We start from the raw sequence: 144,179 nt of genomic DNA on the forward strand, positions 1-144,179 counted from the left end.
TTAGGATAGCTAGGCTAAATTATGCAATTATAGAATAATAAAAGCCATGTAGCAAGACTGAAAAATCTCATTTAATACTCTTTTAAACTGTATTTCTCTGTGCTAGAGAAAAACAAGTTTACTTATTTATCTTACAAAAGAGCACATCTTAGGAATAAATCTTTCTTAATCTAAACATCTTGGTTTTATACTACCTGGCTTGACAATGCATCATTTTAGATAGAATGGGGCTTGTGAGATGGGAGGTAGGATAAGACTTTTCCCAGAGATGATGGTATGTTTCCTTTGCTGGCACCAAGGTTCTTAAAGGCATAATTATTTTCTTTACTGAATGGAGCACAAGCAGGAACTCATATGAAATATTTCCATCTTGCGCAGTTTCAAGGCCATGGCCGATCCTGGGAACAGAGGAGGGATCTACCGCCCCTTGAGTCTCACCTGCTCCCTGCTCATTGTGGGAATGTGCTGTGTGTCTCCTTTCTTCTGTCACAGCCAGACAGATCTGCTGGCTCTTAACCAAGCTGATCCTCAGTGCTGGGAATCTTCTTCAGTACTCCTCCTAGGAATGCGGAAGCCTCGAATTTCCAACACAGTTTCAGGTTTCTGGGATTTTATGATCTACCTGAAGTCATCTGAGAGCTTGCAGCATGGGGCATTGTTTTGGGATCTGGCCCAACTCTTCTGGGACATCTATGTGGACTGTGTCCTCTCCAGAAACCATGGCTTAGGAAGGAGGCAATTGGCTGGAGAGGAAGAGAAGATCTCCCCAGTGCATCCACAGCACACAGGGAGAAAAAAAGGTGGTCAACCCCGGGTCCCATGTCTTTTGAAAGGATCAATCAAGTATGAATGTGCTGAATTGTGAGGAAGAGGGAAATGGCTTTAGGGGAATCCATTGCCACACATAGCCTCCTCAGGGGTGAGCCCAAAGAGCGCGCAAGTGATAGGAAGATAGATAGCACTTCCTTTTGTAATTTGCAGTAGCTGTTTTTATCAACATATTGTCCTCATCTTCATACTTCAACAGCAGCAAAGAAGAATCAGAAAGACAAGTAGGAAAAGAGAGGATCCCTAAAATACAATATCAAGGTATAAAGGGATGCCCCCAAATTAACATTATTTTTTTCAGTTAGGCTGAACGTTGGTAGTCATAACCTGTGTTCACTTGCTATGGAATTGGGAAGATTTGAATATAAGCCTGGGGAAGGCTCACAGCACACAAGCTCTTGCCCCTTTTAAATAGAAAAACAAAACCAGAAACAAAAACTAATTGCTTTCATGTAAATGAGAAGGACTCCTTGAGATGTACTTACTTAGTTGATGGATAAATGGTAGAAAAATCAGCTGGCTTGCAAATTCACTCTTCCTTGTTTTTTTGAACAAATTGCAAATAAGTAATTAACTTCCAGCAAGCTGAGTGATTAATTTTTAGAAATCTGGAACTTCCTACAAATTTAGAGATTTTTCACTGAAGTAAATATGGTATTCAAATGCAGTCTTCTCCAGGGGCACTAGAAAAAATATCCTTTATAGAATTAGAAGGAGGGTGAATAAATCACTGTAAGCTGAGAATAACAGCCTTATTCATACTGTTTTTGTTCCTTTTTTGGTGTTGTTTCAACCAATGAGCTTCTAAAGCTTGCAGCAAGGGGTGTTTGGGTGGTAGTAACTATTTATGCACTAGTGGAAAACTGAAGCATAAATAATTTTTGCAGTTGTACATTTGATTGTGAGAACTGTTATATGTTCCTGTAAAAAATCTATTAAAATAGCAATTAACAGTAATAGTTACAGATCAATCTTTTCCCAAGATATTGTAGAACCTTTAAATATCTAGTTTGTTTTACAGTAACAAAAAATATGATTAGCTGATCCATAAAGCCAGATAATCAGTAACAAAAAATATGATTAGCTGATCCATAAAGCCAGATAATCCACCACAATTATTTATAGATAAATTTATTATTTTGGCAAGGGTTATTGTCACTTAAACCAATTTCCTTTTTTAGAGGAAATATTCTTTTAGCAGCTTAGCTACTAAAGCAGAAATACAAAATGACTATTTTTAAATGTTGGTTACCAATATCTTAAAAATATTTTGAACAGAGGCTTCCCAGGCATCAGCATCAGTAAGGACTGTATATTTTCTTCATCTGTACTGTAGGCTCTTTTTTCCATTCTTACTCTACTTAACAGTGGTACTCAAATTACTGCCACTATTTCTTGTTTTTGTATTTTGCACTCACTTTGAATTACTTTAAGTATCTATAGACTAAATGAAAATAATATTTGTTTTCAACTTAACAGGAAAATAATTATCTATAATTATATATTATAATTAATTAAATTAATTATATTATATAATTTAATTGTATATTAAAATTACATATATATATAATCTCAAAAACAGCTTTCAGTTTGCTTGCTTGCAACAGGCTACTATAATAGTCTGAGACTACGTGTAATTTTCTGAGCATACTTCAACATGGCATTTCTATCTTCTTTTTTAAAATAAAAAAGTAGATTTGTCTTCAGCTTTGGAAGTCACTTCCTTCATCTTGCTACAGAGTTGCTATTGACCCAGCTGGTCTGCAAACTTTACTAGGAGTTGCTTTGCAAATATTAGGGGCAAACATTTCACTTTATTGAAGTTATTTTAAGGTTTGACATAAACAATTGTTGCAGACCAGGAAATAAGACTTTCCATTTGTATTGTATAATCAGTCAAAGAGGGTCTTGGGTCAAGAAGACACCCTGTCTGAAAGTTAGTTTCAGGAACATTGAGATTTCATCTCAAGAGGCTTGATTAAATCTCTAGTGGCTCAACTGGGCTCTGGATGTACCTGCACAGATTCTTCACTAATTTTTTCTTTTGTTCCTGGGGAATTAATATTCTACTAGGTTGGGATGGGGGTGAGGGTGAAGAGGTGTTTGTCTCCATAGTTCTCAGGGAAATCACATCATCAGAGCAGAAGGGAAAAACTAAAATAAGTGTCTACATAATACCCGGAAAGGTTCTTGCTATTTTGATGTCTTCAAGTTAAATAGTTTAAATTCACTTGAGAAATGTTGCAATGAATCATGCCTTATTAAAAACACAAAACTCCTATATAACTTTGTATGTTAATATATTTGTTAATATTGAGTCAGCAAATATGAACACAAGAGATATCAAATAGCTACGTAACCTTGGGCAAGTTAATTGACTTATTTAGCTCTGTTTCTTCATCTGAAAATGAGGGATATGGGAAGAATTAGAAGACCCTTAAAGTCTCTTCACATTCTGTGTTCTGAAGTTCTGTGATTCTATAAACAATAAATGTATGAAAAGTGTGGATTTAACTATAGAAAGAATCTGGAAGAGCTTTACTCCAAGGACAGCTTACCGAGCTGAGTGATGACCTAGACATTGTGGTGGGTTATAACTTTAATAAGCAGAAACAGAGGCGATCCAGAAATGAGAATTCCAAAAATTCTGAGGGCCAAAGATATCATCGTTTGAGAAGACTCAAAAGAACATTGTTATTTTGTCTAGAAAGATACAAGCTAACAGCTGAATGCCGAAATAGTCAGAAGGCTGAAGAGGCTATACCCAGGCTTCACTACTAAATTATGATGGATTCTGTGAAGGCACAGAGAGAGAGAGAAATTGATTTAGGAAAAGAGTAGGCTGATAATATCTCCCAAATAGAAAATAACAGAGTTGAGGTTAACACAAGGGTTAGTAAACGCTTCAATACAAATGAAAGGATTTTGAAGTATATCCTTGTTTGTGTCAAAAATGATGATCTCTTCCCTCAACAAATCTTGCTGTGCCCCTGAGAGGAACAGAAAAACTTGCCTGCCTGAGCCTGGCAGTTTGGATGTTCTAGAAAAATTGTGAGTCTTTGCTTTCCTCCGTGACGTGAAAGTTAATATTTAGATTTATAATTTGATGATGTTTGCAGGCAGTGTCTAACTAGCTGGCAAATGTTCATAATGCTTATTTTTTAAACATTAAGCAGAAGAGAAAACAATGCTTCAGAAATATAAGTCAGATTCACAAATGCTTGATTTTCTACTTTACTCACTCCGAGAAATTTTGTAAGCAACACATTAAGAAATTACCAATCTAGAAATCTATTCTAAAGAATCATTCAGAGCTGTAGCCAATTTTGCAGTATAAGGTTCTTCACTGCAATATTATTTATAGCAACAGAAAATTGGAAATAATCTAAATGTCCCATAATAGGGTAATGGTAAACTAAATTATGGTATAAAGTATGTATGTGTAAAACTATGGTTCTCTCTGCAAGATTATATTATGGGTGGTTTAAACATTTTTCTTTATATTTTTATATTAAAATTATATGATGACAATTTTTTACTTTTTTAGTCAGAAAAATATATTTTAATACATATTAATCAAATAGGAAATGTATTTATTATAATCTACTTAATTCATATTATATAATTAAACTTCATAGGGCACAAAGTTTTGCATAAATAAAAATTTCAAATACACCTCTGCAATAAATTTATACAGAATATTAATAGCCGAGTGGCAGAAACAGCAAACATTCTTTTAAAAACCAAGTCATTGATACTTAATTAGCCTGAAAATAATTTGGTGACCTAATGACTAGTTGCTTTTCTCTACTTTCAGGTGTATATCCTCAGCAACCAAGAATCCCTTCCCTAAAGAAGAAAGAGTTGATTGAAGACTTGATAAGCATGCATGCACATAGGAGTGGGTCTAAATTCATTGGAAAAGTGACCAATGTCCTGGAAATAAAGAGAAAGTAAATTGAACCTCAGAGCTAATGCACATCTTGGAATTTAAATATATATATATATTTTTTTCTTGACTACTGATCATTTATTTACTTGAAATGGTGGGAGCATCCAGAGACAACTCTTAAGCCACATTCTCTGAGTACTTAGTTTCATTCTTTTAGGCTGCTAGCATGTTCCTTCAAATGGCGACATTACTGCCAGACCATCCCACTGTCTGAAACAGTTAAAATAGCTTCCAAAGATGAGTAGGGGATCGTGCTACTCAGATTCTTGTATTCATCTTGATCATTGTTTTGGGATGCTTGACATTGTTAATGAACTAGAGTGCCACACATTTAACTTGAATACACTGCATGACTTTGAAATATTAACCACTGGATTGCTTATTAATTACCAGTTATTGGTGGTAGTTACCTGAATTTTGTTTGAAAGAATATTTTTGAATATTTTGAACTGAGTGAAGCAAAAAACAAAACACAAAACTGGTGAATAAAGCATTCTTCTAATATAAACAAAATTAATAAAAGCTCTCGACCCCAAGTAATGTTATTGGAGTCTTTTTATTTCAATATTTAATGTTACCATTAATGATAATCCAAACTCTAATAAAATAGCAGTAGGTATAAATTTTTTCTCAGCATATTTTCTATTGGATTAAATATTAAGATTATAACTGGTTACACTTTACATTGAAAAGAAAACTAAAAATCAAATGAACAGCATTATGAGAAAAGAACCCATAAAAATATTTGCTCTCCAAATGACCAGGCTTGAATGAGGTTCATAGCAAAGAAGTCCAATTAACAAATATATTTGAGTTCCAGACACAATGTTATTTTTATCTCTAATTATGCTCATCTCTCCAACCATTCTATTATAACTGATGGTTGACAACCAGTTTGAATTTCAGATATGTTAGCATTTCACTTGTTTTTCCCAGGTCCAAAGGAAGCCTCAGTAAGTGTTTTCACTGAAGGTTTATGGCCCTCCTTAAGCGAAAAATCTTATCCAAAGGGTTATTATTAGAAGACACAGCTGCATCTGAAGATTAGCCAAATCTTAACAATAGGGGAAGCAAGTCTGGGGAAGGAACTGGGGAGGGGGTCCAGCCTCAGCTTTAACTTGATTAGAAGAATAAGCGCATTAAAAGCTGCCACTCTTTGACTACCATTTCTACAGAGGCTCATGGCTTCGCTTCTGTGCTACTTTCTCTAATGTCTTGCATCATATTCTTAAAAACCATTATATAAACTCATTACCTCTTATAAATCGCTGAAGAGATGCCTGCCCCTTGCTCCTCCCACACCTTGGTACTACACAATAGGGGCTGCCAATTTTTTCTGATGCTTTGTGGGCCATCCAGTCTCTGGGGCAACTAATCAGTTCTGTCTTTGTAGAATTAAAGCAGCTGTAGATAATATGTAAATACATGAGCACGGCGGTGTTCCAATTTTAAAACTTTGCTCGCGGACACTGAAATTTGACTCCATGTCATTTTCAACTGTTACAAAATATTATTCGCCATCTGATTTTTTCATTTTTAAAAAAATGTAATAATTTCACAGCCTGCACAAAACTGGCAGTGGGCAGATTTGGCCTGTGGGCTGTAGTTTGCTGACCAGTGCACTGGGGCATACTTACCAAACTTGTAAGGAACAAGCTGGAATGAAGTAAGAAGGAGAGTGAATATGTTGAACAACAAAACCAAAATAAAAAATTCATGATAGGCTGAAAAGCAAACTCAAAAAGATTAGGATGAGATTGAACAGGGGTAACCTAGTCTTAATCCTACCCAGTTGGACATTATTTCACTCTGGAAACATTACTAGAAGTTATGGATCATAAAAATAAGAGCCCAGAGCCTCTCTGAATGTAATACGGACTGCACATCAAGAAAACAGGTGAAACAATGGAACCATAACAATATTTATTTAGAGAAAGTGTAAGCAGTGGTTAGAGTACAGGCTTAGGAGCTGGGTTCGAATCTCAACTTTGTCAAGTAGTGACCAAACGACTTCAGACAAGTTACTGACCCTCTTTGTGCCTCAGTTGTCTCATAAAAAGAGATATCTACTTACCAGGTTTGTTTTGAGGTTTAAATTAGTATTAATACATACATGGTGCTTAGAAGCTAAGTGCTCTCACAGTCAAAAAATGTTAGCTACTACTTTGGACATTATTAAGTTAAGCATCTATACCCTAATCATACATACAGAGGATGGAAGCACACAAGTACTTTGGCCAAATTCATCGAATGTAGGGTTTTAGTGAGAAACATTCATGTTTTTAAAATAAATTTATTTTGAGATAATTGCTGATTCATATACGTTGTAAGAGATAATACAGAGACATCCTGTATACCCTTCATCCAGTTTCCCTCCATAGTAACATCTTGCATAACTATAGTATAATAACACAACCAGAAGATTGATATTGGTACAACCCACAGAGTTCATTCAGATCTCACCAGATCTGCATGCACTCAAGTGTGTGTCTGGTATGCACATATGTGGGTGTATGTGTGTTGTGTGTGTATTTAGTTCTTTGCCAAGCCTATTCTCCAGCAGGAGCATCTAGATAGAAAATTAGGTCATCAATTTGGTAATTCAGATATTGAAGAAGATAGTTGCATGAATTCCTGTAGATCACACACTTGAATATTACTACCAATGTATTCAAAGAAAGGGCCTCTATTGGAAATGCAGCACATCTGGATTTGACTCAGCTCCTTCTTTCCATTTTCCTCTATCACTCCTCACTCCCAAGGCTTTACTCTGAAGAACTAAGACACATGAGTAGAGACATTAAAAAATAAAATTTTCTTCATGCTTCATGCCAGACTATTGAGAAAGAGGTAGAAGGTTTAGCTCTTTTAGTACAGATTTTGAAAACACGTTTTGTCATCACCACAAGGGGCCTTTGAGCCTGGACTCTTTTTCACTTCAAGTTGGGCAAAGTGATCTGATCAACAAGGGCAGAGAAGGCCCTGCATACTCGCTCAGCTCCACAATACAGGTCCATATTTACTGAAGATTGCAGGTCTGAAAACAACAAACAGGAAAGTCCTTCAGAGAAAGCACCTGTAGGTTCTCAAGCTGATCTTAATAAAGCTCTAGCATAGAGAAGAAATAAAATCCATCTCTCTGCAGTTCCCGATGGCAATGCCCTTTCTCTAAGCTAGCTTGCAAATGAGATGGGTATCATTTACCATGATCAATTACTAATTCAACCAAGTTGTGGGTTCTTAAAGAGCATTTTCCCATAACTTCAAGCACGAATCTGAGTAGCCAGAAAGCCCACTCTAGAGCAGTGGTTTTCAAACTCTGGTGTATGTTAAAATAATCTGGACAGTGTTAAAATAGATTGCTATGTCCCACCCTCAGAGTTCTGATTCAGTATACATGATGGTTAATTTTATGTGTCAATTTGATTAGCCTGTGGTGTCCAGATATTTGATCAAACATTATTCTTGGTGTGTCTGTGAAGGTGTTTCTGGATGAGGTTAACATTTGAATTGGTAGCCAGAGTAAAAGCAGATTGCCCTCCCTAATGTGGATGGACCTTGTCCAATCAACTGAAGGCCTGAATAGAACAAAAAGTCTGAGTAAGAGAATTCCTTCTGCCTGACTGTATTCCAGCCGAGACATCAGTTTTCTTCTGCCTTTGGACTCAGAAGGAAACATCAGCTCTTTCTAAGGCCCGAGCCTGCCTGCTTTTGCATTGGAACTACACATTGGCTCTTCTGGGTCTCCAGCTTGCTGACTACTGATCTTTAGACTTGCTAGCCTCTGTAATTGTGTGGGCCAATTCCTTAAAATGAATCTCATTCTATATCTATATTTACATCCTGTTTGTTCAGTTGCTCTGGAGAACTCTGACTACCATAGTACATCAGGGATGGGGCCCAAGAAATTGTGCTTCTAATAAGTTCCCAGGTGATACGGATGCTGCTGGCCTAGGGAAGATGCTTTGAGACCTCTGCTCTATAGTTACTGATTAATGGTTTGAGTGGTCCCCTATGACCTATTGTAATAGGAATTGTGTTGTAGAAAGCTCTACAATTTGGCAGTTATTAACCAAAAGTTGGATACGCATAATTTTTAAGCTAAAAGTTCCACTTCTAAGAATTGATCCTACAAAGATATTTACATATGAGTACAACGATATATGCTAGAAGAATACTCACCAAAACATTCTTATGATAATAAAAAATTGGGAGCAACTTAATTACACACCAGTAAATAAATTATGGTATACTTATACCCTGGGATATTATGCAGCACTTAAAAAATGACACTGCTCAATGTCTAAGATATTTTGTCAAGTGAAAAAAGCAAAACAAGTACAACCTAACTTATGTTGAGAAAGTAAAGACACATATATGCAAAGAAAAAAGTCTGAAGGAAAAACTGCCAACATTTTTTACCTCTGAGAAACAGGTGGCAGGGAGTGAAGGACATGATGATGAATTCATTTTTGAAAAACATGTGCACTTAGGCATTTTAATTTTACAATGAGCATGCTGTATAATATTGTTTGTATAATTAAAAAAATAAGATCACAGGAAATAAAAACATGTAAAGGCTTAGTTTGTTATACACTTTAGTTACATGATTTATTATGGCTCCATCTATGCTGTTTTCTGTTGAACATAAGAGGAGAGGGTTCATGTCTTTTTTACTGTCTATTCTCTAACACTGCCCCAGAACTACAAGGACCTTGAATAAATAATATTTTATTGCCTGAATAAAATACCTTGTCCAGAGGCAAACTTATTTTAGGATATTCTATTCCTCAGCCCACAGTTATAAAAACTTTAAATACAATAAAGAAATAGAGAAGCAATAATTCATTTCATACATCGGTTCTTTTTTTCTTGTTTGGTTGTTTTATTTTTAAGCTCTAGTCCCTTGAAATGTTAAAACTAGCCAAAGATATGCACCTAACACCAAGCATGTTGCTTGGCATAAACTTGGAATTCCATACATATAGGGACTGAATTAATATAGCATATAGTCAGAGGCCTAGTGAGATGTTAGATAGACAAACCTGTGAAATCAACAGTCCAGAGGAAATCACAATGGGAGAATAATTCACTTGAATGTAGTTAACAATCTATCTGGTCTCTGAATGAACTTGGGATGTGAGAGAAGGCTATCAGAATGATGGGTATAGAGGTTTAAAAGTATTAGATTATTTACTCGATGATTACTCTTCTGGCAATTGAAATACTGAGCCCATGTCTTCCTTACAATAATAATTAATGAAGCAAACCAATATGCATTGAATATCTTCTCTGGACTAAGACCTTGAGCTCCAGATTGTACATGTTGACTGCCACTCTGATATTTCCATCTGGATGTCTCCAAGCAATTCACACTTAATGTGTTCAAAACAGAATTCTTGATTTGCTGAACTCCATCTCAGCTTTCCCAGCTTTCCTTATAGCAATAAGTGTATGACAATCTACCAAGTCCAAGCTGCCACCACCTGCCCTTCTCCAAGCCATTTTCTACACAATGACAAAGTGTTTTAAAAACATAAATTTACCCCTTTCAAAATGAATGCCCAGCATCAAGCACAGCTCTTGGCACATAATTAAATCTTGATGACTATTTGTTGAATGAATGAATGAATGAGTGAATGAAGGATGAACCAAATAGACATTTTTTTCTACCTTCATGGAGCTTAATGCTGGAACTCTTGTGTATCTTTTCCCATCAAGAAAAAATTACTTCTACTTTTTCATATATATATGTGTGTGTGTATATATATGTACATATATATATCAGAGAGAGAAAGATTCACTAAGCGTTCAGTATATATCCTTAAGATTCCCAGGCAGCATTTGAGAAGTCTACCTTCTAAATAAGTGAGATAAAGATCCAGTGTTGAACTTCTCTTACCTGTGGTTGCTAAAGCACTGCTCCTTATTTTTCTACAACCTGCTAAAGTCCAAACTTTATCTTCTGATTATTTAAAATAATAGTTTAGATGATGGTTGCAGGTGGGGAAGAAAGGAACAGGAATAATTCTCCCACACCCCCACCCTTAACCATGCCCTCCTAATCCCATCATCACTCCCTCGTCTTCCCTTCTCATCCTTGAAACCTACTGTGGTAAACGGATGGCAAAGAGGGATGGAAGAGAAGTCGGGGAAAGAATTTCAGAGATGTAAGTAGGAAATTTCTCTCAGAAAGGGAAAGAAAATAATTTAATGAGAAAGTAAGACTAGAGCATTACGGTTTGTTTTTTTTTTTTTGTCACCACAGAAGCAAGTAATGTTAGATGCTCTTTCAAATCTAATTCCTTTACTGCAAATTTGAACAAAATGTTTGCTACTGATTTTCAGTCCAACATTTGGAATTTAAAAAGGTTTGGGGAACCCCTTCTACACACTTTTTCTTTTCCATTAAGCCCTCAGGGTGTCCTGAAATCCTATTATCCTAGATCTTGATATTGAAAGACTCTATTCAGTTAATGTCAACAACTGCCCCCAAACTGACCATCATGCTTGCCGTTTTCGTCTCATTAAGTCTTAGGTCATATAAAGTTCATCTCAATTTCCAAAATGTGTTGACTCCTTAGCAAAGCTCCAATTCAAAAGGCTAGTCAGTTACTAGGATAATCACACACTGGGTGAAAATGTTGACAGTCTGAGCAAATCTTAGTATATTACAAACAATAGATCTTTCTAATTTTTCCAACAATTCTCAAATTAAAAAATAAAAAAACAGGGGCAGTAAAATAATTAGAAACTTCCTGCTGTTATCTGATGCATCTGTAACAGAGATAGAAATAAAACAAAAATGACCAATACCTTAAAATTTAGTTTGTTTGCCTTTCCACATCTTCATATGTGTGGTTATCACATTTCTGTCTCTGATTACGTTTGCTGTGATTTTGATAAGCATACATAAATTATGGGGTGTATTTTTATAATCCATATTGCCAGTGGCTAAGTAGAGTTTACAAACAGAATCATATTCAATACCTGATTGAATAAGGATACCAACTTAATAAGAAATATTTGAGTGAAGAATGGCAATGTTTAATAAATGTAGATATTAGCCATGAAGATTAACATAGATTCTATGCTTAAAAGCCTCAAAGAAATAAAACTGGTATAAAAGAAATGACTATAAATTTAAATCTTGTCGATTAGTACTCACTGAATTATCACAAAGTATACAATGCAGTATAATAACAAAAAGGGAAAGGTGTACTTCCCTGCTAATATCATAAGCACTTTTCTATAATAATGCATACTACCTACAGAAGCATCTCAATGGTTCTACTTAAATTGTAAATGGAAGCAGAGGTAAATTTTTTGAAAATATATTTTTTATATTATCTACAAGATTGGATAATGCTAACTGCATATTTATACATTATTGCATTATCTGAATTTAAAAATAAACTTTGCCTTTTCATGATTTCCCTTTAAATGATATAATGATGGGTATATATATAGATACAGATACATTTATATGTATAGACCTTGATAAAGTTACTTAAAATATGCATGGATCTTTTAGGTATCAAACTGCATGCAGTGCTGGGATATTGTCTCCCAAATATGTGTAGTAGGCCTAGTCTATTAGGAATCTGAAATGTACAATATAGCCTACTACATTTGTGAGGGCTGACCCAATACAATATTTTAAAAATCAACAGCTTTCATAAACCCAATTGGAGAAACAAAAACAAAAAATAAAAATGAGATGAATATGTGAAATCCTAAAATAGTTTCTAAAATAAAAGTCAAATTTTTATGTGAAATTTTCCTAAAAAGGTCAAGTGGATATTGACTTTGCTTTGAATACTCATCATGACCCCACTGATGTTTAGATGGAAATAAGTGGGTGGAATCTTGTGTTGGCCTAAGAATCAGGCACAAGGAGTTCTCATACAGTCTTTGTCTCAGGCAGCCTGAGCATGCTTCTGGTATCTTTGTGATCTCGTTTTCTCTAATACAGGATTATAATTCCAACTCTCGTCACAGTAGATATTTTTAGAATCACCAAGTAATTACTTCATTGACTTGGCTCTACCAAGTTCAATATATAACTGACATTATCATGTTCCCATTTTATAGCTCACCAACTATTATGGGCTGAATTGTGTCTCCCTCCCCAAAGTCATATACTGAAGTCCCACTCCCAGTATCTCCAAATGTGACTATATTTGGAGATAGATTCTTTAAAGAGTTAATTAAATTAAATGGAGTTTATGTGACTGGATCCTAAACCAATATGAGTAGTGTCCTTACAAGAAGAGGAAATTTGGATAGGGACATGACAGAGGGAAAATGGTATGAAAACAGAAGGAGAAGACAGCCATCTACAGCCCACGGAGAGAGGCCTCAGAAGACACCAACGCTGCTGACACCTTGATCTCAGACTTCCAGCCTCCAGGAACGTAAGAAAAAAATTTTTTAAACTGTTTAAACCACCTGATCTGTGATACTTCATTATGGCAGTCCTAGCAAACTAATACACCAACTCAGAAATATTTTGGGAAGGCCTTCTTTGATGCAGAAACACATGAGAATGTTATCCTTGTTTTATCACCAGTCTCTATATGATCACTCCAACATAAAAGATCTTACACTTTCTTAAAAAGAAATGGATACAGATATAGATATATTAAGATGACAAAATACTCTATAAATAAGACAATGTCACTGTAAAACAGAAGAAATAGCTGTAATAAAGAAGTATTAATAAAAAGAGCCTTTAGATTTAACAATGAGACATAGCTTATGAAGGTGATGATGGTATTACTAATAATACAGAGACCTTAATCAATTATCTAGAAAGAGAGCATCATTCTTACTCCCATTTTTAAATGGTAACATCAGGCTGCCCAGTTATATATGTTTTAGTACTATTGATAATAACAATTGCAATAACAAAATAATAGGTATTTATTGAATTCTTGGTATGCACCAGTTGCTATACTAAAACTTCATATGGCTTATCACTTTTAATGCTCACAGTAACCCCATCAATTAGGCAACACTAGAAATCAAGTTCAGACAGATTACTAATGTCCAAAAGACTCACAACTCCGTTACTCACTAGATGAATCATAGCTGTAGGGCTAATACAGGGCTATAGAATCAAGTGTTTTAAAAGGCAGCCTGACTCCCTGGCCATCACTATCTCTAGGGATTGTGAAAAATCTTACCTGAAGGCATTTCTAGAGTGAAGGCATGCGTGAGTTTTGACAACAATTCTTGCAGTTCCTCTTCCTCCAGCTCATCCTTTCCCTCCTGGATGTTAACTGCCCCTTTCCTTTCCACAGGTGCCAGGGCAGGACTGTTCATTTCAGTAGGAGCAATTTGGGAGGTGTCCTGCAGCAGTCCTTCCTGGGAACTGGATAGGGAACTAAAGATTTCCTTCGATGTCTTTTGTGCTTGGCTTCGTGCCCTGGTGCTTTGCGTTGACCCTGGCTGCAAAATGGCCTCTGGTGATTCTGAGTTTGGTAGAACATGTTCTGCATGTGCTGGACCTTGGTAACTTCCGTCAATCACAGTGGACTTAGGAAGTGTTTCCTCTTCTGAACGATCCTCAGTGGCACCCTTGATCTGGGAAGACTCTCCTCCCCTCTGTAAACTTTCTTCACCATTTCCATGGTCACGCTTGGCAGCCATATTTTGCCAGGAAGATGAAGGACGAAGGGGCTGCAACACTGCCTGGATAAAGAAAACTTTATTTATGAAGAAATGAACATTTATCTTACTTTTTCATTATGCATTAAATTTTAATATTCCAATAGGAAATTTTAATGCAAGATTTTCTTTTTTGTCTCTAAATACATTGCTATTAATTTTATTTTATGCTGTTGATTCAATGTCAACCTAAAGGTAGAACAGCTCAGATTCTAAAATATCACAGGGAATAATCACAAGGAATTTGGGAAAATGCTAGGTTCTGAAAGCTCAGGTTCTAAAAATATCATAAGGAATATCTGAAAATGTCAGGATATCTTGGATTGATAGATAAAAAGTATTACAATAAAACATTCGTAATGATCTATTTAGGTAGGTATGTTGTGAGGGGTTTCATAATAAGCCATAGGAATAAAATCTGGGGGGTGTGCTCTCCACAAAGCACAGCCCTCAAAGTGTGGTCCACAGACTCCTGGAGGTCCCCGAGACCCTTTCAGGGGTCCATGAGGTCAAAATTAGTTTCACAGTAACACTTAGAGGTTATTTGCCTCTTCACTGTGTTGACATTTGCACTGATGGTGCAAAATCAATAGTAAGTAAAGCTAAAGTTGTTGTTGTTTACCGCACATCAAGGCAGTATCACCAAGCAGTGGTAGTAGTGATGGTATTCTTACCATCGTGCACTTGCAGTTAAAAGAAAGGCAGTTCCTCTTAAGAATATCCTTGATGCAGATGAATGGATAAAGAAGATGTGGTATATATACACAATGGAATATTACTCAGCCATCAAAAGAATGAAATAATGCCATTTGCAGCAACATGGATGGACCTAGGGATGATTATGCTAAGTGAAGTCAGAGAAAGACAAATGTCATATGACATCATTTATATGTGGAATCTAAAAAATAATGATACAAATGAACTTATTTACAAAACAGAAACAGACTCACAGACATAGAAAACAATCTTATGGTTACCAAAGGGGAAGGGGGGGAGGGATAAATTAGGAGATACACACGACTGTAAATAAAATAGAGAAACAGCGAGGGCCTACTGTATAGCACAGGGAACTATATTCAATATCTCGTAATAACCTACATGGAAAAGAATCTGAAAAATAATATATGTATTTATGTATAACTGAATCACTTTGCTGTACACCTGAAACTAACACAACATTGTAAATCAATTATACTTCAATAAAAAAGAAAAAAAAGACTATTCTTGAAGGTGTAGCAAAAATTCTTATTTTTCTTAGTAACACATGTCTTCTTAATATTATATGTGATGAAATGGGAAGTATGCATAAAACACTTCTTATGTTTACTGAAATATAAAAGTTTCCTCTTGTGCAAAAGAATTAGACGGGTATTTGGCAAACATTTTTTCAAAAATGAATGAAGCGAGACTGTGACAGTAAGGAAAGCAATGATATGTGTTGCCAAGCTTAACAGTTGAGCTTTTAAGCAAAAATTAGAATTTTGGAAAACTTGCATCCACTACCATGAGCTTGCTTGTTTTCCAATTCTTAAAGACTTTTCTGATGAGATTCACGGTAGTATTAATGAATATGATTTTTTATGATTTTTTTAATGATTCTTTAAAATCTTGTATAATGAAATGGGTGAGCATTAGGAAGTTCGACATAGCTTGGTGAACTTCCAAATGACCAATGTATGATGGTATAAAATCATGCCAGGATAGAAGATTCATTCAAAAAGCACAACAGAATATTGTATTTTAATGAAACAGGGTGTGAAAGAGATATGGTTTCAGATTCAATACTGCAACCATCCTTTAAGAAACAATCATTTATCACGTTTTGGTGTAGTATCAAAGAAGAAGATCGCCAATTATCTGAAAAGGCTATTAAAATACTCCTCTCTTTTTCAACTGCAAATCTGTGTGAGGCCATATTTTTTCATATTCTTCAGCCAGAACATCTTGCAGCAGAACAAATGCTGAAGCAGTTAGGAAAAATCCAGCTGTCTTTTCTGAGGCCAGCCATTAAAGAGATTTGTAAAAAACGTAAAACAATGCCAGTCTTCTAATTAAATATATATAAATATATATAATTACTGTTTAAAAATGTTCCATATATAATGGGTTTATTATTTTCATTTTCAAATTAGTTAATACATTTATTTTAAAACCGCTTATTGGTTTTAATTTTGATTAGGGTAAACAGCAATAGATATAACCCACAGAAGCTCCTTGGGATCCTCAAAAAATTGTAAGTCTCTAAAAGGGATGCTGAGACTAAAGGTTTAAGAATCAATGCTATAAAGAACCTCTTTGCCCCAGGTCTGTTGTTTCTAATTCGTACTGATGCTGTTCTCTCCCAATGGCACTTCCTTCGCAAAACTGGAAGATATCATCTGGCTGGTGAAAAGGGGAGTTGGTCAGGGTATGGAGAGAAGAGGGAAAGGGAAGAGGCTGATCAGAGTGAGGTGCAAAGGCTCAGGCTGCAGCCGACCCTCAGCCAGAAGATTCTAGGTCAGACTTCCAGATGGCCCAGAGTGTCTCCCACGTTCTATACCTGTAGATTCTGTCCCATTAGCTGTAGCTTCGTCCACAGACTGTCCTGGTTGGTTGTGAGTTCGTGAATCTTTGTTTCAAATCTGCAACTTTTTTCTTCCTGGCAGGCATATATGGCTTGCAACTTGTCTTTGTATTGGTTTAACTGTTTTCTAAGGAGGCTGCAAAGAGGACAGGTCTGAGTGGGTTGGAAGGGCAAGAGGTCAGCACAGCAAGATGCAAGAGCCCTAGCGAGATGTACTCCGGGTCCTCTCTGGAAGAAGATGCCGGAGTAGCCTGTGCCTCGACTATTACCTAATATTGATCAATCCTGCTTTAAACTGTTTGTTCACCATGTACAGCTGTCCTTCGTGTCTATTATACACACAATTCCCCCAAGAATTTCATTGGTTTTAGAGGTGTTTTCAAAAACTCATCATGCATGTTATGGATTACTTTTGACGGCATACCTTCAGCAGCTCCTTAAATGTGAATATTGACTTTATTCATTATCTTTTTGTCCAGAAACACTCCATTTAGAATGATAGCATACATGTCATGGCTAAATACCTAACACCGGACCAAGACCACAGGGAGGGAACAATGGTGCAATTTGTGAATTGTGGGTCTTGGCTTCTCTTCCTAAGTCTAGTTGTTCATTGGTTTCAGAATGAACCAAGTAGTCAGGGTAATTCTTTTAAAACATGAGGCAGAGGACTTCCCTGGCGGTCCAGTGGTTAAGACTTCGTCTTCCAATGCAGGGGATACGGGTTCCATCCCTGGTCAGGGAGCTAAGATCCCACATGCCTCGCGGCCAAAAAACCAAAACATAAAACAGAAGCAATATTGTAACAAATTCAATAAAGACTTTAAAAACGATCCACATCCAAAAAAAAAAAATCTTTAAAAATTTAAAGAAAAGAACAACAAAGAAAACCCATAAATCAGATCATGTTACTCCTCTGCTCAAAGCCCTCCAATGTTCCCCTCCTTATTTAGAATAAACCAAAGTCCTTATAGAGGCAGCCAAAGCTGAACAAGATGGCCAAGACCCTCCGCTTCCCTCCCTGACCTCATCTCTGCTTTCTCTTACTCACTGTCTGCCCTTCAGCCACACAGAGCTTCTGGCAACTCTTCGAACACACTGGGCATGTTCTCCCCTCAGAGTTGGCTCTTTTGGCCCCCAATACCTGGAATCCTCCTTCCCCCAGGTTCTTGCTCAGCCCATCCCCTCATCTTTAAGTCTTTGCTCACCATCATACTCTCAGTGAGGCTCTCCCTCATTGCTCTACTTGAAACTGCAAACCAGAACCCCCAACTTCGCCTCCATCACCTCCCATCTCCTTCCCTAGTCCTTCCCATCTCCTTGTCTCCATGGATTTTTGCCATGTCTAATTGCTACAGCACATGATGCGATCTTAGATTTTGACTTAGTCTCGAGCCTTCAGACTTCTGGACAGTCACTTTATATGACATGCTACCTGTTTTACTTGTTATTTTACTTATATCTTACTTACTCTATTACTAATTGTTTATTGTCTCTTTATTCTGGCAACTTTTTTTCTGTTTTGCTTCTTGCCATATCCCCAGGCCCATGCCTAAAATAGTTCCTGTTACAGTGTATGTATACAGTGAAAGTTGGCTTTCTAAAGTACAGTCTTATTCTTTGACCAGTGCGGTTGTCATATTTGTGGAAGTTGTAGAAATTGGCTCCCTGGTAGGAAATGTAACAGCATTTCTCAATGTTAGAGCCTTTGAAATTCTTAATTGCCACAGATCTTGGAGAGGTCTTGCAATTTAGCTGGGGCTCCTATCCAAAGCAGGCATCTCTAAAAGATGGCCCTCAAACTTCCAGGTAGTCACACAGGTGAAAGAGGAGTCTGATTCTAAAATCCTTGATTGTAATCAGAGTTTCAAGTACTTCTTTATGATGGACTTTTCAGAAAGGAGTCAGCCCAGGGATTTTATATAGCAGACAACAAAGAAACATTCTCAGAAGGCCTCTCTAGATAGTATTTTCTATACTTAGAGTGTTGTGCTTGTTATGACCAGTAGTGACATCAGTTTATCTTTCTCCCATGCTGTCTATCACTCACATCCCCTTCCTCCTTTCTGGCCCATCCACCATGTTTGAACATCTAGAAGACATGCGTTCCCATCCTTCCACAATCCAGGTGAAAGTAAGGAAAGCCCTATCAGAAGTGCAGCTCTTTTCTACTCTGTTGTTTTGTTTGTTTGTTTGTTTTAATGGAGAAATTCTCGGAGAGTCTCCAGTGAACATGATTTACCCAATGCCAATACTTCCAGCAACTCGAAGCCCCATACTTTCAAGGTAAATATCCACTGTTAACAAAACAGTTCAGATTATTTGAGAAATAATTCCTTTCAAATGATCTGAAATCTGTCTTTCTAAACTTTTACATCTTTACATGTAGTTCTGCTTCCTGGAGCTAAGGAGCTTGAATCTCCCATGTACCAGGTCTTCAAATACAACACAAAGGCAAGTTAATTCACCAGGCGAGTTAATCACGCACAGAGCAGTGGAACATTACTTTTCTTGATCAGCACCTAGCATAGAGTAATAAATAGATAACTAATAATTGAATGATACTCTTTCTTGTAATGTAGTCTGAGACTGCATTGCTTTTTAAATCATCAGTGACAAATTGTGGGCTGTTACTGAACTTACAGTTGACTATGTATCTGAGGTCTTTCCACGCTCTTTGTTGTGAACCTGGGCCTATAATTGTAGGATTTGCATTTAATCTTTTGAAATTTGGTCTTTATTAATTGCCCCACTATTCCAGACTATGATATCTTAGTGATTCAAGACTGTCATTTAGCTTATTATCTATGCCTTTTGGTATCATGTCACACACATTTGAGAAGCATGCTTTCTACTATTTTATCCAAGTCATTGATTAAAAATAATGGGGCAGACAAGAACAAGGATAAAGCCTTCACATAGATTTTACTCACTAATCAGGCTCACACTGGTATTCTTTGTGTTGATAAACACCTTACTAGGAGACCAATGGTGTATGTAGTGGGTATGAATTATATAAAAGGGAATCATCTAGTTTAAAATAATTGTTTGAGGTAATTATTTTAAGAATTAAGTTTTAAAGAATTAAATTTCAAAATTTCCTTTTTATTTCTACATTTAAGTTTCAAAATTGCCTTTTTATTCCTATACTATTTTCCTTAATTTTATTTCTAATTTATTTTTCTTATACCATGGAAAAGATCAAAATTGTTTTTAACATTTAAATTATTATTAAATTACTTTAAAAGTGTTATTAAGCTTCTTTTCATGAGTTATCACAGAAATTTTAAATGTTCGTTATCTTTCATACCTTTGCATTATGAAGCACATCTCATCATATATATATATATACATACACATATATATTAGATGATCAATAAATTTATTGATGACCTATTTTTATTTTAATACATATTTATTAATATATATTTACTCATTAATTTATTGAGCATCTACTAGATACCAAGCATTGTGCCTGCAAAAAAAGGTCTCCCTCAGGGGGACCTTCTTATTGAGGAGCCAGGAATTTTCTAAAAGAATGACAACATGATACAGGAACTCAAGGGATGATTAGTCCTGGGACTTCCCTGGTGGTCCAGCAGTTAAGACTCTGTGCTCCCAATGCAGAGGGCCTGGGTTCCATCCCTGGTCAGGGAACTAGATCCTGCATGTCACAACTAAGAGATCCCGCATACCACAACTAAAGATCCCGCTTGCTGCAACTAAGACCCGGCACAGCCAAATAAATATATTTTTTTAAAAGGAATAATTAGTCCTTTGAGACACAATAAGATGGTAGACAGTTTCCAGCCAGCCTAGTAAATCTTCGAGAAAGTTAGATACTGTTGGAGAAATGTACTGATTTATTTTAGAAGCCGTAAGACACACACAAGACACACACAATACTTCACTGAAAATGCTTAACCAAATTTCAAGGAATAAAATCACTCAATCAAAACCCCAAACTTAATGTAATTATCTGGGTGGTTTTAGTTATACTTAACTACTCAAATAGAGTCAAAGCCCCCTTTTACCTTCATACTGGAACCATAGCATTTCTCTGTTTAAGGAATGTCTTCCAAATTAAAGAGAAAAAAAGAGCACTGTAAAAACTTTGTAGAATTTCTTCCTCTAAAAGCGAAGCAAAATGCTATTGCTGTGTCTCTGCTGTTGGTATTTGTTCACACGTGGTTCCTACCTTCTGTCCCTATGGAGAGCATTAATGGATTCGTGAGTCCTCCACAGTTCATTCCTAATGCTGACTATGGTCTAGAGAAGCGGGAAATAGAGAAAATAAGTTTTTGGGTTGAATTTAATCCATATTCCTAAAAATTCATAATAACATGATAATGATATTTCAAAAAAATTTCTTTTTCAAAAAGTGACTGGTGTTCATATGCTCAAAGTGCAGTCACACCATCTTATTTTTATGAGACACTTTTCTTAAAGATATGTAAACATGAACAAGATTTTTAGATTTAAAAAATAAGTCACAGTAGTCTTTTGCCCCAGTTAGGCTGCTGCTCAGAACGTCTCCTTCTCTAAAGCATCTGCAAAAAGCGGTTGGGTTATTTTATTTCTCTTGGCTCAAGAAATCTTTCACTTCTACCTTCCACCTTCTACTGAGAGTTCCTTATCTTTCCATTGCTTGTGTACTGGGAATTATGGCTGAAAAGGACTTTACCCTTATCTGTAATATTTTAACTTTCTATAAGGCAAACAGATTCAGGTCTTATTTGTATAATTAAAAATGTTTTTTTTTAATCAAAGAAAGAAATGTATTACATACAAAAGATAGGCTGTAGCAACTTTAAAAACGAGAAAGAGGTGACAGGGAGTAAAAAGAAAGTGAAAAAAAGGAGGGAAAGCAAAACCTCTTTTAAATTTCTTGCCTCAGAACAAAGCAATGTTAAAGTGAAACAAACTGTCGCATTGTGAAAATGGCTTTTTTTCTTCTTTTATTCGAAGCAGGAAATGGAGCAGATCTTCATTTGTCCCCGCGCGAGTAACTCCTGCTCTCTGCCTGGCACTCCAGCCAGAGGCATTCTTGGATGTGCAGTGAGGGGTGTCTGAGTGGTGCAGCTGCATGAGCTGCTGATGAAAACGCACACAGACCTGAAAAACCTCACCCAGAGGCAGCGCACAGGCTGCTTCTTCCTGGGCGGTCACAAGACTTACTCTCCTTTTCACACTTCTACCAGGAACAACTGCAATATGAGAACTCTAATTTCTCTTTGATGATTGAGAAACATCACAGATGATCGTATTTTGAAGACCTCCCTTAGGATCTGACTGTACTGATTACAATGACGAAGGGACACCTACAAGTGGAGTTGCACACGGGAGGGCAAGTCAACAACTGATTGAAAACATGATAAAGGAGTTGCAGACTGTACGCTTAAAAAAAACAAAAAACAAGAAGCATTTCTAATTCCTTTGATGAAAAAAATTTCACTGGGTTTTTTTTTTTAAAGTTTCTTCCCTCTTATGTTTCTTTCACTTTCCTCTCTCATCTCTTCCCTTTGAAAATTCCTGAACATTTTCTTTATGTACGGATGAACTAATTTTCCCTTTTTCCCTACTTTTTAATTACATCGAATCTTAGGATACTGAATAGTCAAGTTAAGGTAATTGTGGGCAGAAGAAAGCCTTGTCTGTAAGTAAGCTATATTTAGAAGTTTCGGGCAGAGACTTAATACCTATGGACACTGGAGTAATTTAAAAATATCAAAGTTGAATTCAGCTTCCCTTTAGGATGTAGACTTGGGAAGAGTCCCTTCAAAGCTAAACTTTATCCATTAATTGTGCCTTAATTGTTCTTTTCCCCTTCAGACTCACCTGACGATGTGTGCTACTGCCGTTGGTTTGTTGAGCCAGAGATACTCTTTGAGGTATTTGTTTGAAGGCCTCTGTGGTTGTTGTTTCTACTGGTCTAGTTGGACTTACATACCTTGGTGCTTCAGATCTATTGTACTGAATGGAGAGCCTGTTATAAAAGTAGAATTTTATGAGCGGTTGTAATAATTTTTAATGATCAGGTATGACATTGAGGAGAGCCTTTTTAGAAAATGTCAAATCAGCTATTCGATTTAATATCCAAAAATAGCAATAAAGTAGTTCAACTTTTTCCTCTGTGATCTTTTCCAACTACTTAGTTGATATAGAGCGAATTAGCCAATAATAGGAACAAAAATTCCATTTCCCTCCTTCTTGATAATCTAGAAATGAGAATGCAGAGAAGTTCAGGGATGACTACAGAAAATTCCCCAGGTCATCTCGTCCAGGTCAGATACTAGGTGTTCTAAGTGCAGATGTGTGTTTATTATGTCATATCTAAAAGAGCGTAGAATAGAGTAGACTAATTTAAGGTCAGGCATATCCATTTTATACAATTCCATTTAATTTCGTTCCCTTATTCAAAAACTATTTGAAGCATCTTACCATCTTGAGTTATTGCAGATAAAAAGACTTTTTTTAAAAAAAAGCAGAGAACTCCCTGCTCACAGAGACTTTACATGTAATGAACAGACAAATACACAATCATTTCTGACATAGTGCGATTATTTCTACAGAATGCAATGAGAGTATAGGGAAAGAAGCGATTACTCTGGTACACTTTAATTATGTGTTTAAGGAGTGGGCACTTTGGGGTAGAAAAAAGCGTAACCCATGACTTCTTTGTCACACAGCTTCTGAGTAACACACTCTATTCCTACCCCGTCTCAAATCATTTTAACACCTTGGGGTTGTTCAACACCATTTTCTGCATTCATACAGATGCTTGCAAACAGCAAAATACATATTGAATTTGTTTTTGAAACAAAAATGGCATCATTCCATACACATGATTCTGCCACTTGCCTTTTTCTCTTAATGTATGATGATGAATGCCCTCTAGTGTAGTAGATAGGTGCTAAAATTTGTCCTTAAGTAGATTCACTATGTTCTCTTGTATGTTGTATCGTATATAATCGACCATTTTTCTACCAGTGGATCTTCAGTTTGTTTGTTTGGTGCCCCACCCTCCAATGCTACAATGTTTATCTTATTTTCTATGTAGTAGTGCTCTTATTCCTATAGGACAGAGTTCCAAAAATGGATCAAGGGCCAAATCTTGTGTACATTTTTATGTTTAGTAGGTACCATTCTTCTAAAGCCAATCTCTCCACATGTGCATAGATTCCATCCCCCCTTGGCTGCCGAATGACATTGCTCCAACAATTCCCCTCTCTTGCACCAGATCATCAAGTTTTCCCGTTACAAACTCATCCCCTTCAGTATACTAACATGCTGTTATTTTCCCCATCATAACCAAACATTCTCTTAACTTCAGATACTCTACTACCTACACTATCTCTTTGTTCCCTCTATAGTAATAAAAAAAAAATCCTGGAAAGAATTTTCTTGTTTGGTATCTTGAATTCCTCAACTCCCATTCTCTCTTAAACTGCCTCTGGTCTGATTTTTTTCTACAACCACTGTCCTACAATACTCTTTTTGATGTCATCAATGAGTTCCTCAGTGCTAAATCCAAAGGTCAATTCTTACTTCACCCAGCAGCAGCATTTGACAGTGTAGATCATGCCCTCCTCCCTGAAACACTCTCTTTACCCGTCTTCCAGGATTCCTCATTCTTGGTTTTCCTCTTACCTCATCCATCACTCTTTCTCAGCCTCCCTTGCTGGTTTTTCACCTTCTCTCCAACTGTGTCATGTGGAGTGTCCCATGGTTCAGTTCTCGGTTTTCCTCTCTTCTCCATCTACACTGTCTATTTGGTGATCTCATACAATCCCATGGCTTTAAAAACCATGTATGTCAAAAATTCACAAATCTGAGCTCCAATAGACTTTCTCCCACATTCCAGACACGAATAGAAAACTGCCTACTCAACATCTCCATGTGGATGTCTAAGAGACATCTCAATCTTAACATGTTCCAAACAGAACTCCTGATCTTCCCCTATGATCCTGCTCCACTGAAAGCCTCCCCCATTTCAGATGATAGCAACTTTATCCTTCTACTTAATGTAGCACCACCATGACCATACATCTAGTATATGCACAAGAATTGACCTCTAGATCTGAGGAAGAGAATATAAATTTTATTAATTGATTCAAGTATATAAGGAAACCTAATATGTGACAAAGTTGGTAACTCATTTAAGTGGAAAAAGATAGATTGGCTATCCATCTGAAAGAAAGCAAGCTAAACCTTTGCTAAAATAAATTTCAAATCGGTTGAACATTTAAATTAAAATTCAAAATAGAAACATTAGGAAAAATTTAGGAAAATATTTATATAGCCTTGCTTCTACACTGCCCCCTTTAGGCTATTGTCAATATTTCCTCCTTCGTTCCATTCAGCCACACTAGCCTCCTTGCTGTTCCTTGGAGCTGCCAGGCACACTGCCACTTTGAGCTGGCTGTCTCAGTTAGCAGTATGCTTTCGCAGGTACCTGTAGGATTCACTCCCTCACCTCCTTCAAGGCTTTGTTCAAATGTCACCTCTCACTGAGGACCACTAAGACCACTCAATTTAAATTTGCTACCAACACTCCCTCTAAGTCTGGCTCTCTCTTACCTGGCTTTTCTTTTACTTTAGTACTTTTAACTTCTAATATATTATTATAATTCATGTATATGCCTATTGTTAATTGTCTAGTTTCCCCAGTAGAATGAAAGCTCCATGAGATCTTCATCTCTTTTGTTCCCTGATATATCCCAAGGGCCTAGAAGAGTGTTCACTAAAGATTTATTGAATGAATTATTTTTCAGATTATTTTCTGAAAAGTCTATAGCCATTTGTACTTCAACCAAATGTCAAGAGCACCTAATTTCTTCCATGTTCACCAGCACTGGACGTTATTCATTTACTCTTTGCCATTCTGATAAAGAAAGTGATAATATATCATTGTTCCTTTAACTGGCATTTTTCTAACTGCTAGTTAAGATGAGCATATTTTTGTGTGTTTAATGGCCATTTGGAATTCCTCTTCTGTGATTACCTATTTATATATTTGGAGTATTTTCCTCTTCGCCCTCGCTCTCCTCTTCCTCATTTTCTTCTTCCTTATTTCCGTTTCCCTCTCCTCTTCCCCCTTCCCCCTCTTCTTCCTTCTTTTCCTCTTCCTCTTCTTCGTCTTCTCTTTCTCCTTCTTCTTCTTTTTCAGTTTTTCCTATCAATTTGTAGGGACCTTTCCATAGCATAGTTTATCCTCTTAGTGAAAATATTTTTCCAAGTCTGAGACTTATTTTTGATTTTGTTTATAATATCATTTACCGTGAGAAAATGTCTACATTCGCATGTCGTCATATATATATGTGTTATCTATTACTTCATGATTCCTTATTTTGTTGTCTTGCTTAGAAAGGTCTCCTCCAACACCAGGTTTCCTAAATGTTTCTAATATTTTTATTTTAAACTATTTTTACATTTAAACTTCAATCAATTTGGAATTTATTTTCGTTTATGGGGCAAAACAATGGATACCTGATGGATGGCCAGTTATGCATCTTTTTCCACTGAACTGAAATACCACCTTTCTCATATGTTAGGCTCCCATTTATACTTGGATCATTAATCAAATTTTGTATTCTTGTCCTCAAATCAATATGCCCATTTCTGATTTATACTATATTATTTGGTCATGGCGGCTCTAGAGTAAGTTTTAACGTCTGTTGAGGAACAACCCTTCCCACTATTTTTTTTTTAACATCTTTATTGGAGTATAATTGCTTTACAGTGTTGTGTTAGTTTCTGCTGTATAACAAAGTGAATCAGCTATATGTATACATATATCCCCATATCCCCTCCCTCTTGCGTCTCCCTCCCACCCTCCCTATCCCACCCCTCTAGGTGGTCACAAAGCACCAAGCTGATCTCCCTGTGCTATGCAGCTGCTTCCCACTAGCTATCTATTTTACATTTGGTAGTGTGTATATGTCCATGCCACTCTCACTTCGTCCCAGCTTACCCTTTCCCCTCCCCGTGTTCTCAAGTCCATTCTCTATGTCTGTGTCTTTACTCCTGTCCTGCCCCTCTCACTATTTTTTATTTCCACAATTTTAAATATTCTTGTACCTTTATTCTTTCAACATGTCTTCAAAATTATTTTATCTTATTTAAAAAATCATGATTCTATTTGGAAATGCATTTAATTTAAATGCAGTTCATTCTTATTATCCATGGTAGTTATGCTCTTTGAAGTCACGTGAACAATGAATTAGTGGAAACTGAACGATGGCTCCTGGGGGAAACACAGGGTTAGGATCTTGGAAGTCTCTGGTCAGAACATTTTCATCAACCTATCAATATATAACCTTGTTTTTCATGTGTTTCTTTTCTTTTCTTTTTATTAGTTATCTATTTTATACATATTTGTGTATATATATATGTCAATTCCAATCTCCCAATTCATCCCACCACCCACCCCCGTGTGTTTCTATTTAAAGATATATGTATACTGTTGAATGTTTACTGTTGATTCATTAACATTGAACCCATGTAACTCATGTCTGAACGAAGCTTATTTCATACACGTATTTTTTGTTAAGACATATCATAGCCTTCTCACACCTAGGAATGCTAGCCAGCACTGCAGCACCATGTTTGGAGGTTATTTGCAACAGTGAAATCACCAACAAAAAGCACAAAAATGGGAAAAACATGGCACAAGATAGACTGTGTAAAGGACATGTGTTTATACTATAAGGGCAGAAACCAGAAGGCAGGGTGTCACTCAGTTCTACCTCAGCTGTGCATCAGGCAACTCACATTTTTTTGCCACTCTGTGCATTTCTGCAAGTGACCAAAGAAGCATCGCGAGTACTGATTTTAAGGTTAATTTTTGAATCGCGTACATTGTTATGTTAGTGTCTTCTCTTTTAGGAATTTGGTATGTTTCTCCCTTTTGCTCAGGTCTTATTTTCTGTATATTCAATCAAATATTACAGCTTTCCTTACATGGGTTTTGTATCTTTTTTGTTAAGTTTTTTCTAGTTTCTTTTAAAAATAATTTTACAGGTATTGTAAATGGGATTTTTATAAAATTTCTATCTAGCTATTGCTGATATAGTGAAGAGCTATTTGTGCATACATATTTTATTTTCCACCACTCAAAACCAATTAATTCTACTAGTTTTTGCTAGAGCTACTTGTGGTTTCTTGGGGATTCACAATCATATTAGCTGCAAATGGAAGTAATTTTCTGTGATCTTTTTCACAGTTTTTATATTCTTTTTTAGTATATTTGTAAGAATGTCCCAAAATATATCATAATAGTGGTGATATTTGGTACCTGGATTTCAGTTATGTTTTTGTAAGTGAAAATATTATCAGTGTAAACTATTGCATGGAATCCACATTAAAAGGAAGGAGGCTTATTAGGATGAAGAATGTTTGCTGAATCAATGAATGAATTCAATATTACCATTTGGCAATAACCATGAATCTCTTAGAAGATGGTCAGTACCAATGTGCCAACTTAATAGATAGCAAGGATATGATTTTGCCTATTATCACAATGTAAAATAGTAATGTTCCACATTAATTTCTCCTTGACCAATCACTAATCAGAACTTTTTAATTCATCAGTATCTAGGCTAAAGTGGAAATTATTACATTAGAATTATACTTTGGTGAACAACTCAATTGTACTCTGATGAACAGAATATAACACACCAACATTTAAAGAACGTTTAGTTTTGCGTAGGACTTGCAATTCCCTTTCCTCATCTTGTCTCCACAAATATTACTCTGGGAATAAGAAGGACAGGTTATCCCTATTATCAGATGAAGAAACCAAGTCTTAAAAACAGTCCCCGAGGCCACACACAGAGTTGGCTGAGAACAAGACTTCTGTGTCTCTCTGTCCCAGGTTCAAACTTCACTAATGTCTTCCAACACTGGGTAATTACTCGAGTCACTTTCATACCCCATTCTAAAAGACCCACTTTATCTATCAATCCATTAATCGCTCCATCATGCATCCATCCATTTTATTACTCGGTCCGTCAGTCATTCAACAAACACTTATTGAGCATTTATCATATTCAGACATTTTTACAGATTCTGGAAATACAACTGGAAACAATAAAAGTTTCCTCCCCTGATGGAGCTTACATTATCGAAAAAAAATTTTTAAATAAAAGTGAAATTTGTGTAACGTCAGATGCTGATGAAGTGCTTTGAAGAAAAATAAAGCAAGGGAGGAGGATTGGGAGTGCCAGAGTGGGAACAGGGGCTAAAATGATAAATGGGTGGTCAGGAAAGGCCTTAAGGATGAGATGACATTTGAGCAGAACTTTTGCAAGTATTTAGGAGGTAGGCGTCAAGTCATTACAGAGAAGTGGTCTAGGAATATGAATTCTTTAAAGTAAAGGTTTACGTCTTAAGAGTTGGGGGATCTGGCTTAGTCTTATGGGGAGGAGGGAGGAATCAGGGCTGGAGCACAGAGGTTGGTGGAGAGATGACGCTGGAGAGGTTCCCAGGGTAGCTCAAACATGCAGGAGTTTTCTAAGTCACCTTACAACTTTTAGTTTTTAGCTTAAAAACAATGGGAAGCTAATGGAGGGGTTTAAGGCACAGAATTTTGGGAAAAATGAGTGCGTGAGGAATGCCATCATATTTTGAATTTGTAAAAGATCAGTCAGGCTTCTGTGGCCAAAAGAAATGCACATAAGAGCATGGATCTTTGTGTTCTAACTATGAGAATGGAGGAATTTAGACAAGATCTCAAGTATTCAATAAATTCCGCTGATTAATTGTCCTAGTTTACTGTCACTCTGTCAGGGAAAGGTGAAATAAATGGCTTGAAGAAGACAGATGAATTGGCATCTGATATCTTTGTTTCTATTTTTAAATTTAAATTATTTGTACTCTATTAAAGCTATACATCAAGATGATATCCAAATTCTCTAACTTTAAGAATACATTGGGGGCTTCCCTGGTGGCGCAGTGGTTGAGAATCTGCCTGCCAATGCAGGGGACACGGGTTCGAGCCCTGGTCTGGGAGGATCCCACGTGCCGCGGAGCGACTGGGCCCGTGAGCCACAACTACTGAGCCTGCGCGTCTGGAGCCTGTACTCCGCAACAAGAGAGGCCGTGATAGTGAGAGGCCCGCGCACCGCGATGAAGAGTGGCCCCCGCTTGCCACAACTAGAGAAAGCCCTCCCACAGAAACGAAGACCCAACACAGCCATAAATAAATTAAAAAAATAAATAAATTAAAAAAAAAAAAAAAGAATACATTGGGGTTTCCCTGGTGGCACAGTGGTTAAGAATCCGCCTGACAATGCAGGGGACACGGGTTCGAGCCCTGGTCCGGGAAGATTCCACATGCCGCGGAGCAACTAAGCCCGTGCGCCACAACTACTGAGCCTGTGCTCTAGAGCCCGCGAGCCACAACTACTGAGCCCATGTGCTACAACTACTGAAGCCAGCGCGCCTAGAGCCCGTGCTCTGCAGCAAGAGAAGCCACCGCGATGAGAAGCCCGTGCACCGAAGAGTAGCCCCCGCTCGCCGCAACTAGAGAAAAGCCCACGCGCAGCAACGAAGACCCAATGCAGTCAAAAATTAAAAAAAAAAATACATTGATAACCACCTGCTAGGAAAATGTGGTACAGGTATAAGGCATGGCATCTAATGCGAAGTCAACATGTATTTTTTCCCTTTAAAGAGCTGTACAAATACATTAAATTATACCAAACTGTAAAAAGTGACAAAATGACCACAGAAATAGGGTCTGGGATCGAGATAGAAATATGCTGGTAGATGTCTGAGAAAAGTTTAGGGAATTACAAAAGAAATTAATAAATAAATACCAATTTGATTAAAGTGATCTATTCTTATACTTCTGGTAGATAAAATAAGAGTGAATAAATTATTCCGGGTTTTTTTTCTCCCAAAAGTCTGATGATAATAAGCCCATGGAAACAGTACCTCTTTCCTTTATCTTCTGAAATTTTAAATTATAAAGAAGTAGTGGGGCTTCCCTGGTGGCGCAGTGGTTAAGAATCCGCCTGCCAATGCAGGGGACACGGGTTCGAGCCCTGCTCCAGGAAGATCCCACATGCCGCGGAGCAACTAGGCCCGTGAGCCACGATTACTGAGCCTGCGCGTCTGGAGCCTGTGCTCCGCAACAAGAGAGGCCGCGATAGCGAGAGGCCGGCGCACTGCGATGAAGAGTGGCCCCCACTTGCCACAACTAGAGAAAGCCCTCGCACAGAAACGAAGACCCAACACAGACATAAATAAATAAATAAATAAAATTTAAAAGAAATAAGCAAAACACTCTCTCTCTAAATTTGATCTTAAAAAAAAAAAAAAAAGAAGTAGTTACTTCAGCAGTTAAGGTCATGAAGACTTTTAAAAAGTCATCTTTAGGCTGGTGCTCAGGTATGTGATGGGTGATGTCAGATACCAGTGGTGCTGGGATATCCTTTGAGATAACCCTCTGGAGCGTAGTTTGGCATTCTGAATTTTGAGGATTAACAAAATTCACAACTTTTGATGCAATGGTTTTACTTGAGAGAATTCATCTTAATAAAATATAAGAAAATGCGTGTGTAGGGATGTTGACTACAGAATTTTGGTGGGGGGCAAAATTTGAAAATAACCAAAATGTTAAGGGATTGCTTGTGAATTATGGCACTTCCTTATAAGGATAAGAGTGAGGTCATTGAAATGATATTTTGGAAGCTAATGACAGGGAAAATGCTCTCCATTTAATGTAAATGGAGAAAAGGATGACAAGTTGTATCTATAGCATAATTCCTGATCTGGTAATACTGAAATGTGAATAACACTCACCTGTGAGTGATGGACTGTGCCTTTCTTTTCCTTTTTTAAAAAATAAGTATTAATTCTGAATTAGGCTTTCAAAAGTAACACAACAACAAAAAAAGATGTTGGAGAAAGTTATTCAAATACTCTAATATTAAAAATCTTCTGTGTCTGTCTGAGGTCTTTAGTTGGGATAACTCTAAATGATCGGATGGGCCACTTAAAGGTATTTTTGTCTCGCGTTCTACTTTAAAATTAGAGGTCGTTTCTAGAGGGGAACAGCATCTCTACCCCTCCCTTGCTTGCTGGCTGCATAACCCAGTACCCAGGCTCTGGGCTGCCAACCTGCGCGACTGTCACTCGGAGACACTCACCTGGCCTCTGCATGGTTAGCCACACCTCTTGGATTCACCTGGTCCAGCAGCCACTGCCTTCTCGCAGCTTCTTTCCTCCTACAGCGCCCTTGGAGCAGGTTGTTTCTGAGGGTCCTGAGGAAGAGTTTTGTATTTTCTTTTGCTGACATCTGCTGGAATAGCCAACAGAACAAAGGGCGTCAGATCAGTCTTAAAGTGGTCTTCTTTCCTTACTTGGGTGGATTGGCCACCCTGGAAGTTTCTGAAATTATTTCACTTACCGTTATGTCCACAGAAAAATCATCTTACTTCCTTACTACCTGAATTTCTTCACATCCTCTCTCTATACACATACATATAGTATATGTTTCCAAATTAAATACCCCCCAACTTCTGCAAACACTCCTCTTCCTTAGAGCAACCCAGGAATGGGGAATTTTAAAGCTAGAAGAAGGTACGAAAGAGGACTAAGCCTGTGGTTACTAATTTGGAGGATTCCTCTGAGAATTTATTTCCAGAAAAATCCTCATACATTTAATCTTGTATAAAATATCAGTGGATTCTCAGACCACCTGAAGTCCACCCCACATGTAAGGCGAAAGGAAACAAAACAACGAGACCTTTAATTAAAAGTATTCAACCCTTGAAATCTAAAGTGTAATAACAAAATGACCACATGGTGTCAGTCTAATATCGATAAGCCCTATTTCTCCCCAGACTTTTAGAAACAAGAGGATCATAGGCCAATAATCTGAGGATCTGGGTTAATAAAATTTAGTAAAGCAATATCCACTGAAAATTAGTTGGCAAGATTGAGGCACTTGACTTTTGTGGACCATTCATGGTAAAGAGAGAATGAGGGGAAAACTGTCCTCAGTAAAGGTAATTAATCAATATTTTTCACTATTGTGAAATTTGAGGATGAGGCCATCTGCATGGAGAAACTGATTCATACTCAGTGATGAAAAGAGAGTGTTCTTTCTGGAAAAAATGAAATGCTCTCTGCTTTAAAATTATCCTATTTCTCTTTCTTCTTAGCAAGAGCTGAATTCTCTTGCTGAGTATTATAATTTTCTTTAAAAAAATTTTGAAAGTCAGCTATGAAGTCTTAGTTTTACACTTTTCCAGTCAAAACTGAGATAGAAATCTTTCTCTTTTGTTTTTCCTAAGGAAAAAATTACTTGAATTTTAGTGCTCAGGAAAAGACATGTTAAAAAAGAAAATTCCCGAAATGTACTAGCAACTAGAGGCCTTGATGCAGCATTTTACCAAACCAGGGCTTTTTCTTTTTAATCTGTATCCATTTCCAATGCCTCTCCCCTCTTACTGCGCAGATATTTTCTAGTACACAGTAGGAGTCAATGGCTTCAGATTAGACTCTGGCCTTTTCTTATCCCCAAAAGGTTTACTAAAATCTACAGTGTAAAGAAAGTACATGTATATTGAGAGATATTTAAGGTTGAGTTTGCCACTTCCTTAGTCTTAAATATTATATGTGTGAAAGGAGCAGAACCTGTGGTTTTCCAGGAGGAAAAGTTTTTTAATTGCTGTAGCTTTCACTGATAAGATTCATGAATAGTTTGGTACATGGCATTAGATGTTACCTGGATGCAGTTCTCAATCACAGGATGAGACTTCTGGTGGGACTTGCTCTGAAGACCAGATAAGAAACACACCTGACAGATGTCAAAGTTGAGACACTTCAGACAGCGGTATCTGCCAATTAAAATGGAAGTGTGACTTACATCACTACTAGTAGGTGAGCAAAGAAAGTACTATTCAGGTGGAGAATGAGCATCCTGAAATATACAGGAGGTGTCTGAGCTATCGAGTGAGTATAAAGTTGTCTTCTTTTGTTGGCATTTTTATAACATGACATTAAATTAATATAGTTTTGTCAACAAACTATCATATAGAAGCCTGATTCATCCTCTCTACCCTGCCCCCCAAATACCAAGTGTCTTTTATATGCAGGGTATTATGTGCTACAACCTTTAGGATAGACCCTTAAGTCTGCAGCCACATTTGTGTAGCTGCATAGTTCATTCAGGTAATTTGAATTTAATTGCCAACTTAAAGAAAACTGGGAGATTTCCAAAAAGTTTGAATTCTAGCTTCTCTGGAAAATGTGTGAGATATGATGATATTGGACCTGCATTCTTGTGTGGTGTTGGGGAAAATAAAACCATAGATGAAGAATCTAAAATAAATGTGTCATTTATCAGAAATCTGTATGTAGGAAAGGATATTGTGGAAAAGAGGGAGTTCCTCACCAGCCAAGACTGAGTGACCACCACACCCAAGTTTCTTAACACATCAGTGTTGCAGACTTTCTGTTATGGACAGTTACAATCTTAAATCTCCTGTGATCAGAAGGGCAGGCGGAAATCTTGAGACACTCTGGTAGGGAAGGGTGTCTCTGGACACTCAGGGAACATGTTGTGATATTGGGGAGGGCTGGTGAGACCTCAGTCATGAATTAGTAACTTTTAAGGATGAGTGGGATCATATTGTTTGTCTGCAAAATATCAGGGATCTATACTTTTTTTCCTGCTATTTTAACTCCCTTCTTCAACTACAGAGGATGCAGCATAAAGTCGGGTCTTCCCCATCAATGGCAGCAATGGGCGAGGGCAAGGGGGTAGCTACACCTTTAAGACAGTCTCTCCCCGGACTACCGCCCTCATTTATACTACTTGCCTTGCCCCCAATAGCATTTGAGTTTTCAACCCCGGTCTTCAAAGTTATAAAACTTAAACTATGACAAGATTCCTATGCTCTTCAGATTTCATATCTGGCTGCAAAGACATGATATGGAAGCTTGAGGTACTAACTAGCAAAATTAGGTACTGTGTGATGAAGTGCCGAGTAAGAGGCATGGAAAATACATGCTGTAGGAGAGATGGGGGAGATCCCTGGGAGCTGGTATGGTCTGATAAATGTTTCTGGAAGAGCTGAGACTCATGCTAGGCAAAGAATGCTGGGTGGGAGATTAAAGTAGAGGAAATCCCAGGTAGAAAGAAGAGGAGGAGTAAGGTAATGCAGACTGGGGTGAAGAAGAAGGGTTTAGAGCTTTTCAGACCTATCAGACCTACAGGTAACTGTGGAGAATGGAGGAATAAAAACTTGCAACGTTCCTGAGGCCAGATGGCAGAAGGGCTTGTGACCAAAGTCATTGGAAGGCAGAGCAGGAGGATGGAAATGCCATGAGACCAGCTCTCACGGTCCTTGTTCACTGCCGTCCCCGACACCTCGTCCCAGGGTAGGATATTAATACAGAGTGTTGAAGGGCTATCACAGTAGCAAACAGTTTTGAGCCCTTACTATGTAGCAGGCAGTGGACATGCATTGACATAGTTAATCCCCATGAAAGTTCTTTAAGGCAAGGCATTCTTATTATTATCCTCATTTGAAGAAACTGATTCAAAGAGAGTTTAAGCAATTGCACAAAGTTACACAACTACGTCGTAAGTGGTAGCATTAGGCTTTGAGCCCAGGGATACCATCTAAATGGAGAGCCAGCTATTTTAACCCCTGTTAATAGACCACCATGTCAGGAGACTTGCGTTTGAGTCACATGCCACTGTTACCAGGTGACCTTGAAATGGAAACTTAAGCTCATTGTTTTGAAGATACCTGGAACAGCGCAGGTTTTCAAAGAACATCAGTTGAATGAAATTAAATGAATGACAGTTTCTTCAATGAAGAAAATGGGGCTAGTAAACCCTGTCCTCTCGGCCTTGCAAAGGTTTTACAAAGCTTTGAAAATTATTCAGCATGCGTAACTGGGGAGACATGAAGTCTATAACATAAAGTATTTTTTATAAAGATGATTTGATGAGCCACCTGTACTGGCTGCTTTATTTAGCATTACTGTATGGTTACAGTTGACTCGTTAGGACAATACACTGACCCTAATCTTGGCTTAGTTCCTCCATGCTCTGAAACTACCGACAGGTGTGTGAGAAAGGGTGCAGTGTGGATAATGAGATTGGTCTGTTGTTGATGCCTTTACTCATAGAGAACCAACTTTTTTCCCCTAATTTCATTTCAAACTTACATGGCTATTACAGAGCATAAATGTGACACATTCTGCTAAAATTGAACACTTGGCTTAGGAACAAGCTCTGGTCTTTGTAGCTTCTCTTACTTTAGGAGGTCAAGTCTTTGCCCTCTTTCCTGCTATACCTCCAGATCTGCAAACACTTCTGCTCTAAAATGTCTTTATGAATCTCACTGAAACTAAAAACCTTGAGGCTATTGCTGGAGTTTTCTGAGAGCCAAAAACACAGGTTTAAGGTTAGAACTGTAATACATTCAAGCAATTTCTAATAGACTCAGAAGGTTACAGCTAAAAGAAGCCTGTCATCATTTGACCCACCTCTCCTTCTCTTGCTTACAAAGAAACCGAGGTCTGGAAAGGTTAAAGGCCACGCCCAGGTCACACAGCTGTCTGCATATATGAGAACTGTACATTGCCTTAGATTTCTAGGAGGAAGGATGGGTCACACAGCGGCATTTCTAAGCGGAAGTTTAATCTCACTCTCAATAGATAGGGACGTAATCTAAAACTTAAAGTATGGCACTTCTAGCCCTCTGCCTTTGTTTTTGTTTTTTTGGTTTTTTTTTTTTGAGTGACCTGAGCAAGTCATTCAAATTCTGTGAGACTCCTTTATAAAATAAAAATAATACATGCTTTATGTTATACATAATGCTTTTGAAAAAATATTTCAACGTAAAAGTTGTATCTTATATAACTGCAAAGTGAATTCTGTACCTAACCCAGTGCAGGATGCAAAGTTACTGCTTAAATAATACTTGTTTATTGAGTAAGTCAGTATGATATACATATAACATGGAAAATCATATTCATGTTTGTCCACTGTCCAATAAAAAAAGGTTTAGTTTTCATTGTAGCACGCAGATTTCTTTGGTTTGGCTTACTTGGCTTCCAACAGTTGGGGCCATTTGTATGTTTTATTGTTTCAACTTGAGTTACTTGTGAAGAGTTTGCCATGAGTGACGTTTCACTGTGTCCTCAGAATTCTCGGCAAATCCAATTCATTTTCTCAGCAAAATTAAAACCTGATTTCCAGTTTCTTAGTGGACCCAACAGACCTATTTTATATCAGACCTATTTTATATCACTCCTCCTGCCCCTCCTGGGCACCCCCTTTTTTTACCTGTTTTGAGCTCCCAAATTGCCCCAGCTCTTCAATCCTACCACATCTCCAGCCCCTGTTACACACATGTTCGTCCACCACGGTGGTCCCCCTGCCTGGCCTACACCTGCACGCTTCCTTCTCTTCTCCTCATCTTTAATAATAACTCGGATTTCACTTCTTTATTGTTTTATTGACAAGAGAACTACAACACCCTTTCCCTAATATGGGATTTTGACTGTCATCCTCAAAGCTGTGGAAAGGTCTGAATCTCCAATGTCCAAACCTAGCTTTCAAATCTGCCTTTTCCTCGAGGCCAGAGAAGCTCTGGCGTGAGCTGCTCCCACAAAGCCTCATCATTCCTTTGGGTTCAAGTAACGTTCTCAGTTGTCTGCACAAGGCGGCAGCAGTGCATCACGGTTGCAAAGCAGGCACTCTGGATTCGGTCGGTAGCCTCTGCCACTTGCTAACCATGTGAGCTTAAGGTTAAGTTATTTAGTGTCTCTGCAAATTAGGCATAACAATACCACATGTATACAGAGTTGTAACAGGCTTTACATGAAATGATCCATGTGAACTACACAACCTTTGTTCAACATTTAACAAATGTAACAAGGTCCTACTATATAGCACAAAGAACTATAGTCAATATCCTGTGATAAACCGTAATGGAAAAGAACATGAAAAAGAATATATATATGTTTAACTGAACCACTTTGCTGCACAGCAGAAATTAACACAACTTTGTAAATCAACTATACTTCAATAAAACTTTTAAAAAAGCAAAGAATGTAAACTATTGTTATTGTTATTATTATGGATGGTTCCAAAGTATTTAACAGCATTTTTTGGTAACAAAAGACAAAAAAATTTCCCCTTAAGGAACAAAAATATCTAGCAGTCAGAGTATGTGTCCATAGAACTTAATATTCCATTAATTATAGAAGGTAAAATAAAATTTATTATAAGCAGGATCACTCATACAGGAAATTATTGACCCCCCAAAATCAACTGAGTTCTAGATGTGTGAGAAGGACCACAAAAAGAATCTGGAGAGATGCAGCTCCAACTCCAGACCCATTTGGAGAGTGACGGTCCGTGTAATAGTGATGAATGACTCTACCTCAGTCCTGTGATGGGGAAGTTCCTGCAGATTCTACATCGAACAGGGTGAGTGACCATTTCAGGGGTTGACAGTCGGTAGCAGGTCGGGAGCCACAGGAGGATGGGAGGCTCAGATTGTAACCAAGATAGGAATTTCTCTTCTTTAATTGCTGAGCTCAACACCTGAAAAACAATGGCACACTCGGATGTGTTTCTATGCGGAACTTTGGTCTCTTGTAGAGATGAAAATGTATTTTCATCTTCTCTTCTGGCTCTGTTTCTGTCGGCTCTACTTAAGAAGTTTATCGCATGCAAAGTCGGGGCAAGTCTACCTCTAAATTAGGTTCTCTAGGATGCGGTGTAGAGTAGTAGGTCTGTGATTTAAATGGGTCAGCAGTGGTGTCTGCCCCCCAGGTCTGAGGGACATGTGAATGGCACTCACCCCTTGGAAACAGCTGCGTGTAGCACTCTCCACAGAGCACAGAGCTCGACTTTCCCCCATGGCAGTCGGGATCTACAAGAGGCAAGAAACCCCACGTCAGCGATCAAGAAATGGAGAAATAGGTGGCCACCAGTCACTCCTGAGCGGTGGCGCTTACGGTCATAGCGCCACAAGTATCTGGTGTCTGAGATTGGATGGGCTGTCTCAGTCTAGGCAAACAGGACATGTGTGGGTTTTGTGCAGTGTATGAATAGAGATAATGAATGAACAAGTGGGAAGAAGTGGAGCTGGGAGGAGGAGGAAGTGAGAAGAAAGTCTGGCAGTGGGGGAAACACAGGGAGGGCTTGCATTGTTTCTTTTCTTTTGACCCCAGTCAAATATTTAATCTTTCTTTGCCCTTGTGCACCTATGAATTACAAGTAACAACGATACTGTATTAAAGTTCAGGGCAGTTTTAAGGAAACCTTTTCAAACACTTTCACATCGTCTCATTTTAACAAATCCCAATTTCTGAGGTAGGGCACTCATTATCCTTGTTTAAAGCAAGGAGTAATTGAGATCTGATATTTTGTCCAAGGTAAAACAAGCAAGCAAACAAACAAACAAACAAATGCAAGTTAGCTGCAGAATTGAGCTCTCACTCTAAGACTCCTTACTCTGTTGAGGGGTTCTCCCAAAGCTTCGTCACACCCAGACCTGATGTGTATTCCAATGGCTTGATTTACACCACCTCACTCAATGGTTTCCATCTTTCAATCAGTCACATTAAGGAGTTTAACTAAGGGACTAAGAACCCCTTGTGACTGCCGAGATGGCCAGGGACTTGGCCCTGACATTATCTATATGCACAGATACATGTACCTGTCACCTCCATTTATGCCCATTTGGTTGTGGGTCCCAGTTTCACATCTGATGTCTTCTACAGCACAGTCTGTCAGCAGGCTTTGCTCCCAAGCTCAGAAGTAATTTCAAACACCCCCCCTGCTGAGTCCATCAACTCGAATAAACATTCTTCTAATCAGGAAAGTGGCACTTAGAGCCACTTTGCTGACAATTAGCCAGACAGAAGTCAACAAACATTTGCGTAATCGTGACAAGATGGCTTGTACTTTAAATTGATAATAACCCCATCACCAGCTGAACTAAGTACTATGCGTTATTTGGCTTTTGTCTGAAAAAATAACTCACTAAACATACTTTGGCCTGAGAGTGCTGATGAGCTAACTGGAGCATTTATTTGGATGGCGTCCTTGAGCCCTGAGAAAGGGGTTTAGCCTCATTTGGAAAATAAGGAATGTGGATCAGATAGGACCCACTTGTCAGCTCTGTGATTCTGACACCAGTCAAAAGAAAACTCACTTGTGTAGTGGGTTCTAACCTACATTTTTGGCTTTTAAGTGTGTGCACAAAGATTTTGTGGATTAATTGCCCATTTGACTAATTTCTTGCAGGTGTTCTAAGGAAGGATGCAGTGTGGCTGGATAGCTTGCCAGCACAGGCAGAACACCACTTGAAATGATAATTATGATTCTTGGGGGAGGGGTTGGGATCACACGGTGGGGCCTGGCATTTTCTATGGGAACCCATCTCAGTGGTCTTAATGGAAGTCAATAGGATGATAATTTGCTATGCAAATCTCCACCTTCCTAACAGCTTTCTCAGGAGCCTACTAATGCATTGGGGGGCAGACAGCGCTGCAGGAGCTGCCATTTCGGCAGCTCATTGACATCAGTTGAGCCTGAAACAAGGGCAGATTTTTAGGGCCTCTTGGATGGGGAGCCAGCCTGGGGCCAGCTGTAGTAGTGAGGAAGCAGCACAGGATTTCAGGAGGAGGAAAACGCCCTTCCGTCCATCTTCTTTCATTACATCCACCTCAACACCTTAATATAACAAGCCTGATTGCACAAATGGATGGACAGATTTTCCCAGTCTCCCTGGCTCCCTGCAGCTTAAGTCCTAAGATGTTGGGATTATTGGGGAAGTAGCTCCTTAAGATATGCCTGGAGTCAGCAGAAAACAGGGCCCATGTGCTGCTGCAACCACCAGAACAGCTCTTAAATAACTACATATGATGTTTGAACCTTAGGAATTAAAAAAAAAAAATCATTGCTCCACTTAAAAAATATGAACATCTTACATATTATTTGGAATTTACAGAATACATTAAATACTAATTATTACAATCAATATGAACATAAACTATTACTATTAAGGCCAAATCAAAGCAAAGGTAATTTTGGACAGGGTTTTCTAAATCATATTCCCTGTCTGATAATCTCTTTCCTTACCCACTCCCACCTGTATCATAATTATCCCCAGTTCAGAATCCTCGGTTCTGAAGGGTACCAGAATATGTCACCCCCAAATATGAGCCCTTGGCATATGTATTATTTTGAACTAAAGGCCATTGAGAACCAGTAGATGCAGAAAAAGCTCTAAAAACAGGGCACAGGTTTTCCTTTTGTAAATTTACATTTATAAAGGAAATTTCTTTTTACCAATAGTGTCTCCCCCTCCCTATCAGAAAGAGGAGGACTCTTAACAACACTTATTAATGGAGAAATCACAGACTTAAATCGGCATAACAGACCTTACTAAACAACACTTGTTCACCATCTATTTCCCGTCACCTTCTCATAACTTGCCTCCCCCCCACCCAGAAGCCCAGAGCCCCCTTTCCTTTGTTTACTGTAAAATAATTTACAAGCCTGAGTTCCATCCACCTCTTTGAGTTACTCATCATTGGGTGTTCCTATGTGTATGCACTATACACATTAATAAACTTTGGTTTGTTTTTCTCTTGTTAATTCTGTCTTTTGCCAGTCCAATTTATAGGGCCCCAGTCACAGAACTTAAGATGGGTCAAGGAAAAAGAACTTTTTTTCTCCCCTACAGTCCAGACCCAGGGGAAAAATGACAGAAAATTACTATGGCTTCACTGTGAGGAAAACCTAGTTTGGGGATTTTACAGGGGCTTGAAGAAGAATAGACGCATCCTTGAAATAGGGGTAAAAGATACAGAGGGACAGTGACCGCTCTACACAAGATAATCCATAGCCTGCTTAACCCATTTGCAGAAGATCTTGCTTGGTTACATGATTTTACATCATTTTAATATTTAAGAAACATATTTACTTTAAGGATGTTAAATTCCCTTGCCTAGTATGGATAAAAACAACACTACATTTGCACATTCTTAAAGAATAGGAAATGATGGAAAGCAACTATTTGAGTATTCGGGGTTGCATTTCATCTATGTTTCCATTAAGCCCCGTTGAAGGCTTTAGTATCAAGAACTTTTCAAGCCATAAAGATAAAGAGATAAAATTCTTGCCCTTGAGAAGCAGCCTAGTGGAAAAGCATATATCTAGGACATAATTGCAACAAAATTTGACCAGTGCTATAACAAAGTTATGTACAAGAGTTAAAGAAGCTTTCAGTGAGGAGGTGACTAATATTTGAGTGATCTTGAAAGACAAACAGTATTTGTCAAGTGAAAGGAGAGCCAGTGGTGTTGCAGACAGATTGCACCTGCACAAGTCAGGCATGGAGAACTTGGTGCATGTCAGGTACAGTAACAATTTTGATATGGAAGAGTGACAATGATGGAAGGAAAAATTAAACACTGTGGAATACGCAAAAGAAACCACTGCATATCGTTTCAATGGGGATTATCTGAACCTGTAGAGATATGCATCACTGTCTTTGACTAAGCTATTTTATAATTTTGTAGACATTAACGTTAACTTGTAGACAACTGATCACAATGCAAATAATTCTTATCTATAGACATGCAAATAAATTCTGTCCTGGTTGAGGGACAACCCTCCCCTTCAGCCCAAAGTCAGTCTTGGGTCCACCTGCAAATTCGTTGTAAAATTCTTAATCTATCAGCTTGTCTGTTCTTTGGTTATTTCTTTCAACTAGTTGTAACTTACTGGAGCCCTCTTTTAATTGACAAATTAAATAAAATTTTGAATACATGTTCATTTTATATTTGTATAAGTATCATGATTTACCTCTTTCTGAAAAGAGAAGGATTGAGTCAAATCATGAAAGCTTTGCCTGTGAGGCTAAGGAGTTCAGGTTTTATTCTATCACAGAATATGGCCAACGAAGAATTTTAGGCATTTACATTTACATTTTGGAAGAGTCACTAGCTGCTGTGTGGAGGAAGAGTTGCAGAGAGGAGAGGCTTGAGTTGGGCAAAGCAGTTAGGAAGCAATTGCAGTAGATCAGTCTATATTCAGATAATACCAGTGGCTAAAGAGGAGAGAGGTTGCATGGAGAACTATATTAAGGTAGAATTGACACTGTAAAAATCAGATCCTTTAATAATAAATGTGACTAATATAACTGGAACAAATTTAGAATTCTTAAGTATTAGAGATTTACCTGTTGTAGATCTGTTAGTAGGTTTCTCAAAATCCTTCGAGTCATGCGTGCCCCAGAATCATAACCTCCCCTGTTATTTTCTGCATAGAGCTGAAAAAGAGCTAGACACATAAGGGGGGAAAGAAATCTTTAAACTGAATACTTGCTATATATCTTTGAAGAATATGTGCTTTGAATTCTAAACAGTTTATCTGTGGGTATAAAGGTGAAAGTTATAATTCTTGGTTATTTGCTTGCTATTTTGAAGGCTTCCCAAACTAAATAATTTGATAACTAATGAAGATCCATTCACATTTCAACTTTTTGATAATTTAGCACATCAATGACAAAGACCACAAGGTTGGTAAATGGTGATGTGAGCAGAGTCTGTCTTTAAAGGAATAATAACTACTGGTGTCTGAATAATCCCTATACAAATAAATATCAAGGATAACCAAATTATGAATAGTTAGAAAGCATAGATCAACATCTTGAAAAATTCTAGGTCTTGCTGAGTACTTGCCGAACCAGAGCAGTGTGGCGGGGATACAGGTGTGAGTGAAGAAGATAACGTGTTGGAGAGATTTGGTGGTCACTGCACTTCAGACATTCAAAACTCCTACATATGTTACCTCTGTATTTTGTAAGAGGACTATCCCCTGAGAGGGCAATCAGGGCAGCAGCTGCAGGTCCAAGCTTGAGAAAACCCGTTCCCGAGCTGCATGGCAACAAAACAGAAATAAGAATGGGAAAAGCAGGGTTATTCTCGGTAAAGTGGTTTATAAAAACCATGACTATGAATGGACATTTCTTTCTTTCTTTTTTTTTTGGCTGCACTGTGCAGCATGTGGGATCTTAGTTCCCCAACCAGGGATGGAACCTGTGCCCCCTGCAGCGGTAGCTCAGAGTCTTAACCACTGGACCGCCAGGGAAGTCCCTGAATGGACATTTCTGACACCGTGTTACAAGTTCACGCTTTTCATGGTCAGTTTTCCTATATCTAGAATTTGACAGAACTAAGAATTGAATGAAAATATTTCATCCTTCATTTATTCATTCATTCATGTGTTCAGCAAATGTTTACTGGGTGCTTCCTCTGTACTAAGCAGTGTCCTAGGCACTGGAGACCCAGGCGTCTTCCTGGGTCTTCCTGGGTCCTCCTGGACCAGGCAGTCTCACTTCCTTTAGGGCTCACATGCTGGGAAACCAAACAACAGAGACAAGGGCCAAAAGGAAGGCAGAAGGAGCAAACCTTTATATTAAAAAAAATCCACCCATTCTCAGGCCCTCACTTAGAGCCTCATTACACTGTGCCCACTGGCTGTGCAGTTTCCAAACCTACAAAATACAATGTATCAAAGGCAGGAGGATTGTTAGAGGCAGGCATTGATACAAGAAAGGACAGCCAAAATCACAATGCTTAAGGAGACTGAAATCATGAAAAAATAACTTGAGAACATGCTTATATATTATTTGTACAACAAAAAAAATAAATAATAAACTAGTAAGGAATTTGCCAAGTGGTTAAACTGTGCTTGCCTTTGGGAGGCAGGCTTTGGGGTGATATTTCTTCTTCACTCTTTTCTGCACTTTCCACATGTTTTATATTTACTGTGAGCTTTTAAAAGTCCATTCTACAGGATGAAGGCTACTGGGTCAAGATCACGTAGGATAAACACAACTGAAGTGGGACAAAAAAGTGGTAAACACACACACAAACACACACACCCAATACCACTGACTTAAAGCATGCATAATCAAGCCTTTGACAGGGTGTAAACTGTTTTATGTGTGCCTCTCCAAGTCATATGTTGAAATCCTAACCCCCAATGTGATGGTATTTAGTGATGGGGTTTGGGAAGATGATTAGGTCACAAAGGTGGAACTCTTATGAATTGGATTGCTATTACTACAAAAGAGACCCCAGAGAGCGCCCTCGCCCCTTTCACCATGTGAGGACACAGCCAAAAGATGGCCCTCTATGTACCAGGAAGTGGGTTCTCACCAGACCCATCTGTCTGCCGGTGCCTTGACCCTAGACTTCCCAGCCTCCAGAACTGTGAGAAATAAATGTTTGTTAAGTCACCCAGTCTACGGTAGTTTGGTATAGCAGCCCAGACTAAGACAATAGGTTAGCCATTTATGCACAGGTTATTCAACTTTATCTCACAAACAGAAACTGACAACTGGTTATAAAGGAATAAGCAAAGACATATACTACCGGGGACTCAAGAGAAAAGTGTAATTTATATGTATACATAGATGCATAATTGCCCTAGCAAAAGGTGTGCGTGCTTCTCTAGAGTGGAAATGAGTCTGTATGAAAATGTGGATTTTCCCCCTTTTTGCTGTCCATGAGTCATTCATATTAGTGAGGTTGATAAGCATGTACTTCTTTGTTCCCCTCCTGAATAATACATTTGAGGAAAACAAACAAACAAAGAAGCCTTCTTAGATATCAAACCTTGAACAAATATTAGACAATCCCAACTGGTCAATGACCAGAGGCAACTAAACACCCCCTGTGAGGTCACAGCATGGTCCCCTCAGCCTCACCTGTCATACATTGTTGTGAGAAGGCTCAGAGTGAGTTCCGAAGCTCTGGGGTGCACCTGTCCTGGTTTTTCCACCCTGACTCTCTGAAACAGCTCCTGCAGAGCCTGAAAAAGCTGCTGCACAGAGACAGCACTTTCTCTTGCCTCCCAGAGACTCTGACGTAGTAGGACATGCTGAATCAGAGAACTGCCAATCAAGTCCACTGCAGGAAGCAAAGGAAACACTGCATCACTTCTGATCTGAACAAAAGGCTTCAAAAAAATAAACATCATCTAGCCTTTAATGAAGACTGTTTTTTATGGCAGCTGTTTTTTTAAGGGAATTACATATGGCCACTATTTGGATACATCTCTCTTGTGTATAATTCAGGCGTTCCTATTCTAACAGTCGATTTGATTTTGCAAAAGTGCATCTGTTTGTAAAGCATAGTTAGAACATTATTCCCAGTATAACCTCTAGGATGTGGCTTTATAAAAGGAAATTAAATGGGAAAGAAGTGAGAAACTTGAAAATAGCTTTCCGAGGAAGTTAGGACACTGGTGAAAAGTTGGGAAAAACATTTTTATGCTGTTTATTAAGTGGATTGAGAAAATTCATCTTTCATGTTCAAATATCATTTTTTCTTGTCTGCAGCCTAGCTCGAGAAGGAATATTGTGTATAAAAATGCAAATGCATTACTTAAAAAACTCAGTGATCTTTATAAAAGAGCAGTTGCTGAATTAGACTCCTTAGGTCTCACCCTTGCTTTAGTAATGTTTATTTTTTTGATCTTGGTCTCATCAGTATTATTATCCAGAAAGGCACTTAATAAAACCAAAGTTGCTTACAAAAAATAATGGTTTATTTCTTACATGTTTTTTTTTTTATCACCTTCTCCTAAAAATGTTACAAGGCAATAAATATAAGGAAGAATGAAATAGAGCTGACCCCATGGTTTCTTGCAGATGGAGGATGACAGACAAAATGAATAAACACCCACTTGTGCCATCTGAGAGATGGGGACGTCAGTGGCACCAAGAGCTGCTGGCATTTAAAATGCTTCAGCCTGTGAAGTGATAAAACCCTGCACTTCTGTCTACTTCGTAAATCAACCTCACATACAACAAATCTAGCACGTATAATAAACATTTTTATTTGTTCTCTGATACTGCTTTTAAAGGGAGAGTCTCAGAAAGTGAGGGGGTATGTTTTGGGATGAGACTGTGATAAAAACGTGGCTGCATGTGGTAGAGACTGAAAACTCTTTCATCGTTATTCAGTCACAAAACCTATCACCTCGGCCTGGCGTGCTGTACACAGGATGCTATGGCTTCTGCTGAGAATTCTGTATTACAGCAAAACAGATAATAGTGGTGTCCATTAATCTCACCACCAGATTTGTGCAGGAACGCTCTCCGGCTCTCCAGATCCTGCTGCCTGGAGCTCACGATATGTTTATCTCGGTGTTAGGGACTTTTGTTTCCCCAATTTTTGTTTGGTTATCTGTTATACGTAGAACTTTCCAACTTCTGATTTCGTATACTGTTACTATTTCCCATGCATATTATTTATATTCACTGTTTCTGATGCCAGGCGTAATAAAAAATCCCGAAAGGTACACCCTCAAATTACACTGTTTGTACACATCCAGTCTCATATGAACAATGATGGAGGCTCATGTGAGCATTGGCTGCTAACTTTCTTTAATAGGAGACATTCTCCAGGAAAACAGCATGATTCAGGGTAAATTTTTAGTGAGCATCTTCTGCCTTTTGTTGATTTCTGGAGTAATATAAGTAATTTGTCTATATCAGTGATTTAAAAAAAAAATTTTTTTTAAGCCAAGAATCCCTTCTTCAAAGGACACTTTCACAGAAATGCAATATGGAAGATAGAGAAAAACAGAGTTGTTCTGGTAGAGGAGATAGCCTTTTGGGTTTTCTCTAATTGCCTATTCTTCCTTTTCCCACCTTGCTGGCCCTTTTGGGTTTTCTCGACTTGCCTCTACTTCCTTTTCCCATCTCGCTGGCCCTTTCTTACCCTACTTCACACCCATGTCCACTTTATGAAACACATTTTGAAAACCACTGGTCTACCTAACTTATTAGGCAGAGGAAAAATATTTTAAAAAATTTCAACCTTTAGGAAAAATGACATATGTGTGTGTGTGTGTGTGTGTGTGTGTGTGTGTGTGTGTGTATATATATAAAATACAATTTATATATATATATAAAACACAACTTTTTTAGGTCTGCTGTAATAAATGTCATAAATTACACAAAGTGATTTTTAAAAAATGCAGTACAGAACTTATTAGAAATCAATAACATCAGATATGCTGAATGCCTGTCGTTTTTCACAGCCAGGACCCAAGTCAGTTCATTTTGGAGAATTTTTACAACATAAAAATTTTTACTGTATTTTACCTAGATAACAGTATAGGAAAAGAAACCATGGCATTCAATCAGATAAAATTTAATGCAAAAGAGTAGTTCTCATGAAATTCTCAAGCGATTTTTAAACTTTATGGCCTGAGGATTATTCATCTGAACTTACTTTTGCAGGTTCAGAAAGAGACGGGGGTACAACTTAAAAATGCAAGTCTTAAGTAGTAGAAGGAATTTAGAAATTTTTACATTTGAATCTACAAGTTATATTAAACTAACTTATTTTGTGATTTTATTTTGCGTCAATATTGGTATCCTGAAAAGGGAATAAACAAACAAAAAATTTGCAGAAACCAAGTAGGAACATTCTTTTAAAGAATTAAAATCCTCATCCATGAATTATTGTCTATTGTCAGTCAGCGAAGCTACATGTGGGTGGAACACACAGGTGTATCTTCCACACTCCATCTTCCCTGTTACAAGTAGGGTAGATGCACAGGTCCAACCTTCCAGATCCAGCAGTCACTCACATGGGGGGAGTTTTTGGTTTTCTATGACTTTTACATTACACATCAGGGTCAGATTATTTCAAGTGTTTCAAGAGAACCTGTACTTACATTGGCACAAGGTTTGCACTGATCGTAATTTGAAGGCTGTTCTATAAATGGAATTCTCAATACTATTAAGAGCATCTGTAAAGAAAACATGAAATATCATAGATAAAGGACTGTCTCATTAGATAAATCCCATATCCTAGAAGGAGATCCTAGAGAGCATGTAGCCCTACTTTATTTTGCAGGTGAGGAAATCAAAGTCTAGAGCTCTCTTTCCTACCTGGGAACAAATAATAATGGACTACGCTATCCTAGGCTGCAGGTGACCATAGAGAGCCTCCTCTGAGCCCACCAAACTAAGGAATCCCCCAGTGAGGAGGGCTTCTCCATGAAGCCGTCCACTTTTTATATAAAAATGAAATAGCCTATGAAACAATAAGACAAAAAACTATCTGTAGAATATAAATTCAGTTTGTTAATATATTCTAGTCATATGTACACACATATTTATGCATCTATGAAAATGACTAACCATCCACTCATTTAGTAGATTTTTATTGAGCTCTTACTATATGGCCCTGGCATGAGTCCAGGCTCTTGAAATATAGCAACTAACAAAACAGATAAAAATTCTTGCCCCGTGGAGCTTAATTTCTAATGTCATTCGTCAGATTGTTAACAGGGGATATCTTTGAGTGCTCGAATTCTTAGTTATTTTCTTCCTACTTGTCAATATTACCTAAATTTTCTATAAAGAGCACATGTTATTTTTATAATCAGAAAAGAATTATTAATATACTTTCTTTTACCCACCACCAACATCACTACATCAGTGGCTAGCATTTCTGAGCACTTACCAGGCACTGAGTATGTATTCACCCTTTTCACAGTGTGGAGGAGAAGAGAAAGCTCTGGAGCCATATCTAGGTAATAGAAAATGTATATGTAATATACAAATGCCCTGTACATTTGTATATGTAATAGAAAATGTATATGTAATAGAAAATAGAAATGATCAAAACATATGAAAAAAAAGTTGAAAGACTAATTACTACAGAAGACTTTTTGACGAGGAAAAGCAGTCATCAAAGATAAACAACCATAAGCAGAGATAGTTTTGCAGGCAAATTCCTTTAAACTTTCAAGGGATAGGGGAATCCCTGTTACTCGACTCTTCTAAAAATGGACTTGAGGATATGGGGAGGGGGAAGGGTAAGCTATGACAAAGTGAGAGAGTGGCATGGACATATATACACTACCAAACGTAAAATAGATAGCTAGTGGGAAGCAGCCGCATAGCACAGGGAGATCAGCTCGGTGCTTTGTGACCACCTAGAGGGGTGGGATAGGGAGGGTGGGAGGGAGGGAGACACAAGAGGGAAGAGATATGGGAACATATGTATATGTATAACTGATTCACTTTGTTATAAAGCAGAAACTAACACACAATTGTAAAGCAATTATACTCCAATAAAGATGTTAAAAAAAATAAATTAAAAAAAATTAAAAAAAAAAAAACTGGAAAAAACTCAGAAAACTTCCCAATTTATTTTAGGAGGCTAACATAACTGTAATACCAACATTTGATACAGTTTTATTGAAAATATTGTTATTACTGAGAGAAACTAGTTAAATTCTGATTTGAGCCTTTGAAGGAAATTGGTCTAATTGGCCAAGGAAAATTGTCCAATATGGGACGGTTTCAGCATCAACTCAAAAGTCTAAAGTTTGAAGTCTCATCTAAATACCATCTAAATCAGATATATAAAAAATAAACATATCTTATTTAAGATGAAAGCAAAGATAAAACATAATATATTAGCAAACATTTTCAAGAACACATTAAAGAATTATGTTCCATGATATGGAAAGGTTTATTTCAGGAATTTAAAATTTGTTCAACAATTAATATATTAAGAGAAGGAAAAAAGTTACTGAACCAGTGGATTCTCAAAATACATTGGTAAAATTCATCAGCCATTCTGATTTTTTAAAAACTGGTACATGATCTAGGAAGAGAGGAAACATCCTTAAAATGTCAGAAATAAAAGGCAAATTTCATATAAAAGTGAGATAGACAAAAGACATCCCTGTTAGAGTCAGGAAAAAATCACCCCCATCCCCCTTTTCACCACTGTGATCCAACTCTAGTCTGAAGCAGAGAAATAAAATACAGGGCATCAGGACCACCCCTGTCCCCTCCACACTGTGCCAGATAGGGTGGAATCTCCTTGATAGACCTTGAAGGATAGCCCTCCAGGATGTCAGTATGAGTCCATTGGAGCTGGCATATAATAATAGAATTGGAACTTATTTGCTGTCCCTGTTTTGGAATTCTAATCTACAAAAACAAATAAAAATAAGAGTTATAAATTTTAGGAAGGAAGAGATGTACAGATGTTCTGATTGCCTCTCTATCCAGATAATTCATGAGGATCATCTGCAAGTTGGCTGGATTTAGGACAATTGTATGAGAATCAATAACTTCCCTTTATATCAGTGGTTTTCAAACTTTACTCGCATCAGATTGCAGAGCTTACCCCCAGAGTCTGGGTCGGGGGGCCTGGGTATTGCATTTCTAATCCCAGGCGATGCTCATGTTTTCAGTCCAGGAAATATACTTTGAGTACCACCACTTTATACCAAGAATAATCAGTTAGAACAGGTAATTTTTAACATCTAAAAAATGCCTAAAGTAAACAAAACAATGTGTAAGACCTTATAAAGCTTTATTGAAAGACATTAAAGATAATATGAATAAATGGAGAGATCTATTTCCTCCATTCCTGGATATTCCTGGATTAGGAATGTTCAATAACATAAGGATATGAATTCTACCCTATAAATTTAAAGCAATTCCAACCCAAATTCCAACTACCATTTTGAACTTGACAAAACAATATAAAATTAATCTGTAAGAATAAATGCAATGTGTGCTTATTTCAGGAACAGATAGAGTAATGGAACAGGACAAAATCAGAAACTGACCTATGTATACATAGGGTTTTTGTTTTTTTATTAACATCTTTATTGGAGTATAATTTCTTTACAATGGTGTGTTAGTTTCTGCTTTATAACAAAGTGAATCAGTTATACATATACATATGTTCCCATATCTCTTCCCTCTTGCATCTCCCTCCCTCCCACCCTCCCTCTCCCACCCCTCTAGGTGGTCACAAAGCACCGAGCTGATCTCCCTGTGCTATGCGGTTGCTTCCCACTAGCTATCTATTTTACATTTGGTAGTGTATATATGTCTTACATAGGGTTTTAGCATATGATAAAGATGATGTTTTAACTCAGTGAGAATCAATAACTTCCTTTTATATCGGTGGTTTATATCAATGAGGAAATTATAGATTATTTAATAAATAGTGTTGGGGCCATTGGATGGATAACTATTTAGAAAAATATAATATAGGTACTTTAGTTCAGATCATAAACAAAAATAACACCAGGATGTATTACAGAGTTAAGCATGAATTCTTAAAACTCTAAGACAATTAAAAGAAAAATTTTTTGGCAATCTTGAGGTTGAAAGACATTTTAAAGCATGATTATAAGCCCAAATCCATGGCAATGTGTCTATAACTTAGTATGGTCCTATTTTTGTAAATGATAAAAACTAATAGAAAAAAAGAACACAATAAACACAGTAGGAAAGGTTATATATCAGACCTCTAACTGTTTATCTGGGGACAGGAGTACATTATGGGCATTATGGGAGGGGTTTAATTTTTTACTTTCTATAACATGATAGCGATCTGAATGGTACTGGGGAGAGAAAATTGGGGGGAGATAAGAGGCACAATTTTCTAGTGAAATTGACAGGGATTGGTGGCTAATTGGACGTGGGAGGGAGACCAAGTGTAGGAAATAATGGGGGAGGATAAAGTTTGTGCATAGAGGTGGAATGGGAATTCATTTTCAACATCTGAGTTTGAGGTTTCTGTAAGACATCTGAATGGAGATGTCCAATAGGCAGTTGAAACTACCTCCCAGACACTTGGGAGTCCAGGATTCTGGAACTGGGACTTGTCCCCAGAGACTTGGGCTTGGAGTACAGGGAGTTGGAGGGAATGGTCCTTGGACAGCAAATCCTGGAGCTAAGGTGACCTGAGAGAATAGGCAGACATATTGGTCAAGGTTTCTTTCTGAGAAGGCTTGTGGATCAAGCAGAGTCCAGGTGAAAGGGAACAGGTCAGAAACTGGGAATGCCGGACTAGAGCCAGAGGGTTCCACATGGTGATGAAAAGGAGAAGCTTAAAGAGATTTCCCAGCATGGAGGGAGTAGCCATGAGAAATTTTTAGAGTATTGCTGTCCAACAGGAGAAATACAGTATGATTCAAATATGTCACCTTAAATTTCTAGCAGCTACATTTTAAAAAGTAAGAAGAAACAGGTGAAATTAATTTTAATGATGTATTTCATTTTATCTATCAGAATATTATTTAACATGTAACCAACATAAAAATTATTAATAAAACATTTTCTGTTCTTATTGTCTTCAAAACTCAGTATCTTTTTTACACTTGCAGCACATCTCAATTTGGACTAGCCATATTTCAAGTGCTCCATAGCCACATGTGGCTAGTGGCTACCAGACTGAGAGCTCAGTTTTAAAGAATACTGGCTGGGAGGGGGAGCTGTTCAGGGTGTTGAACAGGACTCAATTTTTGATTCTGTGTCTGGGGGTCAGGGTTGCTATTTAGGATGGGATAGAGATTTAGGAGTCATTAGTGTTGACTGTGGGCAAAACCATGTCCACCTACTAGGTTGCCTAAGAAGAGTGCTTTAAGTGAAGAGAAAATTAGGCTAAGTAACAGTGCGCCTGAGAAACATAATCATTTAAGTACCAGAGGAGAAAGAGAAACCTAAGAAGAAGAAGAAGAAGGGAAAGCCAAAGAAACCAGGAGACAGCAATGGTACAAAGGCCAAGGAAGGTGAGTTTCAGAAAGTAGAGACAAGCCAATACTTCAGTATCTGGAAGCCACAAGGAGATCAACTATGTGCTAAAAATTAGTCTCTGTTTTTGATTAACTTGACTATTAAAGGCTTCATAAGAGCACTTTTACGGGGATATGGGGGCCGAAATCAAATTACACAGGATTGATCAATGAATGTAAGGTAAAGAAAAAAACATAAAAGCAGACAACTCTTTCAAGATCCTTAATCTGAAGGGAAGACAAGAGGGCCATCGCTAGAAAAGCACACAAAATCAAAACTAATTTTCAAAGGCAGGAGAGATTCCAAAATGTACATATGGGTCATGGAGGAGGGGTCAGGAGAGAGGATGAGGTTGAGGGTCCAGGAAGTAGGGTTCCAGGAGGTACTTGATATAGCAAAGTCTGTCTCAGAGGACAACATGTTCCCGTAGCCACCCAACATCCATTCACCTTTCTTCTGGTGAACCTGATCTTGGTCCATGAAATTCCCCTGATCTTGGTCCATGAAATTCTAGTTGGGTTCATTCCAATGCTCCTATTTCCATGGAGGACACGTGGCCCAGGCCTACCCGACCAATGAGAGCATCATTGCCCTCCCCAGATGTGGACTCATAACCAAAGTCAGGCAAAGAATATACCAATGAAATTTGGATCAAGGACTCTTTGTTCAAGTTATCAGGGAAGAAGACTTATTTTTTCCTGTTGGACTTGAAATTGGAATCATAGATGGGAGCAGCAGTTACTCTCCTGTCGGGATGTGTAGCTTGAGCATGAAACCAACACACGAAGGAGAGTAGAGACGAACTTGGAGATGGAGAGAAACCACGTCCTACTGACATTGTCTGGGCTCAGAGCAAGCTAGTCCTCCCTAGGGTAATTAATTATATAAGGTAATAAAGCCACTTTGAGCCGAGTTCTCTCTTACAAGTAACTGAAATGTAGCTAACTGATACAATCTCTGAGGTAGAGGCAATGGATGGGGTAAGATGTACAGGTGAAGGAATTAGCTTTGGCAAGAAGCCCCTGAGAGGACTTCCCCTCATTCCCTGAGAGGAAGAATAAAAGGATATGATGGTGGGTGTGGGGAAAGAAGGCATGTCTGAGGGTGTCTGTTTTCTTTATGAAGTTGGGGACAAGTTCACTCAGAATTAGGGAGAGATGGTAGAGCAGAAAGCTTGAGGAATGGTAAAGATATGGTATTGTTACAGCAGGCAGTGAGAGAGGAAACCAGTCACACACTTTGGAAAGAACTGCCAAGCAACGTTGCATCTCTAACATTTCTTATGATAACAAATTTCAATTAAATAGACTTTATACCCACAATGCTCACTTGGAAGCAAGGTTTCACATGCAAACAAGCTTTGAGCCCAGGACTTACTTGTATTTATTATGCTGAAGGGAAGATGCCTTGAGGAAAATAAAGCTATTTTCAAATTTATTGTCAGCTGATTACCATAAAACTTAGGCAATTGGGAGTAAATGGTTTGTGTGCTGGAGAAGTGTTTGTGACTAGAAACACAGCAGGCTCTTTAGCCTTTGCTAAGCAGGCCCTAAACAAAACAAAACAAGGGGTTGATGGGGGGATTTCATTGATTCAAACATATGTGGCAGGATAATTTATGGTGATATTAATTTCTGACTTGTTCTTGCAGCAGTGGGAGAATTTAAAGAATGAAAAGGCAATGTTTCCATGTCCATTTCTGTGTGTGTTCCAAGGTCTAAGCTCTCTTTACTCCTTTGGGAGACTTACCACCTTTTAAGGGGTCAGTGTTTCAGGGGCCACCCTGAAGTCAACCCACTCAGGCTTTAGTATGAAAGGCCCATCAAAGAATGCCATCCATGGAAATGGGAGAGTTGGGATCAACACTACTAGAATTTCATGGCCTAAAATCAGGGGGAAGTTGTTCTTCCAAAGCAGGTGCACTGGTTCAGCAGAAGAAACGCGACCAGATGCTGGATGGCCAGAAGAGCAGGTTCCCTCCGAGAGGGGCTTTGCTGTGGCAAATATCACCTGGACCCCTCACTGACTGCACCGCAACTTCATCCTCTGTCCCGGCCGCTCCTCCCTGACCCATACACATACAGACATTCTGGAATCTCAGTTGCCTTTGAAAACCAATCTTGATTTTAGTGTTGTTCTAGCTATGACTCTCTTTTCCCTAGAGCGGGAGAGACGCTGATACCTGGACAGGAAAGTGGGAGATGCCTAACTGGGGTTCAAGTTTGCGGGCTGATTCCGGGGCTTCCCTTACTAGCAGTTCCCCGGGTGGAGGGAATGGCTGCGTTGTGTAACTAGGGAGACCGGACACTAGGCTTGGCAAGGATTTCTGTGTCCAGTCTTGACAAGGAGTCCCATGTCTTCAAGTGGACTCCAAAGCCAAAGGCAAAGAGCAGAGTGAGTGGCGGCCACGATGCTACTTTGGACCGGATATTCTGAGCACTTCAGACCAGATGTTCAGGAAAAAGCTGAAATGGTTTCTGTCTGTCTCAGGACGGCTGCTTCCCAAACTGAACTTAGTCTAAATTTCATACCAAGTGACAGTGACTAGCTTTTGGTTTGGAAAAGGCTGTTTCTTGCCCTTGAGTGTCGTGGCGTGAAGTCCTGGCTATTCCACATGTGGGTATTGAGTGCCAGGCACTAAGCTAAGCCACTCAGGGTGTTACAAGGGCTGAACCAGGTCAGACCCACCCTTGAGACCTTAGAGCATACCCCTGGCCTCTCCCTAAATATACCTTGATTCAATGATCAATATATGATCATGAGTCAAAGACACCTACCTTAGGGGAATGTGGGCTGTGCCTGAAAGTGTCATTAAACAAGACAGCTTATTTTAAAACCCTCTATATTTTGTTATTCTTTTTTGAACAGGTATAACCATATCAGAGACCTACAGTTCACTCTCTTTTGTTGTTTACTGTTTCCTTATGTTTTAAAAATGCTTAGTTTTCAGATAAGAGTCCAGTGTTAGAGTAGGGGAAAAGTCATACCTCTGCCCTAAGTCTGGAGAAGGAGAGCACATGGAGAGTAGCCACAAGAGTGTGGAAATGATTTACAAAAATGTAATGCCCAACATTGTTTTTCCTTCTGGAAACTGGCCAATTTTTGCGCCCTGGTTCCTCTCAGATGCACCAAATGAACACAGAATCAGCAAGCTAGGGAGTCTGCAGGTTCCCAGATGCTGCTGTTGGTGGAAGAGTGATTCTATGGCTGCTCTACCATCTGGCCCATCACACTCCTGTCAAGTTATGTTTTGCAGTGTCATCTGATGAAGTTATGCAGCATAACAGGGCAAGCTGTGATACAGGACATGGGGAAAATGAATGAGTATCCCAGGTGATTCACCAGCAGCCCTGCTTCCTCAAGGCTTCTTGTTTTTTTTTTCTCCTGCTGGTAAGAGAAGACTCAAGAAAGGAAGAAATTGCTGGATGTTTCAGACCCAAAGCTATAAACAAAGTAATTTGAGATGTTCAAAAAAATAATAATATAAGCTACAAAGCTACATATGGTCTTGTTCATGGAAGCAGTTTAATGGGGAACCTTGTTTTGCTTTAAACGATTCATATTTTTACTTAGCCAAATCAATATGTGTCATTTTCTACAGATACTAAGAATGTAATAAAATTTCTTTCAACAGCCCATCATCTAGTTCGATGATCCAGAAAGAGATATTTTAGGCCAGTGGTCCTAAGCGGCCAGCATCAGCATGGCCTGGGAACTTGTTAGAAATTCATGTTCTTGGTCCCCACACTGGACCTACTGAGTCACAAACCCTGGAGGTGGAGCCCAGCATTTTAACAAACCCTCTAAATGATTCTGATGCACACACACTACATTTAAGAAACACTCCTTAGGGAGAGAAAAGTGAGCTTTGAATGGAGTATCTACTGCTTTGTGTTAAGCTTACTAACATGAGGGCCCAATACTGGAAAACCCAAAGATAATTTGAATCATTCAGAATGTTGTTTTAGATAAATAACTTGAGATAGTACGGAATTTTATATAAAACAAGCCAAGTTAACAATCTAGATCTTAGCTAGGGGAATAAGGCTGCCACTAGGTCCAACAATAAAAATATCACAAGCCAGTCCTGGGCCTACCCTGGCATTCAGAGATGCTGGAAGAAAAGGGAATTAGTTTCCCTCTATCCATTTATCAAATAGTCATACAGTAACAGCTGTGACACTTTTCTCTCAACTTTGGTCTCAAATAGTACAGTGAACTTACCCCTGACATTAAAATATCTACAGTGATGTCATTTTAATAGTAAACTATGAAGATATATGTAAATAAGATAAGCCACTTTTTGTGTATTTGAATAGCAATTTAAAGTGCAATTATATTGAGATCAAGTCTTTTGTTAAATTATTTTTTGGTGCTTTGGGGACAACAGACCAAATACTCGTCAATATGTTATGAATTTCTGTTTAGAAAACGGAGAAAGTCTTTTCAATCATCCAATAGTTTCTTTTTCAGCCAGGCATTTGCCAAATGTCACTCCTCTGCAACTCGGAAGTCTGAAAATACAACATCTGTGCCTGATTTTTTTGTTTACAAACTGTGCTCAAAAACTTAACAATAATACTTACCTTGTTTATCTGGGTCCATTTTAGGAATTTCTTCGAATAACAGATGGCAAGAAGGTCCTTGTAACTGGAAATGAACCAATATTTTAATCAGGAGGTTTTGCAGTGGAATTGCTGGATATATCAGAGATATTTTAGGCCAGTGGTCCTAATTGCTGGGTGGGGGGCAAAAAGGCAACTAAGCAAAGTCATTTCACCTGTGGAACGATGACTGCAAGGTGTTCAGGGAGACTAAAAATTCCTGGGAGGGTAAAAAATAAGGAAAGCAGGGAGAAGCTTCTTATACTGGTCACTTCTCTAGGGAAGCTGGAAACAAACTCCTGAAACTAATACGGTGACTACTTAGAACTTTTGAGGCATTATAATTTTAAGAGTGGACTGAATTCTCACTTCAAGAAAATGGAAATTTACTTGAATTTTGAAGGACAAAATTTGAAGCTCTCAATGCTTGAATTTCTAATAGCACTATAGTGAATCATTCTACATACTAAGTATCTGAAAAATACTATCCATTTGAACACCTTATCACATATATGTGTGTATTTATGTGTGTCTGTGTGTGTATACAATTCAGTTTGCTTTCAACAAAAAGAATGGGTTATGCTATAATAAAACCTTACACATTTCTAAGAATGACATTTCTTAATATGAGTAGTTGAAAACTGTTTTAAAAAATTACATGGTAATTAAGTTTAGGTAGGACTTTTCATCATCTTCTAATGAGTATATTAATTAAGGCACAAATTGTTGGGCAGATAAGCAACATTTTACAAAGAGAGAAACTAAAACAAAATTGATTACATTAGTTCTTTAAAAATATGATAGCAATAGTGAAAATACCAGACTTGCCCCAAACCAGGAAGGTTCCAAATATATTCAGGTAAGCTTTGTTTTGAAAAGTTGTAGCAAGGGCAATCAGGTTAGAATTCTCCTTGGTGTAGAAACACTTCCCCGAGCCCTTCCTGAAGTCCCCAGGTAGGTGCAGAAGGATCCAGTCTCCCATCCTGTCAACAGTGCACCTGGAGATACAATCTATCTGCCTCCACTCCAGGTCCTTACCTTTCTTAGTTTCCTTGGGGAAGCAGTTTAGTCAAACATTCTGTAGAGGTTATTCAGCAGTTTTGGAAGAAGGAAAAGTTGAGTACTAACAGATTTCCAGATGTGGCATTCCTATGGAGAGTGGATGTCTTCTTCTGACTGTCCAGCAACTACACACAAAACTGATATCGAGGTTGCACTGTTTTTAAGGGCTCACAGAAGTGCATTCATTAGTAATAGAGATGCTGCATAATTTAAGACTACTCCTACATCTCTGTTTCAAAGGGCTATTTCAGTATTGATTTCGTGTGTGGGAGAGACAAGTAAAACTTCTGGGTGCTGTTGAGAACAAGGGTTACCACAGAGATTAAGAAACAGTATGAAGAACTCCACATCCCAGGGAACAGCCACCTTACTAACCATCCCAGATAAGAGTGACCTAGGGATGGAATCTAATTCATTTGATTATTAATTCTTTTAGAAATACAGAGGTACGGTTACAGATTTTTTAAAGGCACCAAATATAATACAAGTCTTCAAAAGGATAATAGTTTGTTATGAATGCACATTTCCTCTTAAGTTCTAAGTATAATCTGAAAATGTATTTTTTAAAGTTCAAATTAAAAATAAACCTGTTGTAATCCTAACAGGCTTTTATTTTTTTTTTCTAGTTACCATCTTTTTTTTTTTTTAATTTATTTATTTTTGGCTGTGTTGGGTCTTCGTTGCTGCGTGCGGACTGTCTCTAGTTGCGGCGAGCAGGGGCTACTCTTCATTGCAGTGTGCAGGCTTTTCATTGCAGTGGCTTCTCTTGTTGCAGAGCACGGGCTCTAGGCGTGCGGGCTTCAGTAGTTGTGGCGCACGGGCTTAGTTGCTCCGCGGCATGTGGGATCTTCCTGGACCAGGGCTCGAACCCGTGTCCCCTGCATTGGCAGGCAGATTCTTAACCACTGTGTCACCAGGGAAGTCCTAGGCTTTTATTTTTAAAAAATGAAGTCATATCAACCAAATGTATTAGAACTTTACCATCAACGTCTTCAGGTGGCTGGAGACATGTCTTTCAAAAGGGCTGGAACCCAAAGCACAGGTATATTACTCCATGAGCAGTACCTGGAGAGCCAGAATATCTGGGTCCATGCTCCCAATCGATGCTCCTAAAACAATTATGATAAGTGGTCACTAATCCACTCCAGAATGTGCCATGAGAAAAATCAGTATGATCTCCAACGACAACCAATTTATCCCTTTCTTTTTGAAAGTATTAGTATCACACTACTGGTTTCTTAAAAACAGAAACTTGGGACATTTTTAAAAATGAAAGTTGATTAGTAATGGGGCAAGAATGGGATCAAGTGGAGGGAGGAAAACGTATCACTTGTTTTTCTCTATATGAATTTTGTTGATATTCTGGGAGCAGATAAGACAATGTAGGAAGAGAGAAAGTCTATCTCACAGGAAATCTGTATCTGTTTGAGTGTTACAGACTCAAAGTTGAGAACATATTTAGAAGTTTTGTATTTCATTATATCTGCATCAAGACATAACATAATATCTGAGGTATTGGCAATAGAGGGAGGATAGAATGTTTTCCTGAATGCTGCCATGTTGAGATTTGAGCATATCTCTGGCATTGATTAATTACATGGATCAAAAACTTTGCATCAAAAAAAAAAAAGTTGTCTGAAGTTCCAGGCAAAATGATATAATTAAGTAGACAAATGTTTAAGTACATGAGAGTGAACTAGAGGATGTTGGAAAGTAATTTAAGCAAATGGGCAATTGATAGTCCTGAGCTCTCAGCCTGGCTGATTTTGGACAGCTGAGATGAAAGATTGAGGACAGTTTTGGTTTCACTTACTTCTGTTAACTGGAAATTTTTAATTACTGTTGCACCACCTGGTTCAAGCTCAGATAGACTTAATCACATTAAGACTTTCTTTTCTTTATCGTAGTATGTTTTGGGTTATAAATCAAAGCAAGTTATTACAATTTTACAATATTATAGGTAACTGACAAGGGGACATTTTTTACTAGTATGGCAGTAATTTCTGTAAATCAAAATTTTGTAATTGACACTGCCTTTACCTTCTGAAACGGAGTAGCTCCACCCTGAGGAAGCAGTTGAGAAGAGGGTTCAATCTCCCTGTACAATCACAACTTGCTCTGGTTTAGACAGACTCCACACCAACCAGAAACTGGGTGACTGTTCCTTATCGTGCATTGGTACTGTTTTTTGAGGCAGCCATTTTCTGTTCAGTATCTGACAGCTCTTTACACATGCATCTGAAGACTCTAAGTTCCAAGAGAGAAAGAAGAGCCTTGACACATCATACCCTAAAATGTCTAGGTAGTCCCTTACATAAATTACAGGATAATTTTATATACATATTTACATACATGATGAACAATTTTAACAAATCAAGTTACTAAAATTGACTCAAGAAGAAATAGAGAAAAGGGAACCTTTGTGAACTGTTGCTGGGAACGTAAATTTGTACTGCCATTATGGAAAACAATATGGAGATTGATCAAAAATTTAAAAATAGAACTATCATGTCATCCAGCAATCCTACTGCTGGCCATATAGCCAAAGGAAATAAAATCAGTATCTCAAAGATATATCTGCACTCCTATATTCATTCCAACAATAACTACATTATTCACAGTAGTCAAGATATGGAAGCAACCTAAATGTCTGACAGCGGATGAATGGATAAAGAAAATGTGATGTATATATATAATGGAATATTACTCAGCCTTACAAAAGAAAGAAATCCTGCCATTTGTGACAATATGGATGAGCCTGGAGGATATTATGCTAATTTGAAATAAGCCAGACACAGAAAGACAAATAGCACATGATCTCACTTACACATGGAATTCAAAAAGAAAAGAAAAAAAAAGTCTACCGCAAAGCAACAGAGAGTAGAATGGTCGTTCCCCGTTACCAGAGGCAGAGGAGGGTGAAGGACATGCAGGGAAGGGGGTAGACGTTGATCTAAGGGTACAAACTCATTCTTCAGGCTTCCCTGAGGTCTTCCAGGACCACTCTATCTGAAGTAGCTTCAACACGTAACTCCATTTTATTCATAACTATTAGCACAACCTGTGGTCATCTTGGTACTTTATTTGTTTACTGATCTATCATTGTTTTCTCTACTAGAAAGCAAGCTCCTCAGGGGCAGGAATAAGAGCCCTTTTGTTTGTTCATGTGCGATACTGTGATTCGTAATAAGAAATATATATTTGGATTTTTTCCCTTTGTCCCCTTTCTGGCACTGAGCTCCTAAAACCCTTGGGATTTCCTAAGGGATGAAAGTGATAAATTGTCTTTTATTATGTTAATGAGGTGAATTTTGGAAGCACTTAAGGATGGGGGGCTGGTTACCAGAGGAACCAACCACCTGTTTAGCGGGTTAGAACTTTGTCTCACCCCTTTGATCTCTGGGGCAGGGAGAGGGGCTGGAGGTTGAATCAATTGCCAATGACCAATGATTTAATCAATCATTCCTACAATGAAGTTTCCATAAAACCCCAAAAGGATGGGGTTCAGCGAGCTTCCAGGTTGGTGAACACATGGAGATTTGGGAAGAGTGGCATGCTGGGGAGGGCATGGAAGTTTTGCAACATTTCCCCATATATTGCCCTGTGCTTCTCTTCCATCTGGCCCTTGAGTTATATCCTTTTTAAAACAAACTGTTAATTTGTTAAGTAAAATGCTTCCCTGAGTTCTGTCAGTTGCCCTAGGAAATTAATCTAACCCAGGGAGGGGATCTGATCTATAGCCATTGGTCAGAAGCACAGGTGACAACCTGGCCTTTTGATTGGTATCTGAAGTAGTGTGTGTGCGTGTGTGTGTGTGTGTGTGTGTGTGTGTATGTGTGCGTATGTGTACTGGGGGGCAGTCTTATAGGACTGAGCTCTTAGCCTGTGGGATCTGACCCTATCTCCAGGTAGGTTGTATTAGAATTGAACTGGATTGCAGGACATGCAGCCGATGTCAGAAAATTGTTTAGTGGTGGGAATGACCCCTACACTTCAGAATTAGGAGCAGAACTATACTCTATATCCTCAGTGTTTGCTTCCCATACTGTATGAGTCATTGTAAGTATCCAAGAAATGTGTTGAATAAAATCAATCAGGAGAGACTCGTTAGCATTGTGCATGGAGAGAGTGCCCTGCCTATGATCTATGTTGCATATTGCTTTCCTGTAGAGATGAAAGTTAATTATAGTCTGAGGCTCTCAGATTTCCAAATTATTTAAATACTTCTCCTTGTTCTGACTCCAAACCTTCTGATTATAATCTGTGCCTCCACGTAGCTTGCACAGGAAGTGAAGTCACTCTCAGGGCTGTGGACATCTGCTCTCCTTGGTAGGTTCTGTTTTAAATCTAAGACATAAACTGGCATTCTTGTTCTATCATTAGTCTTGGTTGGTTTTGTGAGGATCATTAATAGTGCCCACACACTATACTTCTTGTGCAAGTATAATCTTGTGCAAGATTGTGCAAGGATGAAGAATAGGCTTTGGTGGTGGATTCTACCAGGTAATATCACCCTAGGAGATAACCTACTCACTTCCTTGGAGACTTACTGGTTTTCCTTTTTTATAGATACTTCAAAAAATAATAATGAGTACTGTCAGAATTTAGAAGAGAGGGACAAAAACATACATTGATCGATCACAATTATGTGTCAGGCATTATTCCAGGTGCTTAGAAAACATTAGAGAATAGATGACGATCCTGCCATTTTAGTATGGGAGATGGACAATATGATAATAACATATGAACAAACAATAATATTGATTATTGTAAGTGCTATGGAATAAAATGAAAAGTAGAGCAGGATAAGGGGGTTTAGCTATTGCTGAATATTACGGTCTTACATAGTGTGGCATGTGTAGACTCCATTAGGAAAGTGAAATTTGAGCAAAGATGTGAAGGAAGTGAAGGTGTTCGCTAAGTACCATTTAGAGAAAGAATGTTCCAGGTAGAGGCTCTGAGGTGGGAGTCTGCCTGGCAGATGTGAGTTGTAGCTAAGAGGCCAGTGTGGCCAGAGCAGAGTGGGATGAGCAGGGAGGAGAGGAGTAGGAAAGATCAGAGGGATGTAAAGGTGGGGTGGGAAGAGGCCAATGTAAGGACTTGACCTTTACCCCGTAGTAAACTGAGAGCCTCTACAGGCTTTTAAACATAGATGAGATACTATCTGATTTACAGGAGAATATTTTGAAGTTAGTGCCAACAGGACTTCTTAAGAGATTGGGTGTAGAATGTGAGGGAAAGAAAAGTAAAGGGCGACTCCAAGGGTTTTGGTTTGAACAGTTGGGAGGATGAAGTTCCCCTTCACTGAGATTTTGTGGGGAGGAACAAGTTTGAGGTGTGAGGTGTTGGAATAAAAGGGAAATTTGGGGCTTGTTAACTTATTTGTCTATTTGCAATTTAACTAGGAATCTCAAGTAGAATAGAGGAGTATCAAGTTTGGAAGAGATGACAGCCTGGAGATATAAATTTGGGAGTTACCTACACACAGATGGTATGTAAAGCCATGCAACTAGATGGAATTATTAACAGATGCGTGTAGGTAGAGAAGATAACCAAGGATAGACCCTTGGGGCACTCCAAGCTTACGAGAGGACAAGAGGAGGAACCAGCAAAGGAAACAGAGAAAAAGTGGGACACCTCATGGGGATGAATTAGGAAGAAAACCGTGAAAGTGCTGTGCACTGGAAGGTAAGTGTAACCGAGAGAAGGAAATGATCCACCATGTCAAACACTGCTGATAGGTCAAGTCTGTATGAGAACTACGGACACATCCTGGGATTATTCAGTCATCGCAGTAACTTCTGGGGGCTGTGGGTGTAAACTTGACTTGATGGCATTACTCGAGTGTGACTACTGCGTGCTGTTCTTGGGCAAGAGACACTCGGGCCTGGGGGCCACTTTCCCTGAGATTGAGATAGGTAGTGTACCTACACGGAAGGAGGAAACCGTGGCTCTGCAAAACCCTTGCTTACGGCCCCTTTGTAGAGCAACCATGCTTCCTTGGACCAATCAAATGAGAAACTTGTGATTAGAGATCCCTGAGGGCTTATAATTTCTGCCCAGAAGAAATTAATCTAAGGCGCAGAGCAGCTGCTCAGGCTTGGGAGGGTTACGGGTTTTGCTTCCAGCGGCTCAGTTGTAAGCTTGGGTAACCTTTCTGTGTCCTCTGCAGAATGAGTAAGCATGCAGCTCTGGGCCAGGACCATTTTAGACATAAAGATGCTCATGTTAAGGCCAAAAAAGGAACAAGTGAAGGTTATATACGACATTATTTCCCACCTGGTAGGAGTAGAGGGAGGAAAAGGCTCTTTAATCTATTTCTGTCTGTTGGAATCCCATAATTTTCATCTCTCTGATATAAAAAGAAATGATTTGGCCTACAGAGGGAAGGTCACCCCACTGTGTCAGACCTAAAGTAGCTTCAGTGAGATAAGATTCTAGGTGGGGCAAATGGTCTATGCAAAAGTGGTAGGGCAGCAAACCTAAGGCTCACAGGATTGTGGTGAACCAGTTTGGATGACATTAAGAAGTCCTAAAACAACATGCTGGTAAGTGTGGAGAGGAATCCTGCAGTCAGAAAGTGAAATTCAGACTAAAGTACCAAGACTGTAGATGTGGATAAAGGGAATTGGGGAGGTAGCTGACTTAGGAGGTGACTGTCCATTGGCTGGAGCAGTGGTTGTGAAAGTGTGGTCCTCAGATCAGCAGTATCAGTGTCCCCGGGGAACTTGTGAAGAATGCAAGTTCTCAGGCCCCACATAAGACCTGCTGGATCAGAAACTCTGGAGATGGGGCACAGCAATCTGTTTTTTTTTTTTTTTTTTTTTTTTTTAGCAATCTGTTTTTAACAGGTGATTCCGATTCATGCTAATGCTGAAAACCACTTGTCCATTGAGCTAGGCTGATGACATTTACTCATTGGAATTGAGAATATTAAAAGCATGATAGCGTATACACACCATAATACATAAAATAGATAACCAACAAGGACTTACTGTATAGCACAGGGAACTATACTCAATATTTTGTAATAACCTCTAAGGGAAAAGAATCTGAAAGAGGATATACATATATGCATATATGTATAACTGAATCACTTTGCTGTACACCTGAAACGAACACAACATTGTAAATCAACTCTACTTCAATAAAAAAAATAAAATAAAAAAGAAATTGAAATATAAAAAAATATGAAAGTCAATACAGGTTTTGAACCTGACTGAGTGGGAGAATTGTCTAAATTATCTAAATATATTTCTTATTCATTCCCCTAGAACAAATGACAATAACAAAGTGAAAGATATTTCTCTATCAAGTTATGTAGCTTTTGGCTGTAAGTATATATAGCCATATGTATAAGTATCTATTTGTTGGATGTAAGTAACAGAAACCACAACTCACAGGGGCTTAAACCATAAAGTTATTTGTTGTTTATTCGACAGGAATTCTGAAGTTGGTCCAGGGTTGGCTCAGAGGCTCTTTGAAGTCATTGAGGCCTTGGGCTCAGGCACCAGGCTTTTTCTATCCTTCTACACTGCCACTCTCCTGGTGGCACCCTGCTGGTGATGTCTCGCTCATGGCCACAAAATGGCTGCCCAAGCTGCAAGCATTAGGTCCTGGTAGAGTAACATTTTAAGCAGGAAGGAAGTAGGTGGAAGTCAAAGTGCTTTCTCCTTGCATACCATTCATTCATTCATTCATTCATTCATTCCCTCTTTCTCTCTGCCTTCCACACCCTCTCTCTCTCACACATACACACAACCCCGCTGGAAGACGATTTCTCCTTATGTATCACTGTACAAAACTGGGTCACATGCCTGCTGCTAGACCAATCACTGGCAAATGGGACTAGCTAAGATCTATCAAGATTCATGGCCTAGAGTTGGGCCCATTGCCCATCCCAACAAAATCAGAGTTCTGTTAGTCAAGAGAATGGGAGCAGGGCTGTAGGGAGGGCAACTAAGAGTGCCTGCTACAGTTACAGGATATGTACACTTAACCTATATTTCAGTGACCAATAAAGTAATTGCTTTATTCATATAATGCCTTTCTCTGAGTCATATTCTAAAAGTTCTACTGAATATTCTTCCTTCATGCCTTTATCATGACAGTTTTAATAACATGGAGAAATTATTTTTTAATAATCTCACATTAAAGTTACTCCTAATGGGAAGACCAGACTTGAGATTTCCCAAGTTGGGTCATTACAAATTATAAGCTACTGTGAGAGCAAGTGCATCAGCTGAAAAACGAACAAACAAACAAAAACAAAACAGTAATTCTCTGAAAGATATTATTTTTGAAATGGCACCCTCATTATTTTTAAACAAATAGCAAGCACGTATAATTCCATATCTTGTATTAATTTTGGACAAATGTATGGTAGTAGGTATAGTGGTTAAAATCACTTTGTTCTCTTCTCCTATGGGAGTCTATCCTGGACCATCCTGGTCATCCCACAGTGGTTCAAACAAGCGATTGTTCAGATTCATACTGGGAAGTACAGCCTGCTGGGGATGGGGCTGAATATTTCCTACAGTGTCCCTAGAGAGGAGAAACTCTGCCCATGTCTGTCTCTAACCCCTTCCTAGATGTCCAGCTATTGGAGAAGCAGCTGATTATCTGATTGGTCAGGGCTTGACACCCACTGGGAAGAGTCTCACTAAACGCAGGGCTACTGGATTGAAAGGTGATTGTGTTCATGGCTGTATTCTCTGTTCTGACTTTTCCTCTTGGTTCTGGCTGATAACTGATGGGCATAGCTGACTCCAGGGGAATGGAACAGGAAGCTTTGCTCGAGTTTCTTAGTCTGAGTCACACGTTCCAATCGAGTTCAGTTTTACCGTGAAGAAGCCCCATGTGCTGAGGGGCAGCTGCCACACGCCCCGCCCTGTGTCGTACAGCACCAGGGGATTTCCCCTCCAGTTACTGTTCTTTTTATTTATTTATTTATTTATTTATTTATTTATTTATTTATTTATTTATGGCTGTGTTGGGTCTTCGTTTCTGTGCGAGGGCTTTCTCTAGTTGCGGCAAGTGGGGGCCACTCTTCATCGCGGTGCGCAGGCCTCTCACTATCGTGGCCTCTCTTGTTGCGGAGCACAGGCTCCAGACGCGCAGGCTCAGTAGCTGTGGCTCACGGGCCTAGTTGCTCCGCGGCATGTGGGATCTTCCCAGACCAGGGCTCGAACCCGTGTCCCCTGCACTGGCAGGCAGATTCTCAACCACTGCACCACCAGGGAAGCCCCAGTTACTGTTCTTTGTGGTCTCACCCCTTTGGTTGAGAACCCCACAAGAAGGGGCAGAGGAAGTGGTAGGATTAGGGCACAAAACCTCACCTGAAGCCCTTAAGTCCTTAAGTTTTCTTCATAATAAATGAGGTGCTGACTTCGGAAATAAGCCAAAGTTAGTCATGGTTTTAAAATCATCCATTTTATTATGATGGTATAGAAGCAGTGCAGAAGCATCTGAAAGCTCCCTGAATTTTCAGAAAGTAACTTGTACCTGAAGCACCATTTAAAACTACAGAGAGGGGCTCCCCGGGGCTCCCCTGGTGGCCCAGTGGTTGAGAATCTGCCTGCCAATGCAGGGGACAAGGGTTCGAGCCCTGGTCCAGGAAGATCTCACATGTTGCGTAGCGACTAGGCCCGTGAGCCACAACTACTGAGCCTGCGCGTCTGGAGCCTGTGCTCCGCGATACAAGAGAGGCCGCGATAGTGAGAGGCCCGCGCAGCGTGATGAACAGTGGCCCGCGCTTGCTGCAACTGGAGAAAGCCCTTGCACAGAAACAAAGACCCAACACAGCCATAAATAAATAAATAAAATAAAGAATTATTAAAAAGAAAAACAAAAAAAAACAAAAAACTACAGAGAAAGCACAGGTATCAGCAATTTTTAACATCACTCCTGGTCTTTCAAAAGTTCCTAACTGGCCTTTGTAAATGGTCTTATTAGCTCGAAATATATGAGCAGATGGGTGTGACTCCTACTACTTTAATAAAATACTGTAATTTTCTTCTTAAACCATGCAATTATAAGGTAAAATGTTACGCTTTTCTTTTAAAATTCCATTTACTCAGGCTACATATGGTGTCAAGAAACAGAAATCTAATCAATATAGACTAAAATAAAAGCAAATGCAAGGAAAAACAATACACAGCCGGTTCTTATGAAGGCGGTAAACCTGACGGGCTCTGAAGACCTCACAGGCAGAACTTGGTGGCCTTCTCTTGTTCACTACCATTACCATCACTCAGACACCAACTTACTCATTTTTTCTCAGTTCAAATTTTTTGAGAGAGCAAGAGAAAACTCTGATTGGTTCTCCTTGAGTCAGGTGTATCCATTCTGGCCCTATCAGCTGAGGCCAAGGTGGTAAGGACATCTGAGCAAACATGGCCGCCTAGGCCCATGTCTTAGGTATGGCCTGCGGGAGAAACAGGTTCTCTCAGAAGGATGTGTGGGCAAGGATGCAATGACTGACAATTCTATTTTAGTGTAGTTTAAAAAACAGCAGTTGACACCAAACTATTTAGACAAAGTGCAATAATAAGCAAACATATAAATGGATACAAGTAACATAAAATGACTGCACTCTTTTTGTGTGTGTGCTGTCACTGTTATTTAATTGTCTCACATAATATTATCCAAGACTGAAGTAAATCTTTCGAATTATTCTTCTCTAAATACAGACATTCATGGGTCTTTCCATATTTATTACACTACCAAATAATTTTATAGTTGATCTAATTTGATCTGCTACTCTTCCATAGTTTTGCCTTCAGAATCTGTAAAGGGAAGGAAATGAAACGATGTAACTATTTTAAAAATATGTTAGTAACATGTTTTTATTAGTTTTTCTTTGGCTGCCCTTTTCCTTCTGTTTACTGGATTCAATAGCTGAGGGAGTGCATGTGTGAGAAGGATCCTATGAGGGGAATCAAACCACATGATCATCATTTGACAGTTTCATATCGAAACTAAATTCTGGCCACTTTCCTGACGTTAATCTATTTCTATGTGCCGTCTCTCTTGGCTCCTTTGCTTCTCATTTTGAATTTTTTTAGCAGCTCTATTGTCAGTTCCATTTCCTCTTTTGGCCCTGCTTTTCCTCTATGCACCAATTCTAATTCCCCATAGCTAGCCCCACGCCAAAGCTCATCACACTGCACATTTTCCGATTGGAAGGTGCAATGGATCTATTAATCTTATTGGATATTTAAATGCAAGTGTGGAGCCATGGGTGAATATCCTGACTGGTCAACCACAAAGAAACCTACATCTGCCTTGTTTGCATAAAATATCATGACAACTCAGTTACAATCTTTGAAAATCTGGACCTGCGGATATATTTGTGTCCATTTCCTCACTTACTCATTCTGAGGGAAGGATTCGGTTGTCACTGTCATAGCCCTGGTTATAAAAGTAGGAAGCTAGGCTCTAGAGAATCAGCAAACATGGCTGAATTTCTGGGGATGTGGGAAAGCGGAGGGTTTGAGAAGAACCATATCACAGGGACACTTGACCTCTTCTACCCATTTCCATTTATAAAAGGAAAGACCACTTTTTAACATTAATGTTTGTCTACCACCTACCATGTGTGTGTTCTTGACTGTGTGGCTTTTCAGAGCTGGTTTGAGGAATCAGATCTAAAAAATCTACTGCAGTATATAGAGAATTAAAAGAACGGAGTTTTTTAGTATTTAAAGGACATTGAGTTTTGCAGTTATTCTCAGTTTCTCCTTTTTCCTTCTACTCCAAGTTTCTCTGAATGCCTTGTCCTCTTTGAAAGTTGCAAGATGCCAGATCACTTCTATGTGGCATCATGGATAAGCCACTGTCAGGGGCAAACGGGTGTCTAGCCAAACAGCTCAGTGTAGCATCTTTCTACCAACTTCTCTGTGAAACCTTGGTCCCCACAAAATAAATCACTGGCAATGTTTCAGTGTTTGCCAGCTCCCTCCTGTACACAGAGTTTTAAGTAAAGAAGTAGTAAAGATGGAAACAGACTAGATTATTATTATCTTCTGGATATACAACGCATATAGGCAGATTTAGAAAATATATAAGCCTCTATACAAATATATACAAGATACATATATGTATGCATGTATAAAAATTCCCAGGTTTTCCCTGTTAAAGAGAATTCTAACTTGGACTTGTCAGGGTCTTCCTTTCACCCACATTCTGAGGAGGATCCTGACTTGCCATGTCAGCTGTTTTGAGCTTTGTAATGAAGAATTGAGAAGAAAAGGTGAGAAGGATGAGACATAGAGGCTGGAGCTGAAGTTAGAGTATCTGGGGAGAGTTTGAGGTGAGTATGACATGGGAGCAATTTCAGCATTAAAAAAAAATTTGCTTCCATCTTTTATCCCTCCTTCAAAGTGTTTATGAATCAAAGAAACAGAGTTATTTCAAAATTACTTCGGTTGCTGGACTGTGTTCTCTGACCACAGGATCATTCTCTAAGGCTGGACAACGTGTGTCATGACCATTAGCACCACGCAGATTGCTTATCACTTGACAGACTTACCATCTGACAAAATCAGATCTTTTTCATCATCTGGCATTAGATCAGAAAACAAATCTTTATATTCTGAAACCAACATTAGATAAGACATGGTGGTTTAGAATATAACTAACAGCCCGTGAGATGTTCTTTGTGAGTGCTTTTCAAACTTTGTTGACCAAAACCCAGTGTAAAAAAAAAATACATTTTACATTCCAGTCCAGTACCTTCACTTGTGTGCATATAATGAAACAAAAAGTTAAATGAAAAGAATACTCACCCTTTTCTAATCTATTCTTATCCTTCTCTTATCTTTTCTAATACTTATCTTTTTCTTTCTATCCTATTCTAATTCATTGGCAAAAAATTCTGCTCTCCTTACTTACCCTTTTAGCATCAGTTTTATTCTAGTTCAAGGAAAAACACCAGTTATTAAATCCATTTCATGACCCACTAAATCTTTTTCACAACTCACCTAACCCACAGTATGGAAAGCACTGTATCTCGTTATATTTGATTCCAATGCTCATTGAATAAACAGCCCTCCCAACAACCTGAAATCAACCCCATTTTCTTCACTTAATTACCACGAAAGTTCTTTAAGATTATGAATTAGTTAAGCCTAAGAGCCTTAAAATTTGAATGACCAACTTAAATCGTTCTGATGCAAAGACTTGGGAATACATACTCGACCATTTGGCTTTTCTTCCTCCATCCTGGGAAGCTGCCGGTCATCCCCTTCATGAGAGACCGTATAGCTTTTTCTCAGTTCTCTCACGGGGGCCAGAGTGCCCTCCCTCCTTTCCATGAGTGTTGCTTATCACCAGCTGGGCCAACTAGAATAATAGTGCTGCCACCCAGGTACCCAGATACACTGTCTGACTGGGCCTCTTAAAGATATGTATTCTGGCTGGAACTGAATTCACCACGCTCCTCTGGATAGTGATTTGGGCTGCTTGAGCATCTTGCAGAGGGTCAGTGATGAAGCTAGATTAGTTCTCTAAGCATGCCCCCATCGATTTCATGTTTTGTCCAGCCGCCAGCTATGTTGCTGAGCCCTCCACCAACTATTCAGCCAAACAACAGATGGCCTCTACCTACCTTTTCCAGCTTTCTTCATCCTTTTTGGATCCCCTACTCTAGCCCAGCTGCCCGACTTATCATCTTCTGAATATAATTTGATGCTGCCTCTGGTTCACACTTCTGGCCATGCCTTGATCCCCTGAAATGCCTGCTTTGCCCCTGTTTTTTCTTCTGGTGGGACACCTTTCACAACCTCTTCCCTACCCACCCCTCTACTTGCACACCTCCTCTTCACCAAATTACATGAGTAATTTCTACTCCTCCTAGACTCAGCTTCCATTTCATCTCTTCCCGAAAGCCTTTCCTAACACTCTCTATGTCAGGAGACCCCCTATGTGGTCCCACTATACCCTCTATCATAACACTTACCTCTCCATAAGGTAGTTTTCGCTTTGCTTTGCAGTCACCCACGCTAGATGGTGAGCACTTTGAGGGCAAAGGCAACGTTCAATGTATGTTTATGTCCCTAGTACCTCTCACAGTTTCTTCTTTCAATGGTGGTAAAAACATATAACATGAAATCTACCTTCTTCACAAAATTTTACATCTACAGTACAGAACTGTTAACCATACGCACACTATTGTACAGCAGATCTCTAGAATTTTTTCATCTTGTGTGACTGAACCAGCACAGCTTCTGAATAAATAAATACATGCTATTGGATTATTTTTAGCCATCTTAAGTCTCCACTAGATTTCAAGATATTACTAAATTTTTCCCTTCATACATTATAAGGATCTTTTCTTTCCTTGTGAGTTTCTAGATTATATACTTTCTTTCCTTGTGTACTACCTTGCCCTGTTTTATCAAGCTTTTTAATTCATTGTGTGTCTTTGCATTTACTTTCTCATATTCTCATGGCTCCTTTCCCCTAGATGTGATTGTGTGGCCACAACTCCCTTATTGTGGGCCCCGGTGTCTCTCACAGTGACCAGCATCTAGAAGGTGCTCAGTGATGGTCTGGTACCTTCCTTCAAAGATTTCAATAGATTTTTAACAATGATTTTTCTTTTTTGAGTATAGGATGAAGGTGATGAAAGACTTAACTCTCATTTTTTATGGCTAATAAATGATCAAATTCCTTTCTTTGAAATTTAGTGTTAAGCCTTGGATAAAAAGGGTACTTTTTTTTTCAAGTGATATACCTACCATCTGAGACTTTCCAATGTTCCTGGTTGTCATTTGTGGTGGGTAAGGTGGTCTTTTCATCTTCTTTGGCTAAGTCGGTTTCTTAAAGTCAGGAAATTAAGTATTAAATTAATTGAAAAGATTAAACAAACCTCATACATGAATCATCTCATTGATATGATAATAAGCAGAGATCTCCAAACTCTACAAAGTTCTGAATATTTTCAATGCTCTGAGCTTGGAATCTCTGGAACAGTGTTTTGGGTGAGGTCCAATGGTCCAAAGGTGACAGAGTTAAGATCAACTGAATGAACATATATATATATATATATATATATATATGCCTTGACTTTTGTTAATAAAAACACAGCATAAAATCAGGTCATTTTCTTTCACAAAACCATCTACAGTGCAAGTGTTATGGGAAATTTAGGACTACCTACCAGTCAATGGAGTCAAATTTAGAGTGACTGCCTTATAGCTCATTATTGTAAGAGGAATTTGCAACTCTAGTCTGCCAGGCAGGAGGAGAGGGCCTTAAATTCTGAGAATAAAAGAGTCTGAGGTAAAACCAACTGGTCATTGGACTTCTGTGCCCACCCCCTCCACCTCCATGCTGCCTTGGGGCTTTGTTTGGTTTGGCCCACTCCTGGTGACTTGACCACCAGCCATAACCGGCTCTCAATTCCCAAACCCCACGCTCTGCCCATAACCTCTTTTCCTCGTGGTCTCTCTGCCTTTCCTCCCACTGCTGGTACTGTGACCTCACTAAAGCCTCTTGGGTCTGACCAAGGGCAGTCCTCTGTCCCCTGCCAGCTTCTTTTTAGTGAATCCATTCTGAGAGGCAGCAACTGCTTTAATTGGTTGTAATCTGCGCCATACTGATTGTTAAATATTTTCAATATCACCCCTGCCTGGAGCTTTTAAATTTTATTTCTATTTATTACGTCCTTCTTTGTCCAGTGGAGACCCCTGTAGTCCATCACTTCATCGACTTTCTTGCAATTATCCTCATCTTCATTGCCTCACCTGCTTCCTTCCCAAATGCTAAGTAAAAAAACCACTCATTTTCCATTCCCATATTCAAAGCCAATGAGCAAATCACCTGAGCACTCACTTAGGGCACCAGTAAAACAAGGACACAAAAAAATATGAGAAAAATAAAAACTTTGGGAAAATAATTTGATATTCCAAATGAAGTCGTCATGGAAATGTTCAGAATTTTGTTGGAATACTGTACAGTGTTAGTTTTATTCTAATTGCAGGGGTGGCAGTACTCTCTAATATTTCAGGGCTTACTACAAATCATACATCTCGGTTTCCTCTCCTGCATCCAGGCAGCCGAGCACCTTTGCAGGGAATCACGCAACTGTACACTGGAGTTACTACAAATTTCACGGTCTCTAAATTCCACTGAGCCCTCAGCTCTGAAAAAAAAAATCTGACTTTTTCCATTATTCTTCTTTCCTTTCCTCTTAACAAATTATTTCAAATCTTCACCTCTTTCCTTATAACCCTAGCCCTTCCCCTGGTTTTTAATCTTTGGGACCTGGCCTTGCTGCCCATTTTGTTCTGAATCCCCCCATCCTACATAGTTCCCTGCATCCCATCGATCACCTCTTCCCTTCTCTTAGGTCTCAGCAGCAGAGATGCTTCTTGTGGGAAGCTGACCCTGTGCTCTGAAGCTTGCTTTCTATTGCTGTCTTGATGATCTTTCTCCTCCCGCCCCTCCATCTTCACCCTCTCACCCTCCAATGGTAGTTAAACGTTAACACCCATCCATCCAGATATCTATCTCTCCACTTATTTATATTTTTGAATGTGTCATACATGCACCTGGAACGAAATTCAAAAGCCATGAGAGACCATGCAGTGAAGAAGTCTTCCTTCCCCAGCTACTCAGGCCCTTCCCCACAGGACCACCATGGTTATCAGTTTCTTCTAAAAACTACCACCTAGTTGCTGATGACTCCGTAGCCTCATCTCCAGCCCAGATTTCTCTGTTGGCTTCCAGAGATATGTGTCCCTCACCCACTGGACATAGATGTCTCTTAAAAATCTGCTCCTTCTATATTCCTTACCTTGCCCACAGCTTCCCAATCATTTTCATGACTTAGCACACACAGCAAATGTCAAGGACAATAGAGGGAACCAGCCTGGGGACTCCAGCTGCCGCATACTCAGTCTGTGGAGCTAAGGGGACCATTAGCTCCACACCCCCAACCCATTTGTGGCTGATGGTTTGGGAACTGCTGTCTTAGGGAATGCCACCACCACATGTTGAGATGCCAAAAACATTGGGACATTCTTGACCCTCCGGAGCTCTCTCTTAGCCTCTATCTCAGATTGGTCAAGTTCTGTCAACTTTATATCTTCAAATCTAGCCCCTTCTCTACATCTTCATGGCCACTTCTTGGTTAGGGCCCTCATCATTTCTCTACCTGCAAACAGACTGGTCTTACTACTTTTGGTGTCTCCCATCCAATTCATTCTTCTCATTAAGAACAGAATGATCATTTCCAAATTTGAACTTGCTCCCGTCCCTCCCCTGCCTAAAATCCTTCATTGGTTTTAACAAGATAAGTCACCTCTCCACCTCCTGACATTTCTCACTTCAAATTTTATTTTCCAGATAAAATGAATTGGCGGTTCGCAGAAAGTTCTGCCTTATGTCTTTACCTTTGTACACCTTGTTGCTCCCTCTGAATGAACCAACCCTCCCATTTATCCCCACCTTAGCTAATGCCTTCTTTCCTCTCATGACTTGGTTTAGATGTCACCTCCTTCAGAAAGCCCTTCTATTGTGTGAAAATCCTGATGGGGGCCCTTCCCACTGTTCTCAGCACCCAGCATGTTCCTCAGGCCCGCAGCACTAAGCACCCCAGCTCCACAGGGAGCTGGGGTCCTCCCCTCCCACTCTGGTCTCACTTCTGCCTCCCTCATTCCACAAAATTGCTCTAATCAAAGTCACAAATGACCTCTGTGTCCTACATCCATTGGGTACTTTTCAGGCCTCATTTTATTTGACCCCCTGGCAGCATCTGACAGTGTAGACCAGCCCTCATTCCTGAAACACTCCGCCTTTAGGTCTCCCATGGTGTCAGATTTCAGGGGCTGTCCTGACTGATCACCCCTTTTTCACAGTCCTCTGTCAGCTGTTCCTGTTATACTTAACCATTAAAGGCTAAGTTCCTCCAGGCACCCCCGCTCTCTCCAATCTCCATCATGCTCATGGCCTCATTCCTATTTATAGGCAACAACTCCCAATTTGATAACTGCAGTCCAGATCTTGCTGAGCTCCAGAAAGTATGCAGTTCTCTATGTAATGTCTCCATTTGAGATACCCCGTAGGTATTTCAGAATCAAAATGTAAGAAACTAAACTCATCCTTCCTCTACTCTGGCACCGCACCCATCCTCTGCCACCCAACAGACACACGCATAGGCAAACACACGCACTCTCTCTCTCTCTCTCTCTCTCTGTCTTTCTCAGATAATTTCCTCTATCATTTTTTCCCATATTGGTAAACCCACCCCATTGCTCAAGCAAACGAAGTCTGAGTCCTCTGACATTCCCCAGAGCCAGTCCGTCATCAAGTCTTTGATAATTCCACCTCCTAAATATCTCTCAAAATTCTACAGCCTCCAGCCTCAGCTGTAATCACCGCTTCCTTGTGTCACTCTGCTACTCTCCTGATACTGGTCTCCCTGCAAACAGTCTAGCCTTGTTCCAATTTGTTTTCCAAACTAATCACAACCCTATTGGGTCATTCTCCATCCAGAAGCCTCTGCAACTCTCATCTACCCTTCATGGCTCTCTCAGCTTCATCTCATTAGGCTTTGGCCACACAAGCTATTTTTGGTGGTTTTTCAAACAAGGTGACATGATTTCCTGCCTCAAGTTCTTTGCACACATCCCCAGGTATAAGCTCTCATAGCACAGCACCCTGTACTTCTCATGCCTAAGACTCACCACAGCTGCAGACATTTGTGTAAACTACGATCCCCTGATGGATTGTAGGTTTCAAAAGGCAAGAACAGGTCTATCTTCTCCACCCCCATATTTCTAGCTCTTAGCACTGGCTTACAGTTGACACTCCATAAACACTGGTACATGGAAGGGATGTTGGGCTCTCAAAAGGCACTTGAGTGCCTTTCTGTAAGTGAATTAATTCATTTATGTTTGTATTTTCATATTTCAGATGAGATTTTCTTTAAGGTGAAAGAAAGAAAGATGAGACCACTTCCTTGTAAGTTTACAAGTAGAGAAAATACCAATAGGAAAAATAAGCTTATTGAAATTTATTTTTTTAAAGTTACCTAAAAGTAACTGTAGTGTTGTGGGTTGTATTGTGTCCCCAAAACGATACGTTGAAGTCCTGCTCCCTGGTACCAGTAAATGTGACCTTACTTGAAATTAGTTTTAGCAGATATAATCAAGTTAGGATGGGGTCAGACTGGATTAAGGTGGGCCCCCAATGCAATCACTGGTGTCCTTATAAAGACAGAGAGATTTGGCAACATAGACACACACAGAGGGAAGACAGACTTGCGAAGACCGTGGCTGAGATTGGAATGAAGCAGCTACAAGCCAAGAATGCCAATCACTGCCACCAGAAGCTAGAAGAGGCAGGGAAGGATTCTTCCCTAGAGCCTTCAGAGGGAGCATGGCCTTGGTGACACCTTGATTTAGGTCTTCTGGTCTCCAGGACTATGAGACAATAAATTTCTGTTGTTTTAAGCCACCCAATTTGTGGTAATTTGTTATGGCAGCCCTAGGAAACTAATACATATGGTATGCATAAACTTTATAAGGCAATAGTGCCTTTAAGATGTGATTTCTTTAGCATTCTTTTAAGAAACTTTATTTCAAAGGACACACTAAACCTGGTAGTTTATTTTGTCGATAATTTACCTTAAAAGTGATGAAATATGAATTATACTTATTTATATTAAATAGTGATTCCGTTTTAACACATATTTTAATACTCTTTTAATAGCAGCCCAGTAAAACATCATATCTAAAAGATTACCTGATTGATATGGCTGAAAATGTATCAACTCGCCAAGTGCAACAAGTTTCTCCTATGGAAAAATTTTGTAATCAGAGAGTTAAATGACCACAACTACTAACAATCATTCTTTAATAGAAAAACACTTTGATCCTTGATGTTTAAGTAACCAACAACTGTTTTTAACATACTAGAAATTACATAACCAAATGAGTAGTGTTCTTCTGCTGATTTCTTCAAACCTTTATTGCCTCCTTATTGTTCTTAGGAATAAGATGCAAATCGAACCCACAGAAAACCAGTGTATGCCTTGATCTAGGGGAATCGGTTTCAGGCTATTACTGAAGTCAGTTCCCTTAGGGCTATTCTGACATTACCTGAATTAGATCACTTGTCATTCTGGTCATTATTTGTTCACTTATTTCAATATCTTCAAGATCTGTAAGAACCACCCAAGTTCCATTCTCAAATTTCACAGGCATAGAAAAGACAATCCCTTCAGGAATACCAAACTGGCCTGCAGGGAGCAAACACAAAGCAAAGCAAAACAAAAGCACTCAGATAAATAAACCTTTCCGGTAACACTGTAGAAAAGGACAGACATAGTACATGCTTTTTAATGATAATGGTGGATCTAATGGTGGATTTAATGATAATGGAGGAATTTCTGCGAATTCCTCCCCAGAGAAGATCAAAACACTCACTCGAGAAGAATTTATTGAGCACCTCTGCAAGTTCTGACAACTCGCCCTTCTGTGTTTCTCTCAGAAGGAAGAACCATTGTTCCCTCTTTATCCCTTTTGTCCCTGCTGGGTTCAGATGCCCTGCCTCTGCCTTGGGAACTAATGCAGTCCTTCTCTTCCACCTTTTCTGGATTCCTTTTGTCTGCTTCCTTGGCTTTCCCTTGCCCCCCTAGGTAGCCCCTGAGCCCGAGCACTTGTCCAATCTTGCCTTTGCTCTTCCAGCCTGCTACTGCAGTCACAGAGCCAAGGGGCAAGCACTGGCAAGGGAAAGTCGGTGATCTCCTCACAGTTCCTAGTTCCCAGTTTAAATGTGCTCCAAATAAAAAAAAAATGATAATGCTTATTACTAACTGAGCAACCTTCAGATAAAATGCCTCCCGTTTTTTGTGTCTCAATCAAATAAGAAAATTATTCTTGCCATTCTAGTCATCAAAAATGTTGTCAGTATGCAGGTTCCTTAAAAAACAAAAAATAGTTACCATATGATCCTGCAATCCCACTCCTGGGCATACATCTGAAGAAAGTTCTAATTTGAAAAGATATATGCACCCCAATATTCACTGTAGCACTATTTACAATAGCCAAGACGTGGAAGCAACCTAAATGTCCATTGACAGATGAACGGATAAAGAACATGTGTTACTTTTATACAATGGAATATTACTCAGCCTTAAAAAAGAATGAAATAATGCCACTTGCAGCAACATGGATGGACCTAGAGATTATCATACTAAGTGAAATAAGGCAAAGACAAATACCATATGGCATCACTTATATGTGGAATCTGAAAAAAAAAAGATACAGATGAACTTATTTATGAAACAGAAATAGATGCACAGACATAGAAAACAAACTCATGGTTACCAAAGGGAAAGGGGGGTGGTAAACTAGGAGGACGGGATTAACATATATACTCTAAAATATGTAAAATAGATAACCAACAAGGACCTACTGTGTAACACAGGGAACTATACTTAATATTTTGTAATAACCTATAAGGGAAAAGAATCTGAAAAAGAATATACATATATAACTGAGTCACTGAACTGTACACCTGAAACTAACATGACAATGTAAATCAACTATACTTCAATTAAAAAAAAATGTTGTCACTAGGGCAAAATATTGAGGAGAGTCAAGAAACCAGGATCTAAAAGACTCTTCCGTAGAGGATGTCCCGGGCCCTCTGTTCACTCTCTATTTGAGAGCCAGCCTTATGAGTGAACAACAGATGAGGGTGTACATATATGGTACCATTTCAGGGACACAATGATCACTTGATCTTCACCTCACTTGCCCCCAACACTGAACTGCTTATTGATGAATTCCTACAGAGATTAATTCAACTTTTTTTTGGCTGTGCCGCATGGCTTGCAGGATCTTAGTTCCCTGACCAGGGATCGAACAGTAGAAGTGGGGAACACTAACCACTGGACTGCCAGGGAATTCCCTAATTAAACTTTTACAGATAAAGGTGAGGTTTTAAATGTCTATTTCACTAAAAAGGTAACACAGTGATTTGAATTCACACGATGCATACGTTCCTGCGTTAACCTTAATTGAACAAGACGCATTGAGAGTCTACCCATGAAGGAGCAACAAGAAGACCCAGCCAAAGCCCTGCCCTCAGGGTGGGTGAACTCTAATGCAGAGGGCATATGCAACTAACCACCCCCTCCATAAAGGCAGGCTGTGATATGCTCTCTGATAGAGGAACAAATGCTACGTGAGTACAGAGGAGAGACAGAGATTAATTCTGACTTGGGGGATTTGGGGAGATTTCCCTGAGCTGCACCATAGTCACTGAAACAATGGGAAGGATCGTGGTTCCATTAATAACATAAAGGATACAAGAGGTGGCTCAGACTGGGGAGGACGACAACAGGTTCAGTTTGGTGTGTGTGGGTTTGAAGTGACAGCATGACATCCAGGTGGCAATGTCTGACAAGGTAGGGCTCAGCAGCGAGGCCCAGGCCTGGAGCTTTGGGAATGGATGGGCTTGTTCAGGGAGAATGTAAAGCACAAAGGGAAGACATGCTCTAGGTAGAACCTACAGTGCACAGACCATCAGCTATTCTCTCTTTCCTATTTTTCAAAAAACAGTAGAAGTGCTCTGAATAGTTTTTAGCAGATTAAAATAGTAAGGATATAAAAATATATCCACAGTATTTGTGGACGGAGAGCAAGCTTTCCACATTCCGGCTGCTGCCTGGTACTCTGAGATCTGGGTCTTGCTGTGCCCTTTGTATCGTGTGTCTGTGTCTTTGCTCCTGCAGCTCCTGTGCCCAGATGTTCTTCCCATACTTGTCTGTCAGGTAAACAACTACTCAAACTTGCAGGTGACACTTCCTGAAGTGTCACCTCCTTTATGGTGCCGGTCCTGATTCTTCCTGCTGCCTGCTGAAAATTGACCTTGCTTTCCCTTCCTCAGTAGGGATACAGTGAGAAAAACTTAACAGAATTATTTCATTTATGTATGTGGCTCTCCTTTACTCTGCTGTGAGCTTCCTGAAAGGCAAAAGCCAGGCCTACTCCCTATGTGTGTTCCCAGTGCATGCACACAAAATACTGTTGCACTGCTGAATGGATAACTGAAGGAATGCATGCATGAATGAATGATTAAGGAATTGTGAAAATCCAGAGAGCTTACAGAGCCTTTGAAGAGGTAGGAGCCTGTCTAGGTAGGGACACAAAAGTAGGAGCACAGGGGGCATACGTGGAGGTTTTAAAATATCATAAGATAAGAAAAACCCAGATTTACCTTCACTCAGTACCCCTAAAGACACAATCTCCCCAGGGGGTGAGCCATGGTACCAGTATTTCAACGTAGTGGCTATACTGTGTGCAGCTAAGATGCCTCCAAATTGTCTTCCTGTGGCGGTGAACTTTTTAAGACTTACCACAAATTCTCTGTTTACCCACTCACTGTAAGGAGAGAAAGAAACAATTTTACAATGGAGGAAGGAATACGAATGAATAAGAATGTTCCCTGGGTCAATGGATCTAAGTACAAGAAATCACCTCCACAAAATAGAAGTAGGACTTCCTGCGCCCCTTCTTCAGGCTTCTTTAAGCCCATAAAGAGTCAACTGAAAAGTAATGAAACAGAGCAGAAAGGAGTCCTAAAGTTTCAAACTAAAAACTTGATACCATAAATATGGAACACAGAAAAGTGGCCAAAGGCTGCAAGAACAATTAATTTCATCACAAAGAATTTATTCGCCATAGAGGCTCTCTTGGAACCAGTGGTATCCTTCATTTTAAATAAAATAGTATCATGAAATGTTGAATTATTCACATTGAGAACTAAGGAAATAATTAAGTTTTCTAATGTGAAGTTTAAACTCGGGGAACAGTCCAGCCGGACTAGAACAGGCATGAAACGGCTGCCCTTGCTAAGCCGGCACGATACAGCCCCAGGAGATGCTGCCCGCGCCCACGCAGCAATGCAGGGGAACCGCGCTCCAAGACAACTGAGTCCAGGGACACAATTTCTAGGCGTGGGTAAAGGAAGGGAAGGGAAGAAAGGGGTGATGGAAAGGACATGCTACCACTGGGAAAGTGCTGCAAAGTTTAGAAACTTGTTCCAAAGGCGTTCCTCCCCCTTCCTCCTTCCACGCCCTTTTCGTCATGGTGGTGTTGACTGTGTGCCTGTCTTAACTCACTTCATCTTCCCAATGACCCCATAAGACCCGTACTCTGTTACCATTTCCACTTGGCAGATGGGAAAACCGAGGCACAGAGACGTTAAGCAACTTCTCTAAAGTCACACAGCTAATGAGTGGCTGAATGAGAATTCCAACCCAGGTGGCTTGGCTCCAGAGATGATGCTCCTTACCACGTCTCAATTCTGCCTTTCCTGGGACCCAACACCCAGCATGGCCTGGGCCTGCTCACCATCGTAATTCCTTATTCTCGAAGCTTTTTCAACTAATTTCAACTTGGACAGAGGTCTTTACATTAAATAAGGTTCACTTTACATATGTTTGCTTTAGTGATAACATTAATGGAATCTGTGAGCCACTTTAAGGATAATCTGAAATATAAAAATTCAAAATTCCAAAATCAAATAAATTGGGGGTGGGGACTGACTAGTTGAAATTCTGTGGAATTCTCTACATTTCTTCAATAGAAAGCATAAATGAGGATGAGTGTGAACAAAGTTACTTCTGCCCACAGATTTCTAAGATGATTTTTAAATGATTATAATAACATTACATGTTTATTCAATATTGTTAGACTACTTCACTTAAAAAGATACTGTACCTATCAAAAATCAGGCTTAAAACAGGGCGTGAATAGTGAGGAGGTCCCCAAACAGCACTCTCATATCTGTAAACCTTGGCTTTTCTCAGATCGATGTAGTTATTTCCACTAATATTACCCCAAATTATCACATCTTTGATGCCTGTGAAGAAAAGAAATTTAAAAAAATATTGTAATATAAAAAATTGCCTGTAGTCTACTTTCTATTCGTGTGTTTGTTTTACTATTGGTCCTTTTGCTATAAAACAGACTTAAGTTTATGCTCCCTAAAAATGTGCAAACAATGTGGATCATCTCCTTAATCATCAGAGTCTGGCCATTCCTAATAATGCACGTGGATGGTGTGAGCATAGGACTGAATTCAGGGAACATTGAAATGCTCCCTGAAAGAAATTGCTACTGAAAATTATACCCCCGCTCTGGTCCTAACTTCACCACTCTGCTTGCCATGAAGAGGATTTTTTATCTGCTTTGATTCTGACAGAGAGTCCCTGATTTTAGACTGGAATAGAAATTTGGGCAAGTCACTTGACTCCCTGGGTGGCTTTCGTTTCCTGCAGAATGGAGATGCTGGAATAAGAGGACCCCGAGGAACATCTTAATCAACAAAGAGATATTGAATTAGCTTGTATGTGTGAGGCACTTTTAGGTGGGAGGCTCAGAAGAAAACAAATCAGCCCAAATCCTTGCAATATTCTGGGGGTAGAGGGGAGTGGGTGAGAAAACAACTACTATACAACGTGATACATACTACCAAGAAAAAGAAGAGGATGGAGGTAGAGAGAAATAGGAATTGGTATTTCATATGATTCTAGTATATGAAATTCTCTCTAATAATTCTCTCTAATAATTGTGGATTTTCTGGGAATGTATCTGAAGTGAAAATAGGGGATTTTATTGATTTATTTATAAACTTATTTATTTGTTTAAAAATTTAATTCTCTTAAAAGGTCACACCACTTTCTATTACGGAGATTAATTTCTTCCCTGTTCTGTATGAGATAAGATTGCTGTTGGCTTCAAGTAACAGAATATCCTTCTGACTTTGCTGAACTAGAAGGAGTTTACTTTTCTCAGATAACAAGTCGAGGTAGGCAGTGACACTGGTGCTTGTTAAGCAACTCAAAGATGTTACTCTCTTGGCTTTCCCCTCATGGTCCTAAAATGACTGCAGCAGCTCCAAGTATCACAGTCTTACAGAGTTGTGTTCAAAGGCAGGCAGGAGGGAAAAGAATTTTTCTTAAAGCTTTAAGGCCCTTTATAGCTCTAAATGCCTTAAATCAAGCTAGAGAAAATTATAGCGGACATCTGCTTTTTTTTGTTGTTGTTGTTCTAACATCTCTTCCTACTTTTTTTCTTTAACAGCATACTGGTTTTTCTTTCAATAGGTACCCTTCCCCACTTTCAGTCCATTTGGTTTGGGTGAAGCTGTCCTCACCTCTCAGGTCTATCAATAGGCATCAGACCTAGATTCCAGATTTCTGGCCACAATGATTGATTTGGAGAAGGGCATGTGGTCCAAGCCCAGTCAATGAGATATTATTCTGCTACTTTTATACAAAGAATCGAAAGAGAACGCTCTTTTTCTGCTGGGGTAGTTAAGCTATGATGCCCATAGCCATTTTGCCACTTTTTAGGGAAAGCCTATCCGAGAATCAGATCAAAGCTGAGGAAAGCAGAGCTGAGTGACGAGCCACGTGAGAGCACGAACCAGGCTTGACATCATCATTTGAACCCCGGCATCCGGCTATGCCCCAAATAAGAACTACTCCTGCACTCTTCAGTTATGTGGAAAAATAGCTCTGATTTTGGTCGCTTTGAGTGGACTTTCTGTCACTTGTACAGAAAGAGTTCAACTAAGCCAATGTACATAGTCTGAGAAACAGGTTTATGTGTGAACTGAACTCAAGGGATATCCTGAAAAGGTTTGCTCCCCTCTGGGCATCTGGAATTCTCCTGGAATAATTCTCCCTGATGCTTTTTCTAGTTCATGTTACTTTGTTTAACTCTTGTCGTTGCCAACTTCCTCCTTACTACTCCACTGACAATTCCACTTTAACAGCCGTCCCTCTAACATTTCCCTTTTTTGTCCCAACTTGTCTCCACTTTTCTTTTCTCTGCTGCTCCTGTGCTTATTGGCTTTGAATACAGCAGGGTTTAGAATTTATGGTACCACCAGGCTCACAAGAGAGCAGCTTTCTGGTTGAAAGTGCCTGCTCTGTTTTAAATTTTGTAACACTGCCTCTTCTTGACACTTTCATCAGTGTATCACAGATCTTTTGTGAGAAATTAGTATCTACACATATACATATAAGGTTGATAACAGAGATAAAATGATTAGGAAATGTTTTCCTATTGAATAATTTTAGTATCCATTTGGCTGAGGTATGCACTGACCCTGGGGGTAAGACACTAATGATTTGTATGCAAGAATACCAGAAGTTATGGTCCTAGGGCTTTGTTGTTAAGAAAAGGACAATACGGCTCTTGCCCTAATGTGTGAGGGGCTCACCAAAGTCCTTTATAGCTCTGACTGAGAGCATTCTAGGCTCACATTTTACTGTCTTCCCAATTTTGCTTGATGTCATGCCTTGCACTTCCTGGTATTCTCAATAGACTTCGTTGCACCTGCTCCATCTAAGGACACAAATAGCTAAAGTCTGTCAAATATGACAAATATTTTTAGATACAGCACTCCCCCTTTAGATACAAAAATCCATTTTCTGATTCTGTCTCATCCTCCTATGATTTTGACCTCTATAAGTACAAAGATTACTAGGAGCAGAAACTGATCAAATAGCATAATCACCTTAACAACTTTACTATCCTTGCAAATGTTTACCATGTGTCAGGCACTCCTCCAAGCACTTTAGAAATATTATCTCTTTAAATCCTTGCGTCAATTCTAGGATGTAGGTGCTATTTACATCCTCATATTACAGGTGAGGAAGTGAGGCACAGCAAGGTTAAGTGATTTGCCTCAAGTCACACAGGTGGGAAGCGGGGTGGGGTCACTTTAACAGAGCCCTGAGTATTTTTTTAAAAAACACCCATTACGTTGGTTGACTACTATCACGGAAAAAAAAAGAAAAAAAAAAGAAATATTAAGTTTCAAATTACTACTTGAAAAATAGAAATCTTATTTAAGTATTTGTTTCTTAATTTTTATAATGATGGGAAAAGATCAGCTAGTCATAAAAGCTAGTAGAAAGAAAATGCACAGTAGTGAAATCACACAATCAGAAGTTCTCTGCCTCTGCTTCATACTTTGTAGTCCAGATATCCCGACTGATTTTAGAGGGGACAGTGTTCTTCCTAGCTGCTGTGAAATCACGCTGTTTAAAACCAGACACGGAAACGGGAGCTCACTCACATGAGGGAGTCGTTTTCAGTTTTCTGGCCAGCTCCGCCCTCGCTTTGCCTTCTACGCCCAAGGCCACAGCGACAATATTGTGGGCGAAGTTTGGAGCGTATCTCATAAGCAAAGACGTTTTGAGATTCACAAAGGTTTTTCCTCCCACAATAATTCTGACGGAATCATGAGCATTTTTCTCAATCAGGGATCCGTAGAGGTGGCACAGAGTAGCCCTGCTTCGGATGCAGTCTTCTAAACTGTACACCTCCTTGTCCACGTGGTCGTCGAGGAAGATGATCACGTGGGCCTGGCGGAAGGCCTCCTCCGCTCGGGTGCAGACGGACACACTCTGCAGGAAGGGCGACGCCAGGTCCTGAGCCTCTTTCACAAGGCTTGTGAGTTTTTCTTCTGCCTGCTTGTTGTCAAATAGGTTTATGCTAATTTCCATATGCGGTCCAAACACTTCACCACTTGTCAAGATGGGAATTAGGTTGTAGCAGGCAGGCGCCGATGCACTAATGAAAATGCAAAGCCGATTACGAATGGTTAAATCTTTTGCTCCTTTTCAGGCTTTATTCTTTTTTTTTTTTTAAAGTACCAACCATGTATAGAAGTCTTTTTTTTTTTTTTTATAAATTTATTTATTTATTTATTTTCGGCTGTGTTGGGTCTTCATTGCTGTGCGCGGGCTTTCTCTAGTTGCGGCTAGTGGGGGCTACTCTTTGTTGTGGTGCGCGGGCTTCTTATTGCAGTGGCTTCTTTTGTTGCGGAGTACGGGCTCTAGGCGAACGGGCTTCAGTAGTTGTGGCACGCGGGCTCAGTAGTTGTGGCTCACGGGCTCTAGAGCGCAGGCTCAGTAGTTGTGCCTCATGGGCTTAGTTGCCCCGTGGCATGTGGGATCTTCCCGAACCAGGGCTTGAACCCGTGTCCCCTGCACTGGCAGGCGGATTCTTAACCACTGTGCCACCAGGGAAGTCCCCAGGCTTTATTCTTAATAGATATAATTCTGCATGTGCATTAATAGGGTGATTTAATATCTTAAATTGGCATACACAGCTGCACAGACATTTTTAAGGCTAGAAATCAAAAGTAGAACAAAATAATTCTCACTGCTAGCTTCTTGCTTTGGCCATCTGAAAACAATACCAAAGTAAGAAATGTACCTGTTTATAAGGCTTTTCAAATTAAATAGAATAGGCAGAAAGCAAAATTTAAAAGAACTGTGTCATATTACTGTAATTACGTGTTTACATTCTTTTTAAAAAAAGATAAGGAAATCAGTTTCATTTAACCATAACTCTTTTCTATGTTGTACCCTTATCTGCAAAGTAATGACATCTTTTAGAAAGGCCTATTTTTCCAAATCCTTATAAAGAAGCCTAGGATCAACACAGGCGAGGTATCATGTATCTGCACCCACAATTCAGCCAGTATTTGAGTACTCTATAGCTTGGCTGATAACTGAGAGCCCTAATGACTGCTGAGGGGGAGTTTGGAAATGCATCTGGGGCAATTTTTCACAGTGGGTTTGGAGAGAGGCGCAGTGGTGTTTTCAAGAGCATCTGTACCATTTTAATCCTTTAAAAATATCTAGGGACTTCCCTGGTGGTCAAGTGGTTAGGACTCTGTGCTCCCCATGCAGGGGGGCCCGGGTTCGATCCCTGGTCGGGGAGCTGGGTCCCGCAGGCCACAAGGAGGAGCCCTCATGCCGCAGATAGGAGCCCGGATGCTGCAAATAAAGATCCCGCGTGCTGCAGCTAAGACCCAGCGCAGCCAAATAAATAAATAAATATTAAAAAAATCCTAAAGCCGATGTAATATTATTAAATCTGGGTGTAAAGTTCATGGACAGTTATTACATCATTCTCAGTTCTTTTCTGCATTTGAAATCTTTCATAATAACAAAGAATTTTTCAGATGAGCCTGTATATTAGGATACACACATAGGGAGTAAGAAGGGCAGTGTGAGAGACAGATTGGGAGGTGAGGAAAGGAAAGGGGGAGGGAGAGATAGAGCAAGATGGACAGCAGAAGGACAAAGAGGGAGGCAGAGCACAGAGATAGAGAGAAAAAGCAATGACACAAACATCGAATGTGTCCACCCACCACTGAGACTGAGAGTGATGAGGAGCAAACGCAAGTGGGCAAGAGGAAGAGGGCAACAGTCAGGAAGACGGGGGAGGGAAGGGAGGAAACAAGGGAGAGGGAAGGAAGGACAGGGAGGCGAAGAGCAAGATGGTATGAGCAGCAGACAGCGTGAGACGCACAGAATGAGGGCAGGAGAGCTGGAGACAGTTATGCAAAGTAAATATTTTGCTATAAAGTTGCTCTTAGATTTGGTATGTATGTGTATTATATGCATATTACATACACATTAAACCTATATATAGTCTAACACTCATACATGGGGCTACACTAGGGGATATATATGCATATACATATATTACATATCTATAATATTTGTATACATACATCCAAATCTCAAACTTGACAGTCAGATATTCTTCCATCATGTAATGAATCGTACATCATTGTCCTTCTAAACATAAAAAGCCAACCTCACGAATCCTGGGATTTGACGGTCCCACCTGGTGATCCAGACCTGCAAGGGGTTGATGAGACCTTTCAGGGCTTCTTTCTCCAGCTCTTTTTCTATGTGTGTCCCCAGGTTCTCTTGAGCAACTGTCTTCATCAGCTCAGTCGTCATGCTAGAGGTGACACCATAGTAAAGCTAAATATTGGGAAAGAAAAAATCAACACCAGAATAGCTGACAATGGCGATAATGGAGAGTTCTTGTTTAAAGCCCAAATAGAGTAAAAAGAGAGCTGAGAGAATACCTTAGAAAGCAAGACATTTGAAAAATATAATAATAGGAGAGAACGATAATGTTTTAGACAGATAAATCAACTTAATTTGTATACCTGGGCATGTTCTAGGAACTCATTATATCCTCCCAAAAGCAAACCCTTTCCTCCACGATCCAACAGCTCTCTCCAGATGATGGGGGAATTTTTGTGACTCCACGTATTCTTTTTACACAACTCTTTCAGCCACTCCTATTGAAAGATATAGTCCACGAGAAGTCACACATTGAATCTGCCTTGGAATTCAATTCAATACTTTAGAGTTCAAACATTAAAATACTAGTTTTTTTTTTTTTACTACCTCTGTGTATACATAATAAAATTTAGATATCTTTAAACTGTAAAATATAAATATAGAAATAGTGATGAGCTGAGTAATAAATTAATCAAGTAAGAAAGAATATTCTTCGAATTCATCAACCAAATAAAGGTACTGAATGTTGCTCTCTTTCCTGAGTAGACCTGAAGTGCAAGGGTTTGGCTTAAAAAAGAAGCCAAGTTTTCCAACTCAAATGGTTTTCTGTATGAGATGTCTCTGGTGTTAGGGCCATATAAATTTGATATTGCTTTCCAAATATGTGAGTATAGTTTATATTTTTAGATTGAATTAATGGGCTAAAAATTATCTGGGGATTTCTGATAATATTTAGTAGAAAAAGTTTAAATCATCATTATCTGGTTTGTGTACACCAGGCCTTCCAATGACAATATCTGCATAGAGACAGAATGTAACATTTCTATGGGCAAAGTACATGGCAACATTCTTGTTTTTGGAGGAATGTATAATGAAGCTACCTTACAAATAAAATCTTACAAATGAATTTCCCTTGTTGATGTTTCCACCATGATGATTCCCCCATGGCCCCTCTAGTCACAATGTAGCCTGACCAGTGAAATACTGGGAGTCTAGAAGAAAGAGACTCTACCTCAAAGGACCTTCAGCAGCAAGCAGGGCATGGTGATGTCCTGGCAGGAGCTGGAAGAATATGTACAGGACTGGACCCTGAGGGTGCTGAATCAAGAGTGGAACATAAAGCTGAACAAGAGAGAATTTATCAAAATGAATCACACTTCTGCGATTCAAGAGTGTACACCCCGACAAAGACCTCAGAAGAGAGTGCTAACATGTTGCTAGGATGGCTCTTCAAAGCTTGGAGGAAGGGATGAAATAAAATGGAAATGCCAGAACTGTCATGGAAGACCACGGAAGAAGGGATGAAAAAGCTTAGAAAAAATGGGCTCGCTAGAGTGCATATGCTATGACGGAAGGCTGGAAAACTATTGGTCACCTATGTTCTCTGGAAGGGCCTGGAGGACACTACATTCACCAAAGTGACAAGGAATGCACTGATGAGAGGGGTCTCAGCATCACTGAGAAGCCTGGGCCATGGCTGTTAAATGACATGCTGTTACAGAGCTGGGCCCCATGGCAATTGGGATGATAGAATTCTGAAATAAAAGAGGACAGGGGGCAGTGCCCACCAGAGAACATCTATTATGACAGAAGCACTAAGCAACCCAGCAGTAAGATAACTTAGACAGCTGAAGGCACAATGGGGACATGAAAAAGTTAGAGCTTATGCAATGGTCTGAGAAAACAAGCTATCACTCATCAAAGCTGATCTAGCCATTGCTGCTGCCATTAACAGAGATCAACGCTGACCTCCTGTTAATGGCAGTATCCCTCAAAGACAACAACCAACCTCTTGGTGGCAGTCTGATTACATTGGACCCCTTCTACCCTGGAAAGAGCAGTGATTCACCTTGATTTTAATCAACATATATTCTGGATAAAGAAATGCCTTTATTGTTTGTAGGACTTTGGCCAGCAACCTGTTCAAGACTTTTCAAAATATTTAACCTACCAACATGGGATCCTGCATAACATCACTTTGAACCAAGAAACCCATTTTAAAGTAAAGGATGTATGACATTGGGTATGAAACCAGGGACCCACTGGCCCTATCATATATGGAAACATCTAGCAGCATGATAGAGGGATGGAACAACACACTGAAGATACAGGCACCAGCTTAGAGACTGATACCTTGCAAGGATGGGGGTACCATCTTTCAGGATGCAATATATACCACAAATCAATAGAGTTTTGCCCCAATAGGTCAAATACATGAATCCAAGAACCAAGAATGGAATTAAGAGTGACCTTGCTTACCATCACTCCCAGTGACCCACCCAGGGTGAGGGGTGCTTCTATCAGGAAGAGTCCCATTAAACTTTAATCTATGGCTGCCACATGGTCACTTAGAGCTCCTGTGCCAAGAGATCAGCCAGTAAGGAAAGGAGTTACCATCATGGAAGGGGTAATTGCCCCTGTTGATCAGGAGCATGTAGGGCAGCTATTACCCAATGTGGGCAGGAAAGAATGGTTGGCATCTATGTAATCCATTGGGGCATCCTTGGTAGTGCCTTGCTCAATTTTGACAGCAAATGGACAGGTGCAACAGTCATATCCTGAAAAGGGAATAGAGACGAGGGCTCAGACCCCTAAGGATACAGGTGTAAGTCACCACCACACCTAATAAGTCACCTGAATCAGCAGAGGGTAAGGGGAATCTACAATGGATAGAAGAGAAGAAAGGTGATGAGTCAATTATGGTGCTGAATGATGTGTAGTGCTGAAATGATGTGCTGTGGAGACTATTGTTCATTTAACTAAACTTCCTCTTATAAAGTTTCCCCGGGGAGAGATGCCAACCAGAATTCTGGAAGAGCTGTTCCCAGATGGTGTGAACGTATTATATGCAGCATGGGGATCCAAAAGGCACAACTGGTGAACTAGCAGATCCTGTCACGCGTAGTCCCTATTCCTCCTTCGTGACCAAGGCACTCATTCCCCCTGCCACGAGGTGTATTGGCTGTTGATGGCTCAGTGCTGAGTCTCTCTCTGGAAATTGACCTCAACCAAAGGATGTTCCCTTGCCGAAGGTTAAGTCTCTTCCCCAGGGCAGCCCACATCTTATGACTGCTAGCTGTAGGAGAACAAAAGCCTGGCCTCCTTGCCTGTTTGGGGGGGTATCTCCGAAGGGCCATCCCAGCTTCAGAGTTCTCTGTAGGGCTGGCTGAGCCCTTTGTTGGAGCTGGATGGCAGTTCAACTTCTCCCATTGCCCAGTCCTGCTGCCCTCATTCTTTCTAAGGATGTTATTCCCAAGAGCACTCCCCAGTAAAGGAAACTCCTTCACCCAAATTTCCATCTCAGTCCCAAAGAAGGGTGTGTCAAATAAACAAGTCCCTCATGTCATTAGAAATCAATATGAAGGAGAATTGAAAGTTAAAAAGTGCAATATAAGCTATGTGGATTCTTGGGGGGAAAATACCAGCCAAATTTATTCTACTTACAGGTTAGGGCCTCATTTGTTCTATTAGGTACTAGGAAAAAAATATAAATAATGTTTTGAGGCTGATAAGTCAGGACTTATTTTACTACTAATAAAATATCAATAGTACACGAACATTCATTACTGGAAAGCTATCTGATACACTAGCTAATATTTAATTAAATCAGAACACATTTTTCTGTGTGTGTGAATTTAACAAACTGTAAAGGCCTCTTACCTCCCAAACATCAGGATGTTGCGTAATTTTATGTATCCGAAAATCAGGAAGATTCTTTTGTAAATAATCTGCCAGAAGTTCTGCTTTAGCATAATATGGGCAATCTGCTCTACCTAAAAAATTCAAATTAGCAATATTTTCTTTCATCACATGGAAATTATCATGTAGTTACAAGTATTTGTCATATAATTACAGAATCAATCACACAGTTACAATATAATTTATATAGAGTTATAGAATAAACTGCCATAACATAAACTTTTGATTTTTATTATATTGGTAAAATAAAATGAATTTCATAGAAGATCAGAATCATTAGTAATAAAATGTGGAAAGGAAAAAAGACTATTGAATATTTATTCTCCTCCAGTGCTATATTAGACCTCACTTCCTCTAAGAGGATGCCAGGCTACTAATTAAGCATGAACTACTCATAATGAACTACTCATTAGTAGCTACTAAAAGGCAAAGTGTGAAGTGAGGAGTGGTGGTAAAATCACATGTGGACTTGATATGTGTGCAGAGAGTATTGGGGGAAGGGGAAGGAGAATTGGCGGGAGAGAGAAGAGTCTGGCTTAACTTCTTTCTTCTGGCGTGGGTAGGTGATCCTGACCTTACTAGAGAGAAATCATGGGTGAGAAGTTTAAATTATAAAGTGCAGCTGGAAGTATCTGTAGTATATCTCAGTGGATATGACCAGAAGGCAGCTGCACCTGCAAATCTGAAGAGCAGGCCTTATGTAATAGCTTAGGATACAGATATTGCAGGCATAAACACAGAGAAAGTGACAGCCACTAAAGTTGGTGGGACTGGATGTCCGTTAGAGTAGGAGGGGCAGGGGCCAAGGGCAGAACCCTCTCTATAGCATTCTTCCCCGATTACTCCCAATCACCAGTTCTTCAACCTCCTTGTGACTTCTAAGTCATCAACCCCTCTCAAACTCCCCCTGGCTATTAGCCTCCCTGTTTAGTTCAAATCCATGGCTCATGAATTCAGACCACTCTTCTGGTTCATGTCTTCAATTCTCTTGCCCCACTGGGCTTCTGGCAAGTAAGCCTGGTAAAAGCCCCTCACCCTGAATGAACCCAGTAAATTGCCTTTTCTGTGCCTGGGTTTCATGTACTTGGCACCCCTGGATAAACATGGTAGAACCAAGCAGAGTGGCACCATTATAAATTCATGGTCACCAGTCTCAACTGGCCCTCAACTCTTCCTGGAGATCCCTCTGTTTCCCTTGGCAGCACTCTCTTTTGGTCTCTATAATTACCATTCCAAACTGTCTACTTCCTTCAAGCCTCTTCCTTCTTGCCAATATTTTTCTGTACTATCAGAAGACAACAGAAAACTCTGCTTTCTACTTTACGCAAACTAAACCAAATCATACAAAAAGGGAAATCCCCCAACCTCCTGCCATCAAACCTACTAGCCTATCTGCACTTGGACTCATCCTTTCCTTCTTTCTTCTATTCAGTAGGAGAGGGATCCTACCTCGTATCCAGATCCAATCTCACCACTTATGCTCTGAACACCACCCTCTTCCACCTCCATTGGTTATCCCCTTTTTCTAACATCTTAGCTCTGTTTCTAATGGCCTGTTTCTACCATAATTAAAATATACTCATTATATTTAAGTTTCTCCTGTCCTGAGAAACAAACAGCCCATGACCCCCTTCAGTCGTTGCCTTCTACCTGCCCTTTTCTATTAAAACTTGAAATAGTTCTTAAAATAGTTCTCTACACTTGCCATCCCCAGTTCCTCACTTCCATTGATTTCTCATGCCACTGCAATCTGGCTTTTCCCATAATTCTCTAGAAGGTCACCATGGATCTCCATGTCACTAAATCCAATGGGTACTTTTTGATCCTTTTCTTGTTGACCCTTGGTAGCATTTGTCTCCCTTCAACTCTTGAAATACCCACTATAGTGGGGGCATTCTTCAGGTTTTCTTCCTACTTCTCTGGCCACTCCTCATTACACTTTTAGGTTCCTATTCCTTTATTAATGCATTAAAAGGTTAGCATTTTACAAGGCATCTTATCTTCATACTCTATGATCCTTCCTGGATAATCTCCTCCACTCCTTTGGTTTCAAGTAGAAATCTGTATTTCCAGTTCAGAACTATCTCCTTATCTAGATGTCTACACCCTCCTGTATTTTTTCAACTCCTTCTAAATGTCTCATAGGCACTCAGCATGTCTATGACAGATTTTGCCACCACTCCCCTACTAAATTTGCTCCTTCTCTTATGTTCTTTATGTTCATCTACCCAGTTATTTCAGAGTATTAACAGTATCCAGAGTATAAAGCCTACTCTTCTGCTGTTTTTCAATGATTTCCCATCTACCCAGTTATGCAAACTACTGCTTGGGAAGAATTTTAACTCTTTCTTCTCCCTTCCTTTCTTCCTCCACCTAGTTAAATGTCTAGTTCTATAGATTCTGCTCCCTAACATCTCTCCAATCCATTCACTTCTTTCCATTTCCATTGCCCACCTTCCTAGACCAGGCCACCAGTATTTCCTTCCTGGACTACAGTACCTAACTGGGCTCTGGGCATCCAGTCTTTTTCTTCTCACATTGTAGCAATAACACTCAGATAAAATGCAAATTTGATTATGTATCTCCTTCCAAAAACCTTCCATGTACTTTAGATAAAGTTTAAAATATTGAGGGCTTCCCTGGTGGCGCAGTGGTTAAGAATCCACCTGCCAGTGCAGGGGACACGGGTTCGAGCCCCAGTCCGGGAAGATCCCACATGCCGTGGAGCAACTAAGTCCGTGCGCCACAACTACTGAGCCTGTGTGCTGCAACTACTGAAGCCCGCGTGCCTAGAGCCCGTGCTCTGCAACAAGAGAAGACACCACAATGAGAGGCCCGTGCACTGCAATGAAGAGTAGCCCCCACTCGCTGCAACTAGAGAAAGCCCGTGCACAGCAACGAAGACCCAAGGCAGCCAAAAATAAATATAAATCAAAATAAATACATCTAAAAAAGTATTGAACGTGGCTCACAAGAATATATGTTATCTAACTCTGGCCTTAACATATGATAGTCTCTTCCTTGTACTCTATGCTCCAACCCTACTAAATCTTTTTCAATTTTCTGCTTATTGTATACTCTCAAAAATCACCAAACTAGCTTTCCTCATTGCAGCCCCACTCCCTGCTACCCGTGCCTAATTTACTTTCCTCCTCCCTACTTATTTCCTCTCCGATAGGTAACACTCATCTTTCAGGACCCTGATTAAAAAATCACTTCTTCTGGGAAGTCTTTGCCTAAGAAAGGTCCCCTGCCACTGCCACTGCTCCTATAGAACCCAGCCCTGCCACTGCCACAAATGCAACATTCTCAAAAATACTCTTCTGAATGAATAAAGGAGCAAAGGAAATAGGTTTTCAGGCAGATGGGAGATGACAATTGTGTTAAGGCATCAAAGAGGTCAAATAAGACAAGGACCGGACAGCTTCTGTAAAATCATTGGTGACTTCGGTGAGGGCCATTTCTGAAAGGAGGCAGAAGTAGAAACCAGATTGAGTGGAAGGAGGACCTGGAGATAGAAGAGCAGTCTACCCTTTTGAGAAACTTGCTGAGAGGAAAGGAGGCAGGTACAATAGCCTGCTGCAGTAAAAGCCTCTATTGTGGTTTTCTGGATGCCAGTGGACATTTCCAGTCCATCCCCTCCATTGCTGACAAGGAGGGTTTCCTAAAATGCAAGCTCATTAAGACACCCTCCTGCTTAAACATTTTGAATGACTCCTCATTGCTTTCAGCATACAGTTCAAACACCTTTGCTTGGTGTTCTTGAAGTGCAAGGATCTGGCTTCTGCTCCCATTCTTGCCCCAGGTCCAGTCACGTCCTCCGTATCCAGAGGCCATGACACTTCTAGCCTCTGTGCCTTTTTCTGGAATGTCCTCCCTATTCCAAACCTTCACAAATCAGCTCTTGTAACACCCCCCAGAGCCCTGTGCACATACCCCTCATTGCATTAATCACACTGTATCAAAAGTACTTGTTTACATGCTTCTGTATCCCAGGAGACTGAAAGCTCCTCGAAGGCAGGGATGCGTCTTTCCCCTCACTGTATCCCCTGTGTCCAGCAGTGCTTTGTACACAGTCACTGCTCAACATACATTTTTGAATGAAAGCATAATAAAGCCTGGGTGGTCCATATAGAGGCTGGAGTTGCTAGAACATAAGCCAGTTAAGAAGATCACTGACAAGCGGTCATAGGAGGAGAGTAGCTGTCGGTGTTTTGAGCGACCTGCGGGAGGACGCGGGGATCACTCACCAGCGAGTACGAATTTGGCCATAGTGAAGCCAGGACCCGGGGCCTTGAACCGCTGCTCCACCGTTTCCAGGCAACCACGCCGCTCAGGACCCGGCGCAGGCGCACTCTGAAGCTGAGCGCGGACTCTGGCGCCCAGCTGGAGAGGTTGCGTGTTAGGGTACACAGTTATACACTGTCATTAAAAGCTCTGTGGTCTCCCCCGTTCCTATTCCCTGCAGCTAAGAAAAACTAGTCAGTTTTTCGGTAGGCTTTCTTCACTCCAAGTAAACTATTTCCAACCTCCCGCGAACATAACACTTTTTGACCTATGAAGGATCCGTAAAATCTCGCGATACGCTCAGCTCGCGGGGAAGCTGTTATGGCCGCGCTTCTGTATAACCATGGAGCTCTGAACTAAGGTAAGTGGAGGGCGAGCATAGGTGGAACAGGTGGTCGTACTACGCCTTAGACTTCTTGCCTTTCAGAGAAAGGTCTCAGGAGTTGCCCGGGAAGTAAGTTTAGGGAGGTGGGTTAATACTAAGAGGTCCAGCTCCGGAAGGACGGACCCCTGACACCGGTTCTGAGACCCGGTGAGACTGTCTGGTTGTGTCTCCAGACAAGCGCAGGCCTTGTGCAAGCATCACTTTAGTTTGCTGCTGCTGCTTCTGAGCCGTTCTACTTGTCCAAGTCCTTATTCTTAACAGTTCGTGTTTAGCTGTAGTTAAATCCTTGTGTTAAAAAGTATCCATCAAGGTTAAACCCTTATTTTTCATTGACGACATCTTCAAGGCAGTGGTAACATAAAATGCCTTACTGCAAAGAAAAGTTTGTAGGAAAACTTTTCCGTCAGAAATCCACTTCCTTTTTTATTTTTTTAAAACCTTATTTGTACAACGACTACTTCCAAAGTAACCTTGCACCTTTAAGACTGTGTATATACACATTGTGGTAGAAATGGAGAAGGCCCATATTACTAACATGGTTTTACCTTTTTAACGGAAATCTTAATGTCTCCCTAGGGTCTCACTTTAGTCTCTGTTAAATGCATTTGATATTTTTAAGTAGAAGTTTTACTCTAATTTTTATCTCTCTTATAACCCCTTCCCCTACAGGAAAGCTACGGCATGTGTTTTCTTTCATATTTAGAAGCGACGTGTGTGTGTGATCTTGACAACTTTAAAGCCATTTGGAAGTGTTTCAGTGGCTAGGAAAATGAAAAACAGAGCAGGTTCCTTTTTATGGAACCTCAGACAATTCAGTACTTTAGTTCCAACAGGCAGAACTGTGAGGCTGTATCCTTCGGGATTTTGCAGACCAAAAATTGTTTATTCAAACTGGAACCTTTTCCAAAGTTACTTAAGTAACTTTGATAATAGAATGCAGTCATCTATTAGATATCTCTTTCAGGATGCCTTAATTTTTAAATCAGGAGGTGATGGCTTTCAAACAAAGGGCATAAGCACTGTAACAGTCCTTACAGTTGACAGACTACTTTGTCCTAGAAGACTGTCCTTTAACTCAGAACACTTTGTCTCTGATAATGGATTGAAGAAAAACTTTCATCATGAGCCTTCCAATGAAGATGTTCTCACCAAGAGAACAAAACCAACCCCGATCAACTGTAGAAAACTGTCTCAGGAGTGTAATTCCCTGAGTGATGTGTTAGATATATTTTCAAAAGCACCTACATTTCCTAGTAGTAACTATTTCTCAGCCATGTGGACAATTGCCAAACGGATGTCTGATGACCAGAAGCGCTTTGAAAAACAATTGATGTTTAACCACCCTGCGTTTAGCCAGCTGTGTGAACAAATTATGAGAGAAGCCAAGATCATGCACTACGACAACCTGCTGTTTAGTCTTCATGCTATGGTGAAGCTCGGGATTCCTCAGAATACGCTACTCGTACAGACTTTGCTGAGGGTGGTCCAGGTAAAGTCAAAAGGAGCCTTAAATATACTTTTACTTGGTTTAGCATATCTTGAAAGAATGATGGGACGTAAACATGTAGCCTCCTTGAAAGAAACTTATCTTTGGAATGGTAGTTTATATTTGTTTCTGCATAGATATTATATGATTTAGAGACCTTAAGTTAGCCAGATCTTTTTGCTGTAGAAATTTATGAAAGCTTGCCCCATTTTTCTTCTCTGGAGTTGAGTAATAGTGAATAAGCTAAAATGGGAAGAGGTACAAAATATACAAGGAAAGGTTGGGTAGTTGAAAGAAGAAGAGAAGGGAAGGGAACTAGTATTTATTGACTACCTGTACCTTTTTCTTGTGTTGTCTTATTTAATCTTCACAATAGCCCTGTAAGGTTGATGTTACCTCAGTTTAGCAGATGAGGAAAGAGATTTAGTGATGTTAAGCAACTTGGCTAAAGTCACACAGCTACTGGATTCATACAGTAAACATTTATTGGGTGTCAACTATATCAGTTACTAGACTTGTCACTGGGGATGTAAAGATATAGAAGACATGATCCCTGCCCTTATAACCTAGAGGGGACAACAGATATTTTGTAGGTAATTACAAAAATAACCAATGTTCATCTGATGAGTCATACATTTACTATGTTGTAGGCATGGTGCTGAGCATAGGGAATACAGTTACAAAATAACGGCCACATAGAGCTTTCAGTGCAATGAAAGAAAATTATAGAGAGTGTATTACAAGGGCTTCAAACCTAGTCAGGAGTATGCCTTCATTATGGGAAGAGGTGATGGGGGAGGAGGATACAGGATTACTGTTTGAAGCAGTGATAGGTACAAAGTTTGAAAAGAGGATTGTCTCATGTAATTCTCAGTGTAGTTTTTAAAAGTAGGTATTGTTACTTTCATCTTACCGATTAGGAAATTTAGGCTTAGAGAGGTTAAATAACTTGCCCAAGGTCACATACCTGTTAGTGTCACTATCTGTAGGTACTTGATAAATATTTGCTGCGTGAATGAACAAACACCTCGACATAGTAGAGCTAAAATGCAAGCCCAGTAGGAGATGATGTCTAAGCTGAGTCCAAGAAATGGCCAGCACTTAGAAGATGGATAGCGAAGGGGATGGTGGTTCAAGCAGAGAAGACTATATGTTCAAATCCTGGAGAATAGTTCGCAGAGCTGAAAGTAGTTCATTGTGGCTGGAAGTACAGAATACTGGGGTTGTGAGTTTGAGGGAATGGGGAGGAGATTGTGTCTGTGGTTGTCAAGGAGGAGGGGTTGGGTGTCGTGGCAAGGCATGAGGTTGGGGAAAAAGGGTATCAATCGTGAAGAGCCTTTTCTGCCTGGCTAAGGAGTTTGGATTTATCCTGTAGGCAATGGGGATCCAGTGAAATATTTTAAGCAAAGGTCATCAACATGCTCCAATTTGTATTTAGATTACTGTGGGAGTGGGAAATGGAATGGAGGAAGGAGCCACTTTTAGTTTCAAACAAAGGAGTCAGTATCCTGTTTGATGTCACTGAAATGACGCCAGATCGGCTGAGGAAAAGATGAGTTCATTAAAGTAATCATTTACCTTTTAAGAGTGGACTCTTCAGACTTATGAACTCAATGATCATAATTAAATAATTTTTTTTGAAGACAGGAGTTTCCTGAGGATGATCTGATATATATCCTATTCTACTATAGAATTCAAGAATTGGGTTCATAGGTATATGAGAGTTTTTAACTTTAACTTTTTACATTACTGTGATTCCATGCTCTTGCCCAGGAACTAATTTGTTTGTTGTGTGTGTGTGTTTAAACCGCAGAATATCTGTGTTTTTTGGTGGACTGCGTTTCCTACATAGTTATTTAAAAGTGATTACAGTAAGTCACTCTACCTGGTCAGTGATGCTCTAAATGAATTTTGGACAGGTATTCACATCAGCATAGTATCTGCATTGGTGAGGAATGAACAGTGGATATTTGGGGTCAGATTATCTGTACGTATAATTGTATCTCACTAACATGTTGGAATGTTGCCAAGACATTTTAGCTAGAGATGAAATATGTCATCAGTGAAGTTTGCCCTTCAAACACATAGCCAAGTGGTCTTTTCTTTCACAGTAGATATTGATGGAATGCTATAAATTGTTAATGGAAACCCTCTCATGGGAATGAGACCTTTTTTCCTTCCAGCAGTATCCATTTCTTACCATTATCTCGTTCTGACTTGAGACTTTGTGACTAGTTAGTCATGTATTGTAATTTTAGCAAAAGAGCATACATCTTTCAGATGTGATGACAAGTACTCTTGTGAGGTGTATAAGCTAGTTGTGATTAAATTGTAGAGCACTAGGTAAGCTGTGTTGTTACTATTTGCTTTCTAAATTAGGCCATTTCTAGAACCTAAATTAGTACCCTAATTCAGAGGATTTGAAAGAAGGATCCATGGAGCCTGGGCTCCTCTTGAGATCCAGGTAGTGCTGGTAAAATGTGACAGCAGATGTGAATTAGAAGGTTCACAACTGAGGTTGCAGTTTGATACCCAGGAAAGGATATAGGGAAATTGTAAGCGCAGCTGTGTAAGATTCTTTAGGGGTAGGAAAATTGTCCTGTAGCTCTAGTATTACTGCACTTGTCATCATGATGGCTTTGGGTCTCTAGAAGAGGTAAAAATAATGTTTGATAAAAGTTATTTCAGAAGGGGAGGAAGATAATATCAAATCATTTTCAGTGATAACAGAGAATGTAAAAAAAGGGTTGATACATAAAAGAATGTGTATCAATTATTTGGAAAATTCGCTTACATATGACATCTTGTTTTCCAGAGATGCTGTTTATTGTGGACTGACTCTGTGAGTTATTGGTTTGATACTTAATCCTTTAGTTGAAAGCATCAGTTCAGTGGTTTTGCTTGGGTGAGATAGTCTACTATGAGCTCATCACCTGTGGTATTTTTGTAATTATATTTCAATAGGAACGTATCAATGAGTGTGATGAGACATGTCTTTCAGTTTTGTCAGCTATCTTAGAGGCAATGGAGCCATGCAAGAATGTGGATGTTCTTCGAGCAGGATTGCGGTGAGAACTCTCTTACGCTTTCTTCAAGTGCCTTTCTCTGTTTCTCTTAAATCAAAAACGAAGATGAAAGTTGAGCTCCCTTTTTTGGAGTGGGGGCATGGAAGACTCTGTTAGTAGTTATGGTCTTTAATACCTTATTAAACTTAAAATAGTGACTCTGGATCAGGTGAAGCTGGAAATAATGCTTCTTTCAGGGTCCACCATAAAATAAAAGGTGTGGGTAACATTAAAATCTAAAATTATCTTAAAACATAGTACTGATGTGGGCTGGGTGATAACTGATATGTACTCAGTTCATAATGGTTAATTGGGTACTATGTGGAGGTCACATGACACTGGCCCAGCTTGAAAACGAGGTTAAGTTTTACAACTTATAAAATTGATGCACCTAATCTAATGTCATAGGTTGATGAGAATAATTTTTAATTCCCTTCTTCATTGACTATGCATTGAGATGTCTTAATATAGTCTCCTGATATTTGTTCATGCATAAAGACAGCAAAATAATGTGAGAGAAAACAATACTAGGCTGGTCCTGGAGCTTTCACTATTTGCACTCTCTTGGACAGGTAGATCATTTCTTTGGGCTTCATATTCCTTGCCTAGAAGTAGAAGCTGGACCAAATGACTTTTAAGATTTCTCTCCTGGTTTTAAGATCCTAGGACTGTGGTATTTATTGTGTTTGATGACAGGATGCTAGTTGATCAGCAAGTTTGGAAAATAGAACGTGTCTTCACATTACAAACTGTAATGAAGTGTATTGGAAAAGATGCACCGATTGGTCTTAAAAGGAAATTGGAGGTAAATACCTTCTGAATTTTCTCTGTTGTGTAAAATTTGAAAAAAATATTTCTTGTGATTTGCTATCACCTCCTAAAGTCGGTTTATTAGGAGGACATTGTGCTTTTGGATGTAACTTTGCTAAAGTGAAATAATAGAAATAGATTTATTTTTATCTGTATGTATATTTACATATATTTCTCTATATATCTGTTTGTCCGAGTCATTTTGCTCAAACTTTATCCTTTTTTATTTAAATATAGGAGTTTAATTTATTTTGCCACAAATGAAAAATTAAATCTAAGTTTACTTTTCTTTAGATGAAAGCCTTGAAAGAATTAGACCAATTTTCTGTTTTGAATAGCCAGCACATGTTTGCAGTACTGGCCGCCATGAATCACCGCTCCATTGTCCTTTTGAATGAGTGCAGTAAGATAGTCACAAGTAAGGGGAATTTTTCTTATGTGATTTGTAGCATCCGATCTGTTCTGGACTATATTTGTTTGTTTTAACAACTTTGCTGTTATATGAAAAATATCTGATGATATGGTTAGATCTAAATTTTATTTTTGCCTATAGTGGTTTTTTTTTTTTAACAAAATATAGTGCTGTTTTTTCTAAAGAAACAAAAGTACTGTGTATATAGTATCTTGGATCTTACAGTCAAAACCATCTGGTAATTCTTGTTTCTTTAACTCATTCTTAAAGGTAATATCCATGGGTGTCCTTTTAACATATTGATCAGCATATTGCAGTCTTGCAGAGACCTCCAATACGTTAATATAGATCTTTTTAAGGGAATAGCAGATTATGTGGCTACAACTTTTGACATGTGGAAGTTGAAAAAAGTAAGTATGTTAACAGTTTAGAAGAAGCCTCAGAAACTTTCAAGAAACGTATTAATTTATTTAGCATTCGAAATAATTTTTCTATCATTTTAAAGTGGTTTAGATTCCAAAATATTCCAATGCTAAATCGGCTTGAAAAACTAGCTCCTTATAATTTTTGTCTGGGGGTTACCTATTAATATATTATTCAATGTCTGGACCATCTTTCTATCCAAAACAAAAATTATATTGTCCAAAGTTTGTTTTTCTATTTGTTTTTCAAAAGGTTGTATGGTACTTTGGTTGGATACTAAGGATTATTTCTGTCTTTCTACTTTTCCTTTATTAGATTTAGAATAATGGGGATAGGTGATGTGAGAGGCTTAACGCTTTTTGAAGAATAAACTGTCATTACTTAATGGTCATGTCTGTTTTCTATTTATGGAAAGTTTGCTTGTTTCTTCTAGAGTAACAGCCTTTAAATTCAGGGCATGTGTTAATAATTAAACATCTAAATGAAGCAGCTGGTAAAAACTTCTTTTTGTAGTAAAGTAGTGGTAACCATGTTAGGTCACTGGTTTAGTTCACTTTGGAGGGTGAGGTTGAGTTTAGTATGGAAATTGATTTTGGAAAGAGAAGTACTTATTGTGAGAAAGACTTAAGAGGGAAATGAGAGGTGAACTGGAACATTTAATCATCGTATTTCAGCTCTATTCTCAGTTATAGAAATTAGTATTGAACATAGAAATTTTTGAGTTATCTCTTATCTGTTAGAATCTAGGAAGTGTCTAGCTTTGGAAGGGAGAGCAGTTCAAAATTGGCTTGGTCGTTTTGAAAAACTTCAGAAGAGGTGTATTTAAAGGTAATTTTCAGAGCTGTTGTATGAAAAGCGTATAGGAAAAGATTTATTTTAAATGAGATGGAAATATGGAAACCGTTGTGTGCTCTGGTTCTCAGCTTATAAAAAGAGGTTGCTTGTTAACTCAATACTCTGATTCAAGAATAACTGGAACAGATTTTGTAAGGAAAAGATAATTGTTCCTTTTAAGGGAATATTTGATCAGTCAGGACAGTTCTATTGCGGTTTAAATTTTTGGAGATCTAAAAGATTGCTAATAGCATACTGTAATTCTTAAGAAGTTTTCCCTCGATTCTTTCTTTTTTTAGGTTCTTTTTCTCCTCATCTTATTTGAAAACTTTGGCTTTCGACCTGTTAGTTTGATGGACTTGTTTATGAAGAAAGCAGCAGATGAACCTGGCTTCCTAAACGTGAAAAGCCTTGTCTCTATTCTTCATGTGTATTCTTCTCTCAATCACTTCCACAAATGCTGGACTCACAAGTATGTACTTGTTCTTTTTTTACTTTTTTATTGCCACATATCGTATTTATAGAAAAGATTATGAAGCTCAATGAATTCTTACATGCGAACGCATCCATGGCCTTCATCCATGTCCAGAAATTAAACATAATATTCCTTATTTATGAAGTTAAACAGAATTTTATTTTATCTTTGCTAAAGATATGTGCTTTGCTTTTGCCAGTTTCTTTGTTCTTTGCAATATATTTGGTAATTCAGCATAGGAGTTTTCATTTCAAACTCTCCCCCAGCTTATTCCCTCAGCTCCTGAGTTTATAGTTTAGTTTTGACCATAACTCTTCATTTGGTCCCAAACTACTGCTTTCTATTCTTTTCATTTTAACCACAACCGTGCATTTCTACTATTAAACACAGCAATTTCTCAAACATGCTGTGCTCTTTCATCTTCTTTCTACCCAGGACATCTTTCCTTCCTCTCTAGGTCAGTTCTAAGTTTCACTAAAAACCAGAAACGCATATAACATGTCATTTGTCATTTGTTAGAAGAGTGATTAAAAGTGCAGACCCTGGAGACACCTTGCTCAGGTTTGAATCCTAGCTCTGTGATTCATTAGCTACTTAACTTTGGCAAGTTACTTATCTGTGCCTCAGTTTCTTCATCTGTTAAAATGAGGATGAGAAATAAAGAGTTATTTCTAATCATATTGGGTTGTTATGAGGATTAAATGAGTTAACCTGTGTCAGGTTCTTAAGGCAATGCCAGACACACAGTAATTGTTAGATTTAAAAAAAAAACTAGAGTGTCTGTCATAGAGGCCTTGGAGGAATAAACTAGGGCAGTTCTGAGGGTCTCAGTGGCAAGGTTCACTGGCCATCTCTTTGCCATCGAGTAGCTTGACTCCAACAGCTTTTTGTCCCTGTGGTTTTCCCTCAAAATTCAGATTTCCAAAAGAGAAAATCTGATTGAACGAGTTTGGGTCACATGCCCATTTCTTTGGGGCAGGTAATCAAAGAAGTGCTGGGCCAAGAAAAGCAGCTGCCCACTGTGCTCTCCATTGTTGTGAAAGACTCAGTTCATACTGCATGTCATGTGCCTTCCCTTAATTGTCTCCATCAGAGCCCCTGTGCTTGTCATGTCTTATATAACTCTTTGGTGGAGCCTTGACACATAGCTGCAATTATTTGTCCATAAGCCTGTCTCTGCTCCATAATTGAAAAGCGCTCTAGAGCTTTTTAAACCACTTTATCGAGGTACGAATAACAACGTGTAAAATGCTGTGCATATTCAATGTATACAACTTGGTGAGTTTTTAGCTCATTATTCTTGATTCTTCCTTTTCCACTAACATTCTCCTCCTCCTCATCTAAGTTTATTTGTTCATTTAGTCGGAAAACTTGTACCAAGCACTCAGGTACTTAAGACAAAAATGAATAAGACATAATCCTTTTTGCAGTTAAATATAGCATGAACGTTGGAGTGATAGAGTTTTATACAGTGTATATAGGAATAGAGGAGGGATGTACCGGGATGCTAGCCTGGCGAAGTGGAGGGTCAGAGTGGGTGCCAAGCATCCTGCCTGGAGGAGTTGGTACCTGAGCAGATCTTGAAAGATGGATAGATAGGAGTTAACATTGGAGAGACCATTCTGAGTAGAAGGGACTCCATATTCGAGTCAGGAAGGAAAGAAACAGCAGAGTACGTGCAGGGAACGACACAGATTTTGGTGTCGCTGAAGCATGAGGTAACAGCATAAGAAGTGGGATGCGAGGAGACTGGAGAGGTGATTACCGCTGGGCTCCAGATCAGTCCTCTGCAGCCCCGCTGTTTCTTGCTGCATACTCCAAACTCCATCAGTTCTCCCTTTAATAAGTGTTGCCTCACTGTTGTCTCTAGGACCTGTTAGCAGTCCTGCTTAGCCTGTCACAGCCTTCCTCACTCGTCCATCTGCTCCTCACGGGACCTCCCAGTTGATCTCATACATTTCCCTTTACGGCTCACTGGTACTGAGGGCTTACTTCCGGGCCTACTCGCCCTGCTGTGAGCCTCGCTGCCTGTGCCCCAGCCTCGCTGGTTATTACAGTGTGAATAGCATGTACTTTCAGGCGTTAGTTTCAAGTGGTCTTCCCTTTTGCCATCTTTTCCACTTAACTGAAATTCTCCTTATCCCCAAAGCTACCCTATCTACCTTCTTTCCTGTACACTATCACAGTACTTTGCAAGTATCAATACTTCCTTTTTTCTTATATAATGATATATAGCTTATGCCCTAAGAGTCAAATTGACCTGGGTTCAAAGCGTATCTGTGCCGTTTATTAGCAGTGCCACCCTGCACACGTGACCTTACCTAATTTTGATCTTTCCTCTCTTCCTCTGTGCTTAGCTGCTTTGTTATACTGCGTAACGTTAGCTCGGGTGGTAGGATTAGGCTATCAGTTCTTTTAACTCAGAGTATTAATAGCTAGAGAATTTTAATTGATTATAAAACTGCAGTGGAGTTCCAGGTCTTAAAGACTTACTCATGATAAAAAAATCTAGCACAATGGTTAAAAGCCTCTGGACCCTGACAACTTGGATTCCAGTGCTGTCTCTGCTACTTCCTGGCTGTGTGTTCTTGGACAAGTTAGTTGACCCTGCTTAGCCTGTTTACTCATCTTTATTATGAAGAAAATAATGATACCTATCCCATAGAGTTTGAATAAGAATTAAATGAGTTAACGCTTATAAACATTTGCCCTGTGTAAGACATATAGTAGTAGCTAACATTTATTGAGTGTATGTATTTATTATGAGATAGTCACCGACCTGAAAGATGTGTGAAGACTTATTGCAAGCCTGATTGTTTTATCCCCTTAAGGCTGTCAGTTCTCTGACACCTCACTAGCTCTGCCATGACCTTGTCTACTCTTCATATTTGAAAGCTGACTTTCCTTTCTGCCCCTGTAGGTTCCTAGAAGTTATGGCTAGTGCTCTCACTGGTAGTCTTCACCACATCTCTTCTGAAAACCTGTTGAATGCTGTGTGTTCGTTTTGCTTGATGAACCATTTTCCCCTGGCCCCTATTAATCAGCTTCTTCAAAAGGACATCATCCATGATCTGTTGACGTCAGGTAGGATGTCAGTGCACAGTGGTGACTAAAATAAAGCAGTACCGCCAGGCTACCAGGTGATTCTGATTGGGGTCTCAGTTGCAGCAGTGTTAGTTAAAACGTGTGGAGCGGGTGCTCCTGATGAAAGGACCAATGATGGTGAAGTCAAAGGGCCGTGCTTCAAACCAGCAAACCGACGGAGGCTCCTTTAATGACAGATCCTGCCCATAGACGGCAAGAATAAGAAACACAGCGTCATTGTTCTTTTTATTTACACTTCATGCACCTGTGCAAAGGCTAAATGTTCAGGTTGTTCTTTATGCCTTGATCAGAGGTGTTTGTACTTCTAATCCTTATGTGTCACGTTTGAAGCCAAGTTAAGTCAACTTTTGCAGCTATAAACACTTTGTCACTCATGGCCTGTAATGAGGGCACAGCTGTTAGATCAAGAAACCAAATAGTTACCAAAGTAGTGAATTTATTTACTCTTGGAACCAAATTAATTGTTGTCTTTCAGTCTTTACTGTTAAATAAGGAAAAGCAATATCAGGCTAGATGTGTAAAATTTGATGATGTATCTGGGAATAGAGTATTTTAAATCCTTTTAAAAACAACAGTATGAAATTCCAAAGTTGAAGTGTGGAGAAGGAACACCACGTGCTGATTTTTCAAGCAGTCTAACGTGGAGGAAACAGCCGTGAACCCAGGAGACCTGGAATCTAGTCCCAACTTTGCCTTTAGTTAATCAGGAAGCATTTTAACATTCCTGAGCATTTTCCCATCTGTTCAGTGAAGAGTTGAGGCTAAAGCACCTTGAAAGATATTTTAAAGTTTAAAGCATTATCAGGGCACTGACCTACACACTGTGGGACCTCGGGAGACACAGAGAGATTCCTCCTGATACGAAGCAAGTGATCAGAATTATAGGTGCATTAATACAATTTCTTAAATGTAGCATTCATATTTTTCTTAACTATATATTTTCGTTCTCTTTTTTTATTAGGTGACGTGGAGAGGAATGTTCACAAGCTTCATGTTTTGGCTGCCTGTCTAAAACTTGAAGCTCCTTGTCACAAGGACACACACTTAGTTCTGCCACAGCTGCCCCCCACGCCATTACATCCACATGCAAAGGTTGCCGAGGTGCTGAGTAGCCTTCTGGGAGAAGGATGCTTCTCAAAAAGTGTATGGTTGCCACATAATTATTATATTGGTATGGGACTTTATATAATTTTCCTCTATTTTACTTTTTTTCTGACAAAAGATAAGGAGTTTACTGCAGCAGTCTAGTGTGGTGCAGCATTGGCTCTGGAGCTGGCCTGCTGGGTGTGGATTTTCACTCTACTACTTCCTAGTGCTATGCGTTAGGCACTCAGCAGCCTCTTTCCTTATCTGTAAAATGGCAATAATAATAGTACCCATCTCACAGGGTTCCTGTGACCAACAAGTGAGATTATACATATACAATCCAGACTAGTATTTGGCACATGGTAAATAAGCTCAGTATAGCTTACCTGCTGCCATTATAATTATTGGTAGTAGTAGTATACCTTTTCAAACAAAAAATCACTTTGAGCAGTGTTTGAAAAATTAGTATCAACTTTTTTCTTTCAGATTTTGAAATCAGAATGGATGCTAACAGGAGCCAAGTGCTTCCATTTTCTGACGTGGATGCGGTAACTTCTGCTACAAATATTCAAAGGTTGTTTACACATACGCATTTGCTGAACTTTCTAAATTTAAATCTTAATTCTCAAAGACTTCATATAAATAGCAGTAACAATACAAAGACCTTATATTTGTATAGAGCTTGTAATGCACCGAGGGACGTCTCATCCATTAATCTACCCCTTAGGTGTAAATGTGGGACACTGTGGTTGAAGACAGTGGATTGGAGTTGTCCATTTAATGAAACAGGCAATTTTTTAAAATCAGATTTTAAAGCTAAACAGTTCAATAAAACAATGCTAATATAATTGAAACCATCAGTGCAGTGTAAATTTTTGACAAGATAATGCAGTAGTGATCATAAAGAATGATGGCTTCTACTAAAATCAAATACCCAAAAAATATTTTTCTCTACCACCAAACCTTTCTAAAGGTAGAGAAACTTCAGCTTTTTAATTAAGCTGTATTGTATATGGATCAAACCATATTGAAGTTAATTAGAAGTAGTTTCCTTGACTCACACAGTACAGAGGGTATTTCTGGGAGAAATTGATGCTACTCCCTGAGAGAATATTCTGCCTTGTAAGCATCTGGATCAGGTCATATTGCGCACACCCTGTGTTCAGTCATTCTTTGCGGAAAGGCTCTACTAGGGCCTGTGGGGCACGCAAAGATGAGTCAGACGTGGATCCTGACCCCAAGCGACCTGCATCCCCTACTGCTTTGTAGCACATGCACATAAGTATGGTAGAGAGAGGTAAAGAAAAAGTCTGTAGGGATTCAAACTCTTATCTCCTCATCCCTCTCCACTCATACACAGCTCTGTAACTTTTGCGCCTTTCTAAATCCATCTAGCTTGTTCCTTGGCCATCTTTTTCAGCCACTATCTTCCTTCTACATATTACCCATCTTCCCTCAAAAAGAGGCTTTCTCTCTGACCAAGTTGAAAGATCATTTTTCTTTTTCAGGTATTCATCTGTTCTGGCATAATAATATAATGTAGTAGTTCTCAGCCTAAAGTACCGAGAAAAAGTGAGGAATCAGTGTTCCTTTAAAGATATGAAATTTCTCTTATTTTATCTCAGATAACAGCCAGAGTATAACAGAAGACAGTAAGGACACAAATGTCTTTTTCTCCCCCAATGAACTTAATCTTTCCAAAAGGCCATGAACAATGAAAAACAAATTACACCTTCCACATTTTTGTTACACGTATACATTTTATCTCTTCAACAGTCTTGCCTATCTCTTAGTGTTTTCTTTTTTGTATTTGGTCTCCCCATTCTGGTTTTTAAATGTGTCTGTCTCTGGGAGACAATATGTACAAGCAGAGCATTTTCCATTTGGTATTTACATCAGTGCTTCTAGTAGCATAAATAATTATGTTTAGATCAGAGATTAGCTCTGCACAGGAAAGCCCTAAAATGGGTGCTTTCATATCTGAAAATTTTCCTCATCGAGAATGTAGCCATTCTTAAAGATGGTTAAGGGATACTGTTTGTATAAAGCATTTTTGTAAGCTTGTGGTTCCTAAGATAGTCTTCATATACTGGAATATCTACATAGTCTAGGTAATGAGGAAGTGAAGGACTAACACCGGAGGGAATGGTGAGGAATGTGGTTAAGTGGAGAGCTCAGCTTTGAAACCTCCAAAGAACGAGGATGCAGCAGGATTGTACATGGTCATCTCATTAGTAACTGGTCTCACGTTTTGTGTTTTTGTTTTCAGAGTAGCTGTACTCTGTGTTCCTAGATCTACGTACTGTTTGGATTCAACCCACCCCAGAGGATTCCTTGCTATGAAAATGCGGCATTTGAAAGTAATGGGTTTTCATGTGATCTTGGTAAGAAAAAAATGCAAATGAAATAGTCTTTAATTACTGATGTTCATTCTGCTGGAATGTTGTGGTTGAAGTTGGTTACTAGGACTAGATGAATTGTCAGCAGTATTGGAATAAGTGTTTTAGTTATTGTTTTCTTTGAAAAAGCACATTTCTGGTACATGATTTGGCTCCTACTCAGCTGATTACTATTATTTACTTGGGGTTTTATAAGTGCTACATGTAGTCAACTTTAATCATTTTTGTTAAGTGAAAAATGTAGGTAATATGTGTACTTCTTTAATTTAAGACACATGAAACCATATTCAGTTTCTAGGTTATCTTGAACAGGAGAAGAAAAGATGTTAATTAAAGCTTTGTTTTCATGGGCCATTGTGAGGCTGTTAAGGATGTTTGTCACTAGAAAATGCTGGATGATTGTAAGAGGATGCTTCTTCCTCTTCCCTCCTTAGGCTTTGTTTGATTCTGAGCACAACTTTTCTTGAACAGCCTCTCTAGATGTCTCGGTATGGAGCAAGAACCATACGAATAAATATATATTTATGTTAATGTTGGGATCTATCTAAATGCCACTCATTTGGTCCTGCATATAATGTGAAATGTAAATATTTGAATCTTCATTATGGTACTTTAGTATCCAAAACTGGATCATGCCTGGATTACCAAGGTTAAGATGGCCCATTTCTCTTAATGGGCTAATCTGTAACACTTTTTTTTTTTTCGTATTGGCTATTATTTATATTCTAAGGAAGATTATCCCAAGAAAGGAATTTTTGCACCCTTTAGAGGACCTTTAAAGTTTTTTTGTAATTTTCACTGTGAGAGCTTTCTTCGACCCTAGCACATAGTCTTACTAAACTTCTAAAATGTGTGTAACTATAAGTGGTTTGCTGATGTTATTTTAATATCCTTGGATCTCGAAACTAGCTTTTATTTTATACGTCGTCATCTTCTTGCAAACTGATTATTTTCCTCTTTCTTTGGTAAGGTCAATAATTGGGAGGTGGAAAAACTAGAGATGAAGGATGCAGTCACATTTTTGAAGACTAAAATCTATTCACCGGAAGCACTTTCTACTGCTGATATAGATTTACAAAGCACATGTTAAAGTAAAAAGCAACCTTTTAATGTTATTAGACATAAATTTATAAAAATAACTTTAATAAAGACTACAATTCAGTTGTCGGTGGAACTTACCTGACTGCTCACCATAATAGAAAGTGTTATTTCAGTTCACTGCTAAAATTAAAGTTGAGAATGAAAGAAATATTGTTACTGGCACTTTAGAATATGCTGAGAAAATTCGAGAAGGGTCATTTTTGCAGTCATACCTGTTCCTTCCAGTGCCCAGATACTTCATAAATTCATGAGCTGTAGGTTTTACTGTTTCTCATTAGCTTTGATGCATTCAAAACTGATTTCTTAGTTGTGATGGGTTGCAGGTAAGTTGATGTGGGCAGTCCTCAGGTTTGGAATCTAAGCTGTTTTAGGACTCAGGTATGGACCACATTCAAGCACTGGCCACAAAGCAATTGGGCTGGGGTCTCAAATTGTAGAATGTATAAGAATTAATGAGGTAGCGTGTTAAAAATGGGTGAGGATCAGGCATCTGCACTTGTAACAAGCATTCTAGGTGGAAGTGGTTTGTGGCCCTTACTAAGAGAAACACAGATGAGATAGTACAGAGATGGCAAGGAGTCCTAATTTCTTAAGATTGATAGGTTGTGGGTTGCTAACACCACAGTTCTTGCCATTGGTGAGGTCATTCCTCTCTCCCTCTTCCCCTTGCCCTCCCACCATTTCACAAAGTCTTTTAAAGTAAATATATAGCTGAACTGTTTTGTGAGCCAGACCTGAGGGCTATTTTTCAGTTACGTTTGTTCATCCTTTTGTGGAAGTACTTGTTCAAGTTTGTCATACGCCTGTCTACCTAATATTTGACTCATTGTGGATACAGCAGGTTTCACTTATGAAACCTGAGTGCCACATAAGTTGGTATTATTTTAGCCCTGTGTAAAAGACCTAGTGTTTGTGCCGCCACCTCCACCCCATCCCCACAAGTCCTGAGTTGAAACCTAACCCCTAGTGTGATGGTATTTGGAGGCAGAGCTTTGGGAGATGATTAGGTCATGAGGGTGGAGGCCTCATGCATTGGATTAGCGCTCTTATAAAAGAGGCCTCAGAGAGCTCCCTTGTCACTTCTCCATGTGAGGACAGTGAGAAGATGACCATCTCCGAACCAGGAAGGGGGCCCTCACCAGACACAGAATCTGCCAGAGCCTTGATCTTGGACTTCCAAGCCTCTCCCACAGTTATTTGTGAGAAGTAAATTTCTGTTGTTTATAAGCTACCCAATCTATGGTATTCTGTTAATATCAGCCTGGATGGACTAAGGTACCCCAAATACGCAGACATGCAATTACTGGACATCTTACTCTATGCCAGGCACTGCTAAGTATTGGGATGTATTCTCTCTTTTCATTATCTTAACTCTTTGAGGTGTAGCTGCTATTAATCTCTTGGGACCCTTGTTTCCTTTTATCTAATAAGAGGATAAACTATCAAAGCTACATAAATAGCATAGGGCTAGAGTTTGAACCTGAGCTGACATGGACTTACAAAAAAAGTAGTCGAGAAACCCCAGGTTGGCAATAAAAGGTCTCTAGCAATATGACTGCATGTGTCACAGGTTTTATCAACTTATCTCGCCTACATTTAGAGAAGGTTAGAGCTGAAAGGAAGTGTATCGGTCATTTAATCCACCTCCCTCATTTTATGGATGAGGAAGTAAAAGTTCAAAGAATTGGATTTTTCTGGACCCTCAGCCACATCATTGATTTCCACATTATCTCCACGTTATCTTCCACGTTATTTCCACGTTTCATCTCCTGCTGCTCTTCAGCTTGTACCTCAGGAAATCTGGACTTTTGTTCCAGATTGGACATCATCTAGTTTTGTTTACTTGACCAAATGATTTAACCTTATAAGGCTTCAGAACAAGAGTTGAAAATAGTCTATTAAGGAAACTAAAATTTTCATTCTTTAAATGGTAAGTGCATATCTGTCTCTTCTGGTGGCTAATTATGACTCATTTTCAAAGGATTGGACAAATTTATGAATACTTGTAACTACCTTTTGGAGGAACTAGTTTTCTTGAATTTGTACCAATTGGCATGGCAGATAAAGAAGCATTCCTCTTTTACCAGTATTACTAGTATTAGCATTCTTCATTGCTGTGTTGTCTAAAAAAATCTTGTGAGACTCAGGTATAGAGTGAAGGAAAACAGTTTAAAAATATGTCTTCTCAGGATTGTTAGTATAAAGATTTACTCTCCTCTCCAGGAGAATATGTAAATATTCTCCTTTTCTGTATTTATTCAGTTGATTCAAAACAAAAACCACTCAACCCCAGGTTGATTTCATGGACCCATTTCTAACACAATTAGGATCAATAAATAAACAAAAAGTGGAAGTTTATAAATCCAAATTCTGACTATTCCTGATTAAATCACAAAATATGTTATACCTCAGTACCAAACTCTTCATTTTAAAGAGGATAAAACTAACCTACTTTACTGTATTAACCAACTAAAAGAGTGAATATGACAGGTATAAGGTTGTTATGTTTATATATATGGCTTGCTTCTGATGTAGTTTTATGCTAATAAGTCAGCCACCTTGTGGAAGAAATAGGTGTTGTAAAAGATTTTTGATTTTTTTTATGTTTAATTCTATGTCCTGACAGCTTTTTTTGTTTGTGTTTTGAGCAGTGTTAAGATTGGCTTTTGTTTTTGTTTTTATTTTTTTGATTCTTGAACTTATTTAAAATGTCTATTTATGTTCTAATTACATCACATACACAAATGTAAACATCTAGCCAAGAGAAAAAAAATAGGTGATGTATTTATGACACATATCTAAATAAAGAGCTCCTATAAGTTGATAAACACACATTACAAAAGAAAAACGAGTGAAGAGCTGATCAACATGAAAAAATTTCAGTCTACTAGTAGTCAAAGACACACACATTCAAACAAGTGAGAGATTTTGCCTTTCTAAATTAGCATCATGGGGTTTTTTTCTTTAAGAATTATAGTGCTGACAAAGGAAATGAGGCAGGCACTTGCATATGCTGCTGGTGGGATGTAAATTAATACAACCTTTCTGGAACACATTTTGTGGCTTTTTTCCCCATATTTTAAAAAATAGGTTTATTGAGGTATAATTGACAACAAACTCTGTATATTTAAAGTGTACAATTTGATAAGCTTTAACAGATTATATATATAATATATATATAAATATATATATATATAAAATATCCATGAAAACATCACCACAATCAAGGTAATGAACATCCACCACCCCTAAAAGTTTCCTCCCTTTTTGCCTTTCCCTTTGTTCCCTAGAAACCACTGATGGGCTTTCTGTCACTGGAATGCCCTTCAGCTGTATGCATGCAGAGTCTTGAAAATATTGATATCTATTGACATTGACCAGGAGTTAGAATTTTAATTATCTTTGCGCCTGTATGCACCCTTAGTATACACTTGATAAATATTTGTATTATTCCCACAATATGTGTAAGGATTCTTATCACTCCATTGATTTGATATTTCACCGTGTATGAGCCAAACACTGGAAACTATTTAAGCATTCATCATTAATGGAATATATATCTTCTAAGCACTTGCTACTCAGAATGTGGTCCACAGACTAGCAGTCTCAGCATCATCTGGGAGATTGTTAGGAATGCAGACTCTTGGAACCCATCTCAGACTCACTGAACCAGAATCTGTATTTTAACAATATCCCAGGTGATTTGTATGCTCATGAAAATTTGAGAAGTGCTGTTCTAAGACATCATTTTAATATTTGTAAAATATTATCTGGACGTGCCATAAGTTACTTAATGATGTGGGGAAAACTTTACGATTCTATTAAATGGAGAAACAAACACTGAGTTTATATACGAGGATTCAAATTTTGTTTTAAATAATGGCAAGAGGTGCATAAAAGGAAGAAAAGGGATAAAAATGTAGAAAGTGGTATTTCTGAATAGTATTGATAGAATTGTAATTTTCATTTTCTTTATACTTTATTTTTCATGCTTCAAGAATGAATATGTATTATACTTAAAATCAGAAAGCAAATCATTAGCTGATCTCAATCCATTTCTATTGTTTGATTTCCCAAACAGCATTTTAGAAATTAATGATAACCACTAAGAGTTTAATATATGCCCAGAACTATGGGGGAGATAAAGAAATTAACACAGAGATCCTCTCAAGTTGTTTATGAGACACCATTATTGTATGTTGAAAGATAATCTGATGTATGACAAAGCAGAAGATAAGAGGAAGTCAGAGGGGAAAGGGGTCACTGGGTTGGGTTTTCAGAGCTGTACAGAGCTGAACAGAGGAGGGTGAACAAGATTTGGCAACGTACAAAGGGAGACCATATATGATGTGAAAATTGTTTCTCCCAGGTTTTTTGGGATGGAATGAATGATATAGATGGAGGTACATGTGATAAATTTTGATATCTGAATTTTAAAAGGGAAAACAGCCAGGAGAATTATCCTTTGCTGAGAATGTTAATGTTGCAAGTGTATAACTTTCTTACATCTACTGTGAAATCTTGTGTATGTGACACTGCGGCATATATTGCAAATTGGCTCATTCTACTCCATTCCAAGCCTTATCTTTTTTATGTCATGGTGCACAAAGAAAATAACAGCTTTCATAGCACTAAGTGGGAGTGTATTTTGGTGTTTATTTGGAGCTTAGTAGAAAAATATATATATTTTCTTTATATGATGTAGTAAGAACTAAAATCAGTAAAATTCTAAGTATTAAGGAAGATTTTAAATATTGACTTTGTGTTAAATTCCCAAACACATTAATTTTTCCAAATTCCTTAATGAGAAGCTTGATCTTGCTTTCTAGACATAACCATTAAATATCAAGTTGTATGCTTGAAATGGCTATAGGCAGTTCTTGATCAAAATATTTTATCAAATTCTTTGTTGTCATTGGCAGGAAGCTTTACATAAGTAACTGATGGAACAATTTAAAACTATTTTAAAAACCATTCAAAAATTAAAAATTATGTTTAGAGCCCAACAGCTTTCTTGTTCTGTCATTGACAAATGTGATGTTGATATTTTTTGTGATAATACAAGTGGATCTCAAATGCAATTGAATTTTTTCATATCAAGTATTTACAAATAACAGTGAAGTCCTAATTTATAGAGTGTGTGTGTGTGCGTGTGTGTGTGTTGATAGAGCAGTCACCCTGCAACTAGCAAATAGACATAAGTAAGCAAATAGACATAAGTAAACATAAGACAGAGATTTGGGGCATCTACCTGGAGCTGTACTCATGAGGAGCTGGCCTTTCCCAAGCCCTGACTGCACCTTACCATGAAATGACCCAGCAGCTAGCATGTTTCTTGTCCAGGATGGTCAGTGGCTTGCTCAGCAGCAGGCTTCTTAGAAGCTGTCTGGGTGACTGGATGCATTCTCGGCTTCACACAGCATCACAGCAGAACAGCGAGGGCCTGATACCTCCCATATTATTTATCCGTAGGAGCTGAGGAGTGAACCATCAGACCCCACGCTGTTCAGGCTACCTTCTAGGGAGCACTAGGTGAGGAGGTTACTGGCCAAGAGGCCTTTGGCTGTCCAGCCCTCTGTGGCTACCCAGGAGGCTGAGGAAATAGATACCTCTTGTTACAAGACACACTTGTAACCCGTTTGTGGCACATGTGTGTGCTAGGCTCACTGGTGGGCCCAGAAAACTGAAATCTATACATTTCCCAAATCCCTTTACAGCTTGAATTCCAGATGTGACCTAACTTCCTCCAAACAGATGTGCCTGCTTGAGATTAAGAAAGCCAGATGAGATGGAGGTCGTATTTCTGCTATTTCTGCCAACAGTCAGGGACGTTGGATTTTTCTGGAATAGCAATAGCAGAGGTCCCAGGGTTTGGTGCAGCAGGATATGGGGCTTCTATTTTGCCGGGGGCAGTGTCGCTAAGGTATCTAGATCTAGAGCTAGCAACGAGGCAGCATGGTCCTGATTGCCTAGCTTCTGGGCTTCGAGCAGAGATAGCAGCTCTTCTGGACAGCCAGTTCTGTGGTGGTGGTCTCAGAGGGATTCCTGGAAGTCACATTAAAGGCTGCTGCTTCAGCCCTTCCAGTCGTCTTGTACGCAGAAGGGGGCTTCTGTGAATGCCCAGAAGTTGTCAACTAAGCACACTGTGTTTGAACTAGAGAGGTTTCTGTTATCAGCAATAAACACTGTAATATATTACAGTATATACATATATACATTCTATATATACATACCCATATATACTACAGTATACAACAGTATATATGTGTGTGTGTGTATAGAATGTGTATATATGTATTATAGTATATGTACACACACATAATAGGATACCTTTCTTTAAAACTACCTGAATTCTCTAAAGAATTTCACTCAAGGTAAGACCCATATATCACGTGACTAAGACCCACTAGGAATATTCACATATACTGTCAGTTGGTTTTTTTTTTAATATAAATTTATTTATTTATTTATTTTTGGCTGTGTTGGGTCTTCGTTTCTGTGCGAGGGCTTTCTCTAGTTGCGGCAAACGGGGGCCACTCTTCATCGCGGTGTGCGGGCCTCTCACTATCGCGGCCTCTCTTGTTGCGGAGCACAGGCTCCAGACGCGCAGGCTCAGCAGTTGTGGCTCACGGGCCTAGTTGCTCTGCGGCATGTGGGATCTTCCCAGACCAGGGCTCGAACCCGTGTCCCGTGCATTGGCAGGCGGACTCTCAACCACTGCACCACCAGGGAAGCCCTGTCAGTTGGTTTTATGTGTACCTCACCCTCAGGAGGTTTCTCTAGGCAGCAATAAAATTTCACTGGCAGGTGAACGGCAAAATCAGCCCACCTGCCTTTATTTTCTACTTTTTCTCCTTGTACCCAATTTTCCCCATACTTCCTGATTTTGCAACTCTGCAAATCTGCTAGTTTCATCTTGGGCAATTTCTTTACATTAGGACCCACAATCCTGAAAAAGGGAAAGGAGAATAGCATGAAACTTGTGCCCAATTGTCTCAGGAAATTCCTTCCTATTTTACTAAAAAAAAATGCAGTAGAGGGAGAAAGACATGGAATTTACTAAATATATAAAGACTTTTGTCATAACTTTTAAATTAGACAAAAAAGCCAATGCTATCATATTTTAGGACCTTTGAAGTGCTTCAGTGTCACAATCATCAAAACATATTCCATCTACCTTATTAAATGCTAGTCTGGAAGAAAATCAATTAAAGATAATTGAAATGGAAGGGCAATGCCCTCTTCGCCAGCTTGAGGTTCACATAAAGTTGCATCCACTGCTGTCGCTCCCGCTGCTGCTGCAGGCGGTAGTTAAAACGGGGTCCTGCCCGGTCCAGTCCACAGGCTGTGCCCCTGCTGTACCTGCTCTGTACTCTGCTGCCCCCGTGCAGAACTCCACACAGGCCACCGTGTTTTAAGAGCTCACGATCCCGCTTCCTCCAAGTTTTCCTTAGGGTGCGCTATGATCCACAGCCATTTTTCTCAAAGCACTCTCCCAGGCTGGGGCAGTAAAATCAGAACAAGTTTTCCAGTCTTAGCCTCCTATTTTGCCCAATAATATATCTTGGGTGATCTTGGGTAAACATGTAGCTTTAAGGAAAAACAGAGGCAACCAAAGAAGTGCTGGTCACACTTTTGAGAATTTACTTGCCCATTTAAAAAAAGGTTGTACTATATGCTTTTCTAAGCCACAGTATCTCACATGGCAGTCTTTGTCTTAGAAATACAAACCAAGCAAGACATTTCTCTGACTCATGTTAACTGTGACTTTAATATCAATCTGGGTATTTTAATTTTTTAAAAAATCGTGGTAAAATACACATAAAATTTACCATCTGTCAACCATTTTTAAGTGTACAGCTCAATGGCATTGTCTATTCATATTATTCTGCAGTCATCACCACCATCCATCTCTAGAACTCCATTCACCTTGTAAAACTGAAACTGTACCCATTAAACAGTAACTCACATTGCCCCTTTCTCTAGCCGCTGGCAATCACCATTTACTTTGTCTCTATGAATTTGATTACTCTAGGTACCTCCTGTAAGTGGAATCATACAATATTTGTCCTTTTGTGTGATGGCTTATTTCATTTAGCATAATGTCCACCGTGTTCATGTTGTAGCATGTATCAGAATCTCCTTCCTCTTTAAGGCTAAATAATATCTTATTGTATGTATATACCACATTTTGTTTATTCATCCATCCATGAACACTTGGGTTGCTTCTACTTTTTGTATCAATGTGTTGTGTTTTTTTCCCCCCAAGAAACTTGTTATTCTCTTGAGTGTTAAACTGTTTTAAATGTTGGTTTCTTATTTCTAGAGCATTTTCTTATCCTAAAGATTACACATCTCTGTATCTATCTATCTATTATCTACCATCTCTCCTAAGAATCTTTTGTTGTTTATTTTTAAATTAAGTACATGTTACTGTGTTATAGTTTGTGCATCTTCATATTCTTTTACCGGGGACTTAATTTTTGGAAATAGTACAAAGCCACAGAGGACAAATTTGATGAATTGAGGGTGGGTGATTAGGTAACAATAGTAATGACTACTATATGCCAGGCACTGTACTAGCATTTCACACCCATAGTCTTATTCAGTCCTTATCACCACCCTGTTTGATGGCTATTAATAAATATTAATATCCATTTTATAGATGAGGAAACTGATGCTCAGGGGCTTTAAGCTTTAAATGCCTTTCCCAGGAGTGCACAATGAGAAAAAAGACAGAGCTGGATCTGCAACCCAAGTCCTTCTGAACCCAAAGCTCATACGTGTATCATTACACTATTATTTTCTAAAACTTTCCTGATGATTACAATCACTGGCATACTTGATGAAAATACAAATTCCTGGACCCTAGCCCAGATATACCTAATCAAAATCTGCAGAGGAGGGGCCTGAAAAAAATCACACCGCTTGACCATGGTATCTCCACCGTATTTTTGTTAAACATGTGATAAACATTTAAGGCAAAGAGATTCTGTCATGCACCTCACAGCTCTGAGGCACTTCCCACAACAGGTACTCAAAATGTTATGACCGTTAGTTATTGGAATGATAGTACAGGCTTCAAAGTGACTTCTTTGGAAAGCATATTTGAATGTTCTGCTTTATTGTCACTAGAATGAACAGCGTCACTGCTGTGTAGGCACAACTCACGGTATTTTATAGTGGAAAGAGTAAGACAGCCCTGATCTGGGATTCTGGGTCTTTTACTTCTCAGAGCCTTGGTTTCTTCATCTGTAAAATGGGGATGCTAATACCCAGTTTGAAGGACTATTGTATATATTAGAAATAAATATATATATATATACCCTGTCATGTAGCAGATGCTTAATTGGTGGTTCTTATAATAATAAATAATATTTATTTAATTATAATATAAAATATTAACTATATTTTATAATATGAATCGATAATATTTGTATATAAAATATGTAACAGTTACATATTTTATATATAATAAATATATTACATAATATAAAATATATTCTGTTATATATAATAATATAACATAATATATTATTATATTAATATAATATAGCATTATATTAATAACAGTATTTTAATATAGCAACTTTTCTATAGTGATTGTAAATGTGAACTGCAGCCCTTGGCAGTGATCCTTATGTAATGAGCTAGTCAACCAGGGTTTCCAGCTGAATTAAGTCTGGAGCTGAAATCTTGAAAAATATGTGCAGAGAAGCTTCTATACCTATCTCATGTATATATGGGGGGGGGGGCAGGGTGCTGCGATATTTTAGAAGAAATGTTATAGTGGAAATAGTAAGAAATGAATAAAAATGTCCCCTAGGTGGTGCTGCATCATCGTGAAAATGCAAGTGGGAAACGATATTTTTAGAGGTGACTTTCTTCTGGTCTGAATTTCAAATAAGAGCAGGACAGCTCCCTGAGATGTCTGGGAAAAAATGACCAGAAAGAAAGAGTCTTTTTTAGTAGGATTGAGTATACAATACTCTTGCTGGTGAGGCCCCATCAGGTGTTGGGTTTGCTGTAGTTGGAAACAGGAAGCGGGGTCAGGCCAACTTTTATTCATTCGGTGTTGGAGCCGTGGCTGATTTTGACAGATCGAGAACCATTTATAACTCTGCTTTGGGGGATAGTTTAGCCTGGGATGTAGTGCTTGCCCCTCCAGGGACTAAGTTTGGGATTTGAAGGATGTGAGGACCCCTGCAATATTCAGATAGAATATGCTAATGAATGTTAAGAATAGCCCTTTACTGTTTTGTATCACTGTGCATTTCTCAGCTACACTCGTCCTTTCCAACCTCAATTTCTGGGCAACCTATTTTTCTTTCGGCATCAGAAGCGATAGCATCTGGGAAGTGAATCTGATGAATTCTGTCTGGCAACCAACATCTTTCAGACTGCCAGATCCTGGGGGAGGAAACTGAGGTGCTCAGGGGTTGGTTCAGGGCCAGATATACCTGTCCTTGAGGTCCCAGTGATGGGGGAAGGAGACTGGCCAAATGTGAGGCAGAACTTCTGAAACTCCACTTCCTGAGATCATTTCCATTTTGGCAAAATGTGACTTTGGTTTCCAAGGGAAAGAGTTCACATGTATTAAAATGTCTCAGTTGCTGAAGTTGCTTTGTGTCCCCCACTAAAGCCTTCTGCCATCAATCCCCATCTCCCAACACATTTTCAAATGTGGTGTCTTTGGAAGGTAACCATAGCAACTAAACTTATTCAGAAATGACTGAACCTAGGCAATAAAGGGAGAGGTAAGCCCGTGGTATCTTTTACTGGAAACTCACAGGACACTGTTGATTCTAATAATTGTATAGGCTGAGTACTCTTATCTATGAACATGGCGCTGTATGACTGTAAGACACTTGATTCTTGCAACCACCCTATGTAGTAGTCATCATTATCCTTTTAAACAGTTGAGAGGACTGGATCACAGAGATTTTTGATGACTGTCCATGGTTGTACAGCTAGTTAGATCTGCTGGACCCTGAAATCAAAGGACCTCCTATATGATGTAAATGCACTGCCTTCTAAGGAAAGATAGAGAGGTCTTTTATTGTCCATTTTGCAGATGGTAAGAATGAGTCACAGAGGCATGGAAATTGTTCAAGGCAGCAACAGAGCTGCAGGACCTCAGTCCCCATCCCACCAACACCTTTCTGTTGTTTACAGCTTTAGAGCTCCCAGGATTATCTCCTCTGATGCCAACAGTTGGTCTTTGTGATTGTTTTATCTACTTACAGATGAGGGAATTGAGACATTAAGAGGTTAAATGACATTTCCCAAGGTCACAATTATTATATTGAAGAAAAGAAACCAAATCCATCTCTCATTTCATGCTACCTTCCTAGATTTGGTGCTTTAAAAATATTTCATCCATCCACCTATTCATCCATTTCTTAAGAATTTATGAATGTATTAGGCACCATATATTATGTGTGGTTGACAAGGTTTTCAGGATTAAGTTTAATTCATCAGTGATGAATCTTACTATACTATATATAATGGGACCATCTTTGACTTGTGTGTTGTGGAAATACTATTTATGACTATGAACTTTTATATGCAGGAATTATATATTCTAATTAATCTAAAAAATGCATGCTATATATGCTATAGATATGATATCATAAGTTTAGCTCTATAAATTGCTTAAAATGACCACAGGGAAGGATGTTATGCTTAAAATTTTTAGTTAAGTCAAAGGCTGATATAGTCTCAAAAGCAACATGATCTGTAATCCTAGGTAGAGCTACCTGCCATGCGGGGAGCCCAGAGTGTGGAGAGGAAGCGGGGTCGGGGGGGATGGTCCCTGTCCTGGAGGGCATGTCTGCTGGCTTGGACCCATTGTTTACTCAGTGAGGTAGAGCCATGACTCAGAGAGTGACACTCAGAAACCTTGACTCAGAATTCTTTTGAGAGCTTGATGTGAGTTCTTTGGACATTGTGGGGCTTGGAGATAGGATCCTGACTCTTGCTTGGAACAGCCCAAAGGCAGGAGGTTGCCTGGAGTTGCTTGATGGCAGAGCGAAAGCAGAGGGCTGCAGGAGAGGGCTTTAGGCTTCCAGGTTTCAGTGGGGAGGGGGAAGGCATGGATGCATAACCTTTTCCATGGATTAAACAGATGCCAAGGAAGATGGCAGGACTGAGTCACCCTGAAAAGCATCGCCCTAGAGGACTTCCTGCCAAGGCACAGCAAACCCAGCAAAAACAGGCCGTGTGAGGTCTTCACGGTCAGCTTGAGAGCGCACTGTGAGGGTCAGGGCAGGGACACTGTGGTGTCAGAGGGCTGCAGACAATGGAAAGGGGGGTGTTGGTGGTCGGGTGTCTCTTAAGGACCCCCCAAAGTGGAGGAACCAGCGATTGCACACCTAACACACAAAAAAGGCATCTGCACAGAACACAGGGTCACGGGTTAATATTAAGACTTGCCCCTGTACTTCTTGTCTCTCCTCTCCGTCCTGACCCTGCAGGAGCCAGAGGCAGCACAGTGAGGGGGGCAGGAGTGAAGGAAAGAACAAATGGACAGACAGCAAAGGAAGAGATGCTGCTCCTTACTGAGCAGGGGGGCGGGAACCTTAAATTGGGTGAGAGATTAGTATTTTGAGAATCAATCAGTAGATGGACTTTTTAATACCTGAAAAAGAGACTATTCTAATATTCAAGTGTGGCCCCAAATGCCCCAGTATATGCTTGAGATCTCCTTACTGGGGGAGGAAAGAAACCTGGTAGAGCTGGCATGATGGGCAGGGGATGGGAGAAAATTGAGCTGTATCCAGTCTAAGTACTGATCCAACCCATAGGCTGGTTCACTTCATAAAAGCCTTCCAAGTGCATGAGATATTTTCAAAGGCACCACCGGCTTTCCTTCCCTTGCTCCTTCACCCCCAGCAGCTAGGATCTTTCTAGAATTCATATCTTATGTGTTTTTTTTCTCTTAACTTCTGGTTAAAGAAGCATCCCTCGCCCTCTTCTGCTTGGTTTCACATTTTTAACTTTAGGGTTATTACCAAGGAGAGAGAATACTTTTTCCATAAATTGCAGGCAAGAGCTGCTAACTCCCTCTAGGTGACTTTGTTGGGCCTTCAGGGTGAGGGACTCTGAAGGGAATAAACACTACAATTAGAAAAAATTATTTCTTGCAATAAAATATCCTCTACTATTGCTTATAATAGCATATAACTTTATGCGGTACAAGACCCAAACAAGAGGAATTCATCTGCAATTATTTATGCTCGCTAGGGAAAGGATTTTTTTGTTTATTGTTTTATTCATGATTAACCTGCACTGTAATGATAAGGTTATAATGATAACAACATGACAAATGAAAATGTCTGAGGTGTAAATTTCAGGCAAGATGCTAATGCTAGAACCTGAAGGTTTCAGAGGCAGGGAGCTATGTGTGTGTGTGTGTGTGTGTGTGTGTGTGTGTGTGTGTGTGTGTGTGTGTGTGTGTTTCTTGGGGGAAAGAGGAGGAAGAAGGGGATAAGATTACCCTGAATACGTGACTATGGATGGGGCAGGAGTGACCCAGGTGCTCCTCTTCTGTCTTCCAAAGGCTGCTTGGCATTCAAGGTCAGGAGTGCTTAGGGCTCCCACAAGCATTTTCCTTCCTTCAATCCCTCACACAGAATGAGAATTAATTATTACCAGAGCTACAATGATCTTTCCTGCTTGTGAAAATCCACATGTAATTGTTTCAGAGAGGCCGTATTTCTCTCTCAGAAGTTCCAGAAAATTCTAGCTTCTCCAGGGCTGACCTTGAGTCATCAACACCCCTGTTCCCACATTCTCGACTCTGGAACAGTGTTTGGTTCCACGACCTATGACTTTCCCAAGGTTTCTGGGCCTGGTCCAGCAAACAGAAAATGTATGCCCTCCACTTGAGGAAGCAAATTCTTTTGAATATCTTCAGTCATGGCAAATCTTCAAATCTTAATCCTTTGCATTTGGCTGTGGTTTTCATAAATGGTTAAAAGTGCCTCACAGCTAACATTGGTGAATGAGGTTGGTAAAACTGAGTTAAACTCTTTTTGGTCAAATGTAGGCATAAAGAGATAATATTCTCCTAAGATATAAACTCTAGCTCTGGAAGCAATTCCGAAAGGAAAATGCACCAGATAGTTTGAATGATGTCAGTATCATGGGAATGAGTATAGGGTGAGTCTCCCAGGGAAACTATTTTAAGCCCAGACCCACATATATATCAAGTATAACAATAGCCAATGTCTCTTCACATTTTTCTCAAAGGTTAATTAAATTAAAGCCTCCAGCTTTGAGGTATATATTATTATGCCCATTTCACAGATGAAGAACCCTAGGTTTGATTCCAGAGCCATATATGGCACATTACATAACTTTGTACCAATCAAACAAAAGGCAAGTCATTTTCAAACAAATGTCTCTCATTTTATACTAGGATTTGAAGGTACCAATTCATTATCATGGGGAATTTTTTTTCACTTTTGAATGAATTTCATCACAGTTTGAAAAGACCCTCTCCCCGCCCTTTTTTCCTTTTCTTGTATTTTGAACTGTAGGGAGGCAGGGTGGGAGTGGGAGGAAAGGCCACTGGACTGAGGATCAAGAGGCCTGGGTTCCAGCCTCCAGCTCCATCGTCAGACTTCTCTGGGGCTTGGTTTCCTTGTCTGTATGACAAGGAGGTCAGATAGAACATCTCTAAGACGTGCAGCTCTCTCTTCTTTACAAATCATTAGCATAAGCCCAGATTTCCAGTTCCAGCTTTTGGTCCAAGGTCCTCCCCATTGCCTCCAGCCACGATTTAAGCTCCTAGAAGAACTCGCTGTCATCCAGGACTAAGAATACGCAATGCTTCGTAAATCAAATTCAACTTTCAACTGCACTGCAAACAGAAAGTTGTACACAGTTGAAATGTTGGCGAATGGGACTTAATGAGCTCCGTGTGCCTGACCTCTGGGAACAAATGGTTTGGGGAACTGTAGCTGGAACTGGAAGAGTCTAAGGGCATCAGCATCTGGTGTGAGTTACTCAGCGTGAAGGGAATCGACCACATTTTTGTATGATTGCCAACCTCGGGAAGGTAGAAATACTGTGTAATCTGTGTGCTCACCTGCTGAGATCACGCTGACAGGTTTCCAAACTTGTCCTCACTTCTCAGGACTTCCTTCCTGCAGCTCTCCCGGGCTTCTCGTGCCCCTGAGGCCCTGGGGGTTTAGGTCTGCCCAGGCTCTCTTGTTGGATAGGTCAGTGACTTTGACTGACCACTTGTAATTGTTTTGGTCGACTCTGCAACTCCTAAAGGGGCTTGCCTAAAACCCAGGTCTGACAGGGTCATTTCTCTCCCTTATTCAAAAAATTCAGGACTCATAGCTTAATGCACGCACTGCATGCTCTCGAGTTGGGCCTGCACCTACTTTTTGAGATTTCCTGGGTCATTATTCTCCACCCTTGGCATCCTGTGCTCTAGCCACATTCCAATCTCATCTCCCTGAGCCTTTCCACCTGCTTTCTCCTCTGCAGCATCCCCCCCACCCCGTCTCCACCTGGAAAGCTCCTGATCCATGCAGTTTGAACAACACATGCCCTGGGATGTCTCTGCTCACTCGTTGCCTCCCCATTTGTGATTAATCTTTGCCATTTCTGTGTTCCCCTAACCCTTAGATGCAGTTGGGGCGAGAAAGGAGGGGTGTATAATTGCCCCCCATACATTGGAGAGCTCTTCATGAGTGAAAATATATCTGATTAGTCCCTTTATTTTCCAGAGTAGAGTATAATTGGCTCTCAGTAAGTGTTTATTGAGCGAACGAATGAAAGAATGAATAGAAAGTCCTCGAAAACCAAGCAGAGTCTCAGTCTTTTGAAGCTTCTCCACCATATTTCTCTTGATTATCTTGTTTATGATATATTAGGCTTTCATGCCATACTAACATCCTTTTGGAAGGCTACTGTTCCAGGATAGGAAAACAACTAATGGTCCTCTGACCTTGGGAAGTTTCTATGGAACAGCACAGAAAGGAACAATACCAGTAGACACGCTTGTCTGCACAGAACGCCATTGCTCCCTGAGCTCGTGAAGCATGTGGATGGACACTGGTCTAGAGATGTTCTTTGAATGCAGTCATTTCCTGGGGACAGTCTTGCAAACCAATGGGTGTTCCAAATTAGAAACTGGCCAGGCAGTCATTTAGGTCTTCCTTTATAAAATAGGATTTAATTCTGATCTTTTTGTTCTTACCTTTGTTTCAATTTTTCTCCTAAGTCCCAAGACACCCAAACCATGAATCAGCACCTATCTTCTTAACATCAGATTCTGAAGATAAAGAATATTCATATTTTGGAGATTCCTAACATTGGTCATCTGAAATTAAAATTCAGAAGAATTGATAGTAGTATTTTAATAGGATGTGGTAGCTTTTGAATACTTTTTTTTTATATGATCCTTTTTTTTATATGATCGTTGCAACAGTCTTGTGAAACGGACCAGGCAAAAATGAAAATGCGTGTTTTATAGATGTGGAAGCTGAAGCTCAGAAAGCGTGAGTGACTTGTCCAAAGTCACACAGCTGGGAGATTGCCGTGCTAATAGCTGAACCCGCTATGATTATGGGGTAATACTACCTCTCATTACAAGGATTTATAAATGAGAAGGCACACACACTGTAGCACAATATTTTTGGCGACCTTTGTAAGTCTTTAGCCTCCCAAGGCAAATGATCCATGTTGGGTAATGGTTACTCAAGGAGCTTCTCTGAGGCATTTTCATGGTCTAATGAGAGAAGCATCTATGAGAGAAAATGGGGTTGAGAAAGGAAAATAATGAACATTGACCATTCGTTTGGTTAAAGGTTTGACACAACGTAATTGAAATTACCTGGAGGGAAAGACAGATTGTGAGAGTGTGAGTTTTTGTTTTGTATTGTTTTGTTTTTTAAACTAGGAGTATCCCCTTTCTCCATTCTCAGAGAGGTTTAGACAACACTAAAGACGATCGGGATTCCATTTATTTGACTAACTCTTAAAGAAAAGATGAGGGTGGTAAAGGTGTTAAGCACTCAGTTAAAAACGACGGACAATTTAAAATTCAGTAAATTGGGTGTTCCCTGTTTAGCCTGCACTTGTTAGAATAATGGAATTTGAGGGTTTAAAACATAGCTTATTTCGAAATGATGCATGAGTTCCCAAAAACCTTGTTTAACATATTGCTGGAAGAGTGCATATGAGATGGTTAAAAATGGAAGTAGAAAAAAAATCCCCAACACCCTTGGAGGAATTTGCAATTCATAAAGTTACTGCCAATTTTGCATTATAGTTGCCATGGTAACCATGCTAGGCTTCTGCTCAAATGTTTCTCAGAAGGGGAAGGAATAGTATATAATAAGCTCTTCAATTGTAATTTTTTTTATTCTAGTTGAATTAGTGTGTAATTCTTATGTGAGTATTTTAGTCATCCATGAACATGCACTCTAGTTACGGTTCTGATTTCCTATCTCCGTATGTTTAAGCAATGTGTGAAAAGTTGCTGGCTACTAGCGACACTTGGTAATTTATTATTAAAATATTAATGAAAAGCATTATCCACGGTAATTAATTATAAACGTGAAAACAAGAAAGAATTTCAAATCCGACTACAGTAAATTTCCCAGGCCAAAGCATCAGCTTGCTTATTGATTCAAAGTGCCCTCAGCCGCGCTCTTAGGCTACATTCACAAGTCACCCCTTGCCTCCTCTACCCTTTTCCTCAGAGGAGTCCTACATAGTGAATAAATGAGGACCAACTAGACCAAAATAATACTTTCATTTGGCCATTTGGATAGGGAGCTATTTTTAAATGGTAGTTGACTTTCTGTGTGTGTGCTTTGTTCCGCTTCCATGGAGCTCGTCTGACAGCTGAGGCGGAGCAGTGCATGTCTGGACATGGAGCTGAGGTCGTTTAGGGTTTGATTTCACATGGGTTAGTTTCGCATAGAGAAGAACTATGGGCTTTGGAGTCAAACACACCTGGACTGCACTCCAGCTCTGCATTTTACTAGCTGAGGCCTTAGGCAAGTCACTTAACATGTGGAACCTCAGTTTCTTCATTTGTATGAATGGGGTGATCCTGCCTTTTAGAGCGTTTGGAAGAATTGGAGATAATCGGACGTGATACCGTTTGCACAGTGTATTCGTTGCCTTTTGCTGTTGTAACAAACTACCACAAACTTAGTGGCTTAAACCAACATGTATTTATTATCTTATAGTGCTGAAGTTTGTGACAAAAGTCCAAACTAGGTCCTACTAGGATAAATTTAATGTGTCAGCAGGGCTGCCTTCCTTTCTGGGGTCTGTGGAAGAGAATCTGGGTTTTTTTGGTTTGTTTTTTGGTTTTGCTTTTTTCAGCTTCTAGAGGCTGCCTGCATTCCTTGGCTCCTGGCCTCTTCCTCTGTCTTCAAAGCCAGCAATGGTTGGGTGATGCTGCCACTTTTCTACCCTCTTCTTCTGCCTCAGGATCTTTGTGATTGCATTGTGCCCACTCAGATAATCTAGGATTATATCCCTATTTTAACATCAGTTGATTAGCAACCTGAATTCCTTCTACAACTTTAATTTTCCCTTGCTGTGTAACATAACATATTTATGATTTCTGAGGATTAGGACATTTTTGGAGGCGGGGTTGGGGATCATTATCCTGCTCACCATACACAATAAGCACAAATAAATGCTAACTATATAATTTTCTATCACTATTATTTGTAGTATTAGTAATAGTAGTACTTACCCCATCTAAAAGAGGGCTCAAACAGGAGTTGATAGAACTGAGAGAGCTATCAAAATCCAGAGCTTCCTGAATCAAATGTTGGGTTGCCTGGAGTTCTTTGTTGCCTCTCTGTTTTCCAACGATCACACTCTAAGGGATTTGGGCGGGTCCTAATAGTTGGAATATCCTGAGAGCCACCACTGGGACTGCGTTTCATTTCCCAAGTGTCTTGCTTTTTTTTTTTCCCCCATTCTTTTTGTTTATTTATTTATTTCATTTATTTATTTTTGGCTTCATTGGGTCTTCATTGCTGCGCGCGGGCTTTCTCTAGTTGCGGCGAGCGGGGGCTACTCTTCGTTGCGGTGCACAGGCTTCTCATTGAGGTGGCTTCTCTTGTTGCGGAGCATGGGCTCTAGGCGCACAAGCTTCAGTAGTTGTGGCACACAGGCTCAGTAGTTGTGGCTTGCGGGCTCTAGAGCGCAGGCTCAGTAGTTGTGGCGCACGGGCTTAGTTGCTCCGCGGCATGTGGGATCTTCCCGGACCAGGGCTCGAACCCGTGTCCCCTGCATTGGCAGGCGGATTCTTAACTACTGTGTCACCAGGGAAGTCCCCAAGTGTCTTGCTTTTAAGTGTTTTTAATTATGAGAAGCTTTATTTCATTAGCATGATTTAAAAAAACTGTCTTCTCAAAATGCACTAATTCCTAAAGCCCAAGAGTTCCTTCTCAGGAGGAAAGGCTTCAAGGATCTGGGTGAATGTGCCCAGAGATGACAATGGGAGTTCTTGGTAGTGGTCTTCCTGAAGATGGTATCTCCACACTATAAAGTAATGCAAGTGCCCATTAACCCTATAAGAAAACAAAGAGGTGAGGGGCTTGTCTGCCCTCTGTCTCCACTGCAAACAGAATAAAAGAGAATAATCTTATGCATAGGGTGTTGATCAGTAAGAAGGAAAGCATTCTGACAAATGTTCCGCCCTGGAACACTGTGACCAAGGAGATGGTGCAGATACATCTCTGGCGGTCTCATCTGCTTGGGATGGTTTAGGTGTGGCTCTGGGTAATGACAGGCAGATGGCTGAGCGTCCACCCAATTCCTTTCTTCCTTTATGAGTCAGTGAGCTTCCTCTCTGGCTCTGGCTCTGTCTCTCTCTGTTTCCTAGATGGGGTTTGCATTATTGCTCCCATAGTTTTCTCCAGAGCAATCAAGCGACTTGAAAACATGTTTTCACTGTCTAAAATTGATTTATCCCCCATGAACCAGAGGTGCTCTGGCTTCGTATTGTAGTTTGGGAAAGCAATTTCTTAATGTCACCAACACTCTTTCTAATTATTCTATAAGGAAAGCCTTATTTCAACTTCTTTCCTTTCACATCTATATGTGTTCATTCTTATTGCTTTTTCCCCCACCCCCTCACTCTTTTTCGGTCTCTGTTCTTATAATTTGGACTGACTTCTACAACTGTCATTTTTCTGGACTGCTTATTTCTTCCTCCTTTGATTTAGTCAATATATTTTCTCAAAATAATTTAATGGCAATTCTTTTATGAGTAAACAACCACTCCTCCAGGTTAATTTTTTTCCAATTTGATTTGCATAAGGAGGAAGTGCTTGAATTCTGCATAAGGCATGTAGCAAAGGACAATCAATGTGATCTAAAAAACCCGGGTGGTTGTCTCTTTTCTCAAGAAATCTACTCATGAGTAAAATAAAAGAACTGTTCTTATTTACATTTTCCTACAATTTTCTTCCTTAGTTCCTCTGCATTTCTGTGCTGCTAATTCCTACTATTGGTGGTGGGGAGGGGAGGGTCGAAAGAAGAAATTTATGATGTTGTTGATTTACACGTTAGCCAAGTTGACCCTCTTTGGAAATACAAACTATCCGTCCTGTTGCTCAATAGGAGATAAGTGTTGTTGGTTTACTGGTAACAAGATAAACAAGAAAGGGGAAGGATATTCCAACTGTAAAGTTGTCCTCTCTTCTCCTTGAGAGCAGGGACAGAACCTTGGTCTTTTCAATGTGCATATTCAATAAGCAGTGGCAGTTCAATAAATACATTGATATTTAAATGTATAAAAAGAATATTTAAATTTCTGTCCAAAGGAGTCATTCCATGGACTTTGCTTTCAAAAGCCTCTATTCCCTCCTCCTTTTCCAGCCATTTGGGCAGTTTGCTTTTTTCCATTCTTCTTGAAATACAGCTAGAATTTACTCAAGTTCTACTTTCTAGTCTTATTACATTTGAGCATCTTCACGCTCCCAGTTTCCGAACTTAAGGTGTCAGAGACTAGAGGAATGGACTTGTGTCCATAATCATTATGGTTGAACTTGTAAGACAGTGAGGATATTAGCGTGAAATTGCTGCCTCTGGTGTCGGACTAACCTACCTTCTAGTCTTAGCTCTGCCATTTATTAGCGATGTGGGCAAGTTTCTTAACAGGGTGACCATAACAATCATCCAAACCAGGGCACTTTTAAGAGTGAAGGAGAGCGTCATCAATAATTATGCCAGGACAACAAGTGTAAATCAAGACAGTCTTGGCCAAACCTGGATGCATAGTCATCCTACTGGTAGCAGTTTAAGCTCTTTCCTCTGTAAAATGTGTAGGAAAAATATAAGAATTTGAAAAATACCCATCTTATAGGATGTTGTAAGGATTCAATGAGACAATGAATGAAGAGTGCTTACACAGAATCTGGAACATACTAAAAGTCAATAAATGTTAGTTATTGAACTAACTATACATATACAAATTTTCATGTTCCTCAGGCAATCTGGAAAGTTAAATACTATCAATGATTAATATTTATCACTTGTTTACCATATGGAACTCACTAAAAGATCTTGGGTTTATTTCTTGGAACAAGGGTGCTCTTTTCCTCTTTCCTTTAAGTACAATATAGAAGTCCCACCATCCTAACCCTTTGACTTGGGTGAATTAATTTTTTATTAAATCCATTTCACTAAAATGCTACTTACTGTTCTTGGATTAGATAAAAGGGATATAGAGGAAGGTATAGCAGTTATGAGTTGCAGTTCAGAATTTTCTACTGCAATATAATCACCAATGGAAAACTTTCTCCTCCATTAAAGTTTCCTGAGTAGAGATCTGCCTAGAAACTCCAGAAAATTTTGCATGGCCTTGTCAGTAGTTAGCTATGGTTCAGGAATCTTGCAATAAAAGAGCTTATATTTAAGCTCAAAGCTACTTCTCTGATGCTTTAGCTTTGTTTAGCAAGAAAAGAAGAATTGATGATATTAGAATGTTTTTAATACAACTATGATAAAAACTCAGATTAGTTGTATGGAAAGATTTGTGATAACTAAGGAAGGGTAGATGCCTTGGAAAGTACTTCTGGTTCATTAGGGAAAGATTCTGAGAACCCCTCCCCAGAGTTGCTTGATGGACCCAATAAGTGTGTGCTTGTTTCTATTTTTGTAAGATATTATATTGGATCTTGTAGAAATCTCTGGACAAATGTTTTCTTGCTGGCATCATCAAGTTAATAGTTGAATTATTGATGACTAGTCTCTGTTAAGAGCTCCATAAACTAGCTTCATTAATTCATCCATTGATCTGTGCATCTGTACAACAAATATTTATTGAACCTACTATTATGTGCTAGGGTCAAAAGGTTTAAGCAAGCAATATTCAGTCTTTACTTTTATGGTAGATTTGCAAAAATGGATCCAATTCTCCACCCTTCCTTCTTAGCTACATAACTTTATAGTTCCTTTTCACATGACTCTGATCCCAGCCATGAAATTTGCTTTGGCCAATGAGTTGTTAGTAAGCATAACATAAGCAAGGACTTGAAAGCACTTGTGCAATCAGGCTTGTCCTCATTCTTACCCTCTTCATCACTGTAATAATGTCTGTGCTAGCCTGTTAGAGACACTTGAGACAGAGATGACTTAGCCCAGTCATTCCAGCCAAGAACATCCTATATTGGCTGAAAGCGAGCTGACCCCCATACAACAGTACATCTCCCTATATCTGTGAGATTGTCCAGCTGACACCAGAAGAGCCACCCAGCCAAGCTCAGCCAAGATTAGCAGAGCTGCCAAATCAACCTTCTCAGAGGCATGAGTAAGAATCGCTTATTGTTGTATGCCATTGAAGTGTGGTGGTTGGTTGTTAGTCAGCATTACTTTGGAAAAGTGAATGACATGGCTTCAAAGACTTTTGTCCTCATATCTTTTCTCCTTGACAACCACACTTCCATTTTCCCTAAGACATGTTGCATATCTGCCCACTTGATGTTCTCACACATTCTACAATAATTTCTTTGCAAGAATGCAATAGCTGTTTTGAGGTATTTGCTTCCGGTGGGTTCATGCTTCTGAAAGACTTGGATTGAAACTGCAAAGATCTTATGAATGTCTGTAAAACAGAGGAGGAGATTCAGTCACTTATTTGTCATTTATCAGATGTTTGGGTGCTGGCTCTATATCAGACATGGTGATGGGCACTGGGGAATGGAAGGGAGAAATGTAAATAAGCCTATTTGTGCAGACCTCTTGCTCTAATGGAAGACACTCTAGATACTAAAATACTATTAGATTATTCATTCATTCAATAAACACATGTTGAATACCCAGTATAGACAAAACAGTAGGCCAGATGGTGGGAGGTTATAAAAAAGCAAGTTCTTAAAGGGTTTATAATCTAGAACAGGACACCAGTACACAAAATTAATACAAATCAGAAGGAATTAAGGGCTCAAACTGAAGTTCAAAGCATAATTTAAGTGAAGAACAAGGAATAATTCTCATTAGGAAAATCATGGAGTGCCTTAAGGATACCATGGAATTTGAGCTGGACTTTGAAAAACTCTGATTTATATATACCCAATAAAAATACTTCTATAAAATAAAGAATATTGAGGTGTGACAGAGAGCTTAGATCACTGACTGAAAGATTTGGGAAAGAGAAAGCTGAGGGACGCTACAGAAGAAGACAACCTAGAAAAAATTAGAGTCTAGAGGCCTGAGTACTGTCCTGGGCAGTTCAATTCATTGGTTATTGCGTGTCATGTTTAAACTGATACAATTTGAATATTTAATACATTTCAGTTATTCATACATGAATACACTTCAGTCTTAATGTAGCAAACAACTTGGTGGAAATTCTATCCTTGGAGTGACAGAATCATTAGTCAAAGTGAAGGTGGGGCAGGGGGAGCTTGTGGAGAGGTTATGTCAGACCAACCTGGGTTCAAAAGCTGGTGCTGTAGCCAGCAATGTAACTCTGCACAAGTCACTTATCTTCTCTCTATCTCAGTGTTCTCATCTACAAAGTGGGAATAATAATTCTGCTTCATAATGTAAGGAGCAAAGAAGGTAATACATTCATCATTGTGGATAATATAGGAGTGAATAAGTGAGATCTCTGGGGGAGGGTATCCCTCCCTATACACAAGAGATGTGTTCCTGAAAGATTGTACATGATTCGAAATTTTTTAGACCTCCTTCATATTTGAAGTGTGCTGTTTTTAAAAGTCCCTGCTGTGGCTCTTTTTGCTAAACAATTGTTTCTTAGATTACATGAAATTTGAATGTATAAAACAGGATAATTATTTTCTTCAGGACTGGATTCCAAAACTAGACTGAATGTGGAATAAACTGCTAGTTGCCTACCCACTGTTCACGTTTTCCTTCTTTCTTAATAAGATGCTATCTGAGACGTCATTGTGCTACACTGAGAGACGTCATTTCATAATACTTCTTGCATACAGGGGTGGCCAATGTGATATAAGCTGAAGGCAATAGGTAAGGCATCAGGAAGAGTCTGTCTTTACCCTTCACTTTTCCCTTTTTCTTGTTTGGGATGAAGGTTGGGTGTCTAGAGACCCAGAGACATTTTGTGGCTTTGAGAATGGAAGCCATTATGCTAAAGATAGTGGAGCAGCCAGAAGTAGGAGCTGCAGTGCCTGATGACTTTGTGGCACTGCTGCAATCCACCTTGCATTGATTGTCCAGCTTTAAGCCTTCCTTTCTGTGAGAGCACAGTAACCTCCTATTTTGTTTAAGCCCCTGTTTGTTCTGTTCTCTGATATGAGCAGTTGTTTATTGTAGATTCTGAGACACCTAGTAATATCGGTAATGTTGTCAAGTTCAAAGGGCTGAGGGTGGTGATGTCAGAATCAGAAGTGAGTAATAATCATACCTGAGCACCTCCCCACACCCCCCCCCCCACAAGCTAATCATCTGTGCAAGATCTTAAAAGACTAACCAGTTGATGCAGACAGTGCTATTGCTTGTCAGTAAAACTCAACACTCATTCACTGAGATGCTGGAGAAGCATATAGGAAGGGTACCTAGTCTAGTCTTAAAGGACCAGGAATGTCTTCATTAGGAAGATGATGTGGGTGCTGAAAATGCAAGGAAAGCATCAGTTAAGTCCTGAGGTTGAGGTGGAAGGGAGTGGGGAGAGGAAAAAGGAACAGTGTTTGCAAAGGCACAGAAGCAGAAGGGAACTTGGTCTATTTGAGGGAACTGCAAGTAGTTAGTATATAAATGAAACATAGTGTCAGAGGTAAGGGACAGGGAGTGGAGGGAGGTAGCAGATGAGGCAGGAAGCTAGGCAGGGGAGCAGATCAGGTGGACATTTAAAACCACATTTAGGCATTTTGCTCTACCCTAAATGGAATGAGCTTCCATTTTTGAAAGACTGTTGTGACACAAAGGAGGGGGGAGGATGGGGCAGGTGTGAGTCTGTTGTTTCAGTGAACCAGGTACGAGATGATAGTTACACTAAGGGGTGGTATTAAAAATACAGAGAGTAGACAGATTCAGAAAATCAGATGGGTTAGAACCAATAGGACCTGATGAATGATTGGCTTGGTGCCGAGGAAGATGCCCAGGTTTCTGGTTCGGGATCTGTGTTAGTGCAGATTTGAAACTCTCATGGATGGCATATTTGCTGCCTCTTATAAGAACCCTAAATGTCTGCTTCCTATTTAAAAATGAGCTTGGTTGCAATTGGCTTAGTGAAAAGTAAATTTTCTTGATAAGAAGGGTAAGCCATCTGGCTGTTCTCGGACTGGTTGATATCTCTGTCCCTGGGTGTAATAAAGATGTAACCTCTTGCCACAGGAAGCTATTACCTGATATTATTTATTTCCTGATAAAAAGGAGCAAATCATGCCTGGACATCTGTGGAAAATGGGTTTCTAATAAAGCTAAGGTCGTTAATGTCTAGATGGGAGTTTCTCCTGTGATGATAAATGTCTACTCGGTTGAAATAGTTTCCATAAAACTCAGTAGGTAAAAAGGTAGAGATATGTGTAATTGTCAATGAGGCAATAAAAGGATGCTTGTTTATGGAGTTTATAACCAAAAATGAACCCTAATTCTTATGAAAATGAAAATGTTTTGGTGTACCAATTCAGCAATGGAAGCTTCTGTTTCAGAAAAAAATTATATTTTAATATGTATTTAGTATAACATTCAATGGATAATAGAAAAAAAAAATGTGGTGGACACCACTGGCAAAAATAGCAAACTGTGACCATGTGTGGGAATGCAGTGCTAATAGCTCTCAGAACAAATAATAGCATATTGCTGACCATTCAGTGTACACAAAGGGCTGTTTTTTCTAATTGTTCTGTGAAATTTTTGGTTGTAAAATCCTTCATTGCAAGATTGCTTTCTGTATTGGCGGGCTGCTGGAATGTGGCAGCAATGGGTGAAGTACACTTTTACCTTGTCTACCTGGTTCTTTTTTTGCCTTAAACACCTCAATGAAAAATAATTAACTGATTCTCTGGTATTGGATATAACAGAAACTTACAAGACCAGTATGCTATAGATGGGTATGTCCCATTCAGTGGTTGTTCTTGTCTCAGGTGCTTTATCTAGACTCAGGTTAGGTCTTGGTGATCCTCTAGAGGTCTTGGTGGTCCCTGGGCTCCAATGGAATATGTGGTTCTCTTCCACTGGCTGTGAGTATGCACCAGCAGGGGTTCCTCTTTTTAGAGATAGTTATCTAGAACCAGGCTGTATTAGTCAGGGTCAGAATAAGCTGCTGTAACAAAAAGACACCAATATACAATGACTCATGTAAGCTAGAAGTTTACTTCTCTTTCACATAACAGTCCAGAGGTGAGGATGAGAAGTCTGGGGTAGGTAGATGATTCTGCTCCACGAGTTATGTAGGGTCTAAGTTTTCTTCTAACTTGTTGCTTTGCCTTCCCTTGGACTAATGTCTTCTGCTGCATGGTCAAAGCCAGGCTGTAAGCATCACATCCTCTTTCCAGCCTAAGGGAAGAGGGAAAAAGGGAATTGAGGGCAACCAGCTTCCTCTTAAAAGATATAACCCAGAAGTTGCTCATCCCATTGGTCAGAATATCATCACATGACCACACCTACCTTCAAGGAAATCTGGAAAATAAAGTCTCTAGTTGGGTGGCCAAGTGCTCAGCTAAAACTCAGATTTTTCTAGTACTAAAAGGAAGATGGGGAAAATAGTGATGTTGGAGAGGGCATATGGTAGTCTCGGCCACACAGTCTTTTGGATCTGCTTTAGTGACTGCTCTCTTTCTCTGGAATCAGTTTCATTTTATGGGGTATTTGGGCAGGGGCCCTTGTATCTTATTGATGATGCCCAGATGGTGACTGTTCATTGCTGAGAGAGAAGCCATTGGAAACTACATATTTCAAATGTCATGTTCAAGCTGATACAATTTGAATATTTCATACATTTCAGTTATTCATACCTGAATACACTTCATTCTTAATGTAGCAAGCTCAACATGGTGGTAATTACTTTGTCTATCATATTTACCATGCTCTCTCAAACTAAATCCAAGGGAAGCCTGAATATATGTTGAGGATTTTCCTGTATTGTTCCACAAACCTGTCACTGGAACATGGCCCTTAAGATTTGCTACCAAGAAATAAATGGCAACATTTGAAATTGAATGGGGTGCTTTGTTTACTTACTATCTAAAGAAAATATACTAGGAGTATATTCCTATTTCAAAATAGGAAGGTTTGTTTCTATTTTGTGAAATACACCTGAGAGAATTTGGGTTTTTGTTTTCTTCTGCAATGTTAAAATGGCATTTTTCTGTTGGGCTAGCATGATGATCCTTGATGAGTTGGGGCTGATGAATTGAGAGGGCCTAGTCTTGGGAAGTTTAGGAGGATTTCTTATCTGAGAGTCCAAAAAGAACCATTTGGGGTTATTCAGACTTTTACCACAGCACTGACAATATTATCCACGTTATGGTATTGTTACCTATCTTTTTCTCCAGTAGACTCTGAACTCCTTGGGGGAAGAACGTTATCTTCTCCAACTTTGTGTCTCCTGAGCCTAGTGCATACTTGGCCCAAAGTAGGGGCTGTTTGAAAGGTAGAGTGAAGATGAGGGAGAAGGCAAGTGGGGCAACAGCCCTAAACAGGAGTTGGAAAACCTCTTTCAGCACATCCGGGCGAAGGGAGGAGAAGATGGGCCTGGATACAAAAAGTCCAGGGAGCTCCTGTCTGAAGGCTCTGTCTTCTCTATGAATTCGGAGAAGCTATCTATCTTCAGTTGATAGTGGCTGGGGGCAGGGAGGTCAAGCGTTCTGGGAGAGTAGGAAACTGTGAAATGGTTACTTGGAAAACATGAGAGATGGTTTATGGGGAAGTAGAAGGGGTTGCCTGTCAGCATTTAGAATCTCTTTCACTTTCAGTCCCATCTTCTGTTTATTACCCTCTATCCCCTATTGTCTCTTCCCCTTCACTGTTTAGAGATGCCCACATGCCTGCATCTTAAACATACAGAACCCTCCCACAACCCCAAATCCCTCTCCAACAATTGCCTTCCTTCCAATCCCTTCAAGGACAAACTCCTAGGTGAGGTGCTGCCCTCACTTCTCTACTCTACCCCCAGCCCACCACCTCCCTTTTACCCACTCCTACTGACTCCTTTCCATTTCCTTCACTGGAATCATTCTCAGGTAGTCCTAGAGATACCCTTGTTGCTAAATGCAATGCAGACTTGAGGTCCTTATCTCACTTGATTTCAGAGCAGCTTTTAACCACTCCTTCCTTCTTGAAATATTCCCCTTTCTTGGCTTTTAAAACGTTTCTGTGTCTCCTATTTTTCTAGCCACTCCTTTCCAATATTCTTTGTAGCCACTCCTTTCCAGTATCCTCTTCTTCTACCTGTTAATAAGTATTGGTGTTCCTCTCCCGAGGGTTTTGTCCTGGGCCTTCTATTCTTTACCTTACCTTGTTGCTTAATCTTACTTCCATGTCTTCATTACATCTTTATGCTGATGACTACCTAACCCACATCTTCAACTCACATATATCCCCTTAGCTCCAGACCCATATATCCCCAGATACTTCCTGGACTCTACATTTGCTTGTCCTGTGGAAACCTAAACTCATCATGTCCACAACTCAACTCATCGCTATTCCCTTGATACCTGCTCCTTCCCCCACGTTCCCTAGTTTAGTCAATGGCATCTCTACACATTTGGCAGACAAGTCAGATATCAGGACATCATCCCTACCTGCTAGCTCTCCATCACCATCGTTTTACCTCTTAAAAGTCTCTCTCAAAATACCGCTATACACTACCTCTACCCTAGGCTAGCCACCAAGACCTCTTGCCTAGATTACTTCAGCATACTCTAAACTGGTCTCTTTATTTGAACTTCATCACCTCTCCAACCCAAACCTCCAAATTGCAGCCAGAGTGTCCTTTCTGAATGCAATTTTTTATCATTTTCTCCCCTGCCTAAAATTTTAAAAAGATGTACCCTTTTCCTTCTCCATGAAGTTCACACTTTCACCAGGCTTATAATCGTACATGACTACTGACTGGTATTCTCTCCCACTTTGTTTTTAACCATCCCCCTCTGGCTCTCTAGGCCACATCCAGGCTGACCTCTTTTTAGTTTCTTTAATATTTGATGTTCTCTTTCATCTCAATGTGATGCTTTTTCGGTCTGGAACTCTCTGCTCTCCTTCTTTGCCTGGATAACATTCATTCAATCATTCACTTAACACGCACTTTGTTAATGCGGTATGGTATTGGTGAGGTACTGTACTAGGCACTAATGGTATGGCAGTGAATAAAATACAGAAGCCCCTGTTCACTGACAACAGGACTGGTGCTGTTCTAATCAGGTTTTTTTTTTTTTTTTTTTTTTTTTTTTTGGTCATCTGTCATGGCAGGCATCCAACTAGAGCTCATTTGTGGAATCTTCAGGGACCCCCAAGGGAAACTTTCCACTGCGTTTTTCCCTAGGGAAGGATACTGGGTGGCTCACCAAACTAAAAGAAAAGCTAAATGATGAGGCTTCAGAGGAACAATGCCAAGAGAGCTCTAGAATCTCAGCTTCAGGAACCCTTGTGGTGCCTCCTGATGGTGCTAGTATTGTTGTGACTCATTTCCAACTAGCTTCCTAAAATAGGAATATGACAGAGGGTGACTTCTATGTATCCTCCTGATTAAGATCCAAATTCCTGGGGGAGGAATCTGATTGACCTAGCTATGGTCAAGTATCTACACCTACAGACTAGATACTGTGTCTGGCAACCAGAGGTACTATAACCACTGTTAAGGTATTCTAGACAGGAGATGATGGTAATTTGGATTATGATAGCAGTGAAAATGGAGAAAAATGGATAGATTCAGGATATGATGATAGGCAGAGACATGTTTTGTGAACTGGTTGTCAAGGTGGAGGGAAAAA

General features: G+C 39.4%; 4 protein-coding genes across 8 annotated transcripts; 2 read left to right on the forward strand and 2 right to left on the reverse strand.

Moving 5' to 3' along the window:
- Positions 1 to 388: 388 nt before the first annotated feature.
- FAM237A (family with sequence similarity 237 member A) lies at positions 389 to 4,785 on the forward strand. The gene is made up of 2 exons (XM_059927368.1): positions 389 to 800; positions 4,646 to 4,785. The coding sequence occupies exons 1-2, from the start codon at positions 389 to 391 to the stop codon at positions 4,783 to 4,785; spliced, it is 552 nt and encodes a 183-aa protein (XP_059783351.1).
- A 2,928-nt stretch (positions 4,786 to 7,713) lies between these two features.
- DYTN (dystrotelin) lies at positions 7,714 to 58,261 on the reverse strand. Its single transcript, XM_059927369.1, has 12 exons — positions 58,243 to 58,261; positions 48,772 to 48,846; positions 45,788 to 45,989; positions 43,864 to 43,949; positions 43,253 to 43,353; positions 38,858 to 38,929; positions 38,435 to 38,598; positions 33,754 to 33,865; positions 32,171 to 32,319; positions 16,992 to 17,151; positions 13,969 to 14,476; positions 7,714 to 7,817 (listed from the first exon to the last, which is right to left on the reverse strand). Exons 1-12 carry the CDS (start codon positions 58,259 to 58,261, stop codon positions 7,714 to 7,716), a joined length of 1,752 nt encoding a protein of 583 aa, XP_059783352.1.
- An 11,819-nt stretch (positions 58,262 to 70,080) lies between these two features.
- Positions 70,081 to 98,352, reverse strand: MDH1B (malate dehydrogenase 1B). Its single transcript, XM_059927536.1, has 12 exons — positions 98,146 to 98,352; positions 93,857 to 93,969; positions 90,340 to 90,474; positions 90,006 to 90,148; positions 87,436 to 87,932; positions 84,063 to 84,204; positions 82,558 to 82,721; positions 79,431 to 79,570; positions 79,075 to 79,126; positions 71,855 to 71,917; positions 70,917 to 70,982; positions 70,081 to 70,109 (listed from the first exon to the last, which is right to left on the reverse strand). Exons 1-12 carry the CDS (start codon positions 98,165 to 98,167, stop codon positions 70,081 to 70,083), a joined length of 1,566 nt encoding a protein of 521 aa, XP_059783519.1. The 5' UTR covers positions 98,168 to 98,352.
- On the forward strand, positions 98,285 to 113,823 carry FASTKD2 (FAST kinase domains 2). 5 transcript variants are annotated; one of them, XM_059928540.1, is made up of 13 exons: positions 98,287 to 98,543; positions 99,237 to 100,056; positions 102,869 to 102,895; positions 103,018 to 103,121; positions 103,815 to 103,923; positions 104,223 to 104,346; positions 104,611 to 104,750; positions 105,897 to 106,069; positions 108,993 to 109,156; positions 110,139 to 110,348; positions 110,750 to 110,837; positions 112,533 to 112,647; positions 113,633 to 113,823. In XM_059928540.1, the coding sequence occupies exons 2-13, from the start codon at positions 99,337 to 99,339 to the stop codon at positions 113,750 to 113,752; spliced, it is 2,094 nt and encodes a 697-aa protein (XP_059784523.1). In that variant the 5' UTR covers positions 98,287 to 98,543; positions 99,237 to 99,336; the 3' UTR covers positions 113,753 to 113,823. The 5 variants fall into 5 exon arrangements, with proteins under 5 accessions (XP_059784525.1, XP_059784523.1, XP_059784524.1 ...); XM_059928542.1 differs by lacking the exon at positions 113,633 to 113,823 and having other exon boundaries at positions 98,285 to 98,543; positions 110,139 to 110,320; positions 112,533 to 112,616; XM_059928541.1 differs by lacking the exon at positions 102,869 to 102,895.
- Positions 113,824 to 144,179: the final 30,356 nt, after the last annotated feature.

This window comes from Balaenoptera ricei, chromosome 7 (genome assembly GCF_028023285.1).
Source record: "Balaenoptera ricei isolate mBalRic1 chromosome 7, mBalRic1.hap2, whole genome shotgun sequence".
Classification (NCBI taxonomy): Eukaryota; Metazoa; Chordata; class Mammalia; order Artiodactyla; family Balaenopteridae; genus Balaenoptera; species Balaenoptera ricei.

Bases quoted from the DNA above. Each gene is read 5' to 3' on its own strand.
- FAM237A (XM_059927368.1), top strand. From the start codon at position 389: ATGGCCGATCCTGGGAACAGAGGAGGGATCTACCGCCCCTTGAGTCTC. The intron at 801-4,645 runs GTGGTCAACCCC...CTCTACTTTCAG, and splicing joins GCACACAGGGAGAAAAAAAG to GTGTATATCCTCAGCAACCA.
- DYTN (XM_059927369.1), bottom strand. The intron at 43,950-45,787 runs GTGAGGCTGAGG...GTTGCCATGCAG, and splicing joins CTCACAACAATGTATGACAG to CTCGGGAACGGGTTTTCTCA. The intron at 14,477-16,991 runs GTATAGAACGTG...TTCTTTATCCAG, and splicing joins TAATGGGACAGAATCTACAG to GCAGTGTTGCAGCCCCTTCG.
- MDH1B (XM_059927536.1), bottom strand. From the start codon at position 98,167: ATGGCCAAATTCGTACTCGCTG. The intron at 82,722-84,062 runs GTACAGTATCTT...CTCTCCTTACAG, and splicing joins TTAAGCCTGATTTTTGATAG to TGAGTGGGTAAACAGAGAAT. The intron at 70,110-70,916 runs GTAGGTGGTAGA...TTCCCTTTACAG, and splicing joins CAGTCAAGAACACACACATG to ATTCTGAAGGCAAAACTATG.
- FASTKD2 (XM_059928540.1), top strand. From the start codon at position 99,337: ATGAAAAACAGAGCAGGTTCCTTTTTATGGAACCTCAGACAATTCAGT. The intron at 110,349-110,749 runs GTATGGGACTTT...TTTTTCTTTCAG, and splicing joins GCCACATAATTATTATATTG to ATTTTGAAATCAGAATGGAT. The intron at 112,648-113,632 runs GTAAGAAAAAAA...TTCTTTGGTAAG, and splicing joins TGGGTTTTCATGTGATCTTG to GTCAATAATTGGGAGGTGGA.